We start from the raw sequence: 112,225 nt of genomic DNA on the forward strand, positions 1-112,225 counted from the left end.
CACAGCTATTAAATTATGGTCACTACAACCGACCGGAATAGAGACTGCCTCCGAACATAAATCTTTTACATTTGAAAAAATTAAATCAATAAGAGTTGCTGAATATGTGCCATCGGCTTTCAAATTTACTCGTGTATAATCCTTAACTATTTGAGACAGATTACAAGTATTAGCTAAAGAAAGTAATTTACCCTTTGATGTACAATTCATAGACTTCCAATCTATATTAAAATCTCCTAAGAAATAGATTTCATCTCCCATTTCACATGCTTTATCCAACAATTCACATATTTGATCCAAATACATTACAGTAGCATTTGGTGGTCTATAACAGCATCCGATAAGAATAGGCTTTACATAAGGTAATTGTAGCTGTACCCATATTACTTCAACTCCTGGTATATTAAGATCTCCTCTAACTTTGACTGGAATATTATTTTTAACATAACAAGCTACTCCTCCTCCATACAAATTTCTGTCCTGCCTATATAAATTATAGCCATCTATATTCAATACAGTACTATTAATAGTTGAGTCTAAATGTGTTTCTGAAATGGCTAATATTTCGAAATTATAATATTTCTGAGATATCATTTATTTTATTCCTTAAACTACAGATATTCAAATGAGCTATTTCAAACATCCCTTTTTGTACCAAAAAATATTTTTCAACCATCTAACACATGTTTGTCCATCAATACTCATGCCTGTAGTATTACATTGAGCTCTCATTAATGCAAATATAACATCCAACCACTCACACATCACACACATACACACACACACAAATATCTTCTGCATTGTAATGAAATAAACAAAATACATCAGTAGAGCAACGCTTGCTCATGACAAATTATTCATTTTCCTAAACTAAATCTTAGCAATGTGGTCTTAAATTCAAGAACAAAAACTTTTAATATCAAGCTTAACCAAAATTTGAAATTCATTTTCTATTTACCTTGCCCACATCATAATTAGCTTAACAGAAAAATCACTCTTAAATTCAGTGTTTAACTTATAGTCCATTTTATCTGTTATCATATGACCTTATAGTTTATCCGATCTAATCCCTAACATTCAATCCAGTATCGATTATGGTCTTTACATACACTTCTGCTGCACTGCGTTCTGTGAACTTCTTAGTCTCTCCTTTAAATGTTATTATCAGCGTCGCTGGATGAATTATGCCATGTCTCACCCCTGCGTCCTTCAATTTACTCCTTATTTCATGAAATCCTGCACGTTTTTTTGCCATTTCTGTAGTGAGATCTGGAAAAATCCTTAACTTCATCCCTCGTACTTGTAGCACTCCCTCTTTCTTGGCGATTTTTATGATCTCTTCTCTCGTTGTGAGTTTGTGAAGACGTACAATCATCACTCGAGCTGCACCTTTTCCAACCGGTCCAACCCTGCGGGCCATCTCCACCTGTGGCTCCCCCCGTAGTTTATCTTGAAATAAATCCTCAAACAAAGCAGACATGTAGCTGGTCGGATTCCCTTTTTCGATCTCATTCGTCAGGCCAAATACACGCACATTGTATTTGCGACTGTACATTTCCAAGTCGCTCGGCTTTACCTTTCAACTCCTCGTTGGCCTTAATAAGTCCATCACACAGTCTCCAGCTTTGTCACACGTGAATCAAAGTTCGACATTGTCACATCAACTTCACCAAGCCTTTGTGTGCAGAAAGATATGTCTTTCGCGAGGTTATTTAGTTTATCCACCACCACGTTCAACTCCTCTCGCATTATATTACGTATGAGGGCTGGAAGCTCCAGCACGTTACACTCCTCACCCGCCATGTTACTTGCTCCCACTTGCTGAGACGCTTCTTCACCTTGTTTCGGCTGTACTTTAGACTTCTTAGGAGACATAACACAGCATAGAGTCTTTATTGGTGGCAAACTTATATTTTGGTCACTCTTGCCGTAAGTTAAGCACCACACTGCACGATATTTAGACTAATTGTCAGAGCTCAGTGTCATCACCGTCTACTCAACTCCGCGCATGCGTGCACACATAACTCCCTGTTTCATTGTAGAGGTCATCTCTCCCTGACTGATGCATTCCTTATACATATGAAATAAAGGCAATTTAATAAACTCCCAAAAGTGAAGATAGAATTCTACTGAAAGCCCGTCAATACCAGGGGATTTACCTATTTTCATTGAGTGCAGAGCTTGATTAATTTCCTCTATTGACAAATCAGCGTCACAAATTCGACTAAACTCACGATCAATAATTGGTATACGGTGTTTAATTGTATTAATAAATTTCTCACAGCTGTCATAGTTAAATTCAGATGTATAAAGATTGCTGTAAAATTTGCTAACAAATTCTGATATTTCTTTAGGGTCTTTAGAGGTAACTCCATCGATGTTAAGCGCTGAAAGAGCTTTCCTCTGACCGTTTCTTTTTTCCAGGGCAAAAAAATAGTTAGAATTCTTCTCCCCCTCCTCAAGCCATTTCACTCGAGATCTAATATATGCACCTTTGGCCATCTCTAAATAAGCTCTGTCGAATTCCAGATTTAATTTTTTTTATTTCCATATCTTCTTCTTCTGTAATCTTATCTTTAGCTAGTAAAACATTAAGTCTATTAACCAACTCTGAATCGGTTTTATGTTTAATATTTTTAAGTTCCTTACTACTTTTAACTGCAATATATCTAGCTTTATATTTAAAGAACTCCCAGTTTTTTTTTATAATCTCTGGTTGATCCGGTAAATAATTATTTGGTAAGATTGATGATACTATTAAATTGTTTGTCTTGTAACAAGGTATTAAGTTTCCAATAGCCCCTCATTCTCGGGTTATCATTGATGTCACTCAATTTTATTGCAACTAATTTATGATCTGATAAGGGGGCAGTGACATGAGAAACATCTTTTACATATTTAAGGATAGAAGATGAAATTAGAAAAAAGTCAATCCTAGATCTCAGAGATAAACTTCTATTGGACCAGGTAAAATCTTTTGTAGAAGGATTAAAGAACCGCCATGCATCAGTAAGAGAGAGATCGGAGCACAGGGAAAAAATTAGATCATTATTCATCCTGCTATCAAGTCTAGGGGGGTATCTATTAGGGGTGGCACGGTACATGAAAAAACATCCGAACCGTTCGGTTCGCTTGTCTCGGTTCGGTGCGTGTGTGCGTCGCGCGGTTCGCACGGTTCGACGCATGCGCAATGTAGCCTTGTGCCCGTGCTACTGCTAATACAATGCTAAATCATAAATCAGACAAATGTAGAATAACATTACAATGTCCAGCAATCGATTTAAATAGTACACTGGGTTTACTTAGACATTTAATGAGATCAACTCCACTAGGCTATATGTTGTTTTTTTCACGTGAATAAATAGGCTACATAGATCGACTGTTCCACGTACCGGTATGTACTTTAATGGTCCAGTGGCAGAACTTGCCAAGCGTGTCAAAGGTTCTGAGTTCTAATCTGCACTCGTATATATTTTTCTTTTTCATCAAAACCGATTATGTTTATCAGCGGTTGTATATCAAGCAGGGACAGATTTGTATGAATTTTGTTTTGTGATTTCATCGGAACGAATAGAGTAGCCTAGAGTCTCCTCAACGGACTGAAGCGCGCGTCTGAGTGAAGAATGTGCGGCCGCTGCGGTGTGTGCGCGAGCCACGAGAACACTGTATCAGCGCCACTGATCGCAACGGCAACGAGCACTTTGATCACTTGATTAAAAAAAACACATTTCAGCGCTAGATTGCTTCTTATTTAACAAACGAACGAAACGAATACTTTGCTAGTTAACTGGAAATGTTTTATTTATTTGTATTGGTACATCCGTGCTGGGACATAATATCAACCCTGGCAAAAAGTGGTGACAAATAACTGTCCGACACAGCCCACGGGAAATGAGAAGCTGCGTTTTGCAAACACACCCCATTTATGAAATAAATAAATTAATAATTAGATAATTCAGCTATATATCATATGCTGAAGTAAATTTTTGGAGTGTTAAAGATTAAAAGAAAAAACAACAACAAGAACCGTACAGAACCGAAAACCGTGACCCTAAAACCGTGATACGAACCGAACCGTGGGTTTTGTGAACCGTGCCACCCCAGTATCTATCCAGGTGATCGTCCATACATTCATTAAAATCTCCCCCAAAATAAAATAAACATTATTATATTTTTTGTGTAACTTTTTAAGCTTGTCCACTAGAGAGAACATTACTCTATTGGATGCACGAGAGTTGTGTCCATATACACAACAAGCTATAAAGGTGGCGTCATCTTGTTTAATTACAGCACAAACCCATCTGCCTTCATCAGAACATACAGTTTCTAATACAGTCCCTTTAAATCTATGTAACATTATAGCAGTCCCAGCCGAGTGGCTGCTGCCATGGCTAAAGAAAATTGAGCTTCCCCATTGCGTTCTCCAAAATTTAACATCTGTTTCCCCTGAATGAATTTCTTGAAGAAAGATAAGATCAGCTGCACTTCTTTTACAAAACAAAAAAATTGCTTTTCTTTTCAGATTGTCCCGCAAACCTCTAACATTTAAAGTTACAACCGACAAGGAGTTAAACGAATACTCCATAACAAGAACCCCTAAACAAAATGAGAAAAAACAACAAAAAAGTTACTTTCTATAGACTAGCTACCAGAATGTAAAGGGAGAGGTGGATAATAACCAAAGCACATGTTATCGAGGTGATAAACAAATAAGGAGATTAATAGTAAAGGTAACCATAATTAAAGAAGAACAAAAATAGTTCCTATTTGTGCACAACTTAAAAGTTTTTGCACAGTTTATATTGTTAGTCGTCAAGTTTCATCTTTTCGATTTTTGCATGAGAAAAGTAACCAGTGCAAGCAGCAGCTTGGCTTACACGACATCAGCATAGAAGATTTGTTTCCCATCAATCAAAGCAAATGAGTTGCGAAAGGTTGCCTTCTTGCCCTCCTCCCTTGCCTTCTTCACAAGAGGCCACAGCTTATCCCGCGCTGCTCTATCTTCAGGAGACAGCGGCTCCGAGAGACGCAGTTTATTGTCAGTTAGAAACTTGCAACCTTTAGCAGCACTCCAAATGATGTCACGAATGCGGCGCTGTGAGAAGAGAATTATGATCGATCTGGTCTTTCCATCCGTCCGCTTCGGACCCAGACGATGAACGACATCGACACTGTCCTGTAGCCCGTCTCCGACTCCAGGAGCAATCTTCCCTAAGATGTTGAGGACCACACTTCGGACATCCTCATTGTCTTTTTCCGCAACGCCGTGCAACTTTAGAAACCATCGCCAACTGTAACGTCTACACTCCTGTACACTTGCTTTCAGTGATTTGTTTTCCTTTCTCAGAGCGTGGACCTCAGATTCCATATGATCGAGAGCCTCTTTATGCACGCCAACATCCAAAATAAGCTGATGTACCGTCGCTGTTAGACTTTTGACTTGTTTGGAAGTTGCCTCGGTGGTAGTTTCAATCGCCGAAATCTTCTGGAACGTTTTGTCTAATTTAGAATCAAGTTCACGAATAGCCGCCAAGACATTCTCATTCCCGTTTCCACTAACGTTAGATTCTGCGCGTTTCGTTTTTTTAGCAGCTGGCCTCTGAGGAGTATCCGAGAGGGATGTGACAACCTCATTGTCGAAATTTGGACATGTGTCAAACCACTGTGATTCGGTATCTTTCTTAAGTTTAAATCCAGCACTACTCGAGGCTGATGCTGAATTCTCAAATGGATCAGTTGAGCCAGATGCGTCGGAAGACATGGTGTCAAGCCAAACTTGTTTAACTTTCTTCTTGCCTCTTTTTCCCATGCATAAAGATGTCAAATCAGAATCATATAACGTTTTCACGTATTTTTTTCACGTTATCACCAGTCCGATTAATAGGTTATATCACCACTTCACCTTTATTTCCCTGAAGAGCAAAGAAACACTACCACCTACACCGCCGCCATCTTGGCCTCACAAATCTATATTAAATAAAGCAGCACCATTAAAAGCTTCAACCGCCATCTTCTATTGCATCAGCTGCAATACAGCCTTGCACTACAGCGTCCCAATGGTTAAACCGTGTTATTGCAGGCGTTATTAGTTGAAAATATCTGTCGACAATATCTGTTTTGACGTTTATCGATGATGTCGACTACATTTTTCAGCCCTAGGGAGATGAGTGAAGAGCTGTGCCTTATTTCTAACGTTACCTATATTTCACGACGAGTGTTCCACACAGTGTTAGAGCGAACACTAACAAATATTACTGGATTTCGTTCCTTAAAAGGCAACTGAGAGCTTTAATTCACTACAAAATTTTAAATTAATTGCGTTTGACACCCATATTTGGCAGAAAATAATACCACGCAGATCAATCATTTCACAACATGATAAACTTAACGTTACCACAGTTCAGAACCACGACTATCACAGAACCACGGTCAACGAAAGAATATTCAAATTAAAATCATAACAATTAGTTTTAGTCCAGTGATCTTCCTGATAGGCCAATTTAACGTTACTGGTAGAACACTCTAGAAATTCAACAGTTAACCTTGTAAAATGGCCTGTGCTTCGCGCGCGCAAAACTTTAGGCTTTGTCGAGTGTGCTCAGAAAGAAAATGCCTGTGAACGTGCATAAAAACAATTACAGTGCGCGAGACGTGATGATAGACAAAACTAAGCTTAATCGTATGGAGCTTATAAAATGACAAAATGATTTGAATTTGAATTGTGTAAATTTGAATTATTTGCAAGTGTAATCTAACAAAATTGAATTTTAGGTGGTAGTTTAAATAGTTCTGAATTTGATTTTTTTTAAACGAATATTGAACGTTTGAAATTTAACAAATTGAAATGTTTTTATGGCTGAATTTTATAGACATGTATTTTCAAACAGCTAGTTTTTTTGTTCTGAATTCGTATAGTGCAAATATTCAGTTTAAAAAAATACAGATTCAAATTTTCAAGATGAAGAAATTCGGAACTTCAAATTCAGTTTTCTAAAATTCAAGTTCAAAAATTCAAGTTCAAAAATTCAGATCTTACAGAAAGTAGGTCACAGGTCATCCACAGGGAAGAGTAAAGGATCTCAGATAAGTCGAACAGAGCATTTTGGCTGCACTGCAGTAGTTTTCTGCCGCAAACGCGGTGGTGGTTCAAGAGAATCCGTGTATCTTTCGTTCAGTCGTTTTTTTATTTAATATTAAGAGTAGAAAAATGAGAAAAGAGCTTGAGTATTAGATTTCTTCTAATATTCTAGTAATAATAGTCCGCTGCAGCAGTTGCACGGAGCTTACAAAACGCGTGTAGGGGAGACCGGGGATGGTTGTAACACGGGTCAGTTGTAACAACTCCAATATGTCCAATCAGGAACTAGTTACAAATCACCTGATTCACTTCGCACATGCTCAGTTTAGTTCTTATTCCACATGTGAAAAAGTAGAGCCCTGTTGGAGACACAGCACATGTTAGAGTGGAAAAAACAATTTTGAGATAAGAAAGTTACTTTTTTTACTTTTTTTGTTTTTGTTATGGGAATTTCTGCTTTGTAGTTAAACTCCTCAAACTCTTATTATGTTTATTGTGTGTCTGTGTAGATATTTCCCATGCAAGTTGTTAGTGCTAATGTTTTGCCTGTTAGCTGTAAGGTGAGCTAGTTCATGGATACATGACTCTGGGTTAGTTGTAACAACAAGACTCTGGGTTAGTTGTAACAACAATGAAACGTTATAACCTACCCCAAGAAAAGTGCTTACACTTACACATACACAATGTTCAAGTGTTCAAGTTTAATTATGGTCAATTACTATGACTGAGACTGAGAGTAACACACATACGTTTAATTCTTTAATTTAGTTCTTTAATTTAGTTCTTATGGTCAATTACTTTAACACACACACACACACACACACACACACACACACACACACACACACACACACACACACACACACACACACACACACACACACACACACACACACACACACACACACACACACACACACACACACACACACACACACACACAATGTTCAAGTGTTCAATTTTATTATGGCCAATACTAACACTTACAAACAAACAATTTTTTGAGTTCAAGTTCAATTTATAATGGTAATTACTATGACTAGTTATATTGAAAAGTCAGTGTTGAATAAAAACCTTTCAAAATATTTTTTTTGTCAAAATCCTTATTTCATGATGTTACATATCACCCCGGTGGATATCATAATGTTACATCTCACCCCAGGGTATGTTACAACTAACCCTGACTATGGGGTGAATTGTAACATTTCACTCCTCGTGTTTGAAACTAAACCATGCATTTTCTGTTTGTGTTGCAAAGATAATAGCTATGTCATTTAATAGCAGACACTTGTAACTAGTTTGGATCACATTTTGAACACACTGACTTCAAAGTACTACAAGCTATAGACAGAAAGGTCAAAATTGTTACAACCATCCCCGGTCTCCCCTATTGCAACTATAGGCTACATTTAATTTTCTCATCAAACAACTAGACTAACGAATGGCTCGGCACAACAGAAGAGCTTAGACAGGGCTTTCTCTCTGTGTAGACCAGCAGTTGGTCTGAATTTGCTATAACCTATAGCCTATTTTCTCGACTGTATAGGCTAAGTCACGTTTTATCATGAAACACGCTGTGATTTATTCCAAAGTGACTCAGGCATATATAATGCATTTAACGTTAAATAATCTAAATGTTGACTTTCAAAAGTAGGCGCGCCAAGAAGGCTATTCTCTGTATTTTGGTTCATTTTTGGTGAGCGCCAGAAAGATCTAAAGAGACCGAGACGCGCTAAAGCAGCGCATCATGTTGTTTTATTTATTTTTCAATGGCATGATATTGTGTAGTCATTTTGAATGTACACAAATAAAAATATACATTTTACTGTTTCGGATGATGTCATATTATCTGTAGCCTGACTAAATAACAGAGTATTAAGTTATTTCCCAGCAGTGGAACAAATCCAAGTGATGGCGCTCGTGCATCGCGCTCTCACACAACATAGCCTAGTATCAGTTCTGGCGTTGCTTCATATCGCAGACTGTTCATTATCAAAATGAAACACAGTCAACCAAACATATAAAAAGTTATTCTGCATAATTTAATTGGTCTGTTGTACAATATGAAGGGCAAGCTGTGCCACACACAGTCCTACTCCAAACATTTCCCTTGCTGTGAAGACGCTGATTTAGCCTATGCCTACGTGTATTTTGGGACTCGACTGAAGTATGAAGCCTTCTTTATATTAATAGTTAGCATCCACATGTTACATTGCAATAAAAACTTTTGACTGAATGAGAGATGCGCGACCGTTTCGATTTAAATAAATTTGTTTAGGCTTGGCGTTTATAAAGGGCACAATATAGGCTATTTTTATAGTCTGTAGCCTATATATTATTTTATTATAACCTAGCCTACATACTTATTTTTCATTCTTGTTGTTTTCTGCATTCATTTGTCATAAGGGAAAGTAAAATAGGCAACACATAGCCTACATGTTAATAGTGTTTATCATGTAAATGTTGTATTTTATTTACAGGTCTTTTACACTATTGCTGAATAGGCTAATATAAAAATAAAAAATAAAAATATTATGACGCCTTTCTCTCTCAACATGATCCGGTGTGACTTGCACTAATGTGCATGCGACTTATTTTCTGGCAAATACGGTCAGTTAAAAAATGTTGCTGTATTATTACAAAATGCATAGAGTGGAGACCATTTGGGCAAAAAAACAAACAAACAAAAAAAACATATTGTGTTCATTACCGCCACCCACATTTGGGCTTAATCACTGTTATTATTAGGAAATGTATTTAGGTGTAGACAAAATCAGTTACGTTTATTTATATATATGAACGTACCTCGCATTTCCCGGACACTAGCCGTTAGTCTACTTCTTTGGCCTATTTTTTTTAGCTGGCCAGTTCTCAAAATCTGTGTGGAAAAGCTGCGGAGCGAGGAGAGAACGCACAATGGCTTTGCTTTGGAAGTTTTTTTTTTTTTTTTTTTTTGGAAGTTTAGTTGCCAGAGAAAATAACACACCGTTTTGTTTAACATCAATTGATACTCAATATTAATTAAATAGCCTAAATAAATATAATGTCAGAGAATGCACAAAGCGCATCCTTTTGAGATGTAAATTATAATACATTTTAATAAAACACACAAGGCCTACATCATAAAACTCAGAAGATTATGTATTTTAATATATTATATTATAATACAAATAAAAAGGCGTCATACTTCAGTCGAGTCCCAAAATACACGTATAGGCTAAATCAGCGTCTTCACAGCAAGGGAAATGTTTGGAGTAGGACTGTGTGTGGCACAGCTTGCCCTTCATATTGTACAACAGACCAATTAAATTATGCAGAATAACTTTTTATATGTTTGGTTGACTGTGTTTCATTTTGATAATGAACAGTCTGCGATATGAAGCAACGCCAGAACTGATACTAGGCTATGTTGTGTGAGAGCGCGATGCACGAGCGCCATCACTTGGATTTGTTCCACTGCTGGGAAATAACTTAATACTCTGTTATTTAGTCATACAGATAATATGACATCATCCGAAACAGTAAAATGTATATTTTTATTTGTGTACATTCAAAATGACTACAAAATATCATGCCATTGAAAAATAAATAAAACAACATGATGCGCTGCTTTAGCGCGTCTCGGTCTCTTTAGATCTTTCTGGCGCTCACCAAAAATGAACCAAAATACAGAGAATAGCCTTCTTGGCGCGCCTACTTTTGAAAGTCAACATTTAGATTATTTAACGTTAAATGCATATATGCCTGAGTCACTTTGGAATTAATCACAGCGTGTTTCATGATAAAGCGTGACTTAGCCTATACAGTCGAGAAAATAGGCTATAGGTTATAGCAAATTCAGACCAACTGCTGGTCTACACAGAGAGAAAGCCCTGTCTAAGCTCTTCTGTTGTGCCGAGCCATTCGTTAGTCTAGTTGTTTGATGAGAAAATTAAATGTAGCCTATAGTTGCAATACACGCGTTTTGTAAGCTCCGTGCAACTGCTGCAGCGGACTATTATTACTAGAATATTAGAAGAAATCTAATACTCAAGCTGTTTTCTCATTTTTCTACTCTTAATATTAAATAAAAAAACGACTGAACGAAAGATACACGGATTCTCTTGAACCACCACCGCGTTTGCGGCAGAAAACTACTGCAGTGCAGCCAAAATGCTCTGTTCGACTTATCTGAGATCCTTTACTCTTCCCTGTGGATGACCTGTGACCTACTTTCTGTAAGATCTGAATTTTTGAACTTGAATTTTTGAACTTGAATTTTAGAAAACTGAATTTGAAGTTCCGAATTTCTTCATCTTGAAAATTTGAATCTGCATTTTTTTTAAACTGAATATTTGCACTATACGAATTCAGAACAAAAAAACTAGCTGTTTGAAAATACATGTCTATACAATTCAGCCATAAAAACATTTCAATTTGTTAAATTTCAAACGTTCAATATTCGTTTAAAAAAAATCAAATTCAGAACTATTTAAACTACCACCTAAAATTCAATTTTGTTAGATTACACTTGCAAATAATTCAAATTTACACAATTCAAATTCAAATCATTTTGTCATATTATAATCTCCATAAATCGAGGCTTTACTACCTTTACATAATTTATAAAGTGGCATGACATTGGCAAAAATCAAAATACAAAAATCAGACGTCAGAGCTCGTTGGCTGTCTAATGTTAATTATTCATTATTACAGTGATTTGTGATCGAATAATAGATTAAACTAATAAACTGTATACATTGAAATCAATTTACAGTCTGATTTATCTGTATTACTATCAAGTTAAAGTATTAGACTTACCCCACGCTTGACTCTTCCACAAGTAAAATGGCGTTCGCATGTGGTCTGGACTCTGGTTCAGTCAAAACGACGGTTGCACGTAAACGGAGGTGTGGCTTGGTTAACTCTAAAAGAGAGTTATGTTTGCAACAACGCAAAATGACACCAACTCTTATTTAAAACGGACACTTCTGGTGTTAAACCCAATCTGTTTAGTGTTGATTCAACACTTTATTTTAATACTTTATTGTAACACTGGAAAATCAACACCGGTCAATTTACTGTGATGTTGACAATTTTACATTGTACAGGTTATCACTTGGTTTTTGACCAAGTGAAGCTCTTGAAACAATTCACAGAAGAGAATGTTGTCTGGAAAGAAATCAAGCATCACTGGCAAAGGCTCAAAAGAGACCATGCCTTTCTTAAAAATCTTTTAAAATAGGTTGCTGTTGATATAACTGTTTTTGTTCAGTACTTCGCTTATATTATGTGCTGCAATACTATATTCAATTCAATTCAATTCAAATTTATTTGTATAGCGCTTTTCACAATACATATTGTCTCAAAGCAGCTTTACAGAAAGTGCATTTCAAAAAAAGGTACATAGAAAAATACAGTTAGTTAATCATGCATTAATTTAGGGCATAACATATCGCCTGCGTCGAGTCGTCTCCTCACGGGCGTGGAGTCGTCTCCTCACGGGCTTCGAGTCGTCTCTGCATGGGTGTTGGGGCATCTGAAGTTTCCATGAGAGGCTGGATACAAACTGGAGCTGACGTACTCTATTTACCTCGGGACTAGCGTCCCGAGATAACAACAGAAAAGCAGATGGGAAATAATTAGCGTAGCTGCTGTTCCTAATATTAATGCATTCAATCTGATTCAACTGTAGTATAAAAGGTAAGTATTATGTGAATGCTTGGCTAAAGAGATGCGTTTTTAATCTAGTTTTAAACTGGGACAGCGAATCTGAGCCTCGAACAATATCAGGAAGGCCATTCCAGAGTTTAGGAGCTAAATGTGTATATATAAAATACTTCAATGTGTATATTATATAATGTACTGACTGCTGCTTTGTAAATTTATGTAAGGAACAGGCAACTCTGGCCCTTTGCATTCTACTTTTTGAGGTTAATTAAGAGTTAACCTCCAACCCTAATCGAGCACATCTGAAAATTTGAACCAAAGTCTTCAGGTTTACTTATAGACAATAGGCAGGAGGGTTTGAGGTTGGAGCTAAATCTGCAGGACAGTGGACGCTGAGGGCCAGAGTAAACCATCACTGCTTTAAATAACGCAGAACATAAGCTGACCCGACTGTCCATTAAACAACTTCATTTGAATGGTTTGTGTTTTTTGTTTTACTTTCAGACCAGCACTGGAGAACGCCTGACAATGGGATGTTGAGACTTCTTCCTCTGGTTGAGAAAAAGCTACACCACATCAGTGATCACATCTTCTGTTCTTCAACTGAACAAACTGTTTAGACGAGGTAGAAGAACACGAACATGATAGAGACGTACAGGGAAGAGCAAGAAACCAGTTTAGCTGTGATAATGAATCATTATTTTCCAACACAATATCAAATCTGTTTTCTGTAGGTGACTGAATATGATTCTCTGGCACTCGTTTTGTGGCTTCAGCAGCTGTGAATGGATTCATATGATGTTAACGTATTTTTGAAGACACATTTTTATTTATCTTGAATCTCATTTTTCTTTATGCTACTTTATCAACTTTATGCTTTGTCCTCCAATAAAGTGTTGTTTAATAAAGTATGGTGACTATTGTGTATTGAAAGTGGTGTTTGGTACAGTAAATATACATTTTTATTTGAGAAATTTTTATTTCTTATTTCTTTAGTTTAATTAATTTAAAAATAACTACATATAATTAAAAATAATAATAATTACAACTGGCCTGTTGGAGTATGCTTTTACTTCTACAAAAAGGGCAGATTAGGTACCTAGTCTTATTATTTTTTATTTCATAAATTAATCAGATGATTTAGATTAATTCACAAATAACACACACGTAAATGCGGTGGACAAAAAATAAATAGGGGTGCACTATCTAAGCTTTCACATTGCCTTTTAAGTCTAGTAATTTACATAATCATAGCAGACGCTTTTGTCCAAAGCAGCTTTAAAAGTGAGGAAAACAACGAAACCGTTATAAAGATAAAATAATAGGCTACTTAGATACGTTTCAACCGTTTTTAGAAACACACACACACACAGTGTGAGCAATGTTCTTATTAGGTGTTTTTACGCGTTTGTCACAGAAACGATAAATATTTAATCAATCACGACAAATATTAGAGAAAAATACAATATGATGTATGCCAGCATCTTGCGCATCAAAACAAACTTGTCCTTCCTCCATCACGGTTGAACTCGCACTAGATCCAGCAAGGGTGAGCTAGAACTCTAGCTCCTCCCATTTGACGTTGCAGCGAATCCCCGCTCACTAAATTTAGCAAGGTGGAGCTGGAGCTCCAGAAAAGGGGGAGCTCGAGCTCTAGCTCCTCCCATTTGGCTCTGCATCGAGCACCATCTCACCTGCCTATTACGTCTCGTCTTTCCATTGGACTGGTTATACACGTGCTTCACGACGCAATCACGCAGGGCGTTCCCACCGTGTCTCGACGCAGCTCGAGTTCCCTTGAAAGGGAAGCTGATGTTTCGCCATGTAATCAGACAGTCGATTCCTAAGTTCAGATACAAAATAGTAGTAAGTATTTCACAGAAACTTTTATAAAACCGTAGACAGGAATGTGTGTACTAGCTACTTGATGGAAAAGATGGAGGAGTTTGTGAATCGGTTGGATATCTAGACTAAATATGGATCAAGGGGACTTTTTATGTCTTGAGGCCCTTTACAGGTGACGTCCACATTAATACTTTTTTTCTGAAAGGACGTGTTTGACATTTTTCATCCTGTAGTAAAGGAACAGGGTTTCTTTTGTGTATTGTGCTGTAAGTTAGGCTATGTGATGATTTTTCAAATTACTTTTTTGAGTGAACGCATCGATGTCATTATCTATTTACCTCCAACTCTCATGATCAGATCATTGATAAAGATGTTTAATTAAGTTTAATTACTTTAGTTTAGTGTTTGTTCGTCATTTACATCCAGTGTCAGTGGAGATCAGACTGTTTCAACTGTTCAGCTTCATCATGGATGACACACAAACATCCAGAGTTGAAGATTTTTCTCCAGTTTGCAGGTACTTTAAATTAATACATTAAATAAATATATTAAATAACCCTTTATAGACCCATAATAAAAGAGATGTCTGTTTTAAATGAATTTCTTGAAAACAATGTCTAAACCCTCCTCAAGTGCTTTTCATCCAAACAGTATGAAGATCTTGCATATGATGATTATCATCAAAAACTAATTAAATCTGTTCTGTTATAGTTCAGTTCAGCAGGAGAGATCAGAACCAGCGCCCAGCTGTGTGTCTTCGAGGAGTGACGGGTCTATGGGTCATCTAATAGATTTTAAGAATGACAATACACAGGCTGATCTCAGGTAGGCTACAACATTTCTTAAAGACAGTGTTTTGTATTTTGTATTTATGATATTCATAATAGACATTGTCTTCACCTGATGCAAGAGAGACATATCTATGAGTGTTCCAATTTCATGGCTTGGAATCAGATAAATAGCATTTTATTGAAAGAGATGCTTATATTATTTGAAACACCCAACTTTTGTGGTCATTTTAAATGGTCATTTTAAATGTAGTCCTTTTTGTTGGTACCTGGGCGTTGTGGAATTGCAGGTAATGTGCAGCAGTGCTGCTGTGGCCTTACATGTATATTCAGAGCTCAAAAAAATACCCTATTCTATATTCTGACCTCAAACCCATTATAACCTCCTCCAAAATGACTCCTCCAAAAATGACCAACAGATGGTATCAATGTAATACAATTAAAGGGGTCATATGACGGTTCTAAAAATAACATTATTTGGTGTAATGCAATGTGTTTATGCGGTTTTAGGTTAAAAAACAAACATACTCATTATTCTACACATACTGTACATTATTGTTGCTTCTCTATGCCCCGCCTTTCTGAAATGCGTTGATTTTTACAAAGCTCATCGTTCTGAAAAGCGTGGCGTGCTCTGATTGGCCAGCTAGCCAGTACATTGTGATTGGCCCGATAACCTTAAAGGGGTGGTATAATGCTCTTTTCACAAGATGTAAAATAAGTCTTTGATGTCCCCAGTGTGTGTATGTGAAGTTTTAGCTCAAAATACCCCACAGATATTTTATATCCTTTTACCTCACACAGACATGCACTGAAAATGTCAATGTTTATGTTCAAACCAGAGTCAGACAATAATGGAGAGACTCAAGAAGTGACAACATGTAGAATGCAACAGTACATTTCTGAATGGTTAGTTGATGAATTTAGGTAGCTTATGTGTTATCTTCTATTCATTGATTAGCATTTTTTAAGGACTTCGTCTTCAACATTACACACTAACTAAAGTTAAAAAAGTGAAATCATAATCAACCACCCCTTCAAGCGTGTGACGGAAATGTCTCGCCCCTTACCATATTTGGAACATCAGCTCCAGAAGCAATAAAGGCATGTGATCATGTCAGAACTACCTTATCAATTCGAGATCGATTCTGATCCGGAAAATGCAGATGTCCAAGATGAGCGATCATCTTTGCATGGCGGCGCTGGCGGCAACAATAATACAGCGAGAACAAAAGTTACGACATTGTTTCCACTCAGACAATTCATGGGACCATATCATCTGAACATATTTCCAAATGAAATAACCTTTTATAGGCCCATAATAAAAGAGATGTCTGTTTTAAATGAATTTCTTGAAAACAATGTCTAAACCCTCCTCAAGTGCTTTTCATCCAAACAGTATGAAGATCTTGCATATGATGATTATCATCAAAAACTAATTAAATCTGTTCTGTTATAGTTCAGTTCAGCAGGAGAGATCAGAACCAGCGCCCAGCTGTGTGTCTTTGAGGAGTGACGGGTCTATGGGTCATCCAATAAATTTTAAGAATGACGATACACAGACTGATCTCAGGTAGGCTATAACATTTCTTAAAGACATTTAAATATTTGAATGAAAGAGATTTTTGAATAGTCAGTAGCAAATTCTTAAAATATAAAAAAAAACATACTTACGTGTGTGAGTCAGAAGCGCCAGAATGTACAAGCAAATATGGAATTGCCCCACTTTTTAGAATCAGCTTTGTGCACGGCCTGCCTTGTACTCTCGCAGGGTCTGGAAACAGTCCTCTGAAAACTGCGCATCACACAGTCGAATATTTTAGTTGTACTGTTCTGGAACAGTTGTAAATAAAGTTTAAGCATTGTTTTCTAATTGTGTCCTCTTTTGGAAGGCCAAACTCTTTTAGTTTGGCTTTCGCAGTGAAAAACACAGTGTCTCCACGACATGGCGGCGCTGGCGGCAACAATAATACAGCGAGAACAAAAGTTACGCCTTCTTTCTTTGCGTATACATTTATTTATGAAACTCTGCCCCCACTCTCTGACCTAGATTTGTTGGGGCGAGTTTGAAAGAAGAGTTTTAGGAAGGTGTGGCTGAGCCTTAACTTTTATAAAGAATATCTCTTAAGGTTTTACTCTTTGAGGTTTGTAACTGCAGATCTTATACTTGCACTAACAGCTACATAACACACTAAAGAAAAAGGAAAACAAGAAATCGGATCGTATTTGATCTTTAAACTTTATGAAATTAATCCTGTTGTTGGTAGAAAACATTGTTTCTACTCTGATAATCACTGATACCAAATCATCTGCACATATTGCCAAATAGGCACAAGGTTTTGTTATCGGTTGAAGATCCTCCTTTATGCCTCTTATGACAGAGTCCACTATCTTTAAAGCAGATTTTAACGGAATGCGATGGTTTTAACTCCTCAAGGACTCTGATTTTATTCTGTTGATTCGTATTAATAGATTTTATTTAATGAAGTGAGGCTGAATTAGTTTAAAAACTTTTGTAAATTTAGTTTTTAGTTTATTTCTCTTTATATTTTGCTACTTTTATTCTCACCATTAAAAAAGCTCTGATAATGTTCAATTATAAGCAATCAATCAATAATATATTATTTGAATATAATATTTACCATATATAAAAAGCTTTCTCAAGCTAACACAAAGTTTATCTTGACAAACTTTTTTTTATATAGTTTTTGTTTTTAGTATTATTACAGTTGTGGCCTTGAGCAGTTGATTTAATAATAAGTGCATTTACTTATTATCTGTTTTCAGAGGGTGACAGTGAATTATTAAGGTAATATAAAACAAATCCACCAATATCAGAGTGTCTGATTCTTGATTCTCTTCATGATGTTTAAGGTCAATCCCACCACAAAGATCAGCAGTAACAAAACCCGCCTGTAAGAAGAATGACCAGCCTATGAATCAACTACAGGACTTTAATGAAAGCAGGTATGCTAGTGTCAGGTAAAGTAAACAAACAGGTAAACAAATACAACATTTTACATTTATAACATTTAACATTTATATTTAACTTATGTAATACCATGTTATTTTAATTTTACAGACATGAAGTCCTCAACACATTTAGATCAAATCTGATGAAGAAGTTTAAGTGTCTGAATGAGGGAACAGCAAAGCAGGGAAACCCAACACTCCTGAATGAGATCTACACAGAGCTCTACATCACAGAGGGTGACAGTGGAGAGATCTGTAATGAACATGAGGTGAGACAGATTGAGACACAATCCAGGAGAGCAGCAACAGAGGACAAACCCATCAAATGCAATGACATCTTTAAACCTTTACCTGGACAAAACAAACCCATCACAACTGTGCTGACAAAGGGAGTCGCTGGCATTGGAAAAACAGTCTCTGTGCAGAAGTTCATCCTAGACTGGGCTGAAGGCAAAGTGAATCAGGACGTCCAGCTCATATTTCCACTACCTTTTCGAGAGATCAATCTGATGAAGGGCAAAAGGTTCAGTCTTTCAGATCTTCTTCATGTGTTTTTCCCTGAAACAAAAGAAATGGAAATATATAGTGACAAATATAAAGTGTTGTTCATCTTTGATGGTCTGGATGAGTGTCGTCTTCCCTTACATTTTCAAAGGAATGAGACTCTACGAGATGTAAAAAAAAAGAAATCAGTGGACGTACTGCTGACGAACCTCATTGCGGGGAATCTGCTTCCCTCTGCTCTGATCTGGATCACCTCTAGACCAGCAGCAGCCGATCTCGTCCCCTCTGAGTGTGTCCATCGAGTGACAGAGGTACGAGGCTTCAATGAGCCACAGAAGGAGGAATACTTCAGGAAGAGAATCAGTGATCAGAGTCTGGCCAATACAATCATCTCACACCTGAAGTCATCAAGGAGCCTCTACATCATGTGCCACATCCCAGTGTTCTGCTGGATCTCAGCCACTGTTCTAGAGAAGATGTTGAGTGAAGCAGAGAGTGGAGAGATTCCCAAGACTCTCACTCAAATGTACACACACTTCCTGATCCTTCAGTCCAACATCAAACATGAGAAGGACTATGAGAAGAACCTGACAGATGAAGACATGATCCTCAAACTGGGGAAAGTGGCTTTTCAGCAGCTTGTGAAAGGCAATGTGATCTTCTATAAGAAAGACCTGAGAAAGTGTGACATTGATGTGACAGAAGCATCAGTGTACTCAGGATTGTGCACTCAGATCTTCAGAGAGGAGTCAGGCCTGTATCAGGCGAAAGTCTTCTGCTTTGTTCATCTGAGTGTTCAGGAACATCTAGCAGCTTTATATGTGCACCTCTGCTTCACAAACAACAACAGAAATGTATTTGACCCAGTCTCTAAACCAGGTTTGTTGTCTATGTTTAAGAACTGGTCTAAACTCGATTTACCAGAATATGTTTCATTTTCTGAGCTCCATGAGAGAGCCGTGAATGAGGCTCTACAGAGTAAAAATGGGCATCTGGACCTTTTCCTGCGCTTCCTTCTGGGTTTGTCAGTGGAGTCTCATCAGATTCTCCTTCAGGGACTAATGACACTGAGAAGAAGAAGGTCTGACAGCAATGAGAAAACAGTTGAGTACATCAAGGAGAAGATCAGGACCATTGACTCTCCAGAGAAATCCATCAATCTGTTCCACTGTCTGAATGAACTGGGTGACCAGTCACTAGTGGAGGAAATACAACAGTATCTGAAATCTGGAACAATAAGTGAAGCCAGACTCTCTTCATCTCAGTGGTCAGCTGTAGTTTTTGTGTTGTTGACATCAGAGAAGAGTCTGGAGAAGTTTGATATTAATACATTTGTTGGAGAAAACAATAAAGCTGAAAAACTGAAGGTTCTTCAGAAGCTGCTGCCCGTGATTAAAGTTCAGTAAGTATCAGTGAAAACTATCACTTTACTGTTAAAACAAAAGAAAATCAAAAGCTAATAAATCTAAGAAACATACGGACATTTATTGTATCAGTAATAGGAGCAATATGGCAGCATACTGGTTTTTATTGTTTTTCTGATTGTTTTTTTTATCTGAATTCATCTATTTTATTGATGTGAATAATGACGGGGAGATGTGATTGGGAAACAATACAAGCTGACTCAAACTTGTGTTAAAGCACCTGACAGCCAATGTCTTCAACATGAGGATTCATTTAAAACAAACCAGTTTAATGTTACAAATGATTTAGTACTTAAACCATATGATATGGATTTGATCCATGTTAAAAGTTAATTATTTATTGTTGCAAATTTGAAAATGAAACTTGACAACTTAGATAAGGTTTTCATTAACATTTGAAGTATTACATTTTAAACAGACAAACAAAGCCCAACTCTTATAATAGAGGTAAACAACATCAACTGGATAGAGCCAAAGACTGGACTAAAAAGGCATATAAAGCATGTATAATATGACATAAGTAAGCACACAATATTATATATATATATATATTAAAAAAAGGATATCATGGTTGAGATATCAGTTGATGGTTGTAAAATTCATGTCATGGGAATAATTTCAGGGGAATAATTTGTCTTCATTACACGCTAGACAAAGAGAGTGATTTATCACTGATCCAGTAATATAAAGTCCTGGCAACAACAGACAAAAAATTAAATATTCATATAGCATGTTTATTGGTTATTCACCTGCAAGGGAGGCCAAGAATTCTAGCCCAAGAATGCGGTCTTACATTTAGAGCAAAGCGTGGAGTTAGTTGGTTTAATTTTATGTTGTATATGTCGTGTCTGTTCAGAATCTTGTTCTTTTGCACACTGAGAGTTTGTTATCCTGAGTCCACACCATGTCCCATTTGTCTTTTATTCACACTTAACTCTCTCCAATTGTAATCTGTGACACCATTACCTCAAGGTTCCTGAGTAATTTTGAGACAATGCCATCCATTGGTGACCAAGTGCAGTGTTTTCTTTACTCCATCTACAAATTGTCTATTTTTTCTCAATTTTCTATTGCTTTTTGTTTTCAGTTCATAGTGTTTACCAAGTATGATTTTCATCTCTCTACAGTTTGAGTGATTGTGGAGTCACAGAGAAAGATTGTGCTGCTCTGACTTCAGTTCTGATATCAAACCCCTCACAACTGAGAGAACTGGATCTGGATAATAGAAAACTGCGAGATCCGGGTGTGAAGCTTCTCTCTGTTGTACTGGAGGATCCTGACTGTAAACTGGAACAACTCTGGTAAGATCATCTACGGTATATCATAGTCAGACATGTTATTGTCTTCTGTAAGACTAAATCAGGGTTCCACAAATCTGGCACTGGAGGGCCGCGCCTTACTGAGTTTAGCTCAAACCCTGATAAAACTCTCCTTCCTGTAACACTGAAGACATGGATTAGCTTGTTTTTAGCGTGTCTTTAATTAGGGTTGGAGAAACTCTGCAGGACAGCGGCACTTCAAAACCGGATTTGAGGAACCCTGGACTAAATGCTCTGATGTAAATTTTAGGGCTACACTGCAGAAAATTAATTTCTTTCTCAGTATCTTTGTTTTCTTTTCTTTTTTATATTCTTAATTGAAGATACATTTACTTGAGAAGCAAAATAACTTAAAATGTTAAGTCTTTTATACTGAAAAATTGCTTATGTATCTTGATTTAAGAATTTTTAGATATTAGATATTTAGACTGTCTGGAAGTTTTCTGAAGGTTCCAAAACAAAATCATCTACCAACCATACCTTAAAATCTCGGGTAATAACACCAAATTTGGCACACACCACCAAGTCAAAACCAAATATTTATAGGAACAATATATATTCAACTTTTTTCCCCATGGTACCACAATTGTTTGATTAACATTAATGAAAAAGACAGCCTATATATTCAGACCTACTGTACTGCACAGGTCTAATATAATGTTACACATCAGATGTTTTTCCCCAACAGTTAACCAAATGTTCACTTAAGACATAGCAGATTATGTTTGCTTGAATACTCGCCAAGACAGATATTTTGAAACACTGTAATTCTGTGTAGGTATAAGTGTATATCGGGATCACGCGCTGTCTGAGGCGTCTTTGAGGCACGCTTCGGATGTGTCAGTCAATGTGAGTAAAATCATTTTGTTTAAATCAGTATGAGTTTGAAAATCACATTTCATTGGTTCAGACTCATGCCATCGAGAATTCGCTATTAATATTCACAAAGTTGGATTGCTTCGTTTTAAAACAATACCAAACTTGTGCTGAGGGAAAGCACAGTCGTCGAGAAGCGAGCAGAGAAAACTGCATTTTTCATGGACAAAGGAAAACATACAAATAAAGATACTTTTAAATGTTTAATTGGTATTTTGACCCTTGGGATCACTAGATGAGGGCTTAATGAACTCATTTTTGTGAAAACCTCAAATTCGACCATTTTGCCTGTAGCTCAGAATTATCCTGTACGCATTCTGACTCATTTTGCCAGCACGGGTCACATATGATATTGCATGTTTCTGCTTCTTCTTCGCCTGTGTTTTGATCAGGAGATTTAATACTTTTTCAAAAGTGAAAGATCTCAAACTAAACCGCCTTCAGTGATACATGTGTTAAATAGTTGTTGTTAAGTGTTAGCTTATTATATTTGTTGAAATTTTATGGATTTAATTTTTACATTTTCCATAATCTGCCTGTAAATGTTTGTATCTCCCAGGATACGTTTCCCCTTTGGGAGTTTAAATTAATTGGAAAAAAGAATGTTTGTTTGGCAATGCGTGTTACAACATTTTAATAACAATTTTAAAACATGTATTCTCTCATTGTATTCCTCAACAGTGTTTTCCCTAATGATGTTTCTGTGCAATAATAGTGTTTCCCAACCCTGATCCAATAGTTCCCCCGGCACTGCACAGTCCTTAATCGTTGAAGTTTCTGCTTTGAACGGCTCTTTCCGTGGCTACAAAAAAACAATTCTTCAAAGTAGCTTTTCAAACACTACTAATGTACTAATATGAAAGATAATAAGCAAAAGAAATGTAATAACTTCATGCTGATCTTCATTATCTTATATGCAGGGAAAACACCTGAACTTCTGCGGAGCAGTAATGAATAAAGTAACATGGTCAGCGCCGCGCTGGTGAGATTAGTTTGCTCTGTCCATTCGGTTTCGCTAGCAAACACGTCCTCCCTGCGATGTCGAGTCGGTCACACAGCTCGGTCCATTGAGCCGCACCGATGATGTCAGCACGGCACGAGCTCTGTAACACCGCTCCGTTTCGTCCCACTATTGGTGTGTTTGGCTTCCCATACAACTCGTTACAACTAACCGACATTGCTTAAAAGAGTTTGTGAGACGCGCCAAATTAAACAGAAGTGCGGACACACAACTTCCTTTTCAAGGGAAATTAGCCATCATCAACTACCGAAATCTTTTCTTAAAGTCGGCATGAAACGGAAGTTGAGATTGTCATTTTTTTCCTTGTTGTGACGTATATCCGAGTGAAACGGCTTCTGAAATTAGAAAAAAAATGTAGGGCGGGGCTTGATTTCGTCCTTCGGGAATTGATTGGATCGTTGGAGGTGGGGCGTTGTGTTGAGGATTTTGAGGAAAGTCCATATGCAGGTGACATTTCACTCACTTCACCTACACTTCAGACTCGACGTCAGAGAAGGAAGGGTCACAATAAGAAGCCTATAACCAAGGGTATTCCCAGCGAACTAGCTGGTTTGTTAAAACACATGACCCTCTAAAAATATGATTTTGAATAAAGAGTTTTTGTCAATTGATGGTTTTCTCAAGTCACATGAGGGAACAGTGACAAGGGTCTTTGTCCACCAATACAAAGGAACTGTTGTATCTTCGGAGAGCAAACTGATGACTGGACAGTCATCATAAGACCCGTGCAGTCATGTGCCTTATAGTAAATATGACGAAGATTTCTCAATACGGACTATAAAAGAAGAGACCTGGACGAAGTTAAATTGCTCTTCCTTGCAACCTACAATCCAGAACCCCTGCAATCTGGACAGCAAGAAGCTGTTAAGCCTAGCTAGCATTTCTCTGTTAGTTCAGTACTCTATGATAATCTGTAACAAATGTTCTTTTCAATTTTGATTCTTTTAATAAATATTGTTAAACATTTATTCTAAATCATCTTGTCTGGACCTTGGATTCTTGAGTACTTGCCTCCTTCTTTCCTCTGGATCAGGGAGATCCTAACTGAGAGACACGACAGGAGGGTAAGCATTATTTCTGATATATGAATAATCAGTGTGTGCTTTTGATTGATTGATAGCCTAGCCAAAGAGGCAGCTTACAACAGGGTTATTGTTGTAGAGCGAACACGGTTGAAGAGTACCTAAAAAGGTAGATTTATACTACGAAGGGTAAATTTATTATATCTATAATCCTTATTATCTTTGTAATAAAATACGAATTTGTAGAGACTGTTCACCTAACTCTTAAATAGCATGACTAAAGGATAGGCACTTTTAGTTACCGCGGGATTATTTATATATCCAGGTAGGACGTAAAATAATTTGGAACGGTATTAATCGTGATATGATCGAGATATGATCATAAACTATTACATGGGGGCTCGTCGGTCTTTAATATAATAAAACCCGGAGCAAAAATAAATATTAAATCAATCACTTGAGTGACCCAGAAAAAATTCGCAAATAAAATAGGGGACGCCCTATTAAAAAAGAAAAAAGCGAAACCGCGCGGCAGAACCAGTGAGTATCTGTAAAACATAGATAAAGAATTCCTTGAAAAAGAGAAAAAGTTTTCCTAGTCTGCATTTCCAAATTAAAAGACCCAAATGACTCAAATGGCTCAACTACCAAATGATTTAAATGTATGTCCAGCTCCTCAGCAGGCATCCGTATACCAAATCACTATAACTAAACGTGATAATTTTCAAAAGCAAAAAGCTGCTAAAGAAAAAAATGAAGAATGGTATATAGGAGACTATGAGATAAATAATGGACAGGAATTCATCTGCACTTCAGCGGCAGATGTGAGGGCTATAATAGAAAGAATTAATGGAACTAGGATGAAAGGGGACAAAATTAAAGTTCATTTTGATCCTGGTTTGGAAGTAACATATAAGCCGACCACAGACCCTAGTATAGAAGTACACTATGGTAAGACAAGAGTAATGTATGATGGTACTGTAATGCCTCAGAGAAAGCGCAGGGATTCTCATGATACAGAAATTTATTTTTCTGATGTAGAAAAACCTGGTCCCAGCGCTCAAAAAAGGCTAGACTTCCAGGAACCTAGTCCTGGCCTTCAATACATACCGCTGGCAAATGAATTAGTTCACACTTTGAATAGTATGAATAAAACTGTCCACATTAAAAATAGAGGTGAAGATACAACCACCGAAGGTGAAGAAACTGAGTGGGATGGTGAAGGAAGTGTAGTGTATCAGTGGGATGAACCCATTCCGCAAAGAAATAGAGTTAATCACAAAAATTCTAGACCATTGTCTCGAGAGAGAAAAAGTAGTAGTTATGCTCGGGAACATATCGATCTAGCGGGAAGAAAAACTCTAACAAAACCAGGGCATAATCTGAAAGAGAAAATCAAAAGAGAAGAGCTTGAATATATGCAGAGAATTTTCCTAGCTGCAACAGGCCCAACATCTGATGAGATTTTGGATATGCCTGACACAAGCATAAAAGCTAAGCAGGATATGATCGCAGAACAAAAAGACTCTTGTCAAAAAGCTCTGTCTTTATTACTTCGCTTGACCCTGTCAGAGAACAGAGGAAGGAGTGGTAGGGACCCTATAATGGGTGATATATTTGAACTCAGGAGAGAAGTTTTAAATGAATCAAAAAACCCTATTTATTATAGGAGACCGTTACCTGAAATTTCAACTAGAAATAAAATAACAAGAGATGATAACCTCTACTATGAGGAAGAAAAAGAAAAGTATAGGCCCAGAGGGGGTCTAGGCATAGACTTAGCCGAAATAGCAGCCTCCTCTGTGATGAAAATTAAACAGGAAGAAAGAAGCCCTCAGATGAGGGGGACTTATAGAGAACAATGTGACTATTATGACGAATCTGTGTCCAGTGAGTCTGTTTGCTTGGAAGAAGTCTCTGACCAGGGGCATGAAAGGAGAAATAGGGCGAGACCTAAACATACGATAACAGCCACAGAAATAGGAATGTTCAATGGAATGAAACTAGATCCGAAAGATAACATGAGAAGTTGTCAGAAAATAGTGGACCTAGGCAAGAGGCTTAATATTCATGATGAAGATATAGAGCTGATGATTAATCAGCTATTGAGTATAAATATAAGAATTAATGATGTTTCCTTACATAAGAGAAACATTTCAGGGGAAACTAAAAAAGAAACGTATGACAAAAGACTGAGAGAAATAAAAAGCACAGGACTTTTAATATTCTGCAAAAATAGAGCCCATGATGGAAAAGACCCAGCGCAAACTGTGGAAGAATTGCTGCAGTTTGAAAAAGATCTTCCAGGTCTTCAACACTTGAAATATTGTGGACATGAGACTAAATGGGAAGAATTACAAACCTTTGCGGTAAGGTATGACAGGAGGTCCAAACATGAGGCAGAGAAAAGAGGTAATCAAGATTCTAATTACCAAGGAGATAGTAAACAGCAAGGTCTGAGACGGTCTGAGAGACTCAAAGCCCAAGGCCATTATGCACAGCAAGGGCCTAAATATGTAGTGCAGTCCAAAAGTTTCAGAGAACAAAGGGACCAATTCAGACCTACTGACTTCCAAAGGAGAGGCAGATCTCAGAACAGAGGAGTGCAGAGAAAACCTAACTTGGAACAGAGACCGCCATTCATTAAAAATGCCAGTAAGCAAACCAGCTCTACATATGTCTCTAAAGAAGAATGGGACAGGTTGACTCAAGAACAACAAAACAAAATCAGAGAGCAGAGGGCCAGACAAAAAGCGACTGTAGAAAAATCGTACAGTACTGGACAGTCTAAACCTAAATATGTGAGAAACAACAAGCTTGAAAAAGCACAAAAATAGGACATCCCTGAAGGAAAAGCGACCATCCAATCTGATCTAATTAAAGAACATGAAGGTTTCTTTTATATAGATTACAATGGTAGGACATTCATTCTGGATACAGGTGCCGAGATTAGCTGCCTTACTGACTTACCTGAGGATGCCATTAAACAAAAAGGCATGATGAGGGTATACAGTTTTAATAAAGCTCAAGGTCCAATTGATACTGACTGGTATATGTGGAAAGACATAGCCATTATTCCTCATCAATCAGAGAATCTCATGACATTACAGGATGCAACTAAGATTGTAGGTAAAATTAATAAAGAATTAACGGTCAGATGGATGAAAATGGTCGACCTCAAAGGGCAAATAGACAGAATGGTGCGGGAAACCATGCTTGATAAAAACAAATTAAGAGAAATTCTTGAAAAACATAAAGGTGGTGCAGCTAGATTTAAGAATGATGTAGGCCTTTTGGGTAAAGAATATGAATATGAAATCAAGGGAGGTGTGCATAAACCACAAAGGCAATACCCAATTAATAAAAAAGCTTTACCTGAAATTGAAGAAACTATTAAAGAATTAGAAAAATTAGGAGTTATTAAAGAAATAGAAAACCCTATCACTAATTCACCGCTTCAGGCCATACTTAAACCTGATAATTCTTACCGCGTCGTTAATAATTTCAAATCTTTGAATAAAGTATCAGAACCAGACAGGAGATACTTAATTAATGCAAAAGATGTAACTAATGGTTTACCTAAGGGTAGAATTTTGACTAAAATTGACCTAGCCAACGGTTTCTGGACAGTTCCAATAACTGAAAATAGTATGGCTAAAACTGCGTTTACCTGCCGATCGAAAGCCTATTGTTACACAAGGCTCCCGCAAGGATATTTAAATTCCGCTAACGCCTTCCAGTCTATTGTCGTCACGCTAATGACAGGTTTGCCGGTAACAGTTTATATTGACGACCTTTTAATTATAAACGATGATCCAGGTGAACACCTGAAAATCTTGGATGAAGTGTTAACTAGACTGATAAATGCAGGTTTTAAGCCCAGTTACAAAAAGATCGAAATAGGTAAAGAGGAAGTGGATTTTTTAGGCTTTGCTACGACAGGGATGGATAGAGGACTCTCAAAAACTACCAAAGAAAAATTGGAGGATTTGAGACAAAACAGCCCGAAAAGCCTAAAAAGTTTACAAAGTTTCATGGGACACATGAATTTTATCAGGGATCTGATACCAGGATACGCTAAACTAGCTAAACCTCTTTATGGAGCCACAAAAGGAAATGAATTTAATTGGAGCAAAGAATTGGAAGATATTAGGCTACAATTAATTGATTTAGCATTGACCTCAGGTAAAATAGCGAGACGAGAACCAGATCAAAAATTGGTTGTAAGTGTTGAAAATACTGCGGATGAAATAGAACTGGTATTGTACAATGAAAAAGATAGGAAAAATCCAATACAGTTCATGTCATACCCAAAACCTGCTAATCAGCTGAAACAAGAACCAAAATCAGCAGCTGACATCTTAGCTAGTATTGCTAAATGCTTGATACCAATAAAAACACTAGCCCTTGAACAACAAATAATTGTAGAATCAAAAGGTGAAGGCATCACTCAACTGATGAGGGAGTCTAAAAACCTAGTGAGTGAGGCACCTAAAATTCATCAATTTACATGGGCAAAGTGGAGTAAATTGTTGCAGGACACTCAAATTATCTTTGGCCAAAGTAAACTTAACAAGAAAGACAAAATAACAGAAATCCCTAAAGGGGCTAATATTTGTTATTTTACAGATGGCTCTAAAGAAAATGAGGAAGTTTGGTGGGGCTTCATTAGAAAGGAAAAAGGAAAAATAGTATTCAAACAAAAGGGGCAATTGTCTAATGAAGACTCAGCACAACTGGCTGAAGTGCAAGCCGTGGTGGAAGCCCTAAGGCATATGAAGGCAACACAAACAATGGAATCCGTTATTGTCTCGGACAGTCATTATGTTTACAAAGCACTGACAGAATATGTTGCCACTTGGAAACTGAATGGCTTTTGCACTGCTAAGGGAAAGCCATTAAAACAGGACAGTTTATGGAAGGAAATAGCAATATTATTAGAGGAAGTTAGACCGCAGGTGTTACACCAAAGCAGTCACACAGTGCAAACTACATCAGCTGCAAAAGGTAATGCGGAGGTAGACAAATATATTAGACATAAGACAGTTCGAACAACAAAAATTATTAAAGCTATCACTAAGACAAGTGAAAATAATATTGTTGAAAAACTGCACATGGATTTAATGCATCCCAGCCTATCTTATATGGCGAAGTATTGTAAAGCCACAGGGCTTAACATACAAAATCTAAAAACAACCTACTTGAAAATCAGGAAAAAATGTCCTGAATGTAGAAAAGTTATGACCAGCAGGTTTAATGAATACGGATCAATAAAAACAGATAAAGAGAATGAGGAGGTGTCAGTGGACTGGGGTGGACCGGTCAGACCCCAGACGAAGATGAAGAACTGTTACTTCTTAGTAATAGTGGATAACTGTTCTAATTTTCTACAGATATATCCGTGCAAACAAGCTACTGGCTCGGTAGTCGTAGAAGCACTTAAGGAATGGATAAGGTTTCGAGGACCACCTAAACGAATTAGAGGGGATAATGCACCGAACCTTACAGGACGTGAAGTTGAAGACTATTGTGATACAATTGGAGTCAAATTAATAAAAAGTGTGAAATACCAGCCGGAAAGCAATGGAATTGCAGAAAACGCTGTTAAAAGATGTAAACAATTTTTCATCAAGAACGAAAAGGTGGGCGAATGGGATACGTTGATTAATCAATGTACACATTTTCTAAATTACAGAATCAAACCGAGTGAACTCAAAATTGAAGATCAGCCTGAGCAGGAAAAATTTAGCGCCAATCCATTTAAGGTAGGCGACCAAGTAATAATACTGCATAAAATCAGAGGTAAGAGATTTAGGCAGAAAACTGGAACCGTGGATACGGTTACGAGAGTTACTTCAAATACTACTGTACAATTAGAAAATAACGGAATTTGGTCTTTGAGGGACTTAATTAAGGCATAATCATGAAAAAGGTAGTATTTGAGTCCATTATTGAATCAAAAACAGGATGGGTCAGGTGCCAAAATGAAGCATATGCACTGCTAAGAGTTAAAAAATGGCATGAAGACTGCCCTGATGGTACCATTAGTAGATTGATACCATTCACAAGCTGTTGTATTTGTGAAGCAACAGATGTGGCAGAATTACTTTGGGAAGGTCCGAATGAGTCTAGACCAACCAAAATGAGCTTAAGAACACTCCCTAGCATGGGAGAACAAAACCTTTTTTCCTGGTACAATCCGGAGAATAGAATCGGCCACTGCGCCCTGGGCGAAATTTCAGTGTGCGGAAACTGCAGACTAGGTAAACAAAAATGGGTCATTCAAAAGATACAACGTGGAGAAACCAATTGTGTCTGCCGAACCTGTAATTTATGTGAAGAAAAACTTATTTTACAAGGCTCGAAATGTTCGTGTACGTTTAGAGATTCTAAACTAGAACTATGCGAGAGATGTGAAAAGCTAGAAGAACGGAAATGGCTACAGACTGTCAGTAAAAAAGAAGTCTGGTTAACCCGGAAATCGAAATTAGCTATGGGATGTGTTTCCCAGGGTAAGATAATGACCTCATGGGTTAGCAATCCACTCCAATTAATGGAAGAAGATGAACAAGCATGGCTATATCGATACTGTGAATTGTCAGGGCTTGGTAATCCCTCTTACACCGACCCTCTAGAGATTGGATCCGTATTAGGCCAAATATTGGGACAGATCACTTGTTTAGATGCGTGGGAAAGAGTTATCTCACATAATCTAAATGAACCAAAGCAAACCATTTTTGTAAAAAGACAGGGACAGTATGAACGCAGCTCAGCCGAACAATTGATTATTACGGAAATTAAAAATATGAACTTCCTAATTGAACAACATAACTGGGAAACCAGAGCATGGGAAGTGGGAGTAAGAGAGACTGACATCACTAGGATGTCCAGAAGTCAAATTATCATGACTGGGCAAGCCTGTTATAAAATTAAGTATCGAGAAAATGATGCATCTATGATTAAAAGACTGATGGTGAATCTCTGTTGTACCAGGAGTTATATGGGCATTGGATTTGCCATACAGGGTTTTAATATTAATTGGATAACTGAAGTTAAACCTATTAAACAAAAACTCAGAGACTGGCTGCGTAGAAAACACTTCTAGGGTCAGACAGGCAATTCTTTGTTCTCTCACCCACAGCAACATGGCTAGAGGGGGAAGAGGCCGGAGGCTGAAAACCATATACAGAAGGATCCATGAGGAAAAGGCTGAGAAATTTCAGGAAGTCATGGCAGGAATAAGTATGGCTTTCATTCTCCTTATATCCATATTGGCTGGATTCGGAACAAAGGAAACAGAAGAAACCTATACTGTCTACCCTTGTACTAAAATGGAAAAGATAGTTGAATTATACTGCTATAATCAAACAATAATGGTTGAAGGTTCACCTCTGACTTTAGCGGGAATAGTATACAATTCTGAAAATAATGCTAAAGTAATGAGAAACTGGATAGCAGACATAGATCCAGAATACTGGAATTGTACTAATGGAGGAAGTTTTCTAAAATCAGTAGCAGAGTATGGCCCCACAACAGAGAGAGGGATAACCGTAATGAAATGGAATAAACTTGAAGTGCTGAATCAAACACACGTGTTATTAAAAGGGCAGAAAATAGATGAAGCTGCAGCTAAAAACATTAGTGTGATAAACTTCGATCTAGTATGGTGGACATATTCGTATGGAAAAACAATCTCCACTTTAGAATGGAATTGTGAGACAGGAAAAGCAAATATAAAAAGATTAAAAATATTAGACGAAGTGAATCAAGGCAAATTAGAAGTTGCGGATGACTTAGAAGTGGTAGATGACTTAGAAGTGGCAGATGATATGGAGGAGACCGAAGAAACGGAGTCACCAAAGTCAAGTCCACTAACACCTGCAGCGCAACGCGCAGGGCCAAAACCAATAGATCGTTGGATTCGTATGAGTGAGTTCGGAGATAAAACTATAATTCATTCAATCCATGAAACCAAACCAATAATTCCCGCAAAAACCACAGAGTGGATAAACTGCTACAATAAGCCTCGAGCTACGCCTATGTGCCATAAAGTTCCAGGTTGTCCATGGTTAGGGAAAATGGTTTGGCCGAGTAACAAAGACAGGTCAACTATTGATCACAAAAAACAGTGTGCTCGTAAATTAAACCCAGAGAAGAAAGTTTGGTATTGTGTCATAAAAGCTGAAGCTCCCTGGAATCAAACCCTTATGGAAAAATATGAAAAAGACACTATTACTATGTGGCGTAAATGGATAATGAAAAATTATAATTTCACAGAAGGGACAGGTAGTGAAACAGATAGAACTACATGGACCGTGAAGGCCACATTAGAGGGAAAGAAAAGAGCAAATGGCAATTATAGACATCCATACACCCTAGAATATTTTTCGAATGCAGGGATTCCAGAAAAATTTATAACATTATCAGGAATAGCAAAATACCTGACAACGAAAGTAATAGATCAACAATACAGGAGTGCATTGTTGCTATACATGATGCAGGGAGGGGAAGCCTTAAAACACTATACTATTACTAAAAGACCTAATGGTTACGTAAGATACCACGGAAGACATCAAGATATAGAGGATGAACATACTGGGAAAAAAGAAGTTGATCTCATTTGGCCAGTGCATATGAAGTATCTAGGTTCACACAAAATTGTAAACTCCTATAAATCCCAGAGGATTGGTCAATGGGAAAGTGGTTACTATTTAAAAGTATCTGATCCGGATAGTTACTCATGGGGGACTCGGAGTAAAATATATATCAGACCTACTAAAGGAAATTTCAACAAAAAATGGAATGTCACAGACTGGTATGGAGAGCCATGTACTAGACGACAAGAAATAAATATAGTAAAATCTTCAAAAGGAAAAAGATTAGCTTATAACATGAAGTGTGTTAAGGAATTTGATTTAGGAACAGAAGTATTGATGGTAGGTCAAAGAATGGATACGAAGAAAATAGAATTTTGGAGTGATAGGGTAGAGACGAAATATTTGTGCACTGGGGACCTATTTAATAATTGGAAGCATGCAACTTTTGGTGCCCCCATCTTTCAGTCTTATGGGGCTAGGAAGACAAAGGGAGGCATTGATAGGAATCACATGTCATGCAACTTTGAAGCCATGGAAGGCGCCCTCTGGGTAGGAGAAAACTTGAAAATCACTCCCTTGATTCTAAAACAAATGACAGGAGAAGTGCAAATCAGAAAAATATGTGCTATTATACCTTATATTAATTATATAAGTGAATGGAAAGACTTACTACACCCTGTTGACAGCTACCTGGAGGGAGAGAGTATTGGAGGGCATTGGATACATAGGATAGACTATTGGTCGAAAACCAGAAGCCCTTCAGAGGTAACCCTAATCAAATTGATCGGAAAAATAGCGAAAACAGCATTTCAAGATATAGGAGGAAAAATTAAGGCAGTGGTCACCAATGTATGGAGTGTAATGACAGACATATGGGAGATAATAAGAACTGTGCTGTACTGTGTGGGAGGTACGATAGTATTCATTGTAATAATAAGTATCCTAATCAAATTAGTGAAAATATGCATACATTGTAGGAAGCTAAAACAGCTAGCTAACAAAGCCAAGTACAGAAAGATTCCTCTGTCAGCTGATTTCTCCGAGTCAGAGAATGAGAGTGAAGGAGAACTGCCTGCGGCTAGCGTACAGAACATAAAAAGTTAAGGGCTCGTAAAAATCACTCCATTCTTCCGAAATTCAGCAGACTGAACTGATCGAACCTACTAAGGAGCTTTCTTTGAAAAATTTGACCATGGAATCAATGACCAGACCAAATTGGGGAAACAATTCCAATGCGACTTGCTCTGACTTGCCGGTAAATAAATTTCAAATTATAATCTATAATGTCATTTTGATCCTTTACTGGATATTGATGTTTATGGGGTTACAAGGATTATGGCAAATTCCTATTGCAATATGTAACATAGCCTCATTTAATTTGGAGAAGAGGCTAAATCTGGCAGGTATATTACTCGGACAAGTTGCGAAAGGCCCTAAGATAAAATCCATTTTTGGACTTAGGAGCTTAATCGGACTGGAAATACTTAATATAATACTTGTTGCATGTGATTTACTGAAGTATTATCTTGAGCTCCAATCTGTAAAGTACATAGCATTTTCTTCTACACTATTGATGGTTATGTATCTTATGATACTTGCCACCAGGAGAGTAGAAACGGAAGGTACAAAAAGGACTGTTTATGAAATAACTGTAATTGCAACTGCATTTATGATAATGGTTATTGCAAGCTACTATAATGATCATATAATGTGTGTTATAGCAATAATGATAGTTAGTAATGATTGGTTTTATGTAACGAAACTGATAAAAGCTGGTAAAGAATGTTGTCTCAATATTGAGCTGACAAACCCTTTTTGTAACTTGTAATTAAGGATACAACAACCCCTGGACAGCAGAGGAAGAGATTCCTGGATGGCATCTCAAATGAAAATTGTGGAAAAAATGTAGTTGAAGTTAAAAGAAACTGTGATATATGTGGAATGCTTCCAGGAGGTTTGAGAATAAGATGTTTTTTGATGGGTCAATGGCAAGATCTATGTTCAAACTGTACTGCAATACAAAATGTGAAAATGGATGAAATTGGGGTAGTGGCTATATCCCAACGAGGAAGAAGAATGGATGTTAGAGGTCCTTGGGTGTCAAAGAGCTTCCTCAGATGGTGTATTGAAATGAAATTTAGGTGCTGTAAAATCGGTGAAATTTTATCGATACAGGCTGGTTCTAGAAACAGTTATACAGCTACTGGGTATCTCCTGGAACCCAGGATATACCAAAAGAAAAAGAAAAATGGAGGCTTGAAAACAATAATAGGAATTATTTACAGGCATTGGATTCTGGATAACCCAAGCCAACCCGAGAGTGCTGGACAAAAATTTAAATATAGCTGTGTGTATGTCTCAGCAGGTAGTTCTCTTACCAAAGGCCCCTGGGAACTGGGCGGTGGCACCTTTAACCCTGGACGTGGCCGAAAGAGGACTCATCTTCGCAGTAAACCAGTTAAATCTGGACAAACTGCCGAAAGTCTGGCGGAACAAACACGAATTTCAGTGGCAGCCAGCACTCAAAACGGGGCAAAGGCAGGCGGTTATCCAGAGTCTGAGAACCTGGTGTCTTCAAGCAGGGATGAGTCAGAATCAAGCCAACTCATTAAAAGTGATGATATGTAAAAATGATGGAATTAGTCATCGCCTGTATGAGATCGAATTCGATCAAGTTACACCTAGCGTGTATTGTACTGATTTTGTAAGCAAACTGGATAGATTTGCTGTAAGAGATTTTGTAAGTAAACCGAAACGAAAACCTAGAGTTAGATTGAACAAGTTTAGAAGAATTAAAGAAGCTCAATCAATGTCAAGAGGGGGTGTTGAGGATTTTGAGGAAAGTCCATATGCAGGTGACATTTCACTCACTTCACCTACACTTCAGACTCGACGTCAGAGAAGGAAGGGTCACAATAAGAAGCCTATAACCAAGGGTATTCCCAGCGAACTAGCTGGTTTGTTAAAACACATGACCCTCTAAAAATATGATTTTGAATAAAGAGTTTTTGTCAATTGATGGTTTTCTCAAGTCACATGAGGGAACAGTGACAAGGGTCTTTGTCCACCAATACAAAGGAACTGTTGTATCTTCGGAGAGCAAACTGATGACTGGACAGTCATCATAAGACCCGTGCAGTCATGTGCCTTATAGTAAATATGACGAAGATTTCTCAATACGGACTATAAAAGAAGAGACCTGGACGAAGTTAAATTGCTCTTCCTTGCAACCTACAATCCAGAACCCCTGCAATCTGGACAGCAAGAAGCTGTTAAGCCTAGCTAGCATTTCTCTGTTAGTTCAGTACTCTATGATAATCTGTAACAAATGTTCTTTTCAATTTTGATTCTTTTAATAAATATTGTTAAACATTTATTCTAAATCATCTTGTCTGGACCTTGGATTCTTGAGTACTTGCCTCCTTCTTTCCTCTGGATCAGGGAGATCCTAACTGAGAGACACGACAGGAGGGTAAGCATTATTTCTGATATATGAATAATCAGTGTGTGCTTTTGATTGATTGATAGCCTAGCCAAAGAGGCAGCTTACAACAGGGTTATTGTTGTAGAGCGAACACGGTTGAAGAGTACCTAAAAAGGTAGATTTATACTACGAAGGGTAAATTTATTATATCTATAATCCTTATTATCTTTGTAATAAAATACGAATTTGTAGAGACTGTTCACCTAACTCTTAAATAGCATGACTAAAGGATAGGCACTTTTAGTTACCGCGGGATTATTTATATATCCAGGTAGGACGTAAAATAATTTGGAACGGTATTAATCGTGATATGATCGAGATATGATCATAAACTATTACAGTTGCAAACAAAATGGAGGCAGATTTGAATGCCAGTTTACATTCAGTTGTGGAGGATTTCTCTCCACCGGACTCCCCACCGTTACTCTCCCATGAAGGATTTTTTTATTGAGGAGCCCGGCGACGAGAACGAGGACGAGCAGCTACATTTTCAGGCAGGAATCAGCCCATATTTAACGTTATATGAGCCTTCCGCGAACCAAGATGAGTCAAGTCAAGTTATCAGTCAAGTTCACCATCGAGAGCATCTCGACGTGTCCGATAAGTAAATAACTAGATTTAGATAAGATAGATAGCCTACCATTCGGACTCTTCGAGATGCTCTCGAGGGTGAACTTGACTGATAACTTGACTTGACTCCAAACGCTCAAAACGAGACAGACACCGATAGCCGCACCCTCATCGGCTCTGGCCGCACCCTTTCGCCATGGCACGTGACCGAAAGAGAAGAGAGGTCGTTTCGAGGGGGGAGGGAAGGGTAATGTATTTGATTAAAGATTATAAGGGTAAATTAATTTTAAAAAAATAATGAAGTGCACAGATAAATCATTTATAATAAACACTACAATATTACATATAAAAAGAAGATTTGACAAATTTGATTTCATGCCGACTTTAAGTAATGCGTATGAATGAATTTCACCAAGGTTGATCAATGTTTTTCGTTTCACTAGTGTTGAGGCTTTTCAATAATTGTTGCCTAACGGCCCTTCATACTGGTGGTTTCATATTTGTCTCCTCTAAAGTTTAGAAGAAATCTCAGCAACATCACACACTGTGCTCAGATTTCTCTCCGTAGAAACTCGGGATCGCTCACATTTGTCTCTTTTGAAGTTTAGAAGTGATCTTAAAGGGATACTTCAAGATTTAGCATTAAGCTTTGTATTAGTAGAAAACCTGTAGTATTTTCGAATTACCGTGCTTTCTACCCTCATATCCCCCTGAGATGAGAGATTTATGTATTTTTTGTCTGGAAAAAATCCTCCGATGACGCAAAAATCTTAATTTTGCGTCATCGGAGGATTTTTTGGCCAGAGGCTAAAGACTACAGCCAGTAGGAGGGGCTGTCCCGCATGTTTTCAACCCGCCCATAGAGGGATCTCACTCACAGAATGTACACATAAGTGTCAGCCGTCTTTCTTTGGAAGCTAAGCTGGCAGGCTCTTGTTCTGTGGAGAAAGCTGAGTAGTAGGAGAAAGCTGAGTAGTAGGGGTTACCATCCTCTTTTTCCCGGACATGTCCGGCCGTCGCGATCGTCCAAAATGTCCGGGATTCGGCTTTTGCTTTCTGCAGTCGCCATTCATTGTTTACATGCACACCTTTTGTTTCAATCTAACTGAATTCATTCCGATTGGTGAATCTGAATGTAGTGTTTACATGAACGCTAAACAAGTGATCGGTTGATGTGTGTTTTAACATTGCTAAGAAAATTCCCGCTCCTCCTTGAGAGATACGAGATCAGTGCGTCTCAGTGATCACGCCATCGGCCTCTCGCCGTTCTCCCGCGGCCCTCAGTCTCAGCCTGCTCGCCACAGTAAACATGATGAATGGTGACTGTAGAACGCAAAAGCCGAATCCCGGACATTTTGGGCGATCTCGAAATCCCAGGCAAACTCGTCACAGAGACTCACTAGTAGCCTTGTTTTCAACTGCGCTCTCTAACTGGGAGGCGTGGCTTGGGAGTGGCCTCGTAGAGCAGCGAAGCTAGTGCATTCTGGGAGTTGTTGTCTTTCATCCACATAAGCCAAAAATAAATTTTCGGGCTTTTCTCAGTCTAGAAAGCTCCAAATTCAAAAATGTCTTCACATTTCTTCTACATAAATGACCTTTTTTAAATACACATTCATCTTTCCAGAGGTGAAGTATCCCTTTAACAACATCACACACTGTGCTCAGAGTTTTTCCCTAAACTAAAGACCCTGGTGGTTTCATATTTGTCTCCTCCAAAGTTTCATGAATGAACATTGATCTAGTTCATTTGTACAGTATGGTGCACTGGCAGAATAGTTTTGTATAATTAGTGTAGAAATATGTGAAATGCTTATAAATCATTAAATGTTTAAGTTTTATAGACCCCATTATTACACATTTTTCAAGTGTCCAGACATATATTGTTATCCATTTAATATGAAGAGACAATTTTATTAGTCTTTTTCATTATAAAATATATTATAAGTAAGTAAGTAAAATGTATTTATACAGCGCCTTTCACAGACTAGGTCACAAAGCGCTTTACAATAGACAATAAAACATAATAAAGAACAAAATAAAATAAAACAGATACAATTTTCAGTATATAAAAGGACAGAGATTACCCAAAAGCTAACCTGAACAAATGAGTCTTCACTTGTCCCCTAAAACTGTCCACATTCTCAGCAAACCTAATACTGGTTGGCAAAGCATTCCATAGTCTGGATGCCATACGCTGATTTCACGCAGCCGCCATTTTAAAATCGAAAGTGAGGCTCCGGTGGGAAGAACCCCGGAAGTAAAGATAATCAACAATGCCTTGGATTACCAACCTGAAGCTGCTGCCGCGATTTACACTATTGGATGTTAATATTCAATATAGGATATGTATATAGTTCATTCCTGCTTCTTTTTTTACATTCTGAATTATATATATAAAAAATATTTTATTTATAAATGAATTTCACTGTATATAGTCTACAGTATGAAAGAAATGTATGTACATTTTTAGAATTGACACAACATCATTAAACACAACAATACGCCATCGCATTCACGACTCTCCTGTGATTAAAGGCGACACTTCCGGTTTTCTTCCCACCGGAGCCTCGCTTTCGATTTCAAAACAACGGCTGCGTGAAATCAGCGTATAGCGGCGAAGGCTCTATCCCCACCTGTCTTTAAACGAGTGCGTAGCGTAGATAGCAGATTATTAGACCTGAGAGACCGGAGAGGGGTATGAAGATGAATTATGTCAGCAAGATAAGCAGGGGCCTGACCATGTAAAGCCCTATAGGTTATGGTTACAATTTTGAATTGGATCCTGTAAATTACAGGAAGCCAGTGAAGGGAGCAAAGTATCGGGGTGATATGAGTGCGCCTATTTGATCTAGTGAGTAACCTAGCAGCAGAATTTGGAATAGATTGCAGTCGATGAAGAACAGATTTGTTAAGTGAGGAGAAAAGTGAGTTACAATAATCAAATATATTATAACATTTCTAAAGACACTTATTTACTGTTGTGGTAATAAACACTAATGTGTTAAACTGCAAGCATGAAGTTTAAGGCAACGCAAATAATAGAAATAAATGATAAACATGAAAATGGTCTTGATATAAAAGCTTCAGGTCAGGGGCATTCAGTCCGTATACTGTACGCTGTGAATGCTCTGCAGACCCAAGCCATTTAAGAGAATGAGTTTGTGGACTCGCAAATTAATATTAACACTATAAATATGACTATAAATTCCCTTGTCGGTTGAGGTGTAAAATAAAGCTTACATAATAAAAGTCCGTCATTTATTTATTTGCCATTCGACTTTTTTTTTCCAAATAAGCGCCAGTTATAAATAAAATCAAATTAATACATTATTAGCTAACTGTGTGATCTGTGTATGTACATTTCTGAAATGCATAACTTGGACACAGTCACCTCTGATAACAGATCACTCTAAATTGTAATGTAGATGTGCATTTTCTGTAAAGCTGCTTTGAAACAATATGTATTGTGAAAAGCACTATACAAATAAATGTGAAATTAATTGAAAAGTTATGGAGGGTTTTGGGTAAGTGTATCCACAACGCTGGCGTTATTATGCATCATCATCATTGTTTCGCGTTCTATGGAAGCATATGGGTAGCAATATTCAATTTGAAATGTAATATGCAAAATGATAATGCAATATGTAAAATGGCAATGTTTTTCTGTATTTAAATTTACGTTTTCCATTACATTTGTGCAAGGTTTGGTGCAAAATTAAAATTATATTATATTATTTACATTTGCCATTTCATACGCTAGTTTTAATATGTAAATTGAATACATATTTTAACATTTTAAGTTTGCAGTGGCTTCATAAATTAATACAAAATATAAACAAAGTACACCTGATGCACATTTCTTTGTTCTTCATTTTCTAGAACTAGTTTAAGAACCTTGCTGTATTTATATGTAATTAATTAAGAGAAAGTACACCGCCATCTTATTCTGACGAAAGTGACTTGAACGCACTGCCGTAAACACGACTTCCCAGGAGGACTTATAGACGATGACGTCACCAGGGGGGCCAACTTCACGCAGTGATTGACAGGGTGGGAGGGGGCGGGGCCAACTTCACACAGTGATTGACAGGATGGGAGGGGGCGGGGCCAACTTCACACAGTGATTGACAGGGTGGGAGGGGGCGGGGCCAACTTCACACAAGGCTTGTTCGACTTCATGCAGCTCTGCGCAGACCGATCGGCGGCTGACTTGAAGCAGTGCATGCCGGTTAGAAATTTTGTCCGACTTGATAAAGTGCCGACGCCACGTGACTGTGACATATGCCATCAAAGTACCGCGAGAGCGATTCGAGAGTAGCCGGAGAACTCAGCCAGCGCAGCTTCTCAAGAGCGGCTGCACGAGCTCTGATGACGACACAGCTGTTCCACGATTGGCCGGATTCACCGCATGACAACGATCACGTGTGTTTCGTGTTTATTCGAACACCTTTAGTTCCTCTAAAGCTCACAAATCAGTTTTTTATAACAGTAAATACTCTTTTCATGTAGTTGCGATGTTATATTGTGTCATGTTTATCAAATTAAAACTGATTAAAAAACGTAGACTCCACTTCATTGATAGAAGTTTATGTTGAACTTTATTCTTGTTCAAACAGACGCTGTAAGAAGCAGTACATAAAGTATTGAGTGAAAATGTCTCTGAAACATTTGTGTATTATTTGGCAAATATTGAATATTTCACTTCAGCTGTGGTAAAGTATGCAAACACCACGTGAGCGGTCACTACGGGAACCAGAAAGTGTCCGACTTCACGTGTCCATTTGCAGCTCCTCCCCGCCTGCACTCGACTACTCTCAAGAAGTCCTCTCTGCAGCCTGTAGCACGATGACGTAGCTGGATCAGATCCAACACGTACTGGACGCTGTTACGCGCATGCGCGGTGGTGTGTGTTGGTGACGTCATATATGCATGCGCACTAGAAGAGAGTTCATCAGTGATGTGATCAGTTTGTATTTTAAACTTAAATTCAGTGTTTTTATTTTCTTTTTTTATGTGTGTACATGTCCTGCAGACACTGAACAGCAAATTAAGAGGAACCTTATGTACAGATCACTGTGGAATAATTAGCCATTAAAGAAGGAACTCTTACCAGACAAAATATCTTTATGCACTTTTCTTTTCTTTTTTTTCTTTTTTTTTGACATCTGACAAGATTTCTTTTCTTAATGCTGTTATTATTTTAGCATTTTCCCTTGAATGTGTACTGGTATGTTAAGTTGTTTACAGACCATATTTTATTGTAGCTTTAGGATTAACATTACAGAGACAATTACTTGACTCATTTTTGCTTCCACTCAACAGCAAATATGACCTGAATAAAATAAAATGGCTTAATTTTAAAATGTTCTGTATACACGCATGAAAAATAATAATAATACTTGCGGTGACCACATGCTATTAATCCATCAAATTTAGGTTTAAAATCATGTGATTTAAAATGTTGTAAAATGAACTATTTTGCATGTATGTAGAGAGAAACTAGGATAACTTAAGCATCACATGTATGTAAATAATTATTCATTCATCTCAATACAATATTGAGTATACTAATACCCTCAAAATTAATTGGTTAAAATTTTGTTTGGAAAAAAACCTTCTTTGTGGAATTTTATTCCTAATTTTATTTTTGACCGACTTGGGGGTCTTTCTTTTTTACTAATGTGTGATTATAAAATTGACAAATTGCCAGTGAAACTTTCTGCCTTTCATGCTCAAGCTTTATTGGCTTGGAAACTGATCTACAAGCACAACTTCTCTCCGCACCGTTTTCTTATTTGGAATAATCGTTGTATTTTGTATAAACACAAAAGTTTTTTTTTTAAAGCTGGTTTGAAAAGGGTATTGTTTTAGTTTGTCATTTGTTTAACTCTCAAGGATACCTTATGATGTATGACGAGTTTCTTCTGCACTTTAATTTTCCTGACTCCCAAGGAATTTGCTCTTGTATTTTCTGCAATCAATTCTGGTATAATTTCCTTATGTAGAAGTGTGTTGTCATCAGTTGATATGCTCATAATTAACCCAGCTGACACAGTATGTGGCAAAATTTGTTTTTTACAGTACAAAAACAATAACCAATCTATTTGTTCTCTATTTTTAAAGGAGATTGTCACCAAATCTTGCTCTATTGCTTATTGGACTAAATGTGTTAATGACCTTGATTGGGAAAGTGTCTGGTTATTGCCTCATAAGTTTTTTGTTACAAACAAGGTGAAAGAAATCTTTCAAGATATTGCACAAATTCTACCCTGTCAAACATTTCCTTAGTAAGTTTAAGACATTGATGTAAGTTGCTCGTTTTGCTCTTTGCACTTGGAAACAGTTCCCCACATTTTCTGGCATTGTAGTCGTGTGAAAAAGTTATGGTATGAAGTGTCTGTTTATTAAGGAAAAGGTACTCTCTAATTTAGTTTTGCATTTTGAAAATGTAATTTTTGGATATTCAAAGTATGATAACAGTGTGATTAAGGAGGCTTTTGTAATTAATCTGTTAATTTTATTAGTCAAATTTCACATCCATAAGTGTAAGTTTTCTAACAAAAAGCCCCTTTTCTCAGTATTCCTTAAAGAATTTGAAAATTACTTTTCTACTATTCATTCTAGTACTAATGGAAAAGCTATTAAGACTGTTAATTTGTGTACTGTCTTCAAAATCTTTGATTGATACAAAGGTATTGTATTCTTGTGATTTATTATTATTTATTTAGATTTGTGTGTGTGTGTGTGTGAGAGAGTTTTCTTTGCTCCCCTGGCTCTAAAATTGTATGTTGTATTGTTTTGTTTAAAAATATAATAATTTTTGAGTATACACGTCACATAAGACCAGCGCATTATAACCCAGAGATCGGTACTGCGCATGCGTCTATGACGTCGCCAAAACACACCACCATCCAGTATGTACTGGATCTGATCCAGCTACGTCATCGTGCTACAGGCTGCAGTGCCGGCCCGAGCCTTTTGGGGGACCTGAGCAGAATTTGATTTGGGGGCCCCCTCCCACCACGCGGAGTCACCTGTTTGACGATTATTGACACAAATGTCACGATATAATGTTACATTATAAATGAATACAATGAGGTTATGTATTAATACAAAATAAATACTTAATAAAAAATAGATACTTAAAAAGTTTTAACTCTTTGAAACTTCTGAAAACAAACTGTCACAAAACATATTAAATAAATTATTTACAAAATATCCTCCAACGTTTTGCAACACTTTGCAGTTTGAATGATGTCTTGTATGAACATGACGGAGTATGTTTTTATGTTTCCACTTTTCGATCGCGCCCGCGCCTCACACACACACACACACACACAACATATTCCAGCATTGTAATCTTGCAGCCTGTTCATTATAGCCGTAATAAAATATAATAATAAAATAGTCAACCTAACATATAAAAATTGCACTGCTCTGTTTAAATAGTCAGAGGTATAATTCGTACATTCACAGTAAGCACCGCTCCACTGTGATGTTTCCAAGCACATTTTTGCACATGTGAAGAGGATGATTTTTTCCGTCGATAATGGAACGTGAGTGAAGTAAAAAGCCTATAATAAAGAATAGTTTACCATCCAAATACATCACGAATGTTGAAACATTTTGATTCTAATGAGAGAGATGCGTGAGCCCAACGCCGCTTACTTTCACTTTCGCTTTAAATTATTTCGTTTCGGCTTGTTTATAGTTATTTTTTGTATTCTTGTTCTGTTCTGAATATTATTCAATTTAACTTCATTTAACTTAAATTTAAATCCAACTTCACGCAGTGATTGACGGCGGAATGCATTTTCAATTTGCACATTGAATTTTGCTTCATTCATTGCGGGACATTTAATGAAAATGCAATTGCAAGTGTCTTAACTGTGGGTGTAAATGCAATTAAGAAAAATAACATTTGAATGATCATTTTGCTACATTATTTGTTTGAACATGTTAAACATATCTAATCATTTCTGTAATACATTTTAATTTTAATTTTGCAACTTATAAAGCGTTAAAATGTTCAATTTACATATTAAAACTAGTGTATGAAATGGCAAATGTAAATTATATAATTGAATTTTCATTTTGCACCAAAAGTTGCACAAATGTAATAGAAAATGTAAATTTAAATACAGAAATGCATTACCATTTTACATATTACATTTCAAATTGAATATTGCTACCCATAAGCTTCCATAGCATTCTCATTGGTTTGCTGGCATTTGGGGGGTTTCATGCGAAAGGAAAGCTGACTGTGAATAGAGCTACAGGGATGACATCCAAACCTGGAAGACTAATTCGCCACTGGTTGCCTCTAATTTATGGAAGATTATTTCCGCCACGAAATAAAACAATTTAAAAGATAATTGTGACTTTTTATCTCACAATTCTGACTGTTTTTCCCCTCAGAATTGCAAGGTACAAACTCGCAATTCTGACTTTTTCTTGCAATTGCTATTTATGTCACGCAATTGTGAGTTTGGCCCTGTCACAAATGGCACCCTAAACACTCGCGGTCTTCCTCTGAGTCCGCACTTTCCTGACGTAACGCCGCTTTGACTGTCGTGAACAAGTCAGCTGTGGAGCTCGCTTCAGTGTGCATTTAGAGCACATATCGACCGCAGAGGGGCGCTCGTGAGTACCCTTCTGAAACCTAACATTACTAAATGGGACACCCTATGGACTTAACGGGCACGCAGAAGCCATTGTAAGTCTACAAGACTGAAAGTGCATATGAAGTGTGCCATTGAGGACAGGGCCTTTATATCTCGGTGAGTGGATTCTGACAAAATGAAACACCTCTGATTGGCCACTGCGTTCAATAGACCAACAAACATGACTGTGATTGGCTACATTTCTCACCGCTGTAAAAACATTTGACGTTCTCCAGAGCTCAAACACAAAAACACACTTGAGAGTTTGCCAGTATGATATTATTACAGAATCAACTGAGGGTGATCTTGCATTCGCTTGAGAGTGCTTATATTTAAATTTGACTTTGTGATGTTTTTTTCCATTTTTTAATTTAACAAACTATTTGTGATCAAGCATTAATTGACGGACCCCCTGCAGTACGGCTGCGGACCCTTGTGTTAAACTGATCTGATCTGAACTGAGAGAGTGAAGAGTGTGTCATTGTTCTCTACAGGTTGAGGGATTGTGGAGTCACAGATGAAGGTTGTTCTGCTCTGGCTTCAGCTCTGAGATCAAACCCCTCACACCTGAGATATCTGGATCTGACTGGGAATAAACTAGGAGATTCAGTTCATCTGCTCTCTGCTGTACTGGAGGATCCTCACTGTAAACTGGAGAAACTGTGGTAAGACGAACTCTCTGATAAACACATATTTTGTCCTTGGTAAATATATTCTTTATTAGTAATGTAATAGTTTTTAACTTTTTTACTCAGTGATCACCAACTTTGCTTGTTAAACTCTAGCTTGTTTTCGGGTCTGAAGAAGGAGTCCAACCAAACAATTACACAATCCACACAACACAAATGAGAGACAATTGAATACATTTTATTGAGAGCTCATTTTCTGTACAATTATAGTTTGACCAGGAAAACCAAAACCAGTATTTTATGTGTGATTCATAGACACTCAGTTAAACAATAAATTACAAGTGATACTTACTTCAGTCCAAATCCACATGAAATAAATATTCAGTTAAATCAGTGAACATCACAGGTGAGCCAATGCTTGATTAAACATGCTAATCCTAAAACATAAATGTTCTCCCCAGTGTATACAGTACTGTGCAAAAGTCTTAGGCATGTTAATAGACTTCCATAGGAATCGAAGAATGCGGAAGTAACGTCAAAGTTTTGTATTGCAGTAAATATCATTACAATAAGGCAAAACAAGACTATAATAAATGTCCTAAAGAACAGAGCACAACATAAAAAAAGGAAAAAGAAATAGAAAAAAATTATAATATCAGGGACAAAAAGGTTTCTAATAATTACAATTTCTTTAATAAATTGATTAATCTTCCACTTTTCAATGTTGACATTCTCTGATCCTCTTCGGTTTAAAAATGGCCGAACACATTTTTAATTTAATTGTTTTGCTTCATCTGAATGGGATGACACTTGGTGACGATTGTTGTATTAGCTTTGTGAACACACACAAAATAATCATAGACATGATTCGGATATGGTAAAGGGTCGTAAAAAAAAAAAAAAAATGTCACTCTTGGTTCCTTCAAAAATGACCGACAGGAAATGAATGGGAAATACGAAAACTCAGAGAAACTTTTGGTGGTACAAACTACAAATCAGCCGCTGTGCAGAAAAAAAGTGCACAGCAATGAAGGAGTGACACTCTAACACATCAAGAGTGCAAATAAGACCGACCCACACACACACACACACACACACACACACACACACACACACACACACACACACACACACAGAGAGAGAGAGAGAAATGAACTGGTAAAACTGCAACAGCAAATTTTGATAATATGCTAAATAAAATCAATAAATGAAGAAAAATACAAAAAAGACTCACACACACACACACACACACACACACACACACACACACACACACACACACACACACAGAGAGAGAGAGAAATGAACTGGTAAGACTGCAACAGTAAATTTTGAGAATATGCGTAATAAAATCAATAAATGAAGAAAATACAAAAGAGACTCTCTCGCTCAAACACACACACGCACACGCACACACAAACACACAGAGAGAGAGAGAGAGAGAGAGAGAGAGAGAGAGAGAGAAATGAACTGGTAAAACTGCAACAGCAAATTTTGATAATATGCAAAATAAAATCAATAAATGAACAAAAATACAAAAAAGACTCTCACACACACACACACACACACACACACACACACACACACACACACTTATTTTAGCCTAATAGGTGTTCCTGATATCTGCTGCATATGCAACAATACATAAATTACAGTTTGTATGTACATAGTTAAAATAATATTTATTATTATAATTACATTTTTATTCCTGTTTTTTAACCTACAGTTTGATAATGATTGTTTGCTGTTGTTATTTTATTGTTTTTGCTGTTAGATCATAATTGCTGTTCCCTTCTGAAGTTTTATTACCATTTATAGAATTAAACTGAATAAAATACCAATTAATTGCAAAATGTCTGTATAAAGTGTTTTGAATTATCACTATCCATCCCTTATTTTGTTAGATTTTTTGAATTATCAAATACTGATTAACAAAAATGCTTGCATTGTGTTCCTTTTCTAACCAAACGTTATTGTTTGATTGTAATCATAATGCAAAACCTGATACTTATGTAACAAAAATATCTAAACCTTGACAAAACTTAGTCTTTTAGAATGTCTAAATATATATCCAAATACATTTTAAAAAACTAATAAAATGGAGAAATCATGTCTAAAAAAACAATGGGAATCAAAAAGCCTCTCTATGTATTTATATAGGGAGCAACAGTACAGCCTACAGGCGGTTACACGACATTACACAAGTTTTTACTTTTTAACGCCACTGGATGACGCTTTTCTCACTTCAAAAAATGGATTTTAAAGGCCTGCACTAATGTGACATGTTGCATTTATTGAAAAATAAATAAAAAAAGGAATTCTAATGGAACAAAATGCTCATAATTTTTTTTTTTATAATTATTGCATAGTACCATAGAAACCTTTCTAAATTCGAAATAATAATTAAAAAAAATTATTTAACAAAAATATATTACATTGGTTTTCCTGGAAAAAATAATAATAAAAAAAATGACATTTTAAGGCTTCGGTCACTTTTGACCGTGTACGGATTGATGCTGGAATGGTTAATGCACTATCAAATACATCTCCATTTCCAGACCTATACTCCAGAACACATACACAAAGATTTCCAAGAGGGAAAGGAAGGAAAGGTAGAAAGAATGCTGAAATGAATGCACACTTATGGTGAACACAATGTAAACACAGCTTCCAAGAGGTAATACAATGTAGTACTAAATATGTCACATTGTTTCATGAGTTATATATGTCACATGTTCACATTGTCATATGATTTACTAAGTCACATGGTTTTACTTCTTATGGGAAAAACCCTAGCGTAGGCAGAGGAACTGATGTAACCAAAACGTTCCTATATATATGGGTGCTTTTGTATGAGTGAGTGCTTTTTGATTTTGATGTCGATGCAGTCCTGGAGAGAATCAATATATCTTCAGATTATTTAGACTCTTCATTGATAATTGCTCTGCTGAAATTTATAACTTGACATACTCGGACGAGAACAAGTTATTCATATATTGCTTGAACTGCATATAAGGTATTTAGCCTTTGTGAATCCATTCACAGGACTGCCCTGGAATTGGATAGAGCTGAAAGTATTATAACCTGTAATCTTTTGTTGATTTGCTACACATCTTATATTGTATAACCAGTATTTTAATCCTTTGTATAAATAAATTTTATTTTATAAAGACAAGTACCGTTTATTCGTATTTCAGCTCATCACAAGACAGTTCTATAATAATAGCAATAGAGCATTATAATTAGAGTTTACATTATTGATTATTCTTCAAGAAGCCCTTGGACAAGATACTGCTGGACGGTAAGCATAACTTTTGGTCCATAGGCTCGTACTTGTAGAAATGTATTGTTTCACAGTAAGGTTATTATATTCCTAGATTTGCTGATATATATTAGACAAGCCGAGGGAGACTATCTTTGTAAACCTGACCTGACAGCACAAGGCTATTCTAGATAACTTTGGTTACTATGAAGCTAATCAGGAGATGAGATAATATCAGATCTCACAACAACCGCGAAGGAGCCAAGTGTGACCCCTAAACGAAGAGGACCAGAGGGATTTACAGTAAATCCAAAATTCTTTTTAAAATACAGAAAACAATGCACTGAAAAAGTGTGTTGGATTTAAATGATTGAATCATGCACATCAGTTCCACATGAACCAATTAAGTTCAACAAAGATAATTTGTTCACATAATGTCAACATCGTGGAATCAAGTCATTTCCAAGTAACCCAATGAAGAAGTTTTAAAGTGATTTTAATATGGTTCCCTAACTGGATTAATTCATTCAATTTCTTATATTTGTGTCACATGACTGAGTTATAAGATTGTATTAGATTGCTACAAAACTATTAATTAGCAATAGCATATATTAGCATGCTAAATGCTAAGCATGAAATCTAATTGTAATATAAGTAATAAACATATTAGAAAAAAATATTCTTTTAAATGGCCATTAATGGATCATTATTGGACAAATATTTAGAAACAAAAATATCTTCAAAATATTCAATTAATATTATTGAACTAAAATATAGTACATTTAATTGCTAAAGTTACACTTCAGGTGTTATTAATGTTATCTCTTTATCACTCCATAGTTACAGCACTGCATGGTATTTGTCCCTCAGTTTCTCCTGAAGTTCATGGAGAACCGGCATCCTTTATAAAGCAGTGTAGAATATAGTGGCATTGCTTGTCAATACATTCAAATCACATCACACATTGCAATCTTTAATAAAATGGTCATTTTACACACTGTTTACACAGCGTCATTGTTCTCTACAGGTTGAGATATTGTGGAGTCACAGATGAAGGTTGTTTGAGGAAGATCTTGCATTCGTTTGAGAGTGCTTATATTTAAATTTGACTTTGTGATGTTTTTTACCCATGTTTTAATTTTTTAACAAAAAATTATTTGTGATCAAGCATTAATTGACGGACCCCCTGCAGTACGGCTGCGGACCCTTGTGTTAAACTGATCTGATCTGAACTGAGAGAGTGAAGAGTGTGTCATTGTTCTCTACAGGTTGAGTGATTGTGGAGTCACAGATGAAGGTTGTTCTGCTCTGGCTTCAGCTCTGAGATCAAACCCCTCACACCTGAGAGATCTGGATCTGTCTGGGAATAAACTAGGAGATTCAGTTCATCTGCTCTCTGCTGTACTGGAGGATCCTCACTGTAAACTGGAGAAACTGTGGTAAGATGAACTCTCTGATAAACACATATTTTGTCCTTGGTAAATATATATGTATTAGTTATGTAATAGTTTTTAACTTTTTTACTCAACGATCACCAACTTTGCTTGTTTTTTTGTTTCAATACATCTGAATATGTATTCTCTCGTTATTTCATCTGACTCCATGAATGAAAAGGTTTTAATGATATCTGTGGATCATTAATTGTGAGCGAATGTTTGACTATTCCTTTTAACTCTTTAATGCAAATAATGCCAAAGTCAGTTAGAATAATCAAATGTAACAATTTATTATGTCAGGTAAATGTATCATGCCAATTTCTTAATCATTTCAAATATAATCGATACAAAACATCAAATACTCTGGAAAATGAGAAGAGATGCAAACCCAACAATAAGAAATACATGAGGCTGAAGATCTCTCTCTCTCTCTCTCTCTCTCTCTCTCTCTCTCTCTCTCTCTCTCTCTCTCAGCCTCACGGGCGAATCTGAGGTACAGAAAAAGGCCTCGAATTCCCTGCTGCATTTCATTAAATAGCCAGGACCTCTTTCACTTGGAAATATCTTTTAACAATGGAAATTTGCATTCAGAGGTTACACCTTTGGGTGTAGGGAGACCATTTGTCTAGAGGCCAACCCCTCCTAGTGTGCTAGTTATCCATAAACTCTCAAAAACCTTATTACCTTTTGTTTTACTTATTTGGAAACGAGACATTTGTACCAGTCGCACTGTGACATTTTAAATGATACCAAACATGAAAAATACTCTGTGATAATCATTCACATTAAACTATACATTTTCTTGGGTGATTTACATGTGGTCTCAGCATGTGAGAGGGGGAGTGAGGAAGAGGAGGAGAGATGTGTTCTGAGGTGTGACTTTGCCTCACAAATGCTGAGTTCAAATGGTAATTTCCAGAGAGGTTCTTTGTCCTCTCAGGGTCTGGGTGCTCCCCAAACAGACTGTCCGGCATTTCCTAATTTATCAATTCTTACAGATTGAACACATGAGCTGCTCTTCAGGAACATGATTCTGCAGGACTGAGTCACTGAAATACACACTGTCACATCACAATCAACACTTCAGTCTCTTGATTTTAAACCGACTCGATCTCAACACATTCAGAACTGAGAAATGAAGAACATGCTGGATTTATTCTTGCAGTTCATCACGTTCATCTTTCTGCAGGGACTGTTTTTAAAATATTGTTTTCATGATTAAAACAAATCATTACTCCATACGTACTGTATTAGTACAGATCTAAAGACTAGATGTTTAATAATCACGTTTTGAGCTCTTTGACATTTTAGATCTCAGTCCAATGATCCATCAAAACATTTTATTTGTGCTTTAAGTTTGTATTTTCTCTTTAATAATGGATTCACTGCTAAACTGATCTGAACTGAGAGAGTGAAGAGTGTGTCATTGTTCTCTACAGGTTGAGTGATTGTGGAGTCACAGATGAAGGTTGTTCTGCTCTGGCTTCAGCTCTGAGATCAAACCCCTCACACCTGAGAGATCTGAATCTGACTGGGAATAAACTAGGAGAATCAGCCGTGAAGCTTCTCTCTGATCTGAAGAATGATCCACATTATAAACTGGAGACACTATCTTGTAAGTAGATTATTTACTACAGATTACAAAATACAGTAATTTGTAACATATTTCGTTGGATTACACGAGCTTTGTAACCTAATCTAAATAATTTAGAATACTTTGGAATATTAATAAGGTTTGTAACACAAAGGGTCCACCAAACATAGGACTTGGTTTTCCCCTGCATATTATTTTAATGACATCAGTTTTACACAGTATTTCTTGAAGAAAAAAATATATTTTTAGGTTTTAGTGAACATTTAGTTTAATATTTTAGTAAAATATTTTGTATATATATATATATATATTATTTTTTTTTTACTGATGCAACACAATGCAATAAAAGCTGGGGTGTGTATATAACATTAATATTAATGTACTCTGTATGTATCTCTGCCTGTGTTTGTTCTGAAATGAATCTACTGATGTGATGTGACTGCAGTAATGTCTCATACTCCATATGTGACTCTGTGTGTTTAATTGTAGTTTAAGGATCAGCTGATGGTGAATAAGGAGCCGCTACAGAGACCGAAGACGCAGAGACCGAAGACACAGAGACTGAAGACGCAGAGACCGAAGACGCAGAGACCGAAGACACAGAGACCGAAGACGCAGAGACCGAAGACGCAGAGACCGAAGACGCAGAGACCGAAGACACAGAGACTGAAGACGCAGAGACCGAAGACACAGAGACTGAAGACGCAGAGACCGAAGACGCAGAGACCGAAGACACAGAGACTGAAGACGCAGAGACCGAAGACACAGAGACCGAAGACGCAGAGACCGAAGACGCAGAGACCGAAGACGCAGAGACCGAAGACACAGAGACTGAAGACGCAGAGACCGAAGACACAGAGACTGAAGACGCAGAGACCGAAGACGCAGAGACCGAAGACACAGAGACTGAAGACGCAGAGACCGAAGACACAGAGACCGAAGACGCAGAGACCGAAGACACAGAGACCGAAGACGCAGAGACCGAAGACGCAGAGACTGAAGACGCAGAGACCGAAGACGCAGAGACCGAAGACACAGAGACCGAAGACGCAGAGACCGAAGACACAGAGACCGAAGACGCAGAGACCGAAGACTCAGAGACTGAAGACGCAGAGACCGAAGACGCAGAGACCGAAGACGCAGAGACCGAAGACACAGAGACTGAAGACGCAGAGACCGAAGACACAGAGACCGAAGACGCAGAGACCGAAGACACAGAGACTGAAGACGCAGAGACCGAAGACACAGAGACCGAAGACGCAGAGACCGAAGACACAGAGACCGAAGACGCAGAGACCGAAGACGCAGAGACCGAAGACACAGAGACCGAAGACACAGAGACTGAAGACGCAGAGACCGAAGACACAGAGACTGAAGACGCAGAGACCGAAGACGCAGAGACCGAAGACGCAGAGACCGAAGACGCAGAGACCGAAGACGCAGAGACCGAAGACACAGAGACCGAAGACACAGAGACCGAAGACGCAGAGACTGTGACATTACTATTTTTATTTATTTTTTTGTATGTGCAGCTGCAAGTTTTTTTGTTTGTTTGTTGTTGTTTTTTAACTTTTGGTTCAGATCCAAAGACAGTTTGAAAAAGCATGAAACCTTAATACATTTTCTTTGTGTACAGGAATGCACCCTTATGTCTCTTATGAACTGGTTTTACATTTATCAATGGTGAAGTTGCTCGGAAGTCATCATCTAAGAAATTCTTCTTGAACTGAAAATTTGTTTTGTTACTTAATTATTTAAACTTTCATGATGGTTTCACATTGCGACATTGTTTTTCTTTAACCTATTCTACACTTGTAAGTTTCACTCTCGGTCCCATCACCGATCAGTAAAAAAAAAACAAAAAAACTGTTTTTTGTACAGTGTATTTACATAATAATTTGAATGTAATAAGATAACGTTCATTTTGGATGAAGACTTATTTAGCCTACACAAAATGATCATATTCATCTGAAATGATGGGTCAATCTGATGATCATCATGTTCACAAGAAAGCAAACAGAAGACAGAGCATAAAAGATTATTGAATTTACAGTTTGCTTGTTTTTGTGTGTAACATGATGTTTATTAATTTATTCTTATTATAGAAGGTATAATATCTCACCACTGTAATAGAGGAACTGCAAACTGTCAAAAGTAGCTCTCATTTGTCCACTGGCCAAAGTGTTTTAAAGACACAGCTGTGCAGTGTTGAGCTCACTGCTGTCCTGGGACACTGAAACCATTGTGGAACATTACCTTGAATATGTGCAGGAAGAGCTTCTCTGATCTGATCAAACTCTGTTTCTGTGCAAATCAATCCATGCATTATAACTGTAACCATAATAATAGCAGGCATGTGTGACAGTGAGTATCTGTTGTCTCATTTCACTGGCCAGCTCTGTGTAATTCTCTCTGCAGTGGCTCTGAGCTCCAGTCCAGGGCTGCGTTTCCCAGAAGCATTGTGAAGTTGATCGTGAAGACCATTTGCCACCAATGTCCTCTACGATCAACTTATCTCACAATGCTTTGGGAAACGCAGCCCAGGTTTTTCTCTCAGATGCCCAGACATTGGCCTATTGTGAGAGGAGATTTCTTTGTACCGCATATATCCAGAGTCTTTATTGCGCAACCACAAACTCTAATGATCACAGTACATCTATGTGTGTAAGTCGCATAGTTTGACGTAGGCAATTACATAGATACAAATAGAAATCCTTTTCATTGCTGAATGTGTTCCTAACAATTCAACTATTAATTTTCCCACACAGGGCCTCTGACGTGAGTTCACGAGAGCGCCACGGCACATGCGCGAGAACTGAGAAGTTTTCCCTTCATAAAACGCTTAGTTTCTCCTTGCCCATACTGCATATCTTGCATGACTCAGTACATAATTGCAGAGATTCACTTTCATATCTTTATAGTCTACACAATCTCCCATTTTTTTCCATTCGTCTTGTTTAACATTTCCCCCCCAGTTTTCTTTGATTAGCTCTTTTAGCTTTTCATGAAAACCATCAAGTTCTCTGCACTCTAAAAACACATGCATCAACGTTTCTGGAGCAGATCTACACACATCACAATCCCTCTTTATGTTCTTGTTTATCTGGTGGAGGACCACTTTCCTGTAGATTCTGTTGTGTCTTAATTTAAAATCCAGGTTTTCACATTCTATTCCATTGTACTTTACACATAGATTTTCCCAAATTTCCTTAACCTTTAAGCCAGGGAGCACCTTAGGCCACACATTTTCTGATGCTGGTAATTTGATCTCTTTTTTCAAAATAAATGTGTACATCATATTAGTGGATCTTCTAGTAGTCTTTTCCCATCACCTCCGTCAAAATACAAATCTGGCAATCCCCATTCCCCAGGTTTAACAGTTTCATTTTCAATACTCTCTACCCCAGGCTCTGGGCAGACTTGTCTTAATATTTTCACACATCGAGTCCACTTTTGACATTTCGATTTCATCATCCCACTCCGAAACACAATCATATAAGGCTCTATTAGGTAAGAACCCTCTTACATCATATGCTATATCCTTAACTTGTCTCACTCCTGCTTTCATATACAATTTGTCATAAAACACTCTCTCTTTCATTCTAAAATTTGGATATAAAAATATCGGTTGTTTTAAAACTTGATTTATATTTTCACACTCATACTGTATATTTCTGTATATGACCTCTGCCCACACACTTAGCACTTCCTGATAAAACAGCGGCATTTTGTCATACATCGGCTTTTTCAATCCCATAAAAAGCCCTTCTTCCCCACATCCACTACATTTGTCCAGCACATCCTTCATATAACCTTTCCATCCATACTCCACTTTATCACATAAATACTTTTTCATCGTTTTTACCCTTATGGCCTTCTTTTTAACTTCTAAGTCAATCAATCCTAATCCTCCTTCTTTATAACTTGCAATTAATGTTTCCTTGCTATTTTAACTCCTTTCCCTCCCCACATAAAATCATTTGTTATCTCAGTCATCTCATTAAGAAAGCATGACAAATCATCAAGGGTGTTTCAGCCTATGATTAGGTTAGGGTGGGCTGTGTTTTATGTTTGTCAAGCAATTGGGAAATAAAACGCAAAAAAATGCAATAAATGTAATACATGCACAATTAAACCCCGACTCCGACAGAAAAGGGACATACATTCTTTGTATGTTTGAAATAATTCAAAATTATAAAGCAAAAGATTTTTGTGGTTCATTTTAGCAATATTTAGGACTAATCCTAAAGTGTGGCATGAGGGGCACTGGCAATCAAATTGTGATTTTAGTGTGTCATCCACTGTCTCTGCTATGCAACTGCAGCTCAATAACATATGTAATCAAAACTATGTTAATATCACCAACTGTCCATTTGGAGAAAAATGAATATTAGCAAAGCATGAACTAATACTGAAAACCCTAGTAAGTTGTTACCCAACCCTTTGTTGTTTTGAGAACAAAAAAACATTGATTAAAGATTCAATCCCTGAAAAATGAATGGTTCCACAAATCTGTAGAGAATGACAGGGAAACAATAGCGAAAACAACTAAATGAAGTGTTATTATCTTGGCCTTCTCAGGTGTGTATATCAGGTGTGTGTCATGTTCATATGGTCACTGTGATCTGCTTTCAGCATCCTCAAATTCAAAAAGAATCCCAATACATCAAGTATCTGTGTTGTGATGATGAGTTGACCATGACTCTGTGGGTGACTGGGATACGTATTGCAAAGGTGAGCAGAAACCAGGCCACACACCAAAAAACAAAATAGATAATGATGATAAATGCAAGAAGACACTAAGTTGAACTTTTTGCAGCAAATTAAATTATAAATTATAGTTTACAATGCAAAAACATACTGTAAATTTTAGCTGTATTGTGTTGGGTCCTATTGTGAGCTGTCTACTTTGTCAAAAAAAAAAAGTTCTTCTACTTTATTAACGGTCTTGTTTTGTCATGATTTTGTCATAGTATGGTAAGCAGTTATATGAAAACTACAAAGCCGCTGTGAGGAAAGCAGCCGGCACTGGAAGCTGGGCTAACCGCACTATCCAGGCCTCCTCCAGTGCATCCACACCCTCTCCTACACCTAAAGGTAGAGATAATGAGCTAAATAGATTGTTATAAAATGTATCATAGATCTTGATATATTAAAGGATTTTGATGACATTTTTGTGCTTATCTTTCAGCCAAAGCTGCGAATGGACACGCTCCTCAGCTTCCAAAGGACACCAAGGTACCTCTAAATCTATCAGTTAGTAATGAAGAACACCATAATATAATACCATAAATAATATAAGTTCATGGACCATACTGAAGTGTGAACTATTATGTTTTCAGACACTTAACTGCATGTTAATTGCAATTAAACAAAATATAGTTTAAATTTATTAACACACTTAAGTACATAATTTTATAACATTTCATAATTACTTCTACTTTCAATGAAATATGAAGTTTACTGCCGAATGTACTGAGAAGCATTTATAGTAAACTAAAATATACATATATCATTTCTATTGAAACTTGACATGTTTTCAATATTTAATTACACATTTGTCATGATGAAGTTGCCAATTGGTAAATTTAAAATATATTAACATTAAATGTATTAACGAATAACACACTACAGTTGAAATTATAATCAAATTTGCATGTGCTCTAGTATATTTGTCAATATCAAAATAAATGTACTGCAGAAGATTACTAAACCATAATTTAAAAAGTATAACTGTTAATTTGTCATGATTGCAAAGTACACTTTTTAAAATTGCACTAAACTCTTAGAAACAGTCATGAAAGTGCAGTGTCTTTAAATACACATAGAGTGGCCTTTTATTTAATGAACAATATATTATCTGAAAATATATATTTTTAAATATACTTCAAAGATTTAAAGTATACTTCAAGAGCAGTAAAATTAAGCACACTAATATTTCACGAAGGGTAACGGTTCCTTTAGAGCTGTTTTAATCCCCTTGTAATTTCATCATTTATCTGAAATGCTCCTGAATGCTACTTTTGGTTTGTTTTTGAAGGGTCCTGGCAACCAAACATCTTTCCCACCACCTCCGCCTTCAATGGAAACCCTGCCTCCTCCACCACCCGACCCCATGTTGCCTCCTCCTCCCCCTGCTCCTCCTCCCCCTGCTCCTCCTGCCAGCACAACCAAAGTCAACAAGTTTCCTCCTCCACCTCGATTCCCACAATCATCCTTCCCACCTCCACCCATGGATGACCTGCCTCCACCACCACCTCCTCCAGAAGATGCCGAGCTGCCCCCTGACTTTCTTCCTCCACCGCCTCCTAGTTTTGCACCTCACGGGGGAGACTCGCTCCCCCCACCACCTCCAGACCCCATTACCTCCCTTCCACCTCCTCCTCCTCCTGGTCCCCAAAACTTTGCATCTGCAGGTGGAGCTCCACCACCACCACCACCTCCACCCCCGCCTCCACCACCAGCTCCTGCACCGGCTGCCAACCCATCCGCCGGCTCCGTCAGAAAAATGCCTCCAGCTCCACCAAAGAGAACGACACCTCTACAAACAGCGCCCCCAGGTGGCGAACTCATGTCAGAACTGATGACAGCAATGCTGAAAAAGCGCAGTCAACAATGATCTTGAAGACAGATAGAGCTAATTGACATGTTTTTGTAGTTGGACTGAGGAACTGACCGCCAAACAAGTTCTCGGCGTGACATACGGACACACATCTTTAATTATTTTGTTGTTTAATATTCTTGCATTACACCACCAGACTAAAATATGTAAATACTTTGTACTTACGCACCTAATCAGATTATTTGTATTACAAATATGCTATATCATCATTGCTAATGGAATGTCATAATAAATAAGGTCTTGCAAAGTTAACTGTTTAACAGATTTTGACATGCCTAATTGTTAAACAGGAGTAAACGAGATGCATGATGCAAAGATTTTTGCACTTTTGTAGAAATGCAGAAACAGCAATATTACAAAAGACATCCATGTCCATTGTCCATATATAACATGCATATATGTACATATATAACATCAAACATGGCGCATCCTCCAATCAGATCATCCATTAGGAAGTGTGATTACAATGTCATAAACAATATTTTTGGTTCAAATGATGCTGAAATTTGTGATTTTTTTTTTTCATTCGACCCTGAGTTAGGAAGAACAGCTGACCCTCAGATGCTGAGCCCAGGATGGAGGTTTACTGGCATATCCGGCTCTCTCAGCCTCTTCCTGCTCCATAAATGGCTCCATTAAAGTCTTCTGCAACAGTGTCACCTAGAAATACATCAAACATACTGTCAACAAGCCATAATGGTCTGTCTGAAGATGTTACATTGTATGTATAATTGTCAAGTCTTCATTTCACAGTTATATATTAAAGCAAACACTCTAAGATATATGATAAGCATGATCATGACAGCATATTAGTTTGACATCACATGTAATAATACCTCTGAAAAGTCATTTTTCTCTGCTTTTCTGACAGCAGATTCAGCCATCCAGTTCCTCAACACATACCGTGGGTTTACTCCTGAACAATAGAAAAATTACTAATAACATTAAATACAACATAACACATCGTAAAAAAACACACACTACCGTTTAAACATTTACGGTCAGTAAGGCTTTTTTTTAAAAAAAAAAGAAATTAATAATATTATTCAGCAAGGATGCATAAAAAGGGACAATAAAGACATTTATAATATTACAAAAGATTCAAATAAATGCTGTTCTTTTGAACTTTATATTAATCAAAACATGTATCAGGGTTTCCTCAGAAATATTAAGCAGCTCAACTGTTTTCAAATGTTTCTTGAGCAGCAAATCATCATATTAGAATGATTTCTGAAGGATCATGTGACACTGAAGACTGGAGAAATGATCACAGGAATAAATTACATTCAACTGAACAAATATATTAATTACACAAATACTGTATATTCAAATAGAATAATTTATTTTATATTGTAATAATATCTCATAGTATAATAATATATTATAGTACTACAAAATTACTGTTTTTATTGTATTTTTGATTAAATAAATGCAGCCTTCGTGAGCATAAGAAACTTCTTTCAAAAACAAATCTTACCAATCATGAACATTTCAGCGGTAGTGTTACTGTAACAATATATAAACACATAATATATAATACTGCATCATATAACATATACAAAAACACACCTTGCATTCTGTGCTGCCGTTCTTCATCTGAGTCACTCATTATCCTGTAGAAGACGATTAACACATCAAGTGATGTTCATTTTTAATCCTCTAAAGAGTTTGAGTTTACATTACAGCAACATTACCTTGACAGACGCTGTAAATACAGCTGAACCCAGTCTCTGAAATGCTTGTGTGATGAGAGGTCTGAAAGAGCCCACAAAGACTGTCAAGAGAGACACAGTCACAGTTAATGGACTGAAATCATGATTATGGATATTGCGGCTGCTGTGGGAGTGAATGGAGAGGAAACGTACCGGAGCAAAGGATCCCTTCTGAAGCCGGGACAGGGTCACTTCACTCAGCTGTCTGAAAGTCATAGTGAAGTCTGCTCCAGTGTCCTCCATTAGCTCAACACATCACACATCATACAACATTATATGGGTCATTCTCAGGAAATGCTGCCATTTGTGTGATCTACTACTGATTTAACTCCATACTGGACTTAACTATTTCTGACAGTTTGGCCGTTAAATATATAATTCTAAAAAAAAAAACTATCTAATTAAAAAAGTTTATAATTAAATTGTGTGTGTATATATATCAGTGTGTGTGTGTGTCTTACTGATTCCTTACTGATGGAAAAGGATGATTTTACCTGTTTGTGTATTCACCCAACAAATGTGCTCTTCCATCCCCCAGCTGTCCGGCCCAATAATCAAATTAACTAGATGTACCGCATGGCGGTACAAAATATGACCGCCGCTCAGGCCTTCACTGGCTTTCCACAAAAATAAATGACGTGGAGCAATTTGGCTATATTGCGTGTTTATGTATATACCTAAAAAAAGTAGTAGTATGTGCATGTCTGTCTGTGTGTGTTGTGTATGTGTGTGTGTTTGTGTATGTGTGTGTCTGTGTGTGTGTGTGTCTGTGCGTGTATGTATGCGTGTGTGTTTGTGTGTGTGTGTCTGTGCATGTGGATTTGTATGTGTGTGTATGGGTGTGTGTCTGTGCGTGTGGATGTCAGTGTGTGTGCATGCTTGCGTTTGTTTGTATTCCTGCATGTGTGTGTGTGACAGTATCATCCTAAACCAGCAACCCTTCGCTCAACACCACCATCTACAGGCCGATGAGTGTACAGTCACTAAATGTGCACATAAATGAATTTATTTTATACCCCCCCATGGATGAAATTCTACAAAACTTAGCAGAGGATACCCCCAGAGGTTGTCAAGTTAATCATACACATGAAATATGGTGCAGTTCTGAACATCTCCACTGCAGATAGGGGCGATTAAAGCAGAATAATATTGCATTTTCATTTTTTATGGGAGGGGCGCAAATCACAAATGAGTGATTATGGGGTAGGTTGATGTGGGCCCTTAAGAGCAACATACCATAAAAATGTCTTCATCCTCGGTGCCACGGTTCAGGTAGTTATTTAGGAAAAACTGCATTTTTTGGGTTTGGGGGGGCCCAGCGCGGGTTGGGGGGGCCCGGGGACCAAACGAAATTTTTCCGTAAAAGTCTAGTGGGGCTACATGCCCACCAAATTTCATGTTCCCCAGTGTTTCGGTGTCCCTGGTATCGTTGACGAAAAATTCAGTAGATGAAAAAAAAAAAAAAAAAAAACGTTGACAATCCCTATATGACCGCTTTCGCTAGCTACGCTAGCGGCGGTCATAATTATAGTACAATTAGAGAAAAAAACAATCCAGCTAATATTTACCTTTAGAAGAAATGCAATCACATATGAATCCTTTTCTTCATTTCCCAGAAAGCCCAACTTTGCTTTGAACAGCTCATGAAATCTACAACAGAAACAGTAAAGTGAGATCAGGAATGACTCAGAGAGGAATACAGTGATCTATATTGTCTAATGACAGGCTCACCTTTGATGGTAGATTTGTGGATACTCTCTCAATATTTGCTGAGATCTGAAGTAAATGAATTGACACGAATCACCCTTATTTATTCCAGACCAATACCAACAGAAAATAAAAGGATCTCTTACTGTGAAAGCTGATCTGAGGTCAGCAGTGGTTTCAGAGCTTCTAGAAGTTTCTGTAGATTGAACAGGCCAACATTAGCCTGAGCTCCTATACTTAGACCAGGTTGAAATCACAAAAATGTGCCTAAATAAAAATCCTCAGGCATTTTTGAGTAAAAGTTGGCAAATAGACTATTCTAGGGGTATTTTTTATGCTGAATCCATTTTTGCTGTTTGCCAAGCTGTATCTCTTACATTAAACTCAGTAGAGTGCAAAATCCAAGATGACCGCCTCATACGCCAAAATGAGCAAATTTCTCAGCACTGGCTCAAAGATAAACTGTTTTTATTGTGCTATAGCATTTATTGAGTAAAGGAAACAAACAGAATAGTCAGAACAAGTTAGTCATTCTGTCTTACAATATTTCTGGTAAACACTGACTTGTAATTTTGTGTATTTGAGTATGTCCATGTAAGAACATCAACATCATGCTGGTGGCAGCAAAAGGCCTATATCTTAAACCATCATCCTATTACATTATGTTAAGAGTGTTTATTACTTTTCAACATTTACATGTCCATGTAAACAAGTTTAAGGACTTAAATTTAACCAAACTAAATTCTACTATGGTTTATTTATGAAAAAGATATTCTCAGAAAGATTGGTTGTAAATATTAAGAATTGAGACAAATTAACAAATTACCAAAACATATCACGGTAATGTGTCACACCACTAACATTAGCTTTGAACAGATAAAGGAAATAAACAGTAAACTTGGCCTAAAATTACCTTATAAAGTTGGACATAACATTAGCTGAATAATAACTAAAACATGAACTGCATGGCATATAAAATGTAATGTTATTTAAACAATGGTACAACAAGATTCTCCAATATGATCACAACAACACAGGGCAGTGCTCTTATTCAGTTCAGCAATTGCTACATTCTGCATCACTTGTCTTGCACTTGCATGCAGCAGAGCAACGCAGACGAGACTTTTTACATTTACATCGTGCACTCATACATCTTAAGGCGCAGTTGCAGCTGATCAATTCCAAACAGTAGTCTGACTAACCGAGGTTACGTTAGGTTACCAAGTACGTTCTCTTACGAGAGGTTCTCTCGTATTGCGTAAGTTGCTTACGCTACGGGAACCCCTTGTCAACGCAGTGCGCGCCGAGCATCCACTGCATGAGTCCCAGGGAAGCCCGGGGAACACAAAACATGTGGGAAACAGGCGGCCAGCAACGCGGGCCAGCACATGTACATAAGCACTTCATAGGGAAATACAGAGAGGCTCCGCCGGTCTATGTATAGAGAATATCGCCCTTAGTACAGCTCAACCAGAAGAGCTAATAGTCACGTGAGAGTAGCCTGCACACGAACAAACTGGGCAGAACATACACACCACTTAGACTCATAAAAGTCTAGCCTGCAAGGCGGGAACTTCCAGGTTATAAAACTTAACAAATGTAGAGGGGGAGGCCCAGCCTGCCGCCATACAAATGTCATGAATAGAAATCCCGCTGGACCAAGCTCACGACGAGGCCATGCCTCTAGTGGAATGGGCCCTGACGCCCAGAGGGCACTGCAGGTGTTTAGACGCATAAGCTGCTGTGATAGCGTCCACTATCCATCTGAACAGGCTATGTTTCGAGGCGGCGAGACCCTTGGTGCGCCCACCAAACGAAACAAAGAGCTGCTCAGAATGCCTGAAGGCGGCAGAGAGTGTGATGTTTTCACCACCCTCGCTATCGGATGCTGGCAGAGCCGATAGGGAGATGATCTGCGCTCTGAAGGGAGTGCCAATCGCTTTGGGGACATAGCCATGTCTCGGTTTGAGGATGACTTTAGAGTCATTTGGTCCAAACTCGAGACACGTGGGGCTAACGGATAGCGTGTGTAGATCCCCCACGCGTTTTAATGATGACAGAGCTATCAGAAAAACGGTCTTGAGCGAAAGGTATTTTAGGTCCACGGATTCTAACGGTTCAAAGGGAAACGCTTTCAGGGCCTCTGGGACCAAAGAAAGATCCCAAATAGGAACCGAAGGGGGTCGCGGGGGGGTTCATCCTCCTGGCTCCTCTAAGGAAGCGGATGATCTCTGCGAACGCTGCAATAGCCGCAACGCAAACTTTGAGCGTGGAAGGGGACCTGCCCTTGTCCAACAGCTCTAGAAAGAAGGAGAGCACCCACGCAACCCCACATGTGCGCGGGTCCAGGCTCTTTGTAGCGCACCATTTGGAGAACACTGACCATTTAGACGCGTAGAGTCTTCTCGTAGAAGGAGCTCTAGACTGCGTGATCGTGTTCACGATCCCTTCTGGCAAAGCAACGGTTATTCGTTGATTATCCACGCATGCAGAGACCAGCACTCTGGATGGGGATACCGCGAACGCATAGCACAAGCGGTGCCAGACCACGTGCTGTTCTGCGTTCTGGACAAGAAGCACTCTGTCAATTGCTTCTCTGTGTTGAGGATCGTGAAGCTTGCCTCTACTTTGTGCAGCTGATTTTAGTGTCAAAAGGCCCTGTTCTGTCGCATTGTATAGCTTATCTTTCTTGGATTCTTGGCATATAATGCAAGTATCCAATGGCATTGACCGGTCAGGCTTCAAACTACACACAGCTTCCATAATTGGTGATCTTATAATCTGACCAACTTCATGGGTACAATTCCACAACTGGAAATATTTTGTGTTGGTTCATGTCGCTCTTTGGATATAAAAAATAATTCTGATGAAAAATACGATGTGTGGAAATAACTGCAGAAAGTAATAGAAAGTAGAAAGTAGAATAAAAAACCTCTTGGATAACTCTGAACTCAATTCACACACTTTGATCCAAAGACAATAGTATGCATGTGACTCCAAACAAATGACTCTCGCATTTTAGATATTCTGTTTGTCCATTTGAAATACGGAGAAAAACTGATATTTTCTTGACTACAATGAGAAATAATGCAATTATCATTGTCACATACAAGTATCTTAATTCCCACCTAAATAACCTTTCTCGTTAATTGATGTCGTGCATGATGTAAAGTTTATAAATATAGAATTTCCTGACATTTTAGAGGTCATCTTGAAGTTTGCGCTCTACTGAGTTTCACATAAGAGATACAGCTTGGCAAACAGCAAAAATGGATTCAGCAGAAAAAATACCCTTAGAAAAGTCTGTTTGCCAACTTTTACTAAAAAATGCCCAAGGGTGTCACATTATCTGAAAATCGACCTAGTCTATACTGTACCGGCCCTCGTCATCAGACGTGTTGGGGACAAAATCTATACAGAGGAAACAATGCTGGAGCAATAACACACATTTAACAATACAATTATTATATGTAATTATTATGGCTGTCTGTTTCACTTTAACTTATTAGAATATAATGAAGTAAAATAAAACAAGTAATGGATTAAAAAAAGTATGCAATTAATCATGACTCTCAACCCATGTATACTGTATATACTGTAAGTATTTACAAAATTTATAGTAGATCTAAAGTAGCTTACAATTCATACAATGTTCCACTTTTGCAGTATTGTATACATATATATGTATATATATATATATATATATGTATGCGTGTGTGTGTGTTCTCGTATATGGTTTAGGAGGACACAAATGTGTATAATGACAACGTAAACATCTTCACACTTCCTGTGTCCTCATAGGTTTAGGGGTAGGGTTAATATACAGAGTCCCTGTGTGTGTGTGTGTGTGTGTGTGTGTGTGTGTGTGTGTGTGTGTGTGTGTGTGTGTGTGTGTGTGTGTGTGTGTGTGTGTGTGTGTGTGTGTGTGTGCGTGTGTGTGTGTGTGTGTGTGTGTGTGTGTGTCTGTGTCTGTGTGTGTGTGTGTGTGTGTGTGTGTGTGTGTGTGTGTGTGTGTGTGTGTGTGTGTGTGCGTGTCTGTGCGTGTCTGTGCGTGTGTGTGTGTGTGTGTGTGTGTGTGTGTGTGTGTGTGTGTGTGTGAAATGTTATATGACAAAAAGCTTAAAAACTACATTTATAGGAAGATGATTGCTAATATTATGAAAGTTTAAGTTAGACAAAGAAACATACTTGGGTCATATGATTCCATAAATCCAAATGGGCCATAATCAAAAGTGATAGAAAGCAGACTGAAGTTATCTGTGTTGCAGACTCCTGTGTGAAGATGCAGATCATGTTGTTGTGCATTTTGCGTATTAAGCTCGATCTATAATGATAAATCTATGTGATAACTAAACAAGTAAAGCAGAGTGAACTAACCATGAGCAAAACCAACCGACATCCAGTGGGCGATTAAATGTGCCGTTTCATTCAGCACTCGAGAGAAAAACCCCTTCACACAACATGAAAACCATTCAAATATAGTGAGACTGATCAGACAATATAAAATAATCTTGTATTACAGCTAAACAGCAGAGAGACACAGATACTCACCACATACTTGTCAGGGTCATTTGTTCCTATAGATTTAAAATGCTCTTTAATTACAAAGTCCAACAATGTCCTGAAAATAAAAGATAAAAAGAAATTAAAAAGCAAATAAGAGTGAGAAAAAAATATTATCTCCCAAGTTAAAGTTAATATACCGTAGGACATCTAACTCTCCAGTTCTAGTTAATATCTCCAGTGAACCGATACGAAACCAGGACTTGGCCAGACGCAGAACAACCGCTCCTGATAGATACAGAGAACAATCACATAAAGCTGAGGAGGATAAAGAACTTAGTTACTCGATTTTTCCAAATCTGATCGTATTTTACCTCTTTCTTTTATGACACTGCCATTATAAAACGGATCCCTCCAAACAGGTTCCTCACTCACAACCAGACTGACAAACAATAAAGGCAAAAAAATTGAAAAAGTATAAATAAAAATAAAAATAATATTCAACACCAAACATTTGAATATGATAAATCCATATATTACTCTTCTTGTGCATGTCCATTCATATATATTGTGCATATATATGTGTGTGTGTGTGTGTGTGTGTGTGTGTGTGTGTGTGTGTGTGTGTGTGTGTGTGTGTGTGTGTGTGTGTGTGTGTACCTGAGGGCTTCACTGCACAGGAACTCCCTCACAGAGGAGCGAATCACAGCCCGTCCATCACCAGACCTGCACACAAAACATCATGTACAGTAAACAGCATAACCATTACACTCCTGCCAGACAGAGAATCACACACTATGAGTCATAATGTAAGATCATTTACAACTAAATATATCTCAGAATTACTTAAAAAGCATATCAAAAATATTGAGCAGCAGAAACTGATATTCACCTTGAGTACGGTGTCTTTCCTGAGCCTTTCAACTGGACTTCCCATCTTTCACCTTTTCTGGATAAAAGAGAGATTGTATACCGCTCTAACGGTTAACACTTGTCAGTTCTAAACTGAGAGATGTCATTGTTCAGACGCATGTTTAAGCATTAAGTGAGAATTAGATTTAAAAAATGCCAGAATCATCTATTTGCTGAAAAACCAGTAAGTATAGATCAAACTTTCCATTCTTTAATCTTAAACAACATTATGGGAAAGTTGACATGCATTACAACAGAAAAGTCACATCTGACAATAACAACTGATGATTTGTGTTGAACGCTGATGGAAAAGGATGATTTTACCTGTTTGTGTATTCACCCAACAAATGTGCTCTTCCATCCCCCAGCTGTCCGGCCCAATAACCAAACTATAATAATAATAACACATGGTTGACATGTTTGCTCTGGTTGTCTTACGCCATCGCTGTCGGGTTTGAAGTGACGGTCAGTTTTACCTGATGGCCCCCGTATCTGTGTGCCAGTGGAACAGAGCCAGGAAACAGTTTCCCACCACTGACACAACGGACAAACTCTTCATTCGGAATCACAGACTCATTCAGATCCAAAATATTCCTCAACACATCCTGAAATACACAAAAGAGCCTGAATATATGCAGAAACAACATTTACACAAAAGTACTGTGGTGGTACCATGGTCCAGTTTGGTTTTAAAGCAGTTTTCTCAGACTGTGATCCTCAGACCACTGGTGGTTCTGTAAAGAGTCCAAGTGGCCCACGAGTTCATTAGCTGATTAAAAGCTTTATGACTGAATCAATTAATAAAAGTATAACTGACAAAAACAAACAAAAAACACTAAATTAACTGAATTAATTAACTCAATACAATAAATGAACTGTTTGTGACTAAATAAATGTATGTTAAAGTGTTTCTATTGGTATGTAAGTGTTGGGTCCAATTTTTAAGCTAGCATTATATAATATCTATATATATAATAGAGTATAATAGCTAAAAATAATTTGCCCACAACCTAAAGTAGACATTTATTTGAGGAGTTGGGTGGTTCAATTTTTTTTTTTTTTAAGTGATCTGCTTCACCCTTGTAAAAAATAAGTGTTAAAAATAAAAATGGAAAACTATGTTTCTTTTAAAAAACAGTTATTGCAGATAATACAAAATTAATTAAATAAAAAGCCACTTAACAAGTATACTTTCATGACCGTTTCTTACAAACTATAATAAATGTTCATTTAATTTCAGTTAACATGATGCAATTAAGTGTCCGAAACATTATATTCAGTTTGCACCAAAGTATATTCTTTTAAAGTAGCCTATATTATTTTCATAATTTCTCTTTTTAAAAGTATGATGAAGTGTACTTCTTTGTAACAACAGCCTGAATAAGTTCAAAATTATGCTGACGACGACGACAATGCTATTGGTAGTGATGATGATGATTAATTTATTACTATTTTAAAATGTGGACAAGAAAAATGATAAAGAATGGGTGGGTGTGACCAAACTTTTGACTGGTGGTTAGATGGCACTAGCTCCATTGTATTTTTCTGTTTCATAAATTACATATAGTTACTGCAACAATATCCCCAGGTTTGACTGCAGTGAAGCACAAGTTCTCTGTAAATGATGATGAGTGGATGGGTTTATTGACCTGTGACACAGCAGCCAGTGTCAGGGGCTCTTTCAGAGGAGAGGGCTGAGACTCTGAAAACACACTTCTCTTCACAGTACGAATAACATTACCATCAACCTCATCAAGAGGCAGAGCATCTGTAAAACACACAGAAGTTATTAAAACATATCAACGTGTAAAATAGCATGTTGGCACTCATATCTGTATCTTACCTAGTAGTTTATGTGATAATGCCAGTGGTATTTCTCCACAGTGTTTCACATCGCTATAAAAGTGACTCTTATCGAACTCTCTTTCATTACAACTTTCATTCTCACAGAATTCTTGTTCGTCCCTAAATGTAGCGATGGCGACGGCCGATAAAAATAAAAATAACGTGAAACCATGTTTTGTCATTACATCAAACTCACAGGCATATTTTTTTAACTATATATGTCCTGTACTTCCTTACATCACGTAACTAGAGGAAAACATCAGAACTGTCACACAAACAATCCTTCAATGTTCCACCAGAGGGCGCTCATCGGCTCAAAAACCCGAATGCTCCATTTATGCAATATTCGGGACTTTTTTTGTCTTTTTGGAAATGTATGCGCGTTATAAACCATAACCGATTAAATCTATTAATTGTATGGGTTTAGAAGCTGTCGTACTTTTTCACTATAATGATTAAATAAGCGTCTCTAGCCAATGATCAGAGACAACTGTGATTGGTCAACCTCCAATCTGTACTGTAACAAGTAACAAGTAACAGGTACCATGTGTATGGAAGCTTATGGGTAGCAATATTCAATTTGAAATGCAATATGTAAAATGGCAATGCATTTCTGTATTTAAATTTAAATTTCCCCATACATTTGTGCAACGTTTGGTGCAAAATGAAAATGAAAATTCAATTATATAATTTACATTTGCCATTTCATACAATAGTTTTAATATGTAAATTGAATACATATTGTAACACTTTATAAGTTGCAAAATTTAAATAAAAATGTATTACAGAAATGATTAGATATGTTTAACATGTTCATGCAAAAACTGTGGCAAAATTGTAATTTAAATTACATTTTTTCTTCATTGCATTTACACTCACATTTAAGACACTTGCGATTTCCAAGCGCCACCTACTGACAGAAAGTGAATTTGCGTTTTCATTCAGTCCGTCTGCTGTTTTTGTTTTGTGCAGGTGTCTTCTAGCATAATTTCACAAAACAAAAGTCAGACCATTTTGTTTTTGCTTTAAATCTTGAAATTATACAATCTAATTTAAATAAAAAATAAATTATCATGCTACATGTGTGTAGCCTCTTTGTTTGCATCATGATTACATTTCAAATGGCTGGCAACAGATGTTATAGAGCAAATAAACAACAAATAAATTTGCTTAAAGGAAAAAATCGGCTATCGGAATTGGCCAATTTGCTTGAAAAAAATTGTTATCAGCAATAGAAAATCATAATCGGGCCACCCTAATAATAATAAAAAAAAGAAACAAAACATTATTAACAGTCTTTTCACTGTTTTCACAGTTTTATTTTTCTAGTTTTATTAATTTGTAGTTTGTATGGTTAATATTAATGTAGGCTTATTGTCAGCGCACTAAGGTTTAAAAAAGGTAATTGGTATTATCAATGCTTATTGAGTCAATGTTTATTTTCTGTCACCCTCCAGAATGTCTGTTGCAAGCCAACCGTACAGCCGACCTGCTTTCACCCGGCTCATCTGAGTGGACAACCGCACAAACCGCCGCACAAAAACATGAAGTGTCCACAGATAAAGTTAAGATTGGGTCTTTCTAAACAACCACCATCAGTGCCCTCACTAATGTTGAGAGAACCTTTATGGCTCCAGTGGACGGTGACACCCAACTGTTTGAAACGGGTGTGGTTCATATTATTAAAAATTACATATTGTCCATGAAATTTGCGTGTACTTTTCTTGGTCCTGCATCCAAAAAATGCAAAACTGCTCCCTTTGAGTTGCCAGAGGAGGTAGAAAGCAGAAATGGCAAAAACAGTATATCTCCCTGAAAGGACAAATTGAAAAAGTGAGTAAATTCATCTATCTATCCTCTCAAAAATAGTATAAATTTAAGATAATCTCAGTCATAATTTTTATAGCTTTTGCATGAATAAGTGAAAGGTGACTACGGCTTTTAATACATACAGGTTGAATTATGATAATGTTTTGTGTAAAGACACATTTTATTCAGATTCACTGCCAATGTTGCACCCACTCCCTACTGCTCCAACACTCAACAATGGGCAAGCAATTCAAAGCTGCACACTACAGCCGTAACAACACATTTAAGCGTAACAACACACTTAAGCTTAACATACACCAACAAGAGCAACACTCCAAGTCTGGTAACACAACAGTCTCAGGCCACATTTACACATAGCCGGGTATTTAGAGAAACGAATATTTCTCCCCCTCCGTTTTCAAAAATAACATCGTGCACGCAATATCGTTTTCAAAAAAAGTTGTCGTTTACATCAACCCGCATAAATACAAAGGGGCGGCAGTGTAAGGAGAAGGATAAAGCCATGCAAGCCAATCAGAATCCTCAAAATCGACAACGACGAATAGCACGAGCGACTTCCTGTTCCTTTCAAAACAATAGACATGGCGCGAGGTTCGTTCGTGTGGACAGACAGCGAAGCAAATGCAAACAGGCCAAAAGCGTTTTCACAAAAGTAAAAATGAGTACCACTTTAACAGCATCCATGATCAAATAGTAGCCAAACAAACTCATAGACAGTATGGAACAAACTCTGAACATAGGGCGCTCACATGACGTAAGCATTTTCTGGCGCATAATGTGACGTTTGAGAACCTAAAACCCCGTTTCTCCCAGTTGACACGGCAACACATAACCGGCGTTTTCAGAAATCTCCACTTTGGCCGGAGTTTTTAGAAATAATCGTTCTCTGGGATAAAAACTGTGTTTTCGTGTAAATGACAGGCCAAAACGCAGGGAAATATCTGCGTTTTCCCATCGTGTAAACGGGGCCTCAGGCTCTTGGGAGAAGAAACCTCTCCCAGTCCCAGTCCCAGTCCCAGTCCCAGTCCCAGTCCCAGTCCCAGTCCCAGTCCCAGTCCCAGTCCCAGTCCCAGTCCCAGTCCCAGTCCCAGTCCCAGTCTCTCTCTCTCCCCCCCGGCTCTGCTTAAATACTGGATCCTCTTGCCATTGATGAGGAACAGCTGGTAGGTCCCATCACCTAGATTAGGACAGGGAGGAGCACAAGAAATTGGACAAAAAAACAACAACAAAAAAAACCTTTTAATATATGTCCAAATAGAAACTGTTATTTAAAATGGTAATAATATATCACAATACTGTAGTTTATAGCCTAGGCTACTATATTTTAATCAAATAAATGCAGGCTGGGGGAGCAGCGCAAGAGACTTATTTCAAAAACATTAAAAAAATCCACCTGACACACACACACACAAGTTTCAAGTTTTGAAAAATACAACAACAAACAGTAATATTGTAAAGTATAATAACAATTGAATTTATAATTAGCCTATATAGGATTATGTAATGGTTCACAAAATTCACGGTTCAATCACTGTCTGTTGTTGCATTGAGACTCTGGTAGGGCTTTATTTTGAAATTCTCGTCAGCAAAATAGAGGGAAAACAAACAATATTGACAATATTGTTTATAAAATGTTACTCACCATGTTCATTTATGGTAAATCTGACTGTTCCGTTGCGTTCGCACCACATACTTGATAATCGTGCTGTAAACATTGCCTACGCCAATAGCAGGCGCTTATAATCGTGACGTGCGCCAATGGCAGCTGCAAAGGAGAAGCAATATGGGAAATACCGACTGTTTTAAGGAATAAACGCAGAATTTTTGGTTCTTGTCGTGTTTAACACAATCTACACTCGATCGCGCGAGGATATCCATCGTGAAAAATCGCAGCTTGAATTTTTTTTTAGTTACCATCGTAGTGAAAGACAGGTCCTTTCTGTGGTATAAATACAACGTACAACAAAACTACAACTCCCAGCAGGCCGTTGGGTCCATTGGCTGCGCGCGCACACACACACTCAATAAATCAATGAATGACACTTACCCATTAGAAAACGCAAATGCATACGTCCTGGGACGGTAACACCAGTCAAATTAAATCATTCAAGGAAAATACATCTTTGCAGTGCATACACAGAAGTGCCAATAATATATTTTCACTGCATTTACAATTGCAGAAATAAAGCTATGAGATCGTTATTACAATTAGAAATCAAAAAAAAAAAAAAAAGATTTTTTTTTTAATTTTTTTTTTATATATGTCCAAATAGAAACTGTTATTTAAAATGGTAATAATACATCACAATACTGTAGTTTATAGCCTAGGCTACTATATTTTAATCAAATAAATGCAGGCTGGGGGAGCAGTGCAAGAGACTTATTTCAAAAACATTAAAAAAATCCACCTGACACACACACACACAAGTTTCAAGTTTTGAAAAATACAACAACAAACAGTACTTTTGAACGGTACAGTTGGTTTCATTACAACATTTACACTACATTTATTCATTTAACATAACCTTTATTGACTTAGAAAATGAAGAAAATGACAGGCTAATTAATATGTTATATGAATTTGTGTTTCAATATGTGGCATCGTCAGGTTTTCATACCTCAAATTAAAACCCAGTGATGTCTAATGGTAACAAAATAAAAACGAAACTAAGATTATGCCCTGTATCATGAAGAAAACATAGGTTTATTTTGTGTTACATGACACCTATTGGTGTTGCCTATATGAACAGTGCTAATTCAGGTTAAGAATACACTGTGACAGAGGCAAAACAATTTATTAAAATAATAATAACAACAATAACAATAATGATTATGACGACGCATGCAAAACAGAGAGAAAAGACTCAATTCTATTCGAATAATTACACAATACCACTGTTACGTTCCCAATTCATTTTCTAGGGGCAAAAGGGAAAGTAGCTTTAAAGCTAAAATGAACAGCGACAAAGAAAAGTTAACCTATCTGAGTCCCAGCACACAATACACAAAGTAAGATTTCCAATACATTTATTTACAATAAGTGATAAATACAGTGCAAAAAGAATCCTAAACAAACAGCTCCAAAAGAAAAAGAAATGAAGCCTGTTCTTCAGGAGCAGGTAAAGCCAAAACAAACAAAAGATCTCACTACCCGGTAGAAGGAACACCTAATTGACCTACAACAATCAACACAAATAAACAACAGAACTCTTACCTTACTTCCTAACTAACAAAAAACAGGAGAAAATGAGAAAAGAAAAATGGCACCCACTCCCTACTGCTCCAACACTCAACAATGGGCAAGCAATTCAAAGCTGCACACTACAGCCGTAACAACACATTTAAGCGTAACAACACACTTAAGCTTAACATACACCAACAAGAGCAACACTCCAAGTCTGGTAACACAACAGTCTCAGGCCACATTTACACATAGCCGGGTATTTAGAGAAACGAATATTTCTCCCCCTCCGTTTTCAAAAATAACATCGTGCACGCAATATCGTTTTCAAAAAAAGTTGTCGTTTACATCAACCCGCATAAATACAAAGGGGCGGCAGTGTAAGGAGAAGGATAAAGCCATGCAAGCCAATCAGAATCCTCAAAATCGACAACGACGAATAGCACGAGCGACTTCCTGTTCCTTTCAAAACAATAGACATGGCGCGAGGTTCGTTCGTGTGGACAGACAGCGCGGCAAATGCAAACAGGCCAAAAGCGTTTTCACAAAAGTAAAAATGAGTACCACTTTAACAGCATCCATGATCAAATAGTAGCCAAACAAACTCATAGACAGTATGGAACAAACTCTGAACATAGGGCGCTCACATGACGTAAGCATTTTCTGGCGCATAATGTGACGTTTGAGAACCTAAAACCCCGTTTCTCCCAGTTGACACGGCAACACATAACCGGCGTTTTCAGAAATCTCCACTTTGGCCGGAGTTTTTAGAAATAATCGTTCTCTGGGATAAAAACTGCGTTTTCGTGTAAATGACAGGCCAAAACGCAGGGAAATATCTGCGTTTTCCCATCGTGTAAACGGGGCCTCAGGCTCTTGGGAGAAGAAACCTCTCCCAGTCCCAGTCCCAGTCCCAGTCCCAGTCCCAGTCCCAGTCCCAGTCCCAGTCCCAGTCCCAGTCCCAGTCCCAGTCCCAGTCCCAGTCCCAGTCCCAGTCCCAGTCTCTCCCCCCCGGCTCTGCTTAAATACTGGATCCTCTTGCCATTGATGAGGAACAGCTGGTAGGTCCCATCACCTAGATTAGGACAGGGAGGAGCACAAGAAATTGGACAAAAAAAAAAAAAAAAAAAAACCTTTTAATATATGTCCAAATAGAAACTGTTATTTAAAATGGTAATAATATATCACAATACTGTAGTTTATAGCCTAGGCTACTATATTTTAATCAAATAAATGCAGGCTGGGGGAGCAGCGCAAGAGACTTATTTCAAAAACATTAAAAAAATCCACCTGACACACACACACAAGTTTCAAGTTTTGAAAAATACAACAACAAACAGTAATATTGTAAAGTATAATAACAATTGAATTTATAATTAGCCTATATAGGATTATGTAATGGTTCACAAAATTCACGGTTCAATCACTGTCTGTTGTTGCATTGAGACTCTGGTAGGGCTTTATTTTGAAATTCTCGTCAGCAAAATAGAGGGAAAACAAACAATATTGACAATATTGTTTATAAAATGTTACTCACCATGTTCATTTATGGTAAATCTGACTGTTCCGTTGCGTTCGCACCACATACTTGATAATCGTGCTGTAAACATTGCCTACGCCAATAGCAGGCGCTTATAATTGTGACGTGCGCCAATGGCAGCTGCAAAGGAGAAGCAATATGGGAAATACCGACTGTTTTAAGGAATAAACGCAGAATTTTTGGTTCTTGTCGTGTTTAACACAATCTACACTCGATCGCGCGAGGATATCCATCGTGAAAAATCGCAGCTTGAATTTTTTTTTAGTTACCATCGAAGTGAAAGACAGGTCCTTTCTGTGGTATAAATACAACGTACAACAAAACTACAACTCCCAGCAGGCAATTGGGTCCATTGGCTGCGCGCGCACACACACTCAATAAATCAATCAATGACACTTACCCATTAGAAAACGCAAATGCATACGTCCTGGGACGGTAACACCAGTCAAATTAAATCATTCAAGGAAAATACATCTTTGCAGTGCATACACAGAAGTGCCAATAATATATTTTCACTGCATTTACAATTGCAGAAATAAAGCTATGAGATCGTTATTACAATTAGAAATCAGAAAAAAAAAAAAAAAAAAAAAAAAATTTTTTTTTTTTTTTTTTATATATGACCAAATAGAAAACTGTTATTTAAAATGGTAATAATACATCACAATACTGTAGTTTATAGCCTAGGCTACTATATTTTAATCAAATAAATGCAGGCTGGGGGAGCAGTGCAAGAGACTTATTTCAAAAACATTAAAAAAATCCACCTGACACACACACACACAAGTTTCAAGTTTTGAAAAATACAACAACAAACAGTACTTTTGAACGGTACAGTTGGTTTCATTACAACATTTACACTACATTTATTCATTTAACATAACCTTTATTGACTTAGAAAATGACAGGCTAATTAATATGTTATATGAATTTGTGTTTCAATATGTGGCATCGTCAGGTTTTCATACCTCAAATTAAAACCCAGTGATGTCTAATGGTAACAAAATAAAAACGAAACTAAGATTATGCCCTGTATCATGAAGAAAACATAGGTTTATTTTGTGTTACATGACACCTATTGGTGTTGCCTATATGAACAGTGCTAATTCAGGTTAAGAATACACTGTGACAGAGGCAAAACAATTTATTAAAATAATAATAACAACAATAACAATAATGATTATGACGACGCATGCAAAACAGAGAGAAAAGACTCAATTCTATTCGAATAATTACACAATACCACTGTTACGTTCCCAATTCATTTTCTAGGGGCAAAAGGGAAAGTAGCTTTAAAGCTAAAATGAACAGCGACAAAGAAAAGTTAACCTATCTGAGTCCCAGCACACAATACACAAAGTAAGATTTCCAATACATTTATTTACAATAAGTGATAAATACAGTGCAAAAAGAATCCTAAACAAACAGCTCCAAAAGAAAAAGAAATGAAGCCTGTTCTTCAGGAGCAGGTAAAGCCAAAACAAACAAAAGATCTCACTACCCGGTAGAAGGAACACCTAATTGACCTACAACAATCAACACAAATAAACAACAGAACTCTTACCTTACTTCCTAACTAACAAAAAACAGGAGAAAATGAGAAAAGAAAAATGGCACCCACTCCCTACTGCTCCAACACTCAACAATGGGCAAGCAATTCAAAGCTGCACACTACAGCCGTAACAACACATTTAAGCGTAACAACACACTTAAGCTTAACATACACCAACAAGAGCAACACTCCAAGTCTGGTAACACAACAGTCTCAGGCCACATTTACACATAGCCGGGTATTTAGAGAAACGAATATTTCTCCCCCTCCGTTTTCAAAAATAACATCGTGCACGCAATATCGTTTTCAAAAAAAGTTGTCGTTTACATCAACCCGCATAAATACAAAGGGGCGGCAGTGTAAGGAGAAGGATAAAGCCATGCAAGCCAATCAGAATCCTCAAAATCGACAACGACGAATAGCACGAGCGACTTCCTGTTCCTTTCAAAACAATAGACATGGCGCGAGGTTCGTTCGTGTGGACAGACAGCGCGGCAAATGCAAACAGGCCAAAAGCGTTTTCACAAAAGTAAAAATGAGTACCACTTTAACAGCATCCATGATCAAATAGTAGCCAAACAAACTCATAGACAGTATGGAACAAACTCTGAACATAGGGCGCTCACATGACGTAAGCATTTTCTGGCGCATAATGTGACGTTTGAGAACCTAAAACCCCGTTTCTCCCAGTTGACACGGCAACACATAACCGGCGTTTTCAGAAATCTCCACTTTGGCCGGAGTTTTTAGAAATAATCGTTCTCTGGGATAAAAACTGCGTTTTCGTGTAAATGACAGGCCAAAACGCAGGGAAATATCTGCGTTTTCCCATCGTGTAAACGGGGCCTCAGGCTCTTGGGAGAAGAAACCTCTCCCAGTCCCAGTCCCAGTCCCAGTCCCAGTCCCAGTCCCAGTCCCAGTCCCAGTCCCAGTCCCAGTCCCAGTCTCTCTCTCTCCCCCCCGGCTCTGCTTAAATACTGGATCCTCTTGCCATTGATGAGGAACAGCTGGTAGGTCCCATCACCTAGATTAGGACAGGGAGGAGCACAAGAAATTGGACAAAAAAAAACAAAAAAAAAACCTTTTAATATATGTCCAAATAGAAACTGTTATTTAAAATGGTAATAATATATCACAATACTGTAGTTTATAGCCTAGGCTACTATATTTTAATCAAATAAATGCAGGCTGGGGGAGCAGCGCAAGAGACTTATTTCAAAAACATTAAAAAAATCCACCTGACACACACACACAAGTTTCAAGTTTTGAAAAATACAACAACAAACAGTAATATTGTAAAGTATAATAACAATTGAATTTATAATTAGCCTATATAGGATTATGTAATGGTTCACAAAATTCACGGTTCAATCACTGTCTGTTGTTGCATTGAGACTCTGGTAGGGCTTTATTTTGAAATTCTCGTCAGCAAAATAGAGGGAAAACAAACAATATTGACAATATTGTTTATAAAATGTTACTCACCATGTTCATTTATGGTAAATCTGACTGTTCCGTTGCGTTCGCACCACATACTTGATAATCGTGCTGTAAACATTGCCTACGCCAATAGCAGGCGCTTATAATTGTGACGTGCGCCAATGGCAGCTGCAAAGGAGAAGCAATATGGGAAATACCGACTGTTTTAAGGAATAAACGCAGAATTTTTGGTTCTTGTCGTGTTTAACACAATCTACACTCGATCGCGCGAGGATATCCATCGTGAAAAATCGCAGCTTGAATTTTTTTTTAGTTACCATCGAAGTGAAAGACAGGTCCTTTCTGTGGTATAAATACAACGTACAACAAAACTACAACTCCCAGCAGGCAATTGGGTCCATTGGCTGCGCGCGCACACACACTCAATAAATCAATCAATGACACTTACCCATTAGAAAACGCAAATGCATACGTCCTGGGACGGTAACACCAGTCAAATTAAATCATTCAAGGAAAATACATCTTTGCAGTGCATACACAGAAGTGCCAATAATATATTTTCACTGCATTTACAATTGCAGAAATAAAGCTATGAGATCGTTATTACAATTAGAAATCAGAAAAAAAAAAAAAAAAAAAAAAAAATTTTTTTTTTTTTTTTTTATATATGACCAAATAGAAAACTGTTATTTAAAATGGTAATAATACATCACAATACTGTAGTTTATAGCCTAGGCTACTATATTTTAATCAAATAAATGCAGGCTGGGGGAGCAGTGCAAGAGACTTATTTCAAAAACATTAAAAAAATCCACCTGACACACACACACACAAGTTTCAAGTTTTGAAAAATACAACAACAAACAGTACTTTTGAACGGTACAGTTGGTTTCATTACAACATTTACACTACATTTATTCATTTAACATAACCTTTATTGACTTAGAAAATGAAGAAAATGACAGGCTAATTAATATGTTATATGAATTTGTGTTTCAATATGTGGCATCGTCAGGTTTTCATACCTCAAATTAAAACCCAGTGATGTCTAATGGTAACAAAATAAAAACGAAACTAAGATTATGCCCTGTATCATGAAGAAAACATAGGTTTATTTTGTGTTACATGACACCTATTGGTGTTGCCTATATGAACAGTGCTAATTCAGGTTAAGAATACACTGTGACAGAGGCAAAACAATTTATTAAAATAATAATAACAACAATAACAATAATGATTATGACGACGCATGCAAAACAGAGAGAAAAGACTCAATTCTATTCGAATAATTACACAATACCACTGTTACGTTCCCAATTCATTTTCTAGGGGCAAAAGGGAAAGTAGCTTTAAAGCTAAAATGAACAGCGACAAAGAAAAGTTAACCTATCTGAGTCCCAGCACACAATACACAAAGTAAGATTTCCAATACATTTATTTACAATAAGTGATAAATACAGTGCAAAAAGAATCCTAAACAAACAGCTCCAAAAGAAAAAGAAATGAAGCCTGTTCTTCAGGAGCAGGTAAAGCCAAAACAAACAAAAGATCTCACTACCCGGTAGAAGGAACACCTAATTGACCTACAACAATCAACACAAATAAACAACAGAACTCTTACCTTACTTCCTAACTAACAAAAAACAGGAGAAAATGAGAAAAGAAAAATGGCACCCACTCCCTACTGCTCCAACACTCAACAATGGGCAAGCAATTCAAAGCTGCACACTACAGCCGTAACAACACATTTAAGCGTAACAACACACTTAAGCTTAACATACACCAACAAGAGCAACACTCCAAGTCTGGTAACACAACAGTCTCAGGCCACATTTACACATAGCCGGGTATTTAGAGAAACGAATATTTCTCCCCCTCCGTTTTCAAAAATAACATCGTGCACGCAATATCGTTTTCAAAAAAAGTTGTCGTTTACATCAACCCGCATAAATACAAAGGGGCGGCAGTGTAAGGAGAAGGATAAAGCCATGCAAGCCAATCAGAATCCTCAAAATCGACAACGACGAATAGCACGAGCGACTTCCTGTTCCTTTCAAAACAATAGACATGGCGCGAGGTTCGTTCGTGTGGACAGACAGCGCGGCAAATGCAAACAGGCCAAAAGCGTTTTCACAAAAGTAAAAATGAGTACCACTTTAACAGCATCCATGATCAAATAGTAGCCAAACAAACTCATAGACAGTATGGAACAAACTCTGAACATAGGGCGCTCACATGACGTAAGCATTTTCTGGCGCATAATGTGACGTTTGAGAACCTAAAACCCCGTTTCTCCCAGTTGACACGGCAACACATAACCGGCGTTTTCAGAAATCTCCACTTTGGCCGGAGTTTTTAGAAATAATCGTTCTCTGGGATAAAAACTGCGTTTTCGTGTAAATGACAGGCCAAAACGCAGGGAAATATCTGCGTTTTCCCATCGTGTAAACGGGGCCTCAGGCTCTTGGGAGAAGAAACCTCTCCCAGTCCCAGTCCCAGTCCCAGTCCCAGTCCCAGTCCCAGTCCCAGTCCCAGTCCCAGTCCCAGTCCCAGTCCCAGTCTCTCTCTCTCCCCCCCGGCTCTGCTTAAATACTGGATCCTCTTGCCATTGATGAGGAACAGCTGGTAGGTCCCATCACCTAGATTAGGACAGGGAGGAGCACAAGAAATTGGACAAAAAAAAACAAAAAAAAAACCTTTTAATATATGTCCAAATAGAAACTGTTATTTAAAATGGTAATAATATATCACAATACTGTAGTTTATAGCCTAGGCTACTATATTTTAATCAAATAAATGCAGGCTGGGGGAGCAGCGCAAGAGACTTATTTCAAAAACATTAAAAAAATCCACCTGACACACACACACAAGTTTCAAGTTTTGAAAAATACAACAACAAACAGTAATATTGTAAAGTATAATAACAATTGAATTTATAATTAGCCTATATAGGATTATGTAATGGTTCACAAAATTCACGGTTCAATCACTGTCTGTTGTTGCATTGAGACTCTGGTAGGGCTTTATTTTGAAATTCTCGTCAGCAAAATAGAGGGAAAACAAACAATATTGACAATATTGTTTATAAAATGTTACTCACCATGTTCATTTATGGTAAATCTGACTGTTCCGTTGCGTTCGCACCACATACTTGATAATCGTGCTGTAAACATTGCCTACGCCAATAGCAGGCGCTTATAATTGTGACGTGCGCCAATGGCAGCTGCAAAGGAGAAGCAATATGGGAAATACCGACTGTTTTAAGGAATAAACGCAGAATTTTTGGTTCTTGTCGTGTTTAACACAATCTACACTCGATCGCGCGAGGATATCCATCGTGAAAAATCGCAGCTTGAATTTTTTTTTAGTTACCATCGAAGTGAAAGACAGGTCCTTTCTGTGGTATAAATACAACGTACAACAAAACTACAACTCCCAGCAGGCAATTGGGTCCATTGGCTGCGCGCGCACACACACTCAATAAATCAATCAATGACACTTACCCATTAGAAAACGCAAATGCATACGTCCTGGGACGGTAACACCAGTCAAATTAAATCATTCAAGGAAAATACATCTTTGCAGTGCATACACAGAAGTGCCAATAATATATTTTCACTGCATTTACAATTGCAGAAATAAAGCTATGAGATCGTTATTACAATTAGAAATCAGAAAAAAAAAAAAAAAAAAAAAAACATTTATTTTTTATTTTTTTCTATATGTCCAAATAGAAAACTGTTATTTAAAATGGTAATAATACATCACAATACTGTAGTTTATAGCCTAGGCTACTATATTTTAATCAAATAAATGCAGGCTGGGGGAGCAGTGCAAGAGACTTATTTCAAAAACATTAAAAAAATCCACCTGACACACACACACACAAGTTTCAAGTTTTGAAAAATACAACAACAAACAGTACTTTTGAACGGTACAGTTGGTTTCATTACAACATTTACACTACATTTATTCATTTAACATAACCTTTATTGACTTAGAAAATGAAGAAAATGACAGGCTAATTAATATGTTATATGAATTTGTGTTTCAATATGTGGCATCGTCAGGTTTTCATACCTCAAATTAAAACCCAGTGATGTCTAATGGTAACAAAATAAAAACGAAACTAAGATTATGCCCTGTATCATGAAGAAAACATAGGTTTATTTTGTGTTACATGACACCTATTGGTGTTGCCTATATGAACAGTGCTAATTCAGGTTAAGAATACACTGTGACAGAGGCAAAACAATTTATTAAAATAATAATAACAACAATAACAATAATGATTATGACGACGCATGCAAAACAGAGAGAAAAGACTCAATTCTATTCGAATAATTACACAATACCACTGTTACGTTCCCAATTCATTTTCTAGGGGCAAAAGGGAAAGTAGCTTTAAAGCTAAAATGAACAGCGACAAAGAAAAGTTAACCTATCTGAGTCCCAGCACACAATACACAAAGTAAGATTTCCAATACATTTATTTACAATAAGTGATAAATACAGTGCAAAAAGAATCCTAAACAAACAGCTCCAAAAGAAAAAGAAATGAAGCCTGTTCTTCAGGAGCAGGTAAAGCCAAAACAAACAAAAGATCTCACTACCCGGTAGAAGGAACACCTAATTGACCTACAACAATCAACACAAATAAACAACAGAACTCTTACCTTACTTCCTAACTAACAAAAAACAGGAGAAAATGAGAAAAGAAAAATGGGCACCCACTCCCTACTGCTCCAACACTCAACAATGGGCAAGCAATTCAAAGCTGCACACTACAGCCGTAACAACACATTTAAGCGTAACAACACACTTAAGCTTAACATACACCAACAAGAGCAACACTCCAAGTCTGGTAACACAACAGTCTCAGGCCACATTTACACATAGCCGGGTATTTAGAGAAACGAATATTTCTCCCCCTCCGTTTTCAAAAATAACATCGTGCACGCAATATCGTTTTCAAAAAAAGTTGTCGTTTACATCAACCCGCATAAATACAAAGGGGCGGCAGTGTAAGGAGAAGGATAAAGCCATGCAAGCCAATCAGAATCCTCAAAATCGACAACGACGAATAGCACGAGCGACTTCCTGTTCCTTTCAAAACAATAGACATGGCGCGAGGTTCGTTCGTGTGGACAGACAGCGCGGCAAATGCAAACAGGCCAAAAGCGTTTTCACAAAAGTAAAAATGAGTACCACTTTAACAGCATCCATGATCAAATAGTAGCCAAACAAACTCATAGACAGTATGGAACAAACTCTGAACATAGGGCGCTCACATGACGTAAGCATTTTCTGGCGCATAATGTGACGTTTGAGAACCTAAAACCCCGTTTCTCCCAGTTGACACGGCAACACATAACCGGCGTTTTCAGAAATCTCCACTTTGGCCGGAGTTTTTAGAAATAATCGTTCTCTGGGATAAAAACTGCGTTTTCGTGTAAATGACAGGCCAAAACGCAGGGAAATATCTGCGTTTTCCCATCGTGTAAACGGGGCCTCAGGCTCTTGGGAGAAGAAACCTCTCCCAGTCCAGTCCCAGTCCCAGTCCCAGTCCCAGTCCCAGTCCCAGTCCCAGTCCCAGTCCCAGTCCCAGTCCCAGTCCCAGTCTCTCTCTCTCCCCCCCGGCTCTGCTTAAATACTGGATCCTCTTGCCATTGATGAGGAACAGCTGGTAGGTCCCATCACCTAGATTAGGACAGGGAGGAGCACAAGAAATTGGACAAAAAAAAACAAAAAAAAAACCTTTTAATATATGTCCAAATAGAAACTGTTATTTAAAATGGTAATAATATATCACAATACTGTAGTTTATAGCCTAGGCTACTATATTTTAATCAAATAAATGCAGGCTGGGGGAGCAGCGCAAGAGACTTATTTCAAAAACATTAAAAAAATCCACCTGACACACACACACAAGTTTCAAGTTTTGAAAAATACAACAACAAACAGTAATATTGTAAAGTATAATAACAATTGAATTTATAATTAGCCTATATAGGATTATGTAATGGTTCACAAAATTCACGGTTCAATCACTGTCTGTTGTTGCATTGAGACTCTGGTAGGGCTTTATTTTGAAATTCTCGTCAGCAAAATAGAGGGAAAACAAACAATATTGACAATATTGTTTATAAAATGTTACTCACCATGTTCATTTATGGTAAATCTGACTGTTCCGTTGCGTTCGCACCACATACTTGATAATCGTGCTGTAAACATTGCCTACGCCAATAGCAGGCGCTTATAATTGTGACGTGCGCCAATGGCAGCTGCAAAGGAGAAGCAATATGGGAAATACCGACTGTTTTAAGGAATAAACGCAGAATTTTTGGTTCTTGTCGTGTTTAACACAATCTACACTCGATCGCGCGAGGATATCCATCGTGAAAAATCGCAGCTTGAATTTTTTTTTAGTTACCATCGAAGTGAAAGACAGGTCCTTTCTGTGGTATAAATACAACGTACAACAAAACTACAACTCCCAGCAGGCAATTGGGTCCATTGGCTGCGCGCGCACACACACTCAATAAATCAATCAATGACACTTACCCATTAGAAAACGCAAATGCATACGTCCTGGGACGGTAACACCAGTCAAATTAAATCATTCAAGGAAAATACATCTTTGCAGTGCATACACAGAAGTGCCAATAATATATTTTCACTGCATTTACAATTGCAGAAATAAAGCTATGAGATCGTTATTACAATTAGAAATCAGAAAAAAAAAAAAAAAAAAAAAAACATTTATTTTTTATTTTTTTCTATATGTCCAAATAGAAAACTGTTATTTAAAATGGTAATAATACATCACAATACTGTAGTTTATAGCCTAGGCTACTATATTTTAATCAAATAAATGCAGGCTGGGGGAGCAGTGCAAGAGACTTATTTCAAAAACATTAAAAAAATCCACCTGACACACACACACACAAGTTTCAAGTTTTGAAAAATACAACAACAAACAGTACTTTTGAACGGTACAGTTGGTTTCATTACAACATTTACACTACATTTATTCATTTAACATAACCTTTATTGACTTAGAAAATGAAGAAAATGACAGGCTAATTAATATGTTATATGAATTTGTGTTTCAATATGTGGCATCGTCAGGTTTTCATACCTCAAATTAAAACCCAGTGATGTCTAATGGTAACAAAATAAAAACGAAACTAAGATTATGCCCTGTATCATGAAGAAAACATAGGTTTATTTTGTGTTACATGACACCTATTGGTGTTGCCTATATGAACAGTGCTAATTCAGGTTAAGAATACACTGTGACAGAGGCAAAACAATTTATTAAAATAATAATAACAACAATAACAATAATGATTATGACGACGCATGCAAAACAGAGAGAAAAGACTCAATTCTATTCGAATAATTACACAATACCACTGTTACGTTCCCAATTCATTTTCTAGGGGCAAAAGGGAAAGTAGCTTTAAAGCTAAAATGAACAGCGACAAAGAAAAGTTAACCTATCTGAGTCCCAGCACACAATACACAAAGTAAGATTTCCAATACATTTATTTACAATAAGTGATAAATACAGTGCAAAAAGAATCCTAAACAAACAGCTCCAAAAGAAAAAGAAATGAAGCCTGTTCTTCAGGAGCAGGTAAAGCCAAAACAAACAAAAGATCTCACTACCCGGTAGAAGGAACACCTAATTGACCTACAACAATCAACACAAATAAACAACAGAACTCTTACCTTACTTCCTAACTAACAAAAAACAGGAGAAAATGAGAAAAGAAAAATGGCACCCACTCCCTACTGCTCCAACACTCAACAATGGGCAAGCAATTCAAAGCTGCACACTACAGCCGTAACAACACATTTAAGCGTAACAACACACTTAAGCTTAACATACACCAACAAGAGCAACACTCCAAGTCTGGTAACACAACAGTCTCAGGCCACATTTACACATAGCCGGGTATTTAGAGAAACGAATATTTCTCCCCCTCCGTTTTCAAAAATAACATCGTGCACGCAATATCGTTTTCAAAAAAAGTTGTCGTTTACATCAACCCGCATAAATACAAAGGGGCGGCAGTGTAAGGAGAAGGATAAAGCCATGCAAGCCAATCAGAATCCTCAAAATCGACAACGACGAATAGCACGAGCGACTTCCTGTTCCTTTCAAAACAATAGACATGGCGCGAGGTTCGTTCGTGTGGACAGACAGCGCGGCAAATGCAAACAGGCCAAAAGCGTTTTCACAAAAGTAAAAATGAGTACCACTTTAACAGCATCCATGATCAAATAGTAGCCAAACAAACTCATAGACAGTATGGAACAAACTCTGAACATAGGGCGCTCACATGACGTAAGCATTTTCTGGCGCATAATGTGACGTTTGAGAACCTAAAACCCCGTTTCTCCCAGTTGACACGGCAACACATAACCGGCGTTTTCAGAAATCTCCACTTTGGCCGGAGTTTTTAGAAATAATCGTTCTCTGGGATAAAAACTGCGTTTTCGTGTAAATGACAGGCCAAAACGCAGGGAAATATCTGCGTTTTCCCATCGTGTAAACGGGGCCTCAGGCTCTTGGGAGAAGAAACCTCTCCCAGTCCCAGTCCCAGTCCCAGTCCCAGTCCCAGTCCCAGTCCCAGTCCCAGTCCCAGTCCCAGTCCCAGTCCCAGTCAGTCTCTCTCTCCCCCCCGGCTCTGCTTAAATACTGGATCCTCTTGCCATTGATGAGGAACAGCTGGTAGGTCCCATCACCTAGATTAGGACAGGGAGGAGCACAAGAAATTGGACAAAAAAAAACAAAAAAAAAACCTTTTAATATATGTCCAAATAGAAACTGTTATTTAAAATGGTAATAATATATCACAATACTGTAGTTTATAGCCTAGGCTACTATATTTTAATCAAATAAATGCAGGCTGGGGGAGCAGCGCAAGAGACTTATTTCAAAAACATTAAAAAAATCCACCTGACACACACACACAAGTTTCAAGTTTTGAAAAATACAACAACAAACAGTAATATTGTAAAGTATAATAACAATTGAATTTATAATTAGCCTATATAGGATTATGTAATGGTTCACAAAATTCACGGTTCAATCACTGTCTGTTGTTGCATTGAGACTCTGGTAGGGCTTTATTTTGAAATTCTCGTCAGCAAAATAGAGGGAAAACAAACAATATTGACAATATTGTTTATAAAATGTTACTCACCATGTTCATTTATGGTAAATCTGACTGTTCCGTTGCGTTCGCACCACATACTTGATAATCGTGCTGTAAACATTGCCTACGCCAATAGCAGGCGCTTATAATTGTGACGTGCGCCAATGGCAGCTGCAAAGGAGAAGCAATATGGGAAATACCGACTGTTTTAAGGAATAAACGCAGAATTTTTGGTTCTTGTCGTGTTTAACACAATCTACACTCGATCGCGCGAGGATATCCATCGTGAAAAATCGCAGCTTGAATTTTTTTTTAGTTACCATCGAAGTGAAAGACAGGTCCTTTCTGTGGTATAAATACAACGTACAACAAAACTACAACTCCCAGCAGGCAATTGGGTCCATTGGCTGCGCGCGCACACACACTCAATAAATCAATCAATGACACTTACCCATTAGAAAACGCAAATGCATACGTCCTGGGACGGTAACACCAGTCAAATTAAATCATTCAAGGAAAATACATCTTTGCAGTGCATACACAGAAGTGCCAATAATATATTTTCACTGCATTTACAATTGCAGAAATAAAGCTATGAGATCGTTATTACAATTAGAAATCAGAAAAAAAAAAAAAAAAAAAAAAACATTTATTTTTTATTTTTTTCTATATGTCCAAATAGAAAACTGTTATTTAAAATGGTAATAATACATCACAATACTGTAGTTTATAGCCTAGGCTACTATATTTTAATCAAATAAATGCAGGCTGGGGGAGCAGTGCAAGAGACTTATTTCAAAAACATTAAAAAAATCCACCTGACACACACACACACAAGTTTCAAGTTTTGAAAAATACAACAACAAACAGTACTTTTGAACGGTACAGTTGGTTTCATTACAACATTTACACTACATTTATTCATTTAACATAACCTTTATTGACTTAGAAAATGAAGAAAATGACAGGCTAATTAATATGTTATATGAATTTGTGTTTCAATATGTGGCATCGTCAGGTTTTCATACCTCAAATTAAAACCCAGTGATGTCTAATGGTAACAAAATAAAAACGAAACTAAGATTATGCCCTGTATCATGAAGAAAACATAGGTTTATTTTGTGTTACATGACACCTATTGGTGTTGCCTATATGAACAGTGCTAATTCAGGTTAAGAATACACTGTGACAGAGGCAAAACAATTTATTAAAATAATAATAACAACAATAACAATAATGATTATGACGACGCATGCAAAACAGAGAGAAAAGACTCAATTCTATTCGAATAATTACACAATACCACTGTTACGTTCCCAATTCATTTTCTAGGGGCAAAAGGGAAAGTAGCTTTAAAGCTAAAATGAACAGCGACAAAGAAAAGTTAACCTATCTGAGTCCCAGCACACAATACACAAAGTAAGATTTCCAATACATTTATTTACAATAAGTGATAAATACAGTGCAAAAAGAATCCTAAACAAACAGCTCCAAAAGAAAAAGAAATGAAGCCTGTTCTTCAGGAGCAGGTAAAGCCAAAACAAACAAAAGATCTCACTACCCGGTAGAAGGAACACCTAATTGACCTACAACAATCAACACAAATAAACAACAGAACTCTTACCTTACTTCCTAACTAACAAAAAACAGGAGAAAATGAGAAAAGAAAAATGGCACCCACTCCCTACTGCTCCAACACTCAACAATGGGCAAGCAATTCAAAGCTGCACACTACAGCCGTAACAACACATTTAAGCGTAACAACACACTTAAGCTTAACATACACCAACAAGAGCAACACTCCAAGTCTGGTAACACAACAGTCTCAGGCCACATTTACACATAGCCGGGTATTTAGAGAAACGAATATTTCTCCCCCTCCGTTTTCAAAAATAACATCGTGCACGCAATATCGTTTTCAAAAAAAGTTGTCGTTTACATCAACCCGCATAAATACAAAGGGGCGGCAGTGTAAGGAGAAGGATAAAGCCATGCAAGCCAATCAGAATCCTCAAAATCGACAACGACGAATAGCACGAGCGACTTCCTGTTCCTTTCAAAACAATAGACATGGCGCGAGGTTCGTTCGTGTGGACAGACAGCGCGGCAAATGCAAACAGGCCAAAAGCGTTTTCACAAAAGTAAAAATGAGTACCACTTTAACAGCATCCATGATCAAATAGTAGCCAAACAAACTCATAGACAGTATGGAACAAACTCTGAACATAGGGCGCTCACATGACGTAAGCATTTTCTGGCGCATAATGTGACGTTTGAGAACCTAAAACCCCGTTTCTCCCAGTTGACACGGCAACACATAACCGGCGTTTTCAGAAATCTCCACTTTGGCCGGAGTTTTTAGAAATAATCGTTCTCTGGGATAAAAACTGCGTTTTCGTGTAAATGACAGGCCAAAACGCAGGGAAATATCTGCGTTTTCCCATCGTGTAAACGGGGCCTCAGGCTCTTGGGAGAAGAAACCTCTCCCAGTCCCAGTCCCAGTCCCAGTCCCAGTCCCAGTCCCAGTCCCAGTCCCAGTCCCAGTCCCAGTCCCAGTCCCAGTCCCAGTCCCAGTCCCAGTCCCAGTCCCAGTCTCTCCCCCCCGGCTCTGCTTAAATACTGGATCCTCTTGCCATTGATGAGGAACAGCTGGTAGGTCCCATCACCTAGATTAGGACAGGGAGGAGCACAAGAAATTGGACAAAAAAACAACAAAAAAAAAACCTTTTAATATATGTCCAAATAGAAACTGTTATTTAAAATGGTAATAATATATCACAATACTGTAGTTTATAGCCTAGGCTACTATATTTTAATCAAATAAATGCAGGCTGGGGGAGCAGCGCAAGAGACTTATTTCAAAAACATTAAAAAAATCCACCTGACACACACACACAAGTTTCAAGTTTTGAAAAATACAACAACAAACAGTAATATTGTAAAGTATAATAACAATTGAATTTATAATTAGCCTATATAGGATTATGTAATGGTTCACAAAATTCACGGTTCAATCACTGTCTGTTGTTGCATTGAGACTCTGGTAGGGCTTTATTTTGAAATTCTCGTCAGCAAAATAGAGGGAAAACAAACAATATTGACAATATTGTTTATAAAATGTTACTCACCATGTTCATTTATGGTAAATCTGACTGTTCCGTTGCGTTCGCACCACATACTTGATAATCGTGCTGTAAACATTGCCTACGCCAATAGCAGGCGCTTATAATTGTGACGTGCGCCAATGGCAGCTGCAAAGGAGAAGCAATATGGGAAATACCGACTGTTTTAAGGAATAAACGCAGAATTTTTGGTTCTTGTCGTGTTTAACACAATCTACACTCGATCGCGCGAGGATATCCATCGTGAAAAATCGCAGCTTGAATTTTTTTTTAGTTACCATCGAAGTGAAAGACAGGTCCTTTCTGTGGTATAAATACAACGTACAACAAAACTACAACTCCCAGCAGGCAATTGGGTCCATTGGCTGCGCGCGCACACACACTCAATAAATCAATCAATGACACTTACCCATTAGAAAACGCAAATGCATACGTCCTGGGACGGTAACACCAGTCAAATTAAATCATTCAAGGAAAATACATCTTTGCAGTGCATACACAGAAGTGCCAATAATATATTTTCACTGCATTTACAATTGCAGAAATAAAGCTATGAGATCGTTATTACAATTAGAAATCAGAAAAAAAAAAAAAAAAAAAAAAAAATTTTTTTTTTTTTTTTTTATATATGACCAAATAGAAAACTGTTATTTAAAATGGTAATAATACATCACAATACTGTAGTTTATAGCCTAGGCTACTATATTTTAATCAAATAAATGCAGGCTGGGGGAGCAGTGCAAGAGACTTATTTCAAAAACATTAAAAAAATCCACCTGACACACACACACACAAGTTTCAAGTTTTGAAAAATACAACAACAAACAGTACTTTTGAACGGTACAGTTGGTTTCATTACAACATTTACACTACATTTATTCATTTAACATAACCTTTATTGACTTAGAAAATGAAGAAAATGACAGGCTAATTAATATGTTATATGAATTTGTGTTTCAATATGTGGCATCGTCAGGTTTTCATACCTCAAATTAAAACCCAGTGATGTCTAATGGTAACAAAATAAAAACGAAACTAAGATTATGCCCTGTATCATGAAGAAAACATAGGTTTATTTTGTGTTACATGACACCTATTGGTGTTGCCTATATGAACAGTGCTAATTCAGGTTAAGAATACACTGTGACAGAGGCAAAACAATTTATTAAAATAATAATAACAACAATAACAATAATGATTATGACGACGCATGCAAAACAGAGAGAAAAGACTCAATTCTATTCGAATAATTACACAATACCACTGTTACGTTCCCAATTCATTTTCTAGGGGCAAAAGGGAAAGTAGCTTTAAAGCTAAAATGAACAGCGACAAAGAAAAGTTAACCTATCTGAGTCCCAGCACACAATACACAAAGTAAGATTTCCAATACATTTATTTACAATAAGTGATAAATACAGTGCAAAAAGAATCCTAAACAAACAGCTCCAAAAGAAAAAGAAATGAAGCCTGTTCTTCAGGAGCAGGTAAAGCCAAAACAAACAAAAGATCTCACTACCCGGTAGAAGGAACACCTAATTGACCTACAACAATCAACACAAATAAACAACAGAACTCTTACCTTACTTCCTAACTAACAAAAAACAGGAGAAAATGAGAAAAGAAAAATGGCACCCACTCCCTACTGCTCCAACACTCAACAATGGGCAAGCAATTCAAAGCTGCACACTACAGCCGTAACAACACATTTAAGCGTAACAACACACTTAAGCTTAACATACACCAACAAGAGCAACACTCCAAGTCTGGTAACACAACAGTCTCAGGCCACATTTACACATAGCCGGGTATTTAGAGAAACGAATATTTCTCCCCCTCCGTTTTCAAAAATAACATCGTGCACGCAATATCGTTTTCAAAAAAAGTTGTCGTTTACATCAACCCGCATAAATACAAAGGGGCGGCAGTGTAAGGAGAAGGATAAAGCCATGCAAGCCAATCAGAATCCTCAAAATCGACAACGACGAATAGCACGAGCGACTTCCTGTTCCTTTCAAAACAATAGACATGGCGCGAGGTTCGTTCGTGTGGACAGACAGCGCGGCAAATGCAAACAGGCCAAAAGCGTTTTCACAAAAGTAAAAATGAGTACCACTTTAACAGCATCCATGATCAAATAGTAGCCAAACAAACTCATAGACAGTATGGAACAAACTCTGAACATAGGGCGCTCACATGACGTAAGCATTTTCTGGCGCATAATGTGACGTTTGAGAACCTAAAACCCCGTTTCTCCCAGTTGACACGGCAACACATAACCGGCGTTTTCAGAAATCTCCACTTTGGCCGGAGTTTTTAGAAATAATCGTTCTCTGGGATAAAAACTGCGTTTTCGTGTAAATGACAGGCCAAAACGCAGGGAAATATCTGCGTTTTCCCATCGTGTAAACGGGGCCTCAGGCTCTTGGGAGAAGAAACCTCTCCCAGTCCCAGTCCCAGTCCCAGTCCCAGTCCCAGTCCCAGTCCCAGTCCCAGTCCCAGTCCCAGTCTCTCTCTCTCCCCCCCGGCTCTGCTTAAATACTGGATCCTCTTGCCATTGATGAGGAACAGCTGGTAGGTCCCATCACCTAGATTAGGACAGGGAGGAGCACAAGAAATTGGACAAAAAAAAACAAAAAAAAAACCTTTTAATATATGTCCAAATAGAAACTGTTATTTAAAATGGTAATAATATATCACAATACTGTAGTTTATAGCCTAGGCTACTATATTTTAATCAAATAAATGCAGGCTGGGGGAGCAGCGCAAGAGACTTATTTCAAAAACATTAAAAAAATCCACCTGACACACACACACAAGTTTCAAGTTTTGAAAAATACAACAACAAACAGTAATATTGTAAAGTATAATAACAATTGAATTTATAATTAGCCTATATAGGATTATGTAATGGTTCACAAAATTCACGGTTCAATCACTGTCTGTTGTTGCATTGAGACTCTGGTAGGGCTTTATTTTGAAATTCTCGTCAGCAAAATAGAGGGAAAACAAACAATATTGACAATATTGTTTATAAAATGTTACTCACCATGTTCATTTATGGTAAATCTGACTGTTCCGTTGCGTTCGCACCACATACTTGATAATCGTGCTGTAAACATTGCCTACGCCAATAGCAGGCGCTTATAATTGTGACGTGCGCCAATGGCAGCTGCAAAGGAGAAGCAATATGGGAAATACCGACTGTTTTAAGGAATAAACGCAGAATTTTTGGTTCTTGTCGTGTTTAACACAATCTACACTCGATCGCGCGAGGATATCCATCGTGAAAAATCGCAGCTTGAATTTTTTTTTAGTTACCATCGAAGTGAAAGACAGGTCCTTTCTGTGGTATAAATACAACGTACAACAAAACTACAACTCCCAGCAGGCAATTGGGTCCATTGGCTGCGCGCGCACACACACTCAATAAATCAATCAATGACACTTACCCATTAGAAAACGCAAATGCATACGTCCTGGGACGGTAACACCAGTCAAATTAAATCATTCAAGGAAAATACATCTTTGCAGTGCATACACAGAAGTGCCAATAATATATTTTCACTGCATTTACAATTGCAGAAATAAAGCTATGAGATCGTTATTACAATTAGAAATCAGAAAAAAAAAAAAAAAAAAAAAAAAATTTTTTTTTTTTTTTTTTATATATGACCAAATAGAAAACTGTTATTTAAAATGGTAATAATACATCACAATACTGTAGTTTATAGCCTAGGCTACTATATTTTAATCAAATAAATGCAGGCTGGGGGAGCAGTGCAAGAGACTTATTTCAAAAACATTAAAAAAATCCACCTGACACACACACACACAAGTTTCAAGTTTTGAAAAATACAACAACAAACAGTACTTTTGAACGGTACAGTTGGTTTCATTACAACATTTACACTACATTTATTCATTTAACATAACCTTTATTGACTTAGAAAATGACAGGCTAATTAATATGTTATATGAATTTGTGTTTCAATATGTGGCATCGTCAGGTTTTCATACCTCAAATTAAAACCCAGTGATGTCTAATGGTAACAAAATAAAAACGAAACTAAGATTATGCCCTGTATCATGAAGAAAACATAGGTTTATTTTGTGTTACATGACACCTATTGGTGTTGCCTATATGAACAGTGCTAATTCAGGTTAAGAATACACTGTGACAGAGGCAAAACAATTTATTAAAATAATAATAACAACAATAACAATAATGATTATGACGACGCATGCAAAACAGAGAGAAAAGACTCAATTCTATTCGAATAATTACACAATACCACTGTTACGTTCCCAATTCATTTTCTAGGGGCAAAAGGGAAAGTAGCTTTAAAGCTAAAATGAACAGCGACAAAGAAAAGTTAACCTATCTGAGTCCCAGCACACAATACACAAAGTAAGATTTCCAATACATTTATTTACAATAAGTGATAAATACAGTGCAAAAAGAATCCTAAACAAACAGCTCCAAAAGAAAAAGAAATGAAGCCTGTTCTTCAGGAGCAGGTAAAGCCAAAACAAACAAAAGATCTCACTACCCGGTAGAAGGAACACCTAATTGACCTACAACAATCAACACAAATAAACAACAGAACTCTTACCTTACTTCCTAACTAACAAAAAACAGGAGAAAATGAGAAAAGAAAAATGGCACCCACTCCCTACTGCTCCAACACTCAACAATGGGCAAGCAATTCAAAGCTGCACACTACAGCCGTAACAACACATTTAAGCGTAACAACACACTTAAGCTTAACATACACCAACAAGAGCAACACTCCAAGTCTGGTAACACAACAGTCTCAGGCCACATTTACACATAGCCGGGTATTTAGAGAAACGAATATTTCTCCCCCTCCGTTTTCAAAAATAACATCGTGCACGCAATATCGTTTTCAAAAAAAGTTGTCGTTTACATCAACCCGCATAAATACAAAGGGGCGGCAGTGTAAGGAGAAGGATAAAGCCATGCAAGCCAATCAGAATCCTCAAAATCGACAACGACGAATAGCACGAGCGACTTCCTGTTCCTTTCAAAACAATAGACATGGCGCGAGGTTCGTTCGTGTGGACAGACAGCGCGGCAAATGCAAACAGGCCAAAAGCGTTTTCACAAAAGTAAAAATGAGTACCACTTTAACAGCATCCATGATCAAATAGTAGCCAAACAAACTCATAGACAGTATGGAACAAACTCTGAACATAGGGCGCTCACATGACGTAAGCATTTTCTGGCGCATAATGTGACGTTTGAGAACCTAAAACCCCGTTTCTCCCAGTTGACACGGCAACACATAACCGGCGTTTTCAGAAATCTCCACTTTGGCCGGAGTTTTTAGAAATAATCGTTCTCTGGGATAAAAACTGCGTTTTCGTGTAAATGACAGGCCAAAACGCAGGGAAATATCTGCGTTTTCCCATCGTGTAAACGGGGCCTCAGGCTCTTGGGAGAAGAAACCTCTCCCAGTCCCAGTCCCAGTCCCAGTCCCAGTCCCAGTCCCAGTCCCAGTCCCAGTCCCAGTCCCAGTCCCAGTCCCAGTCCCAGTCCCAGTCTCTCTCTCTCCCCCCGGCTCTGCTTAAATACTGGATCCTCTTGCCATTGATGAGGAACAGCTGGTAGGTCCCATCACCTAGATTAGGACAGGGAGGAGCACAAGAAATTGGACAAAAAAAAACAAAAAAAAAACCTTTTAATATATGTCCAAATAGAAACTGTTATTTAAAATGGTAATAATATATCACAATACTGTAGTTTATAGCCTAGGCTACTATATTTTAATCAAATAAATGCAGGCTGGGGGAGCAGCGCAAGAGACTTATTTCAAAAACATTAAAAAAATCCACCTGACACACACACACAAGTTTCAAGTTTTGAAAAATACAACAACAAACAGTAATATTGTAAAGTATAATAACAATTGAATTTATAATTAGCCTATATAGGATTATGTAATGGTTCACAAAATTCACGGTTCAATCACTGTCTGTTGTTGCATTGAGACTCTGGTAGGGCTTTATTTTGAAATTCTCGTCAGCAAAATAGAGGGAAAACAAACAATATTGACAATATTGTTTATAAAATGTTACTCACCATGTTCATTTATGGTAAATCTGACTGTTCCGTTGCGTTCGCACCACATACTTGATAATCGTGCTGTAAACATTGCCTACGCCAATAGCAGGCGCTTATAATTGTGACGTGCGCCAATGGCAGCTGCAAAGGAGAAGCAATATGGGAAATACCGACTGTTTTAAGGAATAAACGCAGAATTTTTGGTTCTTGTCGTGTTTAACACAATCTACACTCGATCGCGCGAGGATATCCATCGTGAAAAATCGCAGCTTGAATTTTTTTTTAGTTACCATCGAAGTGAAAGACAGGTCCTTTCTGTGGTATAAATACAACGTACAACAAAACTACAACTCCCAGCAGGCAATTGGGTCCATTGGCTGCGCGCGCACACACACTCAATAAATCAATCAATGACACTTACCCATTAGAAAACGCAAATGCATACGTCCTGGGACGGTAACACCAGTCAAATTAAATCATTCAAGGAAAATACATCTTTGCAGTGCATACACAGAAGTGCCAATAATATATTTTCACTGCATTTACAATTGCAGAAATAAAGCTATGAGATCGTTATTACAATTAGAAATCAGAAAAAAAAAAAAAAAAAAAAAAAAATTTTTTTTTTTTTTTTTTATATATGACCAAATAGAAAACTGTTATTTAAAATGGTAATAATACATCACAATACTGTAGTTTATAGCCTAGGCTACTATATTTTAATCAAATAAATGCAGGCTGGGGGAGCAGTGCAAGAGACTTATTTCAAAAACATTAAAAAAATCCACCTGACACACACACACACAAGTTTCAAGTTTTGAAAAATACAACAACAAACAGTACTTTTGAACGGTACAGTTGGTTTCATTACAACATTTACACTACATTTATTCATTTAACATAACCTTTATTGACTTAGAAAATGAAGAAAATGACAGGCTAATTAATATGTTATATGAATTTGTGTTTCAATATGTGGCATCGTCAGGTTTTCATACCTCAAATTAAAACCCAGTGATGTCTAATGGTAACAAAATAAAAACGAAACTAAGATTATGCCCTGTATCATGAAGAAAACATAGGTTTATTTTGTGTTACATGACACCTATTGGTGTTGCCTATATGAACAGTGCTAATTCAGGTTAAGAATACACTGTGACAGAGGCAAAACAATTTATTAAAATAATAATAACAACAATAACAATAATGATTATGACGACGCATGCAAAACAGAGAGAAAAGACTCAATTCTATTCGAATAATTACACAATACCACTGTTACGTTCCCAATTCATTTTCTAGGGGCAAAAGGGAAAGTAGCTTTAAAGCTAAAATGAACAGCGACAAAGAAAAGTTAACCTATCTGAGTCCCAGCACACAATACACAAAGTAAGATTTCCAATACATTTATTTACAATAAGTGATAAATACAGTGCAAAAAGAATCCTAAACAAACAGCTCCAAAAGAAAAAGAAATGAAGCCTGTTCTTCAGGAGCAGGTAAAGCCAAAACAAACAAAAGATCTCACTACCCGGTAGAAGGAACACCTAATTGACCTACAACAATCAACACAAATAAACAACAGAACTCTTACCTTACTTCCTAACTAACAAAAAACAGGAGAAAATGAGAAAAGAAAAATGGCACCCACTCCCTACTGCTCCAACACTCAACAATGGGCAAGCAATTCAAAGCTGCACACTACAGCCGTAACAACACATTTAAGCGTAACAACACACTTAAGCTTAACATACACCAACAAGAGCAACACTCCAAGTCTGGTAACACAACAGTCTCAGGCCACATTTACACATAGCCGGGTATTTAGAGAAACGAATATTTCTCCCCCTCCGTTTTCAAAAATAACATCGTGCACGCAATATCGTTTTCAAAAAAAGTTGTCGTTTACATCAACCCGCATAAATACAAAGGGGCGGCAGTGTAAGGAGAAGGATAAAGCCATGCAAGCCAATCAGAATCCTCAAAATCGACAACGACGAATAGCACGAGCGACTTCCTGTTCCTTTCAAAACAATAGACATGGCGCGAGGTTCGTTCGTGTGGACAGACAGCGCGGCAAATGCAAACAGGCCAAAAGCGTTTTCACAAAAGTAAAAATGAGTACCACTTTAACAGCATCCATGATCAAATAGTAGCCAAACAAACTCATAGACAGTATGGAACAAACTCTGAACATAGGGCGCTCACATGACGTAAGCATTTTCTGGCGCATAATGTGACGTTTGAGAACCTAAAACCCCGTTTCTCCCAGTTGACACGGCAACACATAACCGGCGTTTTCAGAAATCTCCACTTTGGCCGGAGTTTTTAGAAATAATCGTTCTCTGGGATAAAAACTGCGTTTTCGTGTAAATGACAGGCCAAAACGCAGGGAAATATCTGCGTTTTCCCATCGTGTAAACGGGGCCTCAGGCTCTTGGGAGAAGAAACCTCTCCCAGTCCCAGTCCCAGTCCCAGTCCCAGTCCCAGTCCCAGTCCCAGTCCCAGTCCCAGTCCCAGTCTCTCTCTCTCCCCCCCGGCTCTGCTTAAATACTGGATCCTCTTGCCATTGATGAGGAACAGCTGGTAGGTCCCATCACCTAGATTAGGACAGGGAGGAGCACAAGAAATTGGACAAAAAAAAACAAAAAAAAAACCTTTTAATATATGTCCAAATAGAAACTGTTATTTAAAATGGTAATAATATATCACAATACTGTAGTTTATAGCCTAGGCTACTATATTTTAATCAAATAAATGCAGGCTGGGGGAGCAGCGCAAGAGACTTATTTCAAAAACATTAAAAAAATCCACCTGACACACACACACAAGTTTCAAGTTTTGAAAAATACAACAACAAACAGTAATATTGTAAAGTATAATAACAATTGAATTTATAATTAGCCTATATAGGATTATGTAATGGTTCACAAAATTCACGGTTCAATCACTGTCTGTTGTTGCATTGAGACTCTGGTAGGGCTTTATTTTGAAATTCTCGTCAGCAAAATAGAGGGAAAACAAACAATATTGACAATATTGTTTATAAAATGTTACTCACCATGTTCATTTATGGTAAATCTGACTGTTCCGTTGCGTTCGCACCACATACTTGATAATCGTGCTGTAAACATTGCCTACGCCAATAGCAGGCGCTTATAATTGTGACGTGCGCCAATGGCAGCTGCAAAGGAGAAGCAATATGGGAAATACCGACTGTTTTAAGGAATAAACGCAGAATTTTTGGTTCTTGTCGTGTTTAACACAATCTACACTCGATCGCGCGAGGATATCCATCGTGAAAAATCGCAGCTTGAATTTTTTTTTAGTTACCATCGAAGTGAAAGACAGGTCCTTTCTGTGGTATAAATACAACGTACAACAAAACTACAACTCCCAGCAGGCAATTGGGTCCATTGGCTGCGCGCGCACACACACTCAATAAATCAATCAATGACACTTACCCATTAGAAAACGCAAATGCATACGTCCTGGGACGGTAACACCAGTCAAATTAAATCATTCAAGGAAAATACATCTTTGCAGTGCATACACAGAAGTGCCAATAATATATTTTCACTGCATTTACAATTGCAGAAATAAAGCTATGAGATCGTTATTACAATTAGAAATCAGAAAAAAAAAAAAAAAAAAAAAAAAATTTTTTTTTTTTTTTTTTATATATGACCAAATAGAAAACTGTTATTTAAAATGGTAATAATACATCACAATACTGTAGTTTATAGCCTAGGCTACTATATTTTAATCAAATAAATGCAGGCTGGGGGAGCAGTGCAAGAGACTTATTTCAAAAACATTAAAAAAATCCACCTGACACACACACACACAAGTTTCAAGTTTTGAAAAATACAACAACAAACAGTACTTTTGAACGGTACAGTTGGTTTCATTACAACATTTACACTACATTTATTCATTTAACATAACCTTTATTGACTTAGAAAATGACAGGCTAATTAATATGTTATATGAATTTGTGTTTCAATATGTGGCATCGTCAGGTTTTCATACCTCAAATTAAAACCCAGTGATGTCTAATGGTAACAAAATAAAAACGAAACTAAGATTATGCCCTGTATCATGAAGAAAACATAGGTTTATTTTGTGTTACATGACACCTATTGGTGTTGCCTATATGAACAGTGCTAATTCAGGTTAAGAATACACTGTGACAGAGGCAAAACAATTTATTAAAATAATAATAACAACAATAACAATAATGATTATGACGACGCATGCAAAACAGAGAGAAAAGACTCAATTCTATTCGAATAATTACACAATACCACTGTTACGTTCCCAATTCATTTTCTAGGGGCAAAAGGGAAAGTAGCTTTAAAGCTAAAATGAACAGCGACAAAGAAAAGTTAACCTATCTGAGTCCCAGCACACAATACACAAAGTAAGATTTCCAATACATTTATTTACAATAAGTGATAAATACAGTGCAAAAAGAATCCTAAACAAACAGCTCCAAAAGAAAAAGAAATGAAGCCTGTTCTTCAGGAGCAGGTAAAGCCAAAACAAACAAAAGATCTCACTACCCGGTAGAAGGAACACCTAATTGACCTACAACAATCAACACAAATAAACAACAGAACTCTTACCTTACTTCCTAACTAACAAAAAACAGGAGAAAATGAGAAAAGAAAAATGGCACCCACTCCCTACTGCTCCAACACTCAACAATGGGCAAGCAATTCAAAGCTGCACACTACAGCCGTAACAACACATTTAAGCGTAACAACACACTTAAGCTTAACATACACCAACAAGAGCAACACTCCAAGTCTGGTAACACAACAGTCTCAGGCCACATTTACACATAGCCGGGTATTTAGAGAAACGAATATTTCTCCCCCTCCGTTTTCAAAAATAACATCGTGCACGCAATATCGTTTTCAAAAAAAGTTGTCGTTTACATCAACCCGCATAAATACAAAGGGGCGGCAGTGTAAGGAGAAGGATAAAGCCATGCAAGCCAATCAGAATCCTCAAAATCGACAACGACGAATAGCACGAGCGACTTCCTGTTCCTTTCAAAACAATAGACATGGCGCGAGGTTCGTTCGTGTGGACAGACAGCGCGGCAAATGCAAACAGGCCAAAAGCGTTTTCACAAAAGTAAAAATGAGTACCACTTTAACAGCATCCATGATCAAATAGTAGCCAAACAAACTCATAGACAGTATGGAACAAACTCTGAACATAGGGCGCTCACATGACGTAAGCATTTTCTGGCGCATAATGTGACGTTTGAGAACCTAAAACCCCGTTTCTCCCAGTTGACACGGCAACACATAACCGGCGTTTTCAGAAATCTCCACTTTGGCCGGAGTTTTTAGAAATAATCGTTCTCTGGGATAAAAACTGCGTTTTCGTGTAAATGACAGGCCAAAACGCAGGGAAATATCTGCGTTTTCCCATCGTGTAAACGGGGCCTCAGGCTCTTGGGAGAAGAAACCTCTCCCAGTCCCAGTCCCAGTCCCAGTCCCAGTCCCAGTCCCAGTCCCAGTCCCAGTCCCAGTCCCAGTCCCAGTCCCAGTCTCTCTCTCTCCCCCCCGGCTCTGCTTAAATACTGGATCCTCTTGCCATTGATGAGGAACAGCTGGTAGGTCCCATCACCTAGATTAGGACAGGGAGGAGCACAAGAAATTGGACAAAAAAAAACAAAAAAAAAACCTTTTAATATATGTCCAAATAGAAACTGTTATTTAAAATGGTAATAATATATCACAATACTGTAGTTTATAGCCTAGGCTACTATATTTTAATCAAATAAATGCAGGCTGGGGGAGCAGCGCAAGAGACTTATTTCAAAAACATTAAAAAAATCCACCTGACACACACACACAAGTTTCAAGTTTTGAAAAATACAACAACAAACAGTAATATTGTAAAGTATAATAACAATTGAATTTATAATTAGCCTATATAGGATTATGTAATGGTTCACAAAATTCACGGTTCAATCACTGTCTGTTGTTGCATTGAGACTCTGGTAGGGCTTTATTTTGAAATTCTCGTCAGCAAAATAGAGGGAAAACAAACAATATTGACAATATTGTTTATAAAATGTTACTCACCATGTTCATTTATGGTAAATCTGACTGTTCCGTTGCGTTCGCACCACATACTTGATAATCGTGCTGTAAACATTGCCTACGCCAATAGCAGGCGCTTATAATTGTGACGTGCGCCAATGGCAGCTGCAAAGGAGAAGCAATATGGGAAATACCGACTGTTTTAAGGAATAAACGCAGAATTTTTGGTTCTTGTCGTGTTTAACACAATCTACACTCGATCGCGCGAGGATATCCATCGTGAAAAATCGCAGCTTGAATTTTTTTTTAGTTACCATCGAAGTGAAAGACAGGTCCTTTCTGTGGTATAAATACAACGTACAACAAAACTACAACTCCCAGCAGGCAATTGGGTCCATTGGCTGCGCGCGCACACACACTCAATAAATCAATCAATGACACTTACCCATTAGAAAACGCAAATGCATACGTCCTGGGACGGTAACACCAGTCAAATTAAATCATTCAAGGAAAATACATCTTTGCAGTGCATACACAGAAGTGCCAATAATATATTTTCACTGCATTTACAATTGCAGAAATAAAGCTATGAGATCGTTATTACAATTAGAAATCAGAAAAAAAAAAAAAAAAAAAAAAAAATTTTTTTTTTTTTTTTTTATATATGACCAAATAGAAAACTGTTATTTAAAATGGTAATAATACATCACAATACTGTAGTTTATAGCCTAGGCTACTATATTTTAATCAAATAAATGCAGGCTGGGGGAGCAGTGCAAGAGACTTATTTCAAAAACATTAAAAAAATCCACCTGACACACACACACACAAGTTTCAAGTTTTGAAAAATACAACAACAAACAGTACTTTTGAACGGTACAGTTGGTTTCATTACAACATTTACACTACATTTATTCATTTAACATAACCTTTATTGACTTAGAAAATGAAGAAAATGACAGGCTAATTAATATGTTATATGAATTTGTGTTTCAATATGTGGCATCGTCAGGTTTTCATACCTCAAATTAAAACCCAGTGATGTCTAATGGTAACAAAATAAAAACGAAACTAAGATTATGCCCTGTATCATGAAGAAAACATAGGTTTATTTTGTGTTACATGACACCTATTGGTGTTGCCTATATGAACAGTGCTAATTCAGGTTAAGAATACACTGTGACAGAGGCAAAACAATTTATTAAAATAATAATAACAACAATAACAATAATGATTATGACGACGCATGCAAAACAGAGAGAAAAGACTCAATTCTATTCGAATAATTACACAATACCACTGTTACCCTTCCTTCTCTCCCTCTTTTATGGTTTCCATCCATTGTTGGTATCAACATTCAGTGCAACATTTTTAGTAAATTTTGGCTCTGAACTGACTTATGTACAGTTGGTTTGGTCACATCATTAGAAATAAGTGTGTACAATTGAGCTGTTGTGTCTAAATGATGACAACTTTGTTGTAGTTGTGTTTAACTTTTGCCTGCCTGTGTTTAGCATTTGTGAAACACAAGTGCATCACTGTGCAAAATGTGTTTTAGCGAGTGAGAATGTGTTTTAGCGAGTGGGAATGTGTTTAGACTTTCGCAAAAAGAGTTCATGAGATTTGCAAACAGTGTTTTAACTATACCTGAACTTGTTTAATGTGATTTATTTAACAAATTGGTTTAGGTTATTGAGAATTTGGTTCAGAGAATGGGGTTTAGTGTTTTACCAATTCAGAAAAACTGTAAAAGTAAGGTAGTTGTTAAGTAGGAAGGAACGGATTACAATCAAATTCTCATTCATGCAGGAATGAAAACAGCAGCCCACCTTATCACCCAATTAACTCAATGAAACAAAGGACATACCTGCAAAAGATCAGATCACCTCTTTGAATTGGATTTAGAGTTAAAATAAAGACTATAATAGCAGAACAATGATTTAAAAATGATTCAAAACAATGTATGAGATGTGTACTGGGTCACACTTTAGTTTAGGGTCCAAATCCCACTATTAACTAACTATTAACTGCAACTTTTTCCTCAATAAACTCCTAATTACGGCTTATTAATAGTCAGTAAGGTAGTTGTTAAGTTTAGGTATTGTAGGATTAAGGGATGTAGAATGTTGTCATGAAAAATAAGGCATTAATATGTGCTTTATAAGTACTAATAAAAAGCCAATATCCTAGTAGTACACAGTAAATGCTAATAAGCAACTAGTTAATAGTGAGAATTGGACCCTAAACTAAGTCTTACCCAGAAAAGGAAATAACATGTTAAAATAACAAAGTCCTGTCATTACCCCTTTATTTCACTTTATTCGTCTGTGAGAATAGTATCATCATCATCATCATCCCTGACAAGACATCTAGTAACCCATTCACAGGCATAATTGAACTCAATCTTTTTGTATTCCTGCAGTGATTTATAAAATCACCATTGTCTCTTTCCAGCCTGAAGATCGTTAATACAGTTTAATAGCAGAAGCAGAGAAAACTATTCACCTCTGAGAACAGCTGGTGAATTACTGTAATAAGAGAAAGTCTGACCACGAAAAGAGTGAAAAATGAACAGAACATCAAAATGTATAGGCTAATTTTTCTAAATATGTGAAAAGAAAAGAAAATTTGACTGACAGATAAGTTGTATGAACACACGAAAACATGAGAAATATTTAAACCTGTAAAAAGCTCAACTCTGCCTTACAAAGACATCAGGGCAAATCCACTGAAATATTAAATCTAATTTGAAGAGAGATAATTTGTTGAAAACAACTTGTATTTGGCTTTCAGGTGAACACTGTGTACAGAAAATATTTGATTAGTTAATTAACAGTGTAATGAGGTTTGACAATGTAATCTGCTAATTCGGAAGTATGTTTAGCCTGACGTCCAATAGAATTCATGAGTGTACAGAATATTACTGCATGATGTGTTTGTTATTATATTAACGTTTTAAACTGTGCGTGCGTGCGTGTGTGTGTGTGTGTGTGTGTGTGTGTGTGTGTGTGTGTGTGTGTGTGTGTGTGTGTGTATAAATGCTGTAATATTTTGAAGAGCTTGAAATATCAGTAATCATTTTAACCAAAATTACATCAATATAAGATATTACCTCTTACGATACTTACTTACGATATAAGTATATTACCTCTAAAGAATTAAGCTAAATTAACACACATTCTCACATCATGACATATTGTATCTTTCCACTTAGTAAATGTAAGTGTGTGAAAATGAGGCAGGTACTAACATTGCATTGCTGTTAACATAAATGTATTTAGAATGGAGTCACATCCACTAATGTATGTGTTCCTCTTTCCTAAAGCAACATTCTGTAATCAACATATTTAGGATTCACTGACAGATAGTATGTGAATGTCCTGGTTCAAGAGAATCCTTCATTATGCACCTCTAAACAAAAACCCAGTGCAGTTAATGCCATGAGAGTCCCGGGACAGCAGTTCGCTCTCATAAAGACCCTCCTCATCTCTCAATCGTCTCGTAGAGTGTTTCTTCTGACCACTGGCGACAGAGATGGAGAGCCGAGTCAAACTGGGTCTGATCCAGAGAGCGAACAGATGGAGCCGCAGCACGTCCGAGTCCTTCCCAGAATGCATCTGTCCCGGCCCTGAGAGGCCAGCTGCAATTCCAGTAAAGCTTTTTATTTAAGCACTTATTGTTTGGCATTCATAAGCACCCTGTGTAAATAAATAAAAAAGACTTCCTCTTATATGCATATTGTGCATTCTGAGAACTTTAGAGGCTTTTGGAATTGGCTAGTGTTTTTACAAGTCACTTGGCAATATTATGACCTTCACATATGCTAAATAGCCAAAATGGAATACTTTTTAATTTAATTGAACATTTTACAAAAACAAATTTAATCACACACCAAATAAAACCAAAAACAACACACCAAATAAAACAAATAACACCATAAAAGTATGATAAAGTAGGCCATATTACTGTCACACTGAAACTAAACCGAGAAACAGGAACCAACAGAAACAAAACAGAATTTCAAAATAAAAGTCCACCGAAGAGAAATATCCCAGACAATTACTGACTATGTATAACTGACAATATTCTTCTGAGGAAACACATCTATATTCCCCTTTTCTGTAGCTCTCAAATCAACTAATGTCTCTGTTCTGATGTCACCAGCCACCATTGCCACCATTTTTGATTAGAGAGCTATGATGGATGTAATATTATCAGTGAATAACAACTTACAATTTAGTCTTTGTCTGTTCATGGTTTAGAAGCACACAGAAGAGGAATGAGACTGGGTGAGAACAGGAGAGACACAGGTGATAAACGACAGCAGAACTGAGCTACACGTTTATCAGATTAAATTACAATACTTAAATGAGCGAACAGAGGCAATCACAAGGTATTTCGAATATACTCAATCACATTTAGGTAACATACAAAGAGCTAAGATTGATTGCCCCTGCTAAGATTAATAACCCCTACCCTCACCTTTACTGTCACCAGTGTGTTACAGATCTGAGATCAGCGCTTTATCGCTTCTGCCACATTAACACACTCTCCCATTTCAACATGCATCACGCTCCAGGTTTGATCAAAATCACTGTGCAAACATTAACAATGCACAACATGTAAATCTGTCCAACCGATGACCTTTTCAGCGTCCATTCACGTCAGTTTCACAATCAGACAAAAGCAGATGTATTTAATACCAGGGATATTGTTCATTGTGACAGAAACCAGCCAGCATTTTCATTCCACAGTGTTGTTTTGTTTGGATGCATGAATTGTGCTTGAGGTGTGTTAATTCGTGCCTTTTTCATCTGGTTCGAATTGTAATAATGTCGGACAAAACAAACTGAAAAGTCCTAATTAAAATGAAAATTGATGAGCCGGTTCCACTATCTCCATCTTCACCTGCTCGCTGCTCGACTATCATTTCATTCTAAGCCGCTGAAAACCATTGTGTTTTTCTTTTTCTTCTGCACACTTCATGAATATAAATCTTAATTAATTCCTTAAACACATTTTTTTTCAATAATGTGTGTTGTTTTAAAGATAACTGTATGCCGCGGTTGTCACATTTTAGCATCTTGGCAGCAGTCGTTCGAATGTTTTGCAAATTAGTCGTGTTTGCTAAATGGTGTTGGCTTCACATTACTTGATTTGTACAGAAACTTGTGGCAGCAAAAAAAATTTGAAAATAATTAATAAACATTCTCAATGAACATTTAGCACAACACGGCCAAGAAGTAACTAACCAAACATGGCTTTTGCTGCACTTACACTATATATGGACAAAAGTTTGCGCCTGTCAAGCAAGTTTGAGCTTCCATTTACGATATTCAGTGTGCTCTAAATGTGCGTTCATCAATGTTTATATGCGAATAAAAGCATATCCATCATATAAACTTATTGTTTCTCTTCAGAATAATTGGATTTAACCGCTTGGTTATTTTAAGGCACTGGCTATTTTCACTGAATGAATATAGCAGAATTTTTTAAGTGTAAGTAGTTGTTAAATGCTATTTATCATTAGTGCAAATGGTGGCAGCTATTTGCACCTCATTGTATTGTAGTATATTATCAAACAGTATGGAATAATAACATTTAGGGCATATTTATTAAAATCATAAATGGATGTTTCCTTATTTGAGCCATTACTTGTCCGACCCCTAAACCCTACCAGATAAACACTTTATTCACACTATAAATACCCATTAGACACTTTATTTTTATACATTTTTATGTAAAATAAACACCTCTCCAAGCTTATATGCCATGGGAAAATTGAGAAGAATGAGTTTGGATTCAAACTCGTGTCGGTCGCGTCAAAAGCTGACGCCACCAGTCTTACTCTCCACTAGGGCTGTCAAATAAAAATTTGAATTTCAAATATTTGTTGAATAAAAAATTAATAAAAAAAAACTGCACATTCAAATGCAAAAACCGTGCATTCGAATTTTGGTGTGTCAAGAGGAGTGTGAGACATGATGATGACGTAACTGACGCGGTGTGTTGTTGTTAGCTTATCCAGTCCAGCGGTGCGCCCGCTTTGCTAATGTGAAAAATGGCGGGAAAAGGCTTTTCCTGCTGATGAAAACCCTCTCAGTTAATGGGAAAAAATGTGAAACGACACACTTGACCAAACCTGCACATCGGTCAGATCTGAGTGTGTGTTCATCAGCTGGAAACACTGTCAACAGAAAGCGTGCAGCACTCGCTCAGATCAAGCTGAGCGTCTGGTCTTTTTGATGAACGATAGATGTAGTGAGTAAAAGTGGAGTGTTTCTGATTGGCAGTTTGCTGTTGTGTGTTCATGTAGTTCATTACGCTGTATGTTGAAGTCTGTCTATTGTAACCTACTTTTCCTTGCATGCAAATTAAGGAAATTATATTTTATTTAAGAACAATTGTTTGAAAAGTTAATGCACTTTAAAAAGTGAATGTCATTTCATTTCAACAAAAGATCCGATGCTTGATTTGGTTTATATTTGCTTATTGCGCTCGCTTGCGCCCTATTGTGGGCATATGAGACAATACAGTACTTTTTTCCCCCCTCTAACATTAAGTATTGCCTTTAGAATTCAAATATTTTTGCTAATATTTAAGACAGAAATTCGAATTTAGCTTTTCAGCCATTTTGACAGCCATACTCTCATACACTGATCCTGTTCTCAGACAGGTTTCCTTTGTACGTTTGTCTGTCAATCAGACACTGGTGGGCGGAGCTTCTGTAAATACTGTAAAAGACTCTTGACAACAAGACAGACTATTTGCAGTTGATGTAACTAGACGCTTATTTTTTTTTAACTAGAGAAAGTGTAAACTGTGTGTTTTACAGGGCCAAAGGCGCCCGTAGCTGAACAAACACCCGAGTGTATACTCTCAAATTTCTTGTTCATTTCTCCTTGTAAAAGACACTCTGTACCAACTTATTTTCTCTCTCTCTCTCTCTCTCTCTCTCTCTCTCTCTCTCTCTCTCTCTTTCTTTTCCATGCCATAATAACCTCCATAATCCACTCTGTTGTTTCTAATTTATTATTCCTCATCGATTTTCATCACGGCTTTCACAACCCCCTATGAAACACCCAGAGCTCTTCCACTCACACACACGCTGGCAAATGTTACACGGCTCAATCGATTCACTGCCCTGACCGTTGCAGGGACTTGGCTTTCACTGTTTTCAGCGGTACCATTACACACTTCATCACAAACTCTTAATTCTGCACGTGGCGTGTGAAATAAAAGCTATTTTAGTTATTATTAAAATCTCTGAGTTACATCTACGGATGTCGGTTTCATAAATGCCACATTTAATGTGACGTGAAACTGTGAAGTTTACATCCGCCAACTTCATCTAAGAAACAACCGCAAGTTGTGAATTCTTTGGAAAGTTAATACCTTTATCTCTGCTTCAAAAGAGGTAAAAAGTGATAGAGGATGTTTGCATAATCAACACGTGTAAAAAGCAAATGGTTGCTGTTACCTCTTGGAAGACTTTGCACTTTTCGGTTTTCATTCTTTACAAAGAGAATTACAAATCAAATCTAGACACCTTTTCCTGTCTTCCATCATTAAGATAAACTTATTATCACTGGATAAATGTGAGACCTCAATATGGAGACGGCTTTGGGCCGTCAGTGAGACTGACCTCTGATTGGCTGTTCAGTTTAGCTAATGAGTCAGTACACGAGAATGGAAGTGATGAAAGCGAGCACAGTCCAGACGACACAGACAGAAGGCTGTTATAATTTTACATCATCTTACCTGAGCATTCAAATACACTAATATTTTCATAACTATATCAGCCGCCCGGAATGAAGAAAGTGATCGATATTCAAAATGTGAAGCAAGCGCTGCTTTTTATACGGTTTCAGTCCTAGTTTGTTTCCCTTTTTGAATGGCAAATATAGGCTTTTGGTACCTTCTGATATAGACAGAAGTTTCCTTACACGCAGGCGCAGAACACATAGGATAGTTGACACTCGACTTTAGTCCTTTTGGTGTGTTCAAGCGCACCTTTTTTTCCGAAACGCAGCTGACGCGAGGCGATAACACAGTCAGCTTCCATCACCACCAGTTCTTAGTTATCAGCTCAGTGTGTCATGGCTTTAACTCACGAATGATCATGTACTGCAATGGAGCTGATGATTAAATAAGGAACAATTGACTCCGGGCCATTGAATTATTAGAAAAATAAAGCACACC

The 112,225-nt window shown here is 37.4% G+C and overlaps 2 protein-coding genes and 1 pseudogene across 3 annotated transcripts; 2 read left to right on the forward strand and 1 right to left on the reverse strand.

Annotated features, from left to right (window-relative positions):
• Positions 1 to 16,772: 16,772 nt before the first annotated feature.
• LOC309491418 (NACHT, LRR and PYD domains-containing protein 3-like) lies at positions 16,773 to 53,363 on the forward strand. Its single transcript, XM_082190478.1, has 8 exons — positions 16,773 to 16,933; positions 18,235 to 18,342; positions 18,443 to 20,239; positions 21,389 to 21,562; positions 46,308 to 46,478; positions 50,973 to 51,143; positions 52,580 to 52,755; positions 53,224 to 53,363. The coding sequence occupies exons 1-8, from the start codon at positions 16,884 to 16,886 to the stop codon at positions 53,226 to 53,228; spliced, it is 2,652 nt and encodes an 883-aa protein (XP_082046604.1). The 5' UTR covers positions 16,773 to 16,883; the 3' UTR covers positions 53,229 to 53,363.
• A 2,370-nt stretch (positions 53,364 to 55,733) lies between these two features.
• Positions 55,734 to 59,608, forward strand: LOC309491419 (uncharacterized protein). The gene is made up of 4 exons (XM_082190479.1): positions 55,734 to 57,468; positions 57,708 to 57,831; positions 57,926 to 57,972; positions 58,775 to 59,608. Exons 1-4 carry the CDS (start codon positions 57,346 to 57,348, stop codon positions 59,351 to 59,353), a joined length of 873 nt encoding a protein of 290 aa, XP_082046605.1. The 5' UTR covers positions 55,734 to 57,345; the 3' UTR covers positions 59,354 to 59,608.
• LOC309491417 (protein adenylyltransferase SelO-like) lies at positions 59,450 to 70,336 on the reverse strand (annotated as a pseudogene). The gene is made up of 16 exons: positions 70,034 to 70,336; positions 69,750 to 69,958; positions 68,667 to 68,795; positions 68,515 to 68,579; positions 68,171 to 68,227; positions 67,939 to 68,004; positions 67,653 to 67,720; positions 67,479 to 67,566; positions 67,153 to 67,396; positions 66,964 to 67,047; positions 66,153 to 66,186; positions 62,637 to 62,718; positions 61,222 to 61,314; positions 61,051 to 61,111; positions 60,193 to 60,272; positions 59,450 to 60,016 (listed from the first exon to the last, which is right to left on the reverse strand). The product of its transcript is annotated as a protein adenylyltransferase SelO-like (transcript).
• Between the last annotated feature and the right edge of the window lie 41,889 nt (positions 70,337 to 112,225).

The sequence above is a fragment of the Leuciscus leuciscus genome (genome assembly GCF_965113295.1).
Source record: "Leuciscus leuciscus genome assembly, contig: HAP1_SCAFFOLD_239, whole genome shotgun sequence".
In the NCBI taxonomy this organism is placed as follows: Eukaryota; Metazoa; Chordata; class Actinopteri; order Cypriniformes; family Leuciscidae; genus Leuciscus; species Leuciscus leuciscus.

Bases quoted from the DNA above. Each gene is read 5' to 3' on its own strand.
- LOC309491419 (XM_082190479.1), top strand. From the start codon at position 57,346: ATGGTCACTGTGATCTGCTTTCAGCATCCTCAAATTCAAAAAGAATCC. The intron at 57,469-57,707 runs GTGAGCAGAAAC...ATTTTGTCATAG, and splicing joins CTGGGATACGTATTGCAAAG to TATGGTAAGCAGTTATATGA. The intron at 57,973-58,774 runs GTACCTCTAAAT...TTGTTTTTGAAG, and splicing joins AGCTTCCAAAGGACACCAAG to GGTCCTGGCAACCAAACATC.
- LOC309491418 (XM_082190478.1), top strand. From the start codon at position 16,884: ATGGGTCATCCAATAAATTTTAAGAATGACGATACACAGACTGATCTC. The intron at 16,934-18,234 runs GTAGGCTATAAC...ATGATGTTTAAG, and splicing joins GATACACAGACTGATCTCAG to GTCAATCCCACCACAAAGAT. The intron at 51,144-52,579 runs GTAAGATGAACT...TGTTCTCTACAG, and splicing joins TGTAAACTGGAGAAACTGTG to GTTGAGTGATTGTGGAGTCA.